The 144179-nt window shown below is 37.9% G+C and overlaps 2 protein-coding genes across 4 annotated transcripts in view; both read right to left on the reverse strand.

Annotated features, from left to right (window-relative positions):
- Nucleotides 1-19069: 19069 nt before the first annotated feature.
- Nucleotides 19070-82177, reverse strand: NECTIN2 (nectin cell adhesion molecule 2). 3 transcript variants are annotated; one of them, XM_072425263.1, is made up of 9 exons: nt 81693-82176; nt 61063-61395; nt 59231-59521; nt 57737-57854; nt 56832-56983; nt 29019-29163; nt 26269-26329; nt 24500-24580; nt 19070-20921 (listed from the first exon to the last, which is right to left on the reverse strand). In XM_072425263.1, exons 1-9 carry the CDS (start codon nt 81736-81738, stop codon nt 20703-20705), a joined length of 1446 nt encoding a protein of 481 aa, XP_072281364.1. In that variant the 5' UTR covers nt 81739-82176; the 3' UTR covers nt 19070-20702. The 3 variants fall into 3 exon arrangements, with proteins under 3 accessions (XP_072281364.1, XP_072281363.1, XP_072281365.1); XM_072425262.1 differs by having other exon boundaries at nt 24500-24583; nt 81693-82174; XM_072425264.1 differs by lacking the exons at nt 19070-20921; nt 24500-24580; nt 26269-26329; nt 29019-29163 and adding an exon at nt 45043-46295 and having other exon boundaries at nt 81693-82177.
- A 54836-nt stretch (nt 82178-137013) lies between these two features.
- Nucleotides 137014-144179, reverse strand: part of LOC140340450 (potassium-transporting ATPase alpha chain 2-like) — a 9120-nt gene continuing 1954 nt past the window's right edge. Inside the window, exons 4-23 of the mRNA XM_072425661.1 lie at nt 144059-144179; nt 143860-143973; nt 143629-143763; nt 143383-143500; nt 142962-143230; nt 142661-142859; nt 142447-142556; nt 142171-142305; nt 141717-141909; nt 141421-141596; nt 141099-141235; nt 140859-141009; nt 140456-140624; nt 140091-140245; nt 139876-139999; nt 139286-139431; nt 139014-139147; nt 138495-138596; nt 138133-138224; nt 137014-137130 (exon numbers count right to left, since the gene is read on the reverse strand). The exon at nt 144059-144179 is cut by the window's right edge and continues 83 nt beyond it. Of these exons, the coding sequence (XP_072281762.1) occupies nt 137102-137130; nt 138133-138224; nt 138495-138596; nt 139014-139147; nt 139286-139431; nt 139876-139999; nt 140091-140245; nt 140456-140624; nt 140859-141009; nt 141099-141235; nt 141421-141596; nt 141717-141909; nt 142171-142305; nt 142447-142556; nt 142661-142859; nt 142962-143230; nt 143383-143500; nt 143629-143763; nt 143860-143973; nt 144059-144179 (2809 nt within the window). The 3' untranslated portion in view covers nt 137014-137101. The remainder of the gene's footprint in view (nt 137131-138132; nt 138225-138494; nt 138597-139013; nt 139148-139285; nt 139432-139875; nt 140000-140090; nt 140246-140455; nt 140625-140858; nt 141010-141098; nt 141236-141420; nt 141597-141716; nt 141910-142170; nt 142306-142446; nt 142557-142660; nt 142860-142961; nt 143231-143382; nt 143501-143628; nt 143764-143859; nt 143974-144058) is intronic.

Below are 144179 nucleotides of genomic sequence, written 5' to 3' on the forward strand. Positions count from 1 at the left end.
CTCCTCATCCTCCTGGGCTCATCCTCCTCCTGTCCCACAGTAGGGGCCAAAATATCGTCCTCCTCATCACCCACCTCCTCATCTTCAAGCTGCAGCAGTTCCTGTTGTTCCATCGCCCGCACAATGCCTGAGGCGTGACAGCACAAATGCATGTTGGAGGGGTCCTGTCCAGCAGCCCCAACATGGTCTCCCTTATCATCATTATCATAATCATCTTCCTCCTCCTCCTCCTCTTGAACCTCCTGATGCTGGCCAGTGTCCCTTCTTGCTCCTCATGATGCTGGCTGTGTGCTATGGAGTGTAATGACACCCTCATCCTCCTCCTTCATTTCTTCCCCTCCTCTACCATCGCCACTTTCCATCAGGCCACACAGGGTATTATCAAGCAGAAAGATGATGGGTATGACGTTGTTCCAGCCTGATCGCTCCTGACTCACAACATTTGTGGCCTGCTGAAAGGGGGAAGTATCTTGCACAGCGTCTTCATCTGCAGCCACTGGTCACTGGTAAAATATCTCAGTTGTGTGGCTGTACCAAGGGCCCCGCTGCCTCCATGCACCACGCTGACCATGTAATGGGTGATGGCTAGCTTTTGCTCACACAGACGCTGGAGCATGTGCAGGGTGGAGTTCCATCTAGTCACAGTGTCACAATGAGTCAGTAGGCAGCGGTAGGGGATCGACGGACATGGCTGCAGATGGAGCGAGCCTGTCTCAGTAAGTCCTGCAGTCCTGGGTATGTGTGGAGGAACTTCTGTACCACCAGGTTCAGTACTTGTGCAAAGCAGGGCCCATGTGTTATGCGGTTCATGCGCAGCGCAGCCACAAGGTTGGCCCCATTACTGCACACTACGTGAAGGACAGGTAGTGTCCCACTCTGTGCCTGGTTGTCAAGCTGTCCATGGTGGCATGGATTTGGCTAGAATGTCAATGCCCAGGAGAGGTTTTCCATTACATGTGCAGGTAAACTGGGTACAGCTGTGCGGGAGAAGTAATGCCTGCTTGGTATATTCCACCGCTGCTCAGCACAGGCCATCAGGTCACGGAAGGGAGCCCAGTCCACAATGCTGTACAGCAGTAGCTGCATGGCCAATAGTTTGGCTAGACGTGAATTGAGTTCAATGACTCTTTTGTTGATTGAGCCCATAGCCTGATGCCTTGTGCAGAACTCTGGTAGAGTGGGCTGAAGGTACTGGGAGCTGGAGGAGCTGAAGGGGTCACTGGAGTACCCATCTTGCAGCAACAAACTTCATCTGACGCCACAAAACCTGCAGGCAGAAGCTGATACTTCATCGCAGCTGAAAGTCTGGCAGGCACCAACTTCCAGAGACGTACCAGCAATGACAGTTGGAGGTGGAAGAAGAGACAATGTTGTGGTTGCACCTCCTTCAAGAGAACGCAAGTACTGCTCCCACTTTGGTTTGTGGTTCTTGCGCATGTGGGAAAGCAGGGATATTGTACCCAAATGTGATCTGGCCTGTCCTCTGCGGATCTGCCTGTGGCACAGGATCCAGATTGCTACGTACACGTCATCATCTTTCAGCGTGAAAAAGGACCACAATGGAGAGGTGCGTGCAACCACTCTGCTGCTCTTTTTCTTTGCCTGCCTCTGCGTCTGCTAGGTGCCCTGCGTCTGCTCCAGCTTCACCTCCCCCACGGTCACATCATCTCTGACTGTCCCCCTGCTGCCTTTCCTCTATGTCTGTTTCCGAACTGCTGCTAGCCCTTACACGCACCGGTGGTGCCCAGGTGACATCACGAACATCATCATCCTCATTTTTATCTAAGCCAAACTCTGCAAATACAGCCACTGATCCAGAAACCTCGCCCAGCAAGTGCTGACCACATTCTCCAAGGGTCTCAAAGCCTGCCTTCTGCTCTGAAATTCGCACTGATAGATCCTCAGGCTGTTCGTCAAACAACAAGGGAGAGTCATCAGGAGGTACAGGAACATTAGCCACGCTAACTCCTGTCTTTGGTCCTGTCACGGCTGTGCTGTTTGCTGCTCCTGCTACAGAAGAAGAGCCTGCTGCACTTGAGGCCCCTGAGACCCAGTCCACAATACTCTCCACATGACGTGGCTGTATGATTGTATTCCGCCCTCTCAATACATCTACCAGCGTACTGGTGCTCCGCACACATCTCAGACCTGTTTGACAACTTGTGCTGCTGCCTCCAACAGTTTGCTGCTGCTGCTGTCCTACAGTGGTGAGCTCCCGGGGAGTATGCCTTCTACTAGATGCGGCAGGTTGCGCAATGCCATGCCTTACCTTGTGTCTACCGCTCATCTTTTACTTATTCAGGCAAAAATGCACCTGTACCAAACGGTTTCTTTGGTAAATAGGAACAGGTATCAAACACTAAAATATCTGTATTTTTTAAATAGTAGAACAGAATTTTTTTTTGTTCCAAACGAGCTTCTTTGGTTAATAGCAAGAAGTATCAAAAACTGAAATATCTGTATTTTTTTATAGTAGGACAGAAATTTTCCTGTACCAAATGGTCTTCTTGGGTAAATAGCAAGAGATATCAAACACTGAAATATCTGTATTTTTTTTATAGCTAGACAGAATTTTTTTCTGTACCAAACTGGCTTCTTTGGTAAATAGCAAGAAGTATCAAACACTGAAATATCTGTTTTTTTTTAATGGGACAGAAATTTTTCTGTACCAAATGGTCTTCTTTGGTAAATAGCAAGAGGTATCAAACATTGAAATATCTGTATTTTTTTATAGTTGGACAGAATTTTTTTCTGTACCTAATGGGCTTCTTTGGTAAATAGCAAGAGGTATCAAACACTGAAATATCTGAATTTTAATTTTATAGTAGGAAAGACATTTTTCTGTACCTAATGGGCTTCTTTGGTAAATAGCAAGAGGTATCAAACACTGAAATATCTGAATTTTATTTTTATAGTAGGAAATAAATTTTTCTGTACCGAACGGGCTTCTTTGGTAAATAGCAAGAGGTATCAAACACTGAAATATCTGTATTTTTTATAGTAGGACAGAAATTTTTCTGTACCAAACGGGCCTCTTTGGTAAATAGCAAGAGGTATCAAACACTGAAATATCTGTATTTTTTATAGTAGGACAGAAACTTTCTGTACCAAACAGGCTTTTTTGGTTAATGGAAAAGGTAGCATCAAAAACTGAAATATCTGTATATATACAGATTTACAGAAGGTTCCTAAACTGTCCCTGTCACAATCCATGTCTCTCCCTGCTTCTATCCTTCACACAGAGCACAAGATGGAGTGACTAACCCCTCCCTCCTTCCCTGTATATATGCCTGTGATCAGATCTCTCCTGATTGGCTGCTGGACCTTGCTGTGCATTCTGGGAGCAAATGATTTGCTCTCAGCCGTGAACCGCGGGCACCGTTACCGCCGCCTGCTTTTTCCATCGCTTGTTCAGTGAGAACATGACCTCATGGCGTATCTCAAGGGCGTTCTCGCTTACATGTTTGGCAAGCGAGAAAGGCCCGATTCGCAGCGAGATCGAAATAACAAATCTCGCTAATCCCATTGTATTACCAGTAGCACTTACATGGATGTGACGTTTAAACTCTGCCACAGCACTCATCCATGAAAGCACTGAACCCGAAAGCCTAACAATTTACCCTAGCAGTGCACTAACAATAAACTCTGTTCTATTGTGTACTTGCAGTTGTTTGCCAGGAACGTACAGTCCTTTGCTGAAACCTTGAATCTGCAAGATTCCAGGCCTAGAATAAATTGATTCAGGGTTCATGGCCTTTCTTGTATTAAAAGGTAAAGACTGCAGAAATCAAGACACAATCCTTCCCCTGTAGACAGCATTGGTCAGACCACATCTGGAATATGCAGTCCAGTTTTGGGCACCAGTTCACAAAAAGGACATTGTGGAATTGGAGAGAATGCAAAGAAGGGCAACTAAACTAATAAAAGGAATGGAGGAGCTCAGTTATGAGGAGAGATTAGCTGAACTGAATCTATTCTCCCTTTAGAGAAGAGATGTTTAAGGGGGGATATGATCACCCTGTATAAATATATAAATGGCCCATATAGAGAACTCTCTTCCCTATTAATCACTTTGAGATCATTACAAAGAACAAGAGGGCACTCTTTGCGTCTGGAGGAAAAGAAGTTTAAGCTCTGGATAAGTAAGGGATTCTTCACTGTAAGGTCTGTGAAAATGTGGAATCAGCTCCCTTAGGAAGTAGTTTCAGCAACTACTATAGATTGCTTTAAGAAAAAAATGGATTTTTTTCTAGAAGCACAAAATATACCTGGGTATTAAGGCATTAAAGCATGGGTGTCAAACTCAAATACACAGAGGGCCAAAATTTAAAACTTAGATAAAGTCGGGGGCCAACCTGGAAATTTATTGAAAAAATTGAGGAAGTTTTCCCTTTTTATTAGATAAAAAACCTTGATGCGATCATGACCGGCATCACTTGGATACCAGCAGGCTATGCACAGCCTGAGACACCGCTATATGGCACAGGGCCATGGGTCGCCAAGAAACCCCTGTAACTCCAAAAGCCTTCTGGCACTTCCCATGTGTAGCTGAGGGGGAGTGCTGGAAATGCCAGATGCAGTGCTGGCCCGCCTCTGCATTGAAATAGCACCGCTACTACAATTCTCTGCATTACTTGCATCTATAAAACAGTCTACAATACTCAGGAATTGTAGTAGCGGTGCTATTTCAATGCAGCGGCAGGCCAGCTGCAGTTCATATTTAGGATTCCCTTTGGGGGGGGGGGCAAAAAAAAAAGACCAAGGGCCAAATTTGGCCCCCGGGCCAGAGTTTGACACCCCTGCTAGTAAAAATAACAGTGACTGTTGATCCAGAGAACATCCGATTGCCTCTTGGAATCAGAAAGGAATTTTTTCCCCCCATTGAAGCAAATTGTACCAGGGTTTTTTTTTGCCTACCTCTGGACCAACTTATAGGGTTTTATATTTGGGTTATGTTTATTTCCCTAGTGGTTGAACTTGATGGATTTATGTCTTTTTTTAACCTGACTTAGTATGTAACTATGTTAACCTTTCCTATTAAAATGTTACATTGACTTTATTCCTGCCTCTCTGACTTGGAACAATAGGGATAAGAAACTTGGACACTTTTTGTGCGATATGCTTGCTCCAGGTATATGACTCAACAATGCTGAAGCCTGGCACAGGAAGGCAACCAACTATAGGGGGCCTACATACTTTTTCCCATGACAGGGTCACTTCAAGGACATTTTTCAGAAGAGAAATACACTGTCCAGGATTTGCAGACCTCTTCCTTAAAATGCTGGGCACCTGATTTTGAAGAGAACAGGTTCTAGAAGCTGTGTAACCTACCAAAATTAATACAGTATAGGGACCTTGCATTGACTAATATTACCCATTTATTTTTTTCAAATTAAAAAAGCAAATTGACAGAAGAACAAGCTCATCAGACTGCTGCTCCTCCTTTCATTGTTCATTCACATTCTGGAGGAGAGACAAGACATGTAAGTGTTACTTCGCTACAGGGAGAAAAATCAGGTCTCAAACAAGGATGTGCTGTCTGGAATTTTTGTATAGGACTGGATGAACAGAAATACTCATGGATTTATTTTATTTCCTTATTTAGCAGTTTTCATTTAACTTAATGAACCTACCTAAATAATGCTTCAAATTAACATTCCACATAACCTTAACATACCATAAGTCTGTAATTTCAGTAGTGTATCATTGTGCTCGAGCTCGTGGTTATAAAAGTTTCTTTTTTTACAGATCTTCATTGTTTCTGGTATTTTAGGCTTTACAGATTGGCAAATTACTGACAGTGAGCTGATTGCACACCATTGTCTCAACTTTCATTCAGTAAAACTGTCAGAATCTGGCTGAGGTTTTTAAGTGAATAATGAAGTTTAAGAGGAACTAAACTAAAAAATGCCTAAAACAAAAAAAACAAAAAAAAAGTCCACTTACCTTTAATACCGCAGCACAGTCAATCGGTCCGGAGGTGTCCTCCATCGGTTCCTGTGTCATCGCCGCATCCGTCTTTGAGCCGGCGCGCTAGGTGCCACTATCTTATCCTCTTCTTCCTGGTTCTTCTTCCTATTTTACTTCCCAAGGTCAGTGGAGAGCAGTTAGCAGTGTACGGTCCTCTGGTCTCTATAGAGAAAGACAACTTCCCATGGACTTCCTGGATACTTGTTTTGAATGAACTAATACAGAGTATATGAAGGTTAAAACTAGAGATAGGTAGATGTATGGACTTGAAAAAGTAAACATGGGAAAATGTACCGAAAAATACATTACATGCAAAGTACTAATTCTGGGCCATAAACTAAAAGATATTTTTAAAAGATTAGATGCAATTGTTAAATTTAATCAAAATCAGGGCATTCTCCATATTTATTTGAATAGGTTTGGTTTCTATTGCCACAAACTTACCCCACCTCAGTTTAAGTGTGTTGGTTATTGTAGTGCTGCAGAGCTTTACTTTTGGTTCCTAAGGATGCACTCTCTGCATAATTCCATTACCAAGTCTTCTTGAATTACTGTAGGAACATGAAGGCTGTAGTTTGGGCCTGTGAACATCCATCGAACCCTGCACTCCTGCCTAGAATTGCCTTGACCTGACTCTTTTGTGCACCTATCAACCTGTGTATGGCCTCCAGGTCCTGTAAATTCTTGTGTTGTCTTACAAAAGATGCACATTTGAGATCTCCCCAAGGAAGCTCAAAAATATTGAGGTTCTCAGAAGACTGTGATGACCTCTGTAGCACCTCAGTTGAAAAATCCAAATGTGCAGCTTCTGATTTAATAAATGTAACTTCTCTTCTAATATTTTCTAGTTAACTCTGCATTCATATTGCCATCAAATGTTGCTAGGTTTCCTGTGCCAGTTCACTGTAGCTCACACACTCATGGAACATCAGAGAGCTACCTCAATTTTTCACAGTAGGGATGTGTACTTGTTATCATAGACCTTGTTGCATCTAAACGAAGGGTTTATGATTGAGACCATAAAGTTTTGGTCTCATTATTGCTGGGACTTTGTTCCAGAACTTTTGAGGCTTGTCTAGATTCTGTTTGGTTGTAAAAGGGCTGGTTTGTGGTGTTGGCATGGTAAAGGCTTTTTTCTTGTGTCTCGACCCTATTTTGTCCTTCCTTCACATTTTTAGCATCTCCTTCTTTTCATATTAAAACTGCAGCACCACGTGTTTGCAGAAAATCTTGTATTTCAGATGTAGCCTGTTGTGTTTTTTTTCTTTGCATCCCAACAATTTTTCCTACCAGTTCTGGCTGACCATGGCTTGGTAACAACGAAACCTCTCATGTACTTTTTTTTATCACAGTTTGAAAGCTCTGGATATGATTTATTCCCTTTTCTTGATCTGTACAATAAACAACCTTTTCTCTCAGGTCCATTGACAGTTCTTTAGTTTTACCCATGGTTTGGTATCCAGCAAAGACATTGTGAAATAGAAATAATTTAAATCAACTATTTGTATACAAAAATTAATTACAACCAAAGACGTTACTGGTCTGGACTCTCTCCTTCAATTACCCTTAAGTGGAACCTATGTGGGTCAGCTTGCATGTAAATTATCAGGCCCAATGTTCAAAGGTATGTAAACACAATTGTACCCTTTGAGTGATTTCAGTTTTTACTATGTTTTAAAAAGGGCACACATGATTATTTGATAATAAATTGGATCATCAATCCTTAGATAAAAAAATCTCCTTAAATAAAAAAAGAAAACGTTTTCTGTGTGATTAGGTAAATTTTCCAAACAACAACTAATATTTTGCAAATTCTCCCAGGGAATGTAGTGTAAGGCCATTTACACATGTGCAATAATTGTGTTGGAAAAGATTGTGAAAGATTTTCTCCATCATCAAATGACTGCAACGTTCTTTACATACAGTGCTGTTCTGCTCCATGGAAAGTAAGGGGGGAGAGAGCGGCACCCCGCTGCGCGCTCTCCCCCTTCACTTCCATTTCGCTCGTTCGATGTCCATCGTCCATGGATCCGCCAGGATGGTCGTTCAGGCGATGGATGACAAGCCCTGTACACAGGCAAGATTCTCGTCCAATATCAGCCCATTGCTCGTGTGTACCTAGCCTTAGTGTATCTGGTAATGTTTTCTTGTTTTAGCTGAAGTTTCTATTCCTTTTGTTGTCATGGTTATACATTATGTAAGATGATCTTTGGCAGCTCACACAGTGTTTCCTAATTATAATTTATTATGGTTATTTTTTTAATGTTCTTGTACTTTTAGCAACTCCAAGCAACAAGTAAAGCCAGTTTATTGTGTATATAATGAATATTTTAAATATGAAGCAGGATTACCATTCTGTCTAACACATTCAACCAATTAGGGATATTTTGTAATGTTTTTAATGAAATTAGATGTAAACCTTAACTAAATTATAATAGCTAAAGCAATTACTATGTATCACAAACAATTTGAGTACAAATATAAGTACTTCTGACCTTTTGGATCCACTTCCTCTCTACATACACTCCATTGATGGCTACATGCCATTTCCCAGATTGGGGTTGCACCGGGTATGTATAAAGTGTGTTAAACTTTGTCAGAAGTTCACGTGCCAGGGTGACAAAACAAAAGCACAATTAGACGTCAAGGACAGAGCATTGTTGTTACATTAAAGTAAAAGCCGGAAGAAGGGCCGTCATAGCAGAATCAATAAACATTTTTAATGGAGGCTGCAGATTTAAAAAAATATTGAAAATACTTTTAAAATGTACTGAAGCTTGAGAAAGAATCTGAAGCATTCCACCTCATCTAAGATTGTTGAATGCCTCCCCCAAGTGGGATCTGTCTCTTCATCACTCCAGGACACAGCGATGGTAAGGTTCCATGTACCTGACATTGAAGTGTGTTGAATGCTGAAGATTCTTTTCCAAGCATTAGCTTTTCAAGACTGTGGCTTACTACACAAAATCGCCAGCCAGATAATCGTCTCCTAAAACTGCACAGGGAATTTTTTGCCCTGCTACAGATAGTTTTTACCAACAATAATGCCACTCCAACATTACTCCAAAATTCTACATACAGTAGTACCTTGGTATAAGTCCTTAATCTGTTCCAGATCCTTGGACTTTTAGCAAACAGGACTTATACCAAACAAATTTTTCCCACAAGAAATAAAAGGAAAATGTTTCATCCGTTCCCATGAAGAAAAAATCCTATTGTTATTGGCATATTATACATTGATGGGGTTGTATAGAAAAAGTTAAACACTGCCTAATACTAAAATACATAAATACAAAAGCAATTAGATGAAAAAAATTAAAATTTAACCTCATTTTCCCTTGTTGAGAAGAGTCGAGTGCCTACTAGGATGGTGCTGAGAAGGGAGGAGGAGGTGATGTTATGTAATTCACAGAAAGTTATAGAGCGGGTTGTTCACTGAATGGTGGCAACTGGCGTACTGACGCTCGTGGGCAGTCGTGGCTTTGTCTCGAGAGAGATTAATAAGGGTAGAGAGCAGTGTTATGACTCATTTTGACCCATACAAGTTCTAGCACAAAGGTTGTATACCAAGCAAAGGTTGTATACCAAGCAAAATGTTTCATGTCCAAACAGGACTTATACCAAGTTGGATTTATTCCAAAACGGACTTATACCGAGGTACCACTGTATATGGAATTTTTACAGATTTATAAAAATTAATGAGATGGATCAGATTTGAACTGATGGAAATAAATTTAGCTAACAACAGAATATCTTTGTATAAAACAATGTCCTTAAATTAAATAAATTTAATCAATCAAGAGCATGAACATCAGTTTTTTTGGAAGCAAAACACAATACTACAACAGTTCCCAAGAGTCAATGTAGCAATGTAAATGAAATACTTGACTCCTTCTCTTTGTGAACAATATTTAATATGACTTTTTTAAATGTTCCCCTTTATTTCCTTCTTTCCTTTTTCTACTATTAAAGCTGAATGGATTTTTTCTTGGACTTCCAAGGAATATTGGTAATATATATATAGATATCATATCTAAACAGTTGATTATGATTCAGTGAAGGAACGGTAGAATTGTTATATATATATTTAATTAATTATATCAGCTGTCATTAAACAAGTATAGTTTTTTATAAACAAGTGTTTAGTTCAGTTTTTGTTTGTATTAAGGTCCAGCAAGATAATCTAGAATGTATTAGGGAAAAAGACCCAAACCTGTTATACCAGACTTCAGCAGCAGATGTCACTGCAGGTACAATCTGGAATTGCAGTGTTCATTCTTGCTAAAACCCAGGTGCTTTTGGTGCAGAAGGGCTGAACCTATTGTATGTTATTGTATCTGGTGATTGAAGCGGAGGGGATTTACATCTAGACTGAAAGTTACTTTTAACATAAAAATATAATTTCAGATGTTCTTTGGTTCCATTACGTGTCAAAATAAATTATTGGAATTAAGAATACTTCCTAGGAACTTTTACGCCTGGCATTCCAGGCACTTTACAGTAATTATAAAACTTTACCTACAGGCACAGAACAAAATGAAAGACAAACATGTTGGCTTATAATACTGGTACCACCCAATATCGCCGACAGCTCTTCCAAATGTTTTACAAGAAGCATTTCATTTATTGCTGATGAGTTGGGTGTTTGAATCCACTATTATCCAGGTGTTCCTGAAACTCTATAGAAAATGTAGTGCGGTGTTCAGTTTAAAACTCAACTGCAATACTTGCAGGGCAAACCGCTCATCCACATTATTTTCATGGGCTTTTTCATCCAGGGAATGCTGATTTGTACAATTCAAAGACATCTCAGCACCTTGAATACATCCCAAATCCCAAGTCAAGTCACTTCATTTATCCCCATTAAAACTGAGCTCTGATCCTATTCTTGAGCACAGGATCGCATTCTAAGTCCACAGCTTTCTCCTCTGACAGCTATAGGAGGCGGTGAGGAATGCAGTGTTACAGAAGCCTCACTGCCTTCCTTCCTGCCCCCTTCAGCTGTAAGAGTCAAGTTGAAGTCGTTCATTAAGTCGGACTTGAGTTCAAGTCGCGAGACTCGAGTTTCAACTTCTGTTATCTACTAGTTATACCATGACCTGAAACATTAAAACAGACCCTTGAATGGTATCACAAAGTACATGTAAACCCAATCTCTAAAATGATTCATAGGGTTGTACATGTACATTTTTTGACCATCGTTATGACTGAATTTTTCACTCACATCAATTGGATTACCAATGCATCACTCATGTAGGACTCATTCTGCCACCTAGTGGCCAATTATTAAAATAGCACAGCAGTCACCATAGTAAATGCTGCACCTTCTAACAAATAAACTTCCGACTAATTAATAAATACACTCCATAATCTTGTTTAAACATTTTCTGTTAAAAGGTGACAACGCTCTGTTCATGTCTCTCAACTGTGTTTATGTGGTGTCAGTCTCTCACTATTCAACACATTAAGTTATGCTTGACTTTTACCCATGACAAAGCCTGACCTGAAAAATGCTATGCAGTAATTTTTTTAGTAGATACATGTAGATGGGAAGTGGCTTAAAAGAGGCTGAAGGAGAACAATACATTGTGGTGCTCTAATAAAATAAATATCATATGGTTAGGGTTTACATCTATTTAGGACAAATATATTTTATTGAATTACATATAGGAGAACATTTACAAGGGTTTGGATATTTCTTTCCACAAAAACCTTTTCTTTATTAATCCAAGCACACTCCTAAATATCAGGATAGTGGTGTATAGTTGGTGGAGCTGGGTGGAGATCTTTATGGTGAATAAAGCAGAAAGAACTTTTTATTGGACATGTGATTTTGACAGGTCACATGCCCAAGCTCTTCTCCAATCACAGAGCTCTTTTAGAAAAGTATGCAGAACCATTTTTAGTATTCTCATACTATACCACATTATTCTGTACTAAACTATATTAGTAAGTGAGAAATTATTGGGATCAACGAAGCTGCACATATAATGGTATTATAGGCTTTACTGATTTATAAGAAACCAATAAATTGTCCAACCATTTACAGAACAGACAGAATGATTCATGTCAGTCAATGCACTCAAATAACATGTCCCTGTATCCGTCATACACATGACAGACAATATATGCCAAAGCCTTATATAAGTTTTATACTTTTTGTCCCTTAAGAATCCTACACACCTTTCATCTTATGATTTGTGCTTGACTTTTTCTAGGAAATACATAAATTAGCAACACCCCTAAGCAACACCCCCAAGCACAAGTGTCATACTGACTTGTTTTGCAGATAGGGGGACACCATGTTTCTAATGTCAAGAGTGCCGTGCTCCTTACTGTGGTGCATATAAAACTGCACAGTTGTATCTAAATTCCATGCAAGGCTGCATTCACAGGAAAGTAACCTCCAGCACTGACGTCAATGACTGTAGCAACTACTCACCAGCACTGTGTGCAGAAAAAAGCCCCAGGATTGGTGGCTTCAATAGCCTGGCACTGGTATAAAGTTTGTGTCTTACTGCAAATGTATGTTCAGTTGGCCTTTACCATTCTGTATATTTTTGGATTGAGAAGAGAACTTAAGGACTCACACAGACAGGAAATGCAGGGAAAGCTCTGTGTTTTCATGGTGTAATTTGAATGCAGGATCTTACTGTAAAATGTTCATAGTACATATCACTAAAGCTACCTAAAGAAGCCCTTGCAGTTCTTGTTACTTCTTTAGAACTTAAAATATAAGATTATCATTGGTATCATGGGCAGATTTGGAATTGACTGTTGTATAGAGAGGGGAGGAGGGAGAACTTGCAAGTAGCACTCCACTGTGTTTTCTTCCATAAGAGTGCACAGGGGTAGTTTCCCATCAGTCATACATCAATCTGCCATGATGGATTGAAAAACAACACTAGTGGACGACTCTCCTCCATAGGTACAGTGATTGTTCCAGCTTGGTCTTTCATTAATCCGCCCTGACAATGAGGAACCATTGTACACATGCTAGATATTCACCATGACAGCTTGTCCTAAATGACAATCATCTGGCATCGCTGGTGCCATTGTTATCACTAGAGGGGAGTGGACCACACCAGGTGATTTTGTGCAGTGTTTAAGCTGCACATGCTATTGTTTTTATAGTTGCTGGTCTTTGTTGGTGTATTTGTAAATGTATGAATGTATTTTATACGCCTTTTGTCTACAACTGCTTAATTATTGAAGCTTTGCATTATGAAAACACATTAATGTATCCCATGTAACAGTGACTTAAAATAAGTGCAAGACTAATTATCACTATTACTGAGACCACAGAGGCAGAGACCACAACAACTCCCTGCGATGTACATTAACAACAGGGCTCTCCATGGTTGCCAACATACAAAGCAGGATAGGTTCCTATTGACTGGTGGTCGTTAGGGGCAAGAAGACTTCCCACTGTGTGACCACTGTATATAGTGTATGAGCGTATCCACAACTACTGGCTCTGGATTCTTTCTTATTACCAGCACAGAATGGGGAGAGGAGCCAAGTGACCCCATTTTAATTTTTCTGAAACAGATGAACACCTGCACAGGAGTTTTATCATCCCAGCCTGGTCAATCAAGATGGCTGATGATCAGAATGCAGAAGAGAAGAAGGAAAATGATAGAAATGCCCACAATGGAATAGGGACAAGTGAGTGTACACTGGGTTTATTTCTGCTTTTTATGTTAGACTGAAATTAAGTGAAATACCTAGACCATGTGACCATCGCTCTTCTTCCTGTGATCCATTTGGCTGGGGAGTAAATAAAAAGCAAGTATAGGCCATGGGGTGGGCAGCATGGGTGGTGCATCTTTCACTGGAGCTTCTGCTGCGCTAACAGGTGCAATGCTTGGAGGGGGGGGGGGGGCAGTGTAAACTGCAAATTTAATTATTATTATTATTATTATTATTAATTATTCTTTGTTCCCTTGTTGGTAGACAAAGATCTTCTTCTATCTTACTACAGGACATGGGTAGGCCCTTGGTGTCCCTATTTACAACCTAGGACTATAAGGCATGATGTCAGTGCCCGCTTGGAGTGACCAATGGAAGAGGCTGCAGAGAACCAGTCATGCAGGAAGTCTGTGCAGTGAGGGAATAAGGTAAACAAATCTTAGATTTCAAACCTAACCCTCACAACTTTGGGGTGGCCCCACTGCAAAAGAAGTTTTATAAATCTTGGAAGCTTTAAGTTTGGAAACATTTAGGAATAAATGCATAAAAACTAATAATGCTGAATATTTGACTACATGTGATATCTGTAGAAGAACGCAACAACAGCCCACTTCACCTGGTACACAAGTTTACAGCATTATTAGCTTAATGCACTTTGACTGGTGTAAATATTTCATGGTAAAACATCTTTATAATAAATTATTTAATTCAGTCCAGGTTGTTCAGTAAGGATAAAAACAAGTGTATTCCATTGAGTAGCAGGTAAATTGGGTCATCCTGGAGAGCCTACAAATGTATTTTCATAGTCCATCTATTGCAGAGTACAGTAAGAGCGTTATGTATGGTAGACAATAGTAACACCCTCTTCACACTGAGGACAAAGAAATGAAGTATGCGCCAATTATAATTTGGGACATACTGCATTGATATCATTTATTGATGGCATTCGAAGACAGGTGAAGTAAACTATCTTATGTGCCATCCGTGCACACTTCACTTCTTTGTTACTTGCATGCACTTATTCATTTAATTCATCCAAAGTTTCTTTTCAAAATCTATACCTAACAACGTCTGTAATTCCAAACAAATGACTCAGCTTAGTGATCTTTCTATTAAACCTTTAAAAAACATTTGTTATGCAGTTGTAACATTAACACTGCAGTCCACTTAATAGTAATATTTCAGCTTAAAGGGGGATCTGGTAAGTGGAGCCACCCAACCTCTAATATCTCAAAGAATGCATTAGCTTTTCACTCTGAAAGATTAGTTTTTAGCATATGGTTTCTGGTCTATACTAAAGCCTCACTCACATTGTTCCTTTTTGGGAATTACAGAGCATCAACCCTAGCTGACACTCCCTGAAAGAACTACCCAGATCCCAGCTTGCCCCCTAAAGATAAGAGCAGTGCTTGCAAGTTATTACATGTACTATAACACACCAGCAAACATCAAACAGATGGCTCAGTGGCTAGCAGTCTCATCTCTGCAGTGCTGGTTCTAAGACACTAACAGCAAGGACTTTGCATGTTTCCCCCATGTTCTCTTAAGGGGGACACCTGGTACTTCAGTGTCACCCATACCTTTGAAAAAATAAAAATAGGTAATTTGGCACCTCCAGAAACTGTCCTTGGTATGTGTGGTGAAGAAGTACAACCAAAGAGCATCGTGAGCTGCCAGCTGCTGGCCGTAATATTTACCCATGATAATAAGGAATAAAAACTATTTAAAAATAATAAAAAGAAAATCTTAGCACTACAGTAAATGCTAACATTACCAACAATGGATGACACCGTATAAGACTACAAGGTGCATTGTGGGTGTTTAATATCCTTCAAGACTGTAGAAAGACAACTTTTTTCATTAAGTTTAAATCTCCATCTATATTCTACTCATCCTTTAAAATACAGCAGCTTTGAAGAAATGTAGCAGTTTTTGTATTGTACCAAAACACTGTCAATGAACTTGACTTGCTTTCTCAGTCAATATTATCTATGTCTTGTTCTTTTTATTGCCACTTAACTTGCCTTCTCCCTCCATGAAGGCTGGGCTGCACCTGTTCTGCGGCTGATGTGCCTGGTTAGTGCTCTATGTGCGTTTCGCCTGCACTCTGCATCCACTTTACATGCACCTCACATCCCTGCTGGTGCTGCTTCCGTCTCCTCTGCAGAATGACTTTGCACACCGTCCCCACTGCCTTTCAGACAGTCCCCACGCCTTTCAGTTATATTATCATTTTGATAAATTACTTCTCTTTATAATGCCTGTGTTTACCATGCTTTGAATGTGAGATATATATATATATATATATATATATATATATATATATATATATATAGAATATATCTGTATCCTTCATTTGTAAATATCTAATAAGACTATATATAGGATAACATTTTGGGGTAATTGGTGTTTAGTTTTTTCAAGTTTGTCAAAAACTTGTTTGTTAAAAAAAAAAATTCTGATACTACACATTACACTACATATAAGGTTAAAATAACTTTGTTTCTTTATACATACAGTCATAGCTAAAAATATTGGCACCCTTGCATTTATGTCAGAAAATGCAGCACTCCCAGAAAATTGTTGCAATTGCAAATGCTTTGGTATTGTCATGTTTATTTCTTTTGTTGGCACTGGAAGAACACAAAAAAAGCAGAGAAAAATAATCTAAGACATGCCACACAAAGGGCCTGGTTTGATAAAGCTCTCCAAGGCTGGAGAGAATACACTTTCATCAGTGAAGCTGGATGATCCAGCAAACCTGTAATGGATCTGATCCAGGATTTAAAACATTTGCTAAATAGCAAATGTCTTTAGGAAATCCTTTACAAGTTTTGTTAGATCACCCAGCTTCACCAAGGAAAGGGTATTCTCTCCAGGCCTGGACAAAATGAATGGCACCCTCAACTCAATACTTCTCCCAAAGGGTTGAGCTACCAAATAACTGGTGTTAATGGCTTTCTGTAACAATCTATGAACCTTTTACATCTCTATACTGAAATTTTGCCAGCTGATCCAGGTCTCTCAGATTTGAAGTGTTCCTCCCAATTGCTGTTTTTACACCTCCCCACAGGTTCTCGATGGGATTTAGCTCTAGACTCAAACCATTTCCAGGTGCTTTTTGAAATCTGCTCTGGGTCATTGCCCAGCTGTAAAACCCATCCATATGTAAACTAAGCTAAATATTTACAGAACACTCTGGGTTACTACAGCTAAAGAGGATCTGTTTGACAAACCTCAGGCTGAGCTTATGTGATAAGGAATGAGTCACCTGACTTAGCTTTAGCTATTGAGCTCTGTAACAAAGAGCTACACAAAGCTAAAAACTGAATAAGCTAACTATATGAATAGAAGGCTAAAGCTCTACCTGTTGGATGAATAGACTATTCACATACATTTATTATCAAACTGAAAAATGAAAACATACCTTGAAAAAATATATTTTAGCCCCAACAGTAATAAAATAGGAAATATGTTAAATACTTCTATGCAGTTTCTAATTTGTGCCAAAATATTGTGTGTATAGAGAATTATAAACAGCAGATACAGCTTCCCTTTTGTTTTTCATCATGGATTCACTTGTGTACAACCTGCTGTGTAAAATTCTCTAGTTGCCGGTTACCCGATTTTCTGGAACACCAATTGCTTATTCTGAGATTCCCCACTCTACCCATTGAAATCCCTCTGCAGGAACCTGAGCACACTGTATTTAAAAAGCATTACATGTAGACTCAAGGGAAGAAGCTGGCAAATAATTACTTGCAAGAGGCTGGAGTCCTTCCCACAGCCCCTCCAGAAGCTCTCTTTAGTCTGACGATGGGATCATTAGGATCTGAATGATAAATAAGGTGGATTTCTTATGTTAGTACAGCAATGATTTTCTTGACAATGTTATGCACTTTAAGCTAAGTTCCTAAACTGCTCCCTTTTACCATTACTCTACAAAACAAGCTGCTGCATTATTTTGTCATCAAAAATTACTTTTTGAAAAATCTCTTCTAATCCTGACAATGTCAATGGTGGATCTCTATAAGACTTCCTATATGTGGAGCTCATCAGGCATGTTTAGCCATTAGTAGTTTTTTTGTAACCACTTTATGTAATGTCTGTATATGATATTGCTTTGATTTGACAAAACAGACAAAAAAAAAAAAGACAAGGTGGGCTGAGAACAGTGCATTTGAAGAGGAGATTGACCGATGACGCTAGTAGTGCATCAGCCTACAAAATGATGCAGGACTGTGCGGGTTGGAGTAGATTTTAATTTTTGTACTAAAGTATTTACAGAGTGCAAGGAGAAACCACTACAAATATGCAGTACAGGAGAAGCCTATCTATTAATGGGGGAAGTGTGTTAGGGTTAAAGTGTATGTTAAATGATTGCTAGGACATGGTAAAATAGTATATATATATATATATATATATATATATATATATATATTTATATTTACACACAAAACACTACTGGCCCAAAAAAAAGACACTATTTTATTGGACGGCCTATAGCTTTGATTACAGCATACTCTTCCATCCAGAGCTGCATTACTTTTTGCCAAGATCTTGTATTGATGATGAAAAGAGTTGGATCATTGTGTAGTCTTCTCTAATACTTCTCAAAGATTCCCATGGGGTTAAGGTCTGGCCTCTGTGGTGCCCAAACCATGTGTGAAAATGATGTCTCATCATCCCTGAATCACTCTTCCACAGCTTGGCCTGATGAATCTTGGCACTGTCATTTAGGAATATGCCCATGTCATTAGGGAAGAAAAAAATCCAATAATGGAAAAACCTGGTCGTTCAGTATATTCAGGTAGTTACCTGATTTTGTTTTGTAGACAGTGTATGGATAACATTGCTGAACTTGGACCTAACCAACTGAGGCAACCCCATATCATAGCACTGGCCACACAGGCATTTTAAGTGTCCGTGTATTTACATTTTAACATTATTTATTCATGTGATAATAATTGCACCAATATAAATGCAATATATATTTTGGTATATTGTATCAGTAAAGACATGGTTTGGCGAGTTTGGAGTAGAGGAACTTGTGTGGTTTGCACAACTTCCTGACCTCAACCCTAATAAACATTTTTGGGATGATATGGAATGCTGATTGCAAGCTAAATCTCATCTAACATCAGTTCACGACCTTATAACCTCACAGAATTTATATTTCTAATTAGGCATAACAGAAAATCTTGATGAAATTGTTCCCACAAGAATAAAGGCTTTTATAACCACAACGGGGGACTTCAAATAAAAACCCATGGTATAGGAATGGGGTGTCCAATCTTATACCAACTTTAGGCTATGACCTGTACCTTTCCAGGTTGAAGATGACAACCACAACACACTTTTGGATTTGGTTATATCAACGATCAACATGATCTGAGTATAGACCAGATTTTATACTATAAAATGACTTTAATGATTTATCAAAAATAGACCACAAAAATTTAAAAGTAAGGACACGGGCTGGATATGTAATCACAGTATTAGTACAAGATTTTCACAACAAATACAGTTCCACACATACAGTCACACAGTTCACAGTCATGGTAACACATGCACTGCACATTCACCATCCTGCCACGTGCATAACACTATATACCACAGAATTACATATTGAAACATTCTTGGCCCAGTGATCAAAAGTTTCTGAGAGCAAATGTTTTGTTGCTTACAGCAGCCATTTAAATTTTCCATAATTATCCATAAAAAGAAAACATTTTGCACACAGTTTGAGCTATTATTTAAAAATGGAAATTTTGATGTGACTTTGACATTTGTACATGCTTAATGTCCATTACTGTATAAAAAAATGCAGATTTGTAGTCTAGAGAGATGTGATTTTACCACCTTAATTAAAACTGCCCTTTAGTAACTTTTCAAATTATAAATTGAAAAAACATTCCTAACATGTCTCACTATATAGTAACAAATTATCAAAAAGGTGTACTTTGCCATTAAAAATTAGTCCTAATCTTTTTGCTTAGGCTGAGAAAATGCAATTAGTTTCCTGCAGACAGAAGATTCAGTTCTCTAGTTTCCCACTTCCCTAATTATCAGACTGTAACACTGTACCCGTGTAACAAAGTGAAAGGCTGCAGCAGGGGCTGATCTGGGTCTGACATTGTAGAACATAGACAAGAACAGTACAGACACCAAGATTTACATCATTGTGTCAACTCTGAGCGGTCATTCAGTCCAGGGAATACATGCTGTCCCTGGATAATGTGTTACATTTACACATTAGTTAGCATGCACTTAAGAATAAAAAATACATTATATCTAATTTAAGGTCCACTTTAGGAATCTGTTAACATTAGATAAGAGCAGCAAAAGCCCATTATGACATATGAATAAATTCCCTCAAGTAGGCATGGTCAAAAGGAACCATTGGTCATTATTCATCCTAATGGAAAACACCACTTTGGATGTACATACTTTTACATTCGTAGGCATCCTGAGACTTGTACTAGGAGAGCACTACTAGTGGGAAAGAGATCCAGCATATGTTATGGGAAAATATAGTGGTCACTCGTGCAGAATTATATTTACAAAGAAACACATTTTTTTAAACATTAAAAACAATAAGATTATTTACAATAGGCGGATCATTTTCATACAGGACTAGGGTTTCCCTTTAACATGAAAGAGAGAATATAATTGGCTGATAGGGGCAACTGCTCCACCATAAAACACTTCTGAATGTAAGGCCTACTATATATGGCTCCTGTCCCTTACTCCCTTACCACCCAGTGCTACCTTAAGATTGCAGGACCTATATTATTCTATATGGCACATATTTTCATGCATACTTGCGTATGCTTACTGATATAATACATTACTTTTAATGTCTCAGAGTCCTGCTCATAATGCCTAAATGGCATTTGCTCCATCTTAGTGCAATATAGTACACACCACAAAGTCTATGTATACCAGTAACCTTTGAAAGTAAAGGTATGTATATGTAGGTCTCGCAGTACAGAGTGTATTAAAGATCTTCAAAGTAGACAAAGTTAGCCTTCTATTCTTCACACGTACACTGCTTGTGACATAACACATCCTTGTTCTTCTCTGAGGGATGCATTGTCTGGATGATATTCATTATAGATGGGGTTTTCCTGTTCTTCTCTGGGGGATGCATTGTCTGGATGATATTCATTATAGATGGGGTTTTCCTGTTCAATATAATCACTCTGGAATGATGAATGGTGCCGAGATTCTGGGGTCATTTGATATTTTGGGGGTGTCTGGAAATACATGGAAAATAGTGTCAATATTTTGCAGCAGAATATCACCTTGTCTAATTGTTACAATTGTCAGCATTGAAGACAAGAGAAAGGCAATTTGCAGACACATCTAATAATTGAAGCTGAACCCTAGGCAGACATCTAAAAACACAAATGAAATATATATAAGGGAACTAATTTACCATTTTAAAGGATCTACATAATTATCTATTCTGTCCCTAGGTTTACACAGCAATGTCACACAGGACATGCAAAAGGATGACAACATTTCTTCTGTTACAGTTCAAGAATAAAGCTACATACGCACATCAGATGATTGTCAGGCTATAGAAAATCTAGCATGTGTCCAGCGGTTCCTCGACGTCCTTCATCAATCCGCCCTGGCTGGTTGATAAATGACTGACCGGGGATGACCACTGTGCTTTGCTGTTAGGAGGAGACAACAGTGCCACTTGCTTGCCCTGACCCCTTCCTTTTCCATAGAACAGAACAGAGCTGTGTGTACAATGCTTGCTCGTTCTCCTGTCACTAGAAATGATCAAAAAAGATTCCAGGTGTCCATTTCCAGTGATCTTAATCTGACATTTGTAGTGGGTTTAGAAAGTGGTAACATCTTCCTTGTCCGAACCCCAGCCCTCACTCTGTCACACCAATTATACAGTAATTTTTGCATACCCCTATAAAGCAAGCCAAATTACAAATACTTACATGAGCTGCATTAAAAAACAATTTAATTATATTTACAGAGCTTCATTATTTGTGTATTTTATAGCCACCTAAAGGTAAAGAAAGTGTGCATTATTCTGCTACACCCTGACTTTGCAACCTCATTGATGAGATTCAAATTTGTTAAGGGATAATTTCCATTTTCTGTGAAGAATGCCCAATTATTTGAGCATGCCTTGCCCAGCCTGGAGAAATAGCAAAAAGCCTTGCAGATTTTATGAGGTTCTAGCAATTGCTTAGCATTTATTACAAACAAATTCAAGATAAATCTAACAAATTTTTAAATTTATCCTTGCAAGAAAAAAAACTCCCCCATCATATCAGTCTCATGACTAAAGCCAATTTCTTTGTCAGAAGGCTACTGCCAATCTTGGTTGTAAGGACTGGCGCAGCCAATAAGCGACTCTGCTTGAACTTTTCTGCCAATAGGGAAAATTAATTTTGCCGATTGTCACTAGAAATTGTAGCACCAATACATTGAAAGCTAAATGACCTGCCATAAATCTGTCATTTTAGATACTCTGCAATGGGTCATCTTACTATGAATACTTCAGGGCAGTACACTTGGCCTACATCGTCATGAATGATAATTATTGTTGACTAGCTTAACAGTAACAAGCACTAACTGATGTATCGAGAGTCATCTTCCCCTCCCCAACACAGTAAAATGTTTATGATAATGCCTGATTGGTTATCAGAACTAATTATTTTATAGGAGTTGGGTTTTATTGTGATTTCACAGCTCAAAAAAAAAAATTTTTTTTTCACTTGCCAAGGATTTTTCAATATATTTAGTGAATTTCAGGTCTGCTGAATCCAGAAATTACATCAGTTTCATTGAATTGGCTCTAGTTCTTGTGATACAGGAAGCAGAATAGATGATTTTACCAACAACAAATGTTAACACAGCATAATATTATCAATCTTTTTTTACACCAACGTTTTTCATTTTATATAATAAATGTTGCATCATTTTCATAAAACTTTCATTTGCCGCATTTTTATTCATACATTTTCTTTTTCTTTCTTTTCTCATACATTTCTTTCAAGAAGAAATTGCTTAAATGACCCTAATGTATTTTGCTACATTTGTGGTGAACAAAAACAGAAAAGAAATATTACAGAATTTGTGAAACAAGCATATCTTGCATATTTTGGTTCTAAACTGGGGGGGGGGGGGGGGGGGGGGGGGGGGGGGGCAAGATAAGTATTGGTATGCAAACCTTGTGTGGAGTGTCTACGTCAATGGAAAACTGAAAAGTTTGAAATTTGGTGTACCTTTGGTATGTTGAGAACCCAAAAATCTCAATGTTTGACATTTTTGTGCTGTGAATGTAAAGGGTTTCAAATGTTACAAGAAAAACAAGTGAGTACCCTGATTTGGAATCAGCAAGATGACCTGTGCCACATGGAGCTGTTGTGCGGTGTTGGGTACACTCCCTGATTTTCCTGTATCTGACATGGAGGATATACAGGGTTTGGAGTGTAATCCAGGAGTTAGCAGTGGAAGTGAATATGAAGGAAGTGTTTTATCAAACCAAGAAGAGCTGAATGAATGATTTTATACGTGACCTAAGCATCTGAACTTTTAGCATCCAGGCTAAAAGAAAAGAACTGCTTGAGACCGGAAGATAAAACAACAGTTTATAGGACAAGAGAGGTGACACTCCTACCATATTTCAGTAAAGATGGAGACTTTGTGTACTGTTGTAACATCCCTGGACTACTAGCCCATATGGGAGTACCAGAATACCGAGCAGAAGACTGGCGGCTTTTCATACAGTTCCACTCGAAGTTTGAAATCTGTTCTACTGCATAATGGCAACTGCTATGCATCAATTCCAATTGGTCACTCAACAAAACTTAAAGAAGTATATGAAAATATCAAAATGTTCTTACGAAAGCTTTGCTATCGTTAACACCAATGGTCCATATGTGTTGATTTAAAAATAGTGAACTTCCTACTTGGACAGCAAAGTGTATACACAAAGTACCCATGTTTCATCTGCTTGTGGGATAGTAGAGCAAAGCAGGATCACTGGAAAAAATGACATGGCCTCCAAGGGAAAACATGAAAAAAAAGTGCTGCCAACATCATTAACGAGCCAGTGGTTGACAAAGAAAAAATCATTCTCCCTCCACTACACAAAGTGGGAATTAATGAAGCAATTTGTTAGAGCTCTGAACAAAGGTGGTGATTGCTTCAAACACATTTGTATATTCTTCCCTGGATTGAGTACTGAAAAATTAAAAGTAGGAATCTTTGATGGACCCCAGAATCGGAAACTGATAAATGATTCAAATTTCACAAGTTACATGACTGATACTGAAGCTTCTGCCTGTCACAGCTATGTCATGGTTGTCAAGAACCTCTTGGGTAACCATAAAGCAAAAAATTATGAAGAACTGGTACAAAACTTGCTCCTAAACTTTAAAAATTTGGATGCTACTATGAGCATAAAGGTACACTATCTCCATAGCCATTTGCAAAAATTTCCAGAAAACCTTGGCGATTTCAGCGAGGAATTTTTCAATGACTTTTTTGATTAGTTCTGTAAATATACTGAATATAGAATATATTGACTTTTAGGTATTTCAATTTGATTTTGTATACGTAGGCATATCTAGTTTAATTTTGCTTAATTTTCACATTTCATTAGTTTTCTATGAGGGTATTATTTAGGTCATTATTTCAAAACCTAAAGTCAATCGAGCAAAACCAATACCATATTTGGAATCTGTGCATCAAACATACCTAAAATTACTTTAATCTGTTTGGCAAGTAAATGTTTGTTGACCAGTGTTATTGGTAGCCACTATGCTTTGGGATTGTTTAGGTTCCCAAGACTCACCTTCCCATTTAATTCCATTTCTTGACTATCTGTGGACTCTGATGGTGGAAGAACAGACTTCAGTGGCAATTCTTCATCAGACTGCTGGAACAAAATAATTTTACAATTTAAGAACGACCATCCATTGCAAATGAAATGCAAGAGTGAACTGTCTAGTTTGGATTGTACTATTGTGCCCCACTGCCTTGGGCAATATGAAAGAAGATGTTAGTAAGAATTGTCCTTTAAGTATTGCTGTAAATATTTGCAATTCAAACAATTCAACAACAGATGAATAGGATATGCTATATATAGACCTGCATGACAAAGACACAATCTACCAGGAAGATTTTATTCCTGGGAAATGGTGTGTATTTTTTGTATGTTCGTCATTTCCTGTTACCGGTTATAACTCATAGTTCCATGTCAGCACTCAACTAGCATGGTTTGTTCAACAGGAAGTCATGTTTCCCACGTATTTCTCATCATTATGTCATGACACAACCCAGATAGGATTTAACAAGTTTTATTTGATAAGCTGAAATCAAAATAAAATCTGTCATTAATTGATTATTAATACAGCATGTTATTTAATTCCAATATATTTATAATATTATAGTCATTGAAAAGCCTTTTTTTTTGCAAAGATTCAGCCAAACAAATATTATGAGTGCCAATTTTTTACACTATTAGTCTGGCCATACACGGGTGGGTTTCTCAGTTTGGTCAAGCATATTCCAATGATCAAGCTCACTTTATGAAATCCACCCAAATCCACAATTTCCCATAAAATTAATCCAAATTTGATTAACCAAATGTTACGGACATCGAGTATATCATGAAAAGAAGTTCATTCAGTCTGGGTGGAAACTTTTTGGTGCTGGTTTCATGTCACAGCATTCTTTACATGTTTAGCTTAAAAAAACTATTGGTTGACCATTGGGTGTATTTATAAAGCAATTATTCTGACATTCCGTGGTGGAAATGAAATGATTAATCACTGCTATTGATAACACACAGACCTGGAAGATTCTGCACCAAAGAATGTTTGGGGAATATCAGAGTCACTGCTTCGTTAAAATACCCTCATACCTTTTCTTTTAAAGAAAAGCTGAAGTTAGTCCAGACAGCTAAATACACAGATGAAATGCATATGAAAAAACTTATTTTACTTGTCAAAGGATTTGTATTTCTGTCAGTCCAGTTCTGAGATGTACATGCTACACAGCACACATCTGTTTATGCGAGAACATACTTTTTTTCCCACAGTCCACTTATATGTCTTCTTCCCACCCCACGCTGTGACTGAACAGTAAAAGGAGAAGCAGCATGTTAAAGATCTAATCGTTCTGTCACTATGTTCCATCTTCCTTTTAGCATTTACCTTGACTGTCTCCTTGATCTGCTTCTCCATCCCTGAGTACTAGGCTGCACAAGGACTGCATGAGGCTAATACCTAATACAATTCAGATATTCACAATACTTGCAGAGGTGTTAATATAATATAAATATGTATCAATGGATACAGACCTGTCTTTAATGTAACCCTCCGAAAGCTCCTACAAGTAATTTTATCTTTGCTTTATGTCTAAACATCTCCTTTAAGCCTCAGATATCAGACAGGAGGGCACAGATGCTGTACTAAGAGATGACTCCCACTCTACCATATGGGACAGGAGATTAATGGATTTCAGGATTATTTTTAAAGAGCTACAACTAATAAATGTTTTATTCACCAGTATCCTATATTTTTTAAAAATAAAATAAACTAACTATTTTTTAACCTTTACCTTTTCAATGTGCAGCTTTACGGATGGAGGAGGTGGCTTATATGCTGGAGGCCCCTCAAACCTGGAAAACAGAAAATTAGAGTAGTCACTTCTTTTGACAATTATGAGAATAAAGAAGAATAGGAGACATGATAAAAAGTGGGAAAAGAAACAAAGTTATTTATTTTACCTAAACTTTTCCACATATGTGCTAAACAATGTTTGTTTTTATACATAGAAATTTGTACAATAGAAAATTATACAATAGAAAATCCTTTATCCATCAGAATGCAACCGAAGGCACTCATGGAAGGTTCACCATTAAGGGTCAGTCAGCCCATCACTGATATTTCAGTTTGTAGCGATTTGAAATATGCAAAGATGGGGCCCTAAAACAACAATAATATGTCCAGAATATATTGATTTTTAGTCTATTCTATTTCAAACTGATTTTTTTTCTTGCATTATGGCAGTGAGATTTCACAATAAACACATATGGGATAAACTGGGGCTCAATCAACCTACCAAACCATTTCTATAACTAAAAAAAAAAAAAAAAAATTAACATGTTGCACTAGGAATAAAACAGAACACAATCAAATCAAATAGTCACCACTGCAAAGAATGTGCACTACATAATCAATATGTTTTATATTAATATAACAAATGTTTGTAAAATGCAATTAAAATTAAGACAGAATAAAAAATATCAAACAAAGGCACAAGGATATATAAAAATTAGAACGATTAGAAGGGATAGGAAAAAAAAAAACAATTTATAAATACATGAAAATTAAAAATATAACATCTGTATATTTAAAGCATTTTCTATCCCATAATGCAGGGTGACTGTATAGGTAAAATGTGGCTTCACCTGTCACTCAAAATTCCAGTAAGACTATTGAGTAGTTCTGTAGGTTATAGAAGCTATCCGGTCACCCAGGGACAGCTGTTCACTGACTGTTCCAAAGACAGTCTCTGGAATACTGGCTCCTTTATCTCTGTCATATTATGGTGGAATAAGCACCAGGGTCATCACATCATCTATGACCCAGTGCTTCTTATGTGTCGTTACATCAATATGGCTGATGAGACACTTGTCCTGCCTGGCAATGAATCGCTTCCCTCCCTGCAGCCTTCAAATTACAATTGCCAGTAATCAGTCTCCATCAAATCTAGAGCTGTACAAGGAAAAGTAGCAGAAAGTACAACCCCGTGCAGTCATTCCTATTGGTGAACATTTGGTTGAACAGCATTTTTATTAAAAAAAAATGATTTAGGTTTTTTGGTCCATTTTATTTTATGTCAATAATTTATATATTCTTAGGTATGTATATAAAATCTTGCATTTTACTATTCAAATAATAGATGTAAAATGTACCCATAAAGAAAAAAAAAAGCCTATACACTCCTCTAATCTGTCATCTGGTGCTTAGATAAGAATGACATCACACTCCTTCCAACTAGACTAGGAGCAAAGTCCCAAATCACAAGGTTTTGGCTGCTCCATATTTGTCAGGAATCTACTTGAAGGGATGGTGATGTCATGGCCAGCAGTGTGTAAACTGGATACAATTTAAATATAAATCATATTTTTTTTTACAGGTATATTTTACCCCTATTAACTGTCAGTGATTTGTATGAGACTGGGACCAGACAATTTAAAGCTGATGGACAAGTAAAAGGTAGCCTAAAGTGCAACCCAAAGGTTAAAGAGCAAATAAAGCTGTGCAACTTACCTATCAATGTTCCATCGCAGGGCGCCGCCATCTTCCTCCTCTTTTTCTTTCCAGAGACTATCTTCAGCCATTTTGATTGGTTGCGCAGGGATGATGCAACTCCTGAGCAGGAACAAGTTCATTCATCCCCAGGGGGATGCTAGCATTGCCGGCACAGTTCAGCTTTGTCAGAACAATCAGGCGGGTAAAAACAAATTGTTGCAGTAGCGACATGACCTGACCATTGCTGCAATAATGACCTGCCAAATTCTTTTTTCTCTTTTTTTTTTTTTTTTTTTTTTTTTTTTAAATGTTTAGTCCTAAAATGACAAAACAAAACTAAAAAAAAAAATCCTCTATGTTTCCTTTAAGTAACGGAAGACAATCCACTCAGTGAACTGGTAATGCTATTCACTTAGTGGGTGTTTCAACATGTAAGGTTTTTAAAGGAGTGTACAGCATTTCTAATAATGGTCATCTATTACTTGCTTCCTTTTGGTCTATTAAATAAATTGTTGTATCTGCCAGAAATTCAAAGGCTTGTCTTGTATGCCATTCATGCTTTCTGTGTTGTCTCAAGAACTTCACCATGACAAAACTGAGCAGGAATGACATCACTCACTCTCAATCACTCCACAAAAACACTATGTGTTGTCATTCCAAAATGGAACATTAGAAGCCGAGTACATTTCTGGCAAATCAACAGTTTATTTTATCTTTTTATACATACAGGGGGATGGGAAAACATGCATGTATTGCATAGATGTTCTGCACATACACCGTTCCCTGACATACACTTTAGGTTTTAAAAACATTTACAAGACTTGAAATGAAGTCTTCAAAACTCTTAATGCCTCCACAGATTTTATGCTAACAAATTATACATTTGGCATATTGTTTAAGACATCTTCTCCTGTCTCTGAACTTTGTTGGAAGAGATTGCTTTTGCCTTGCACATAGATGTATAGTAAATGTATGCAAACTTTTAACTGCCATTGCACAGGAGTGTTTATCTAGAGCAGAGGTGTGTAATAAATCTTGCTTCTTACTTACTCTTCATCATCTTTGGCAGTCTGATTTTTTTGTTGCTGCCGGCAGATCAGGATCACAGTTACCAATACAGCTATACCCACAATTGCAGCAATGATTCCTCCAATAATACCACCGGTGGCTCCAGCTCCGGAGTAGTTAGGTTTTTCTGCAAGTAAAGAGGTAAGGGGAATGGTAAAGGCAAACAATTCAAGGCATACAAACACACCAGCAAACAGTATGAGATACTATGGTTTCAGTTCACACCAACTCACTGCATCATACATGAAAAGAACAGGGTAAAAAGCCAACAGCATTCCCCAAACATCATTCTTCAAGCTGGATGATGGGAAACCAGTGTACTTTCCTGTGGAGGACAGTACAGTGGGTACTGCTCATCCTCCCCTACTCCATAAAATAGAACAGTGGTGTGTGTACAGCTCTCATTTATTCACCTGCCTCTGAAAACTATCAAGAAACATCAGTTCTAGTGACGGCAATTTGATGTTTGCACATAGCTTAAGATCTCATTAAAAATATGCTTTATGCCACCTGAAAAGAGATTAAATAAAAGAAATTGTCCCATGTATACCTGCATGCATTTGATGTGTCATGTAAATATCAAAGCAGGTGTGAAAAGTACTGCTTTGTCTAAAAAGATATTCCAAAACCTAGGAAAATATCATAAATGTTCAGTAATCGCCATGCTGTTTGGTAAATCAGGTGACCTATACTGAACATGGCACAGGGAAAGTTGCTTGCAGATAGCCCCATTGTATTTTCCTATATCATACACATAGAAAATTGCTTTCTCTGGTCCATGCCCCCCTTTCTTTTATTCATACAATTACCAGGTAAAAATGAAATGGAAAAAAACTAAAAAATGAAAACTATTGCAAGCATCTCATCTAAGGACTGTTAAGCTGCAATATATGCTTCCATTTGCTGGCTGACAATGCTAAAGCACTGACGAGCAATTAGCGGCAGAGTTGTCAGCCTGCCACAATAGCTCATTCAGTTGGCCACTGGCCCGCCTATCCAATATATGGGATACAAACAGAACAGCTGTTACTGGCAGATCTCCAGGTATGAAACTTTGAAACAGATTAACAAAAAATTATTTTCTTAAGAAAATTGATTTTGGTAAAACATATTGGAGAAGCATCGACTAGAGTTTTTCATTTAACCCAAATTTGAATCTGATAGAGGGTGATTGGTGGATTGAATGCGTCCATTACAATACCAAAACATATAAATGCAAACTTAGTGAGAGTGTGTGTGGTCAGGGTTTACCCACTTCTATCTTGGAATATCCCCCCTGAGGATTTGCTAATGGGCTGAGCAATTAAAGGGTTTTCACCTTCTGAAGAATGTTATCTATTGACCGATTTATACCCTCCAATCAATCGCTGTCTTTTAAAGAATCATTTTATCTGTCAATTGTCATGCTGCTGTCACTTCTTCCCCCATGGTCGGTCATTCTGTCCATGAACTGTTTATTTGTTCTGCATTCAAATGTGAAATAGCTAGGCTATGTTGCTATATCCAGAGACGTCGCTTTGGAAAAACAAACACTTTGCCAATACAGGACTTCTAAATACACAGACATCCCCCACAAATGCTAAAAACAGAAAGGATGGGAAAACAAACTTTCAGTGAAAGCTGCAGAAGGGTAGCTGAGGTCAGCGATGTCACCACAGTTATCCCACACTTACTTATAGAATATAGGAAAGCGTTGAATGATTGAAAGTAAAGGTGACCACAAGCCGGCCACAGAACTGGCATGACCATCACCCAATTTGGTTGCACTGGAAGCTAAGTTTAAAGTAGAACTATGGCCAGAAAAGGTCCCTTGTGCAATAAAATAACCTTACTTGCCTAATAAACTGTCCCTTTATCACCCCAATGCCGCATGTTTGGCCACCCTGATTGGCTGAGCTGGGATGAGTTCATACGGTCCCAGCAGTTCAACGCAAACAGGCAGGTAAGTATGATTTATTGCAGTAGGGACATCAGTCTGCAATAAAGATCTAAACATTCAAAGTGGAACTATAGTTTGTTTTTAAGTTTATGACAACGCTGCACACCTATCAAAGGGGAAGTTGAAGTCTTGGCCGGTATAAAACAACTAATTATGAACAAATTCAAGTTTAACTGCATGCAGATATAAAATTATTCAAGCTGCAAATTTATTGATCAATAAATGTATGCTTTTAAATGAAGTCAGTGCAAGTAATTTGACCTGGTATCAGCATGTTTTAGTCTCTGTACAGCAAAACTTAGACTGGAGGAAGGAGAAGCAGAACACCAAGCCAATTAGGTGTGTTGCAAAGCAAGAAGCATGCCAATAGGTTTAGAAAACAGAGATATGAGCTATTCATTGCTATACTTCTCTTTCACTGCCCAGTCAAAGGAAAGAGACAGGGACCTGTAAATAAAAGTGAAGCGGAGAAAGAGCAGGTCACTAATCCTTCCAGAAAGGAATGTACTGTTTGACATATCCGTTTCAATTTCAGAACTGGATGGACAGGATTTTAACATTTTTGTCAGGTTAAGTATCAGCCGCTTCAGCATTTCATTCGCATATTTAGCTGTTAATCATCAAAGTGTCTGTCATGATATTACAAATAAAGAAGAAGAAAAAAAAAAAAAAAGAACCGATACTGACCACAAATTTTTACTCTCAAGCAAAACCCCTTTTAGGTGGTCATTTAACATTCAATTGTTATTACAGTACAGAGCTGGTTGGTGTTCTATTTCAGCAGAATAGTTTTCTGTCTGTGCCTGCTCTGCTTCAATAACATTCCCAGTACTAGACATTAGATAAATGTTCTATATGGCAAACAATCAATATATCCCTGATCAAATAAAAACAAAACAATAAATAAGGTAAAAATGATGTTGTCACCTTACACCACTCCATAAAGAACAGGATTTAGCAGAAATCTAATCAAGAAACCATCAGAACCTCGCCACCACTAGCTCTGTACCAACTGATGACGTACTAAGCCAATGATTGCCTGGGGTTGAGATAGAGGAGAGGGGGAGAGAGACATTGGTAATGCAAAAGAGAAAAATAGAGATGAATGAAAAGTAAGATAACGAGAAAAAAGTATCTGGATTCTATTCCCATTAGGACATAGGCAGCACACATCTGTCTGACAGATTTGCAGTGACAGCTCTGGATAGTCTTTGCCCTTTCTGAAGCCATCTGCTAACACAAATCCATTTTATATCATTAGGAGAACTTTTTTACACACATTTTGAATGCAGCTCTTCTACGTTTATAGAACTTTTGTGATTATCATCCGATACCCATCATTGTATCCCAGAATCTACATAACGGATCAATTGGATATTAAGTTTACAAATACACATCATTCCAGCTCCCTGCAGACACTGCCATTCTGTCTGTTGGTGCCAAGGAGAGAGTGGGAGTGCCTTGCAAGTGCCCAGTTTGCCCCTACCCTAAATATACCCCTGTGTGTCCAACACCATATTAAATGATGAGGGAGGATGACATTCCCCTAATTGGAACAAAGCTACAGGGCTTAGGTATAATACTGGAGAAAAGAACATTATCTAATTAAGTACAAATGCTGTCCATGGCAACCATTCAATATTCTAATTTTGCTCAGATTAGGTTCTGGCATACACAGCTTCAATGCTGTGGTGTATATATAGAAAAATTGTTTTAGAAAAACAAAATGTAAAAAAAGTCTATTTATAGATGAATTAAAATAAAAAGAATGTTAAAGCAAAACTCGACTTGTGAGGGCACATCTGGTGTTATACTGTATTTAGAAACACTGCCCATCTGTTTACAAGGTGGACACATTGCTAAATAGTATTGAGTCCTTATGGAGTAGAATATGCACCTCCTAGAGAACCAATTTCAGATAAAAAAAAAGCAGAACTGATTGACACAAATATTATTAGACTCTCCTTTGTTGATGTTACATGAATAGGTGTTGGCTGGGCCAATATTTTAAAAAGGATTGTCTCCTAAGATACAGAAAAGTATTTTGTAGGTAGACAGCAGTTATTTTTTGCTTGGGTGTTCCTTTCCACATCAAAAGGCAATCTGTGACTCGTCAATGGAATTTGCATTGGTCAGCAGACAATTTAGTCCCTTTTATGATGCAGAATGTTCTGAATATCATGGGTGACACATTGAGATGTCTGTTGCATAGCTGAAATGTATCCTAGTCAGGCACAGAGGAACCGGTAAAGCGTCTGTACTTGCCACATATAATAGCACAGGGCAGCTTTTAGAGAGATCAGAAAAGAGATCCACAAAGGCTATTGTAAGAGCATAGCAGCAGCTATTAAGAGGATTCACAGCTTCTTACGTCATTCCCCTGTATTGTTGGCCTCTGAAAGAAAAATGCCAGTTTATCTTCCACTAAATTGAAATTTACTCTTTTTAGCATTCCGAACCCTCCAGTTTAGTTAAAATATTACACTTCAGAAAAATTCAAAGAGAACATTTTAGAATTCCAAGCAACTTCTTGTAGTACTTCTTTACAACTTCAAATACATGATCTGCTTGGAGTTTGTATAATATGCATACACTGTGTGATGTTAGTGTATGTATTAGTGCTTAACTAACATACAGTGAACATTCAAAAATCCTGCAACCTCCGGATCTGAGGAGTGCCGGATTTTCGAAAATTCTGGATTTTTGAAGGGTATACTTACCTTCACACTCAGGCGCCTTCCTCTCACAGCACCCGTGGGATCAGGCAGCAGGGATGTCTCAATGTGTATTTGGTGTAGCAAGCAGACCTAACAGCTTTTTCTGCAAAACAGCGCCCTCAAAACATAAGTGGCCAAACAGTGTACTACAGTCCCTGTATTGAAAATGCGATCTGAAATTCATGCCTGAAAACTGAAGGAAACAAATTATCGAAGGTTGGATTTTCGATTGTCAACTGTACAAGTTTAGCTGCCCATCTATAGATTATGTTAACATAATTTTCATAAAATGTGATCTCGTCACATCTCGTTATATTATCATACGCTCAAGTGCCAGAGTGTACTAACCCATGGCAATCAATCAGTATTTTTTAAAAATGAATCTGTGCATTATTACTACATTTCAACCAAAAATCTCCTTTAAACGGAAGAGACCTGGGCCAGTCCCCTAATCACCTGGGCCAGTGCTCATCTACTGCAAAGGTTTGCATTAGTCGACAGTCACAAATCATAATTTGAAATATATATATATATCTCAAAGTGATTTCATAAATATGGTTAATGTTGTATATGATCTTTTCTTCTTTGAACGTTGTTTACAGAAATATCAACGCTATGAAGATCTAGAAAATGTGTAGCCAAGAATGTGACTGATCTTCTACCAGGTTGTCTGTTGTTGCCATTAAGTCCTTGCCAACACTTTATTGATGTGGTAACAGAATGCTGATCATTAGTTTAATCACCTCTCGAGAGATCCATAGAACATAATTCTGTTCCTCTTCTCCTGTCGAGTATTAAGCCTCATGAATAAATTGCACAGTACTTGATAACAATTTACAAACTGTTCACTGCTTAAAATGTAGATGGTGTTTCCATTCTCACTAGGGTCACTATCTGCATGGAGATTACATGTTTTTCCTGCTTTCTTCAGGTGCTTTCTTTCCGAAAAGGATGGAAAGCACACTGTCATACTAGCTAGATAAGAGGACATCAGAATAAACCTTTTTCTAATTTATAATAAAACAAAGTTCCTCATTTGGAAGCTTCATCATGTTGCTTCTGCAGGATGACCTATGGGAGCTTAGGCTGGTGGCCATTAATGAAATACACTTGTGTAGAAATGATAGTGGCAGTCATGTAACGCTAAGCAGAGTCCTATTGAGGGGGCTTGCCTACTCCATTGTGATTATATCCATGCAAAGTGCAGTAACAAATTCAATAAAAGATTTGCAAGGTAATGTCACGTGACTAAATGAAGGAGATAAAAAAAAGCAATTCTGAACCTAGAGCTGACCAAATACCACTTCATTGCATGGTTTATATAAATGTCACCATTGTACACGGTGCATTTTTCATTACAAATCAACAAAGTTGTCACTGACAACAGGCAGCAATGGATATTCATTTCTATGCCACAGAACTCCCCAATATCTTTAAAACATAATAGATCTGGACTCCATATGGCAAATTATTGGATCAAATAAGTACATACCAAAAAGCCCATCTAAATGTCCTGTTACTTCTTTACCCATATCCTGTCAATAAAAGCCCGAAGAATGTATGATCACATATTAGGACAACCATCCAAAGGTTTGCCAAGATTCAACACTGACTTGGCAGCATTAGGCATCCCAACATGAGGAATGAGAAATCCTTGTTATATGATATTGCAACCAATCAATATGAAAAATAAAAAAACACTTTGGAATCCATGCTCTTAACAAAAAAAAAGTACCCACCATGTGTTAAATTTTTTAAGCCTTGATATGAGCCTGGGACAAATCTGTCCTGTGTGATCTCCTCCAGTAGCATAGGATATATTTAAATTATAATCACTACATCCAGCTAGCATGCGGACTGATTGCTCCTTTGTGCAAAACTTACATTGAATTGCAGAAAACTAGATGTTTTTCTGTACCCTGGTATCTGTCCAAAATCATAGTATGGATGAGCTAGCAAAACTTTGGGGGGGGGGGGCACTTTAAGTTTAATAGATTACAACTAGAATCCTGAAAAAATGTCCATTACCTTGTAACTATCACACTAATATACTGCATTCATGTGCTTGAGCAAAGAAAGCTGTAAAGGCACATTACACGCCAGTGTCCTGTATGGTCTGTATGGTCACTAAAGGACCCACATCTCCCCTTCTCTCCATTCCATAAAAAAAACTGTCTGTTCCTACTGTCTGTTCATGGCATAATTCCCCAAATTCATTGTTATGCTCTTGATGGTCTGTGAGAGATAGTCAGTTATTTTCCCTTATATTGAGATCAGAAATAACAATACTGACATGACTATGGACTTTGTACAGCGCTGCATATTAGGGTGGCGCAATATATAAATACTGTGTAATAATATTAATAATACTCCGTCTGCTTGCCTTGTATAAACATACAGGAGAAATTGATACATGTAAACAGGGTTTATATAGAGACAATATATATATATATATATATATATATATATATATATATATATATATATATATATATATATATATATATATATATAGTTAGATGTAGAGAATGAATACATGAAAAGCTCTTTATACTTGTGGAAGTTTTATTATCAGAGGTTTGAGATGGATTTGATAAATCTAAAGGTGAACTGATAAAACCTCTAATGTGAAAGCCTATATAAACCCAAAACAAAAATGTAATATATTACAGCTTACCAGTCATTAAATGTATTGGTTTTTATGGTTTCTTACCTTTTCTTTCATCTGCTTATTACATCAGTAAAATACTTTCTGTTCTAATTTCGCTCAACATACTGTATCTGCTATTCATACCAGGACATTTGGAGTTCAGTAGTCCTCAAAAAACCTCACCTAATGATGCAGAACATGAAGCAGACAAGTGTTTTGGCAGGATCATCTGGTATTTCATGCATTTAATGAGATTCAGGGCCATTTCAGACCTGTAAGGAATTGCAGCATTCTGTCACAGGCTCATATGAACCCAAGCTGGGGCCACAAGTAAATGGATGTCATGCGGCTGCACTGGAATGTGGTGCAGTTCCACAAAGCAGCAAGTTGGTTTTTGCCACATGGTTGCTTTTGAAAGAACAAAACTGCAGCCGCAACCACAGCTGAAGGTAGATATTTTGCCAGTAGTGTGGTTTGCAGCTCCTGGGCACACGACAGCAGTTTGCAGCAGCTTGGCCAATTGTGCAGATTCTATACGGTGTAAAACAGCTGTTCTTGTGCACTTGCTGAAAGCAAGTGGTTCTGCCTTTACTCTAACTACATCATTTCCAACATTGAAATTTGAAGTATGAAGGTCTCTGCAGAATAAACTGTGTGTATGACAACGTTAGGGATGCCTGTAATTTGCCCCCAAGCTCTTTGCCAATTTCTTGGAAAAGTATTGCACTAATTACAGGACCATAGAGGTGGAAATTCTTAGAAATTGTGTAATAAACAGTGCTGTTGCCATGGTGCAGCAATTACATATGTTGTATCATTTACTTCTTTAACAGAATTGTTGTTTTGCTTGACAATATAAATTGTTTGCTAGTTTTTCAGAGTCTGAAACTACATATATTTAAACTTTTGGTACCTGCGCTAGAAATTACCATGTCAGATCTTAGAATGGATGCATTGTTTGCGAAGTTGCAAATCTTTTGGGATTCAAGGGCCCAGTTACATGTGTCAGGGGAGTTTGAGTAGACACCACCCGTTTCGTTGCCAGGTACACCTGATCATTGCTCACCGCTAGAGCAGAGAATTCTGGCAAATGCAGCCATTTTCTGCCAAATGCTGCTATACGTGTTTAAATGAAAAAAGCAGCATTAGATCTGCTTTTAACCTCAATAAGAAATGATCCATCCAGATAATTTAGAAATATTATATGTACTGACCCACTTAGGTCAACGGCAATTTGCTGACCTAGGTTTAACGTATCTTTTAAATGTAAGTCAAAGGCAACAAATAATGCCCGTGTACATAAGACCCAACTTTACCTCGTAAGTACATAAAGTACATTTAATTAACTTTCATTAATTTCCTTACACTAGCCTATTACAAATACCTGACCCTTCTAGGGATTGGGGACACATCACATTCCTCCCTGCAATGCAGTTCTCAAATCAGCCAATATCCAGGCTTAAGGGCTGTTGTGTGTGCAACCCCTAGGTAAAAATTCTCCAGTTTGCTCAGCAAGTCAAAACTTTGAGAAACAACCAGTAAATGTTGCCAGTACCACATTTAGAACCAGTGGCATTAAAGTGACCCCATTACTTTACATACTATGGGTAAAGCGCAGATCAATTTTAGGTAAGAGTGGATATTAATGAATTATACCTATACTGCCTACTCCACTTGCCTTGGCCTTGAGTCTAATTTTCCGTTGAAGATTTACAGCACTGCAGACACTAAGAACTCAATCAATGACTTGCCAAAAGCAAAGCCCAAAAATATAAGCAGCCCATCCTAACTGATGCAGATTAAACAGTATTTAGAAATGTATAGTTATCTGGCAGAGATCCAAAAAGAAATCTTAGATTGGAGCCATTGTGTTTATTCCTGATGGATGTGACTATAAAAAAAACACTGCGCCTGCAACAAAGTATGTACATTAAAGCAGTTACTATAAACAACTAAAGGGCACAAAGCAGACAGATGAGAAGATTTGCCATGCTGCTTCTTATCCATTTTATTTGTTCGCGCATGAGAAGGAACAATGGATGGCAAGATGTCTGTGATCTTTTCTTCTAGGGCAGCAATGTGGATTGTTACCTCTTGGATATCGTGTAATGAGCGATGCATTCACTGACTGTAACCATTAAAATGCATACCAACACTTAACTGAACTCGAACTAATCTTATAAATGAAACACCTAAAAGCAGATTTACATTCCAAAGGAATTGTATTTATAACAATCCAGTTCTGATATTAACATCACTCTGTCACACTGTACAGCCATATCTGTCAGAGCACGAAACTGAATTATTCTCCACTGCAGTTACACAACACAGGTCTTGTCCTTTCTGCAGCCAGTGCTAGGACATTGTCACTCCATTCTCGCCCTCTATCAGCATGTTCTTTGTTACCAGAAGAGTACAACAATATGATTAAACGTGATGGGATATCCAAATGTATAGCTGTTGTCAGAAGAAGACTGGGGAGTACATCTTTATTTTTTAATTTTTCCTTGTAGAGAATTAGGTGAATTCAAGTAAACTGGTCAAGGGAAAAAACACACAGTAGTAGTAGAGACACAGTAACTTGAGTCACAGATCCCTAATAATTATGCAGATAACGCCCACCTAACTTTCCTGACCTGCATGTTAAAACATACAAGAGGTAATATTCTAAAATTGGCCACATTCAGGTATCAACATGACTGTCCAATAGGGAAGCCAAGAGTTAGTGTTCTTTTTACAAAGAGCAATGATATTTACTGTTTGGTAAACACAGATAATAAAAATTGGATTTTTTTTCCCATTAAAGTTCTGCTAAAATCACAAAATGTAACATATGCAAATAAAAAGGCACATATCCAGTCGAAGACCAACTTCTAGGTCAATAAATATTCACTTCAATTATCCAATCATGCAAAAGGCAAATTTATGTTCACGTGGAATACCAAAGTGCTCAATTTGAACATTGTGGCGTGTCAGAATAAAGTTTACTTGTCATCTACACAAACACAGGCATTCATTTTGGGAACATGAACTAAAGCAGATTTGCCACCAGTTACAAAATTAATAAACATTTGTCTGAACTGACAAATCATAAACCTGCTCTAGGCTGCCAGCGTGTAGTGATATTCAAAGCTCCTCTATATTTATCTCGTCACATATTTGCATAATTTCTTCATCTGGTCTCATATAAATATTCACATGCAACCATAAAAATGTGAACATATCATTCTTACCCATGTAAACTACTCACCTACCTTTATATGTATCCATATATAATTTAACAATTATAAAAAATGTGATCAAAAAGAGTACTGCTTTTCATTTAGGAGAATTTTTGAATTAAATATAAATATCAAAGACAAAAAGTACCACATTGCAATAGGCGTGTTTTACATATATTGGACCAGTCCCTATCTGTACATTGAGATCTGCTACACCTTACTTTACCTGTTCTGCTCAGCACCAGGAGAAGGCATTGCCATTGACAACTGAATGATATGCAATTGCCGACATGCTAATGACTGGCAGGATTTGGTAGTCGGTATACTGTAAAAGTTTTGGCAAACTGAATGACAGAAAGATGCTGTTTAACCTTTGTTGACAGTTGTAATCTATGCCAAAGCAACCTTTATGTTTAATGCTTCAGCACATGTCCACATCTTTCTTTTGGAGCTACTAGAATTATGGATGTTTGATCTATCTCTCTATTCATTCATATATCTATTTTCTTGCAGTCTGGTGGAAGACCTAGATGGATGCTCAGTAAGAAAAAACAAACAAGGAAACACAAAATGAAACAATCAGCAAGAACATTTATTTGTGGAGGTTTGTTGAATTTTCTGTATTTAAAAACCTAAATTCAATGCTATAGAGCCATAAAAGCTATAAAATACAGGTGGATTGCAAGAACAATGGTTTCCCAGCTCTAGAGCGGACTCAAAGTTATTCTCCAGGCAAAAACACAGGGGTAGGCAAACTCTGTCCTTTAGGCCAGATGCGGCCTAGCTAGTAGTCCGTTCCGGCCAAATGCCCCCCCTGGTCGATCGGCCTAATCCCGGCTGGCAGGGGTCAGCAACCCTCGGCTCTTGAGCCTCCTTGTTATGCCTCCCTTCCCTATTTACTTCAGCCGACATTAACATTTCCAACGCCTGGGTAAGGGGACATTCCCTCTCCTCTGTGTGCGTTGCAGGGGGGAGGGATTTCCCTTCAGGGGCGTTCCTGGTGGGGGCGGAGCCATCAGCACAGGACTCGAGAGAGAGTCCGGCCTAGTGTGCCTTCTTGACCTCCTAAAATGGCCTAAGAGCCAAAAAAGTTTGCTGACCCCTGCCTTGATACATTTTTAGTATATTGCCTATGTATTATTTCTTGAATCTGGAATTCTCTCGCACTAACATGAGATTTTTCTTAAGGCAAGTAGCTCCTAATTCACCTTTCTGGTACAGTTTTGCCATCTTTCCTTCCTCACTGAACAATGAAGTCAGCATCATCGTTGTTCCATGAGCAAGATGCTCTCAGAAACAAGTCCATTACATTCCTACTGGCCAGCAAGGCGTCTGTTGGCAAGTTAGAAGTAGGGGTTTAGGAAAATACTAATACATTTGAGTATCACAATATTAAATATACGTTTAGTGATCACCAGCCTAAACACACACACACACACACACATACATTTATTAGCAAAAAAAAAAAAGTTGCATGACTATTGTAGTCTCTCAACCTTTTTAACATGAGGAAACCCTTAAAATAACTTTTAACAACAACTTTTAATCATTTTCATGTTATTAGGTAACCCCTACTGTAATCACTCACAGCACTTTACTGTTGTGGCCATTGGGAAGAAATGCCTCCTACATTGCTGGCCATTGGGAAGAATGTCATGCTTACAGATATCCATAAAGATTACTGATGTCAGTTAAACTGACCTGAGAGGCAAAAACTGCCCAATATTCAAGAAACCCCAAGCAACCCCTGGAGGACCCTGGTAGAGAAACACTGCTCCAGTGGCATCTGACTGCATTTATATTTTTGCGCTTTCTGATACTTTTCTTTTTAGCGAATACATTAGTGAATATCACCATTATTCTCACTTGACTTGCTTACATTTCACATGAATGTCTTTTTTGTTTATTGTTTTTTTTTTCACTTTAAATATTTTTTAGTTTTTTTTTTTTCTTTGGAGCATGGACGAGGTAATAAACCTAATATGTATTATACTTTGTTCCGTGTTTTTATTGTACAAATTAAATGTAATTTTATATGTGACCTTGCTTATTGTTATGTTAGTTATTTTTATATAACCTTCTCCTATCCGCCTCTACACAGAGCTTAAGTGATAACATTTGGTAGAGGTATTATTTTGAAAAAGGACAAAAGTGAAGTTATTCTTCTGTACACTGCTGTATCAGTCTATTATGACTGCTACATTTTAAAGCTCCGTGGCAGCTACTGTTCATTATAAAGAAGACAGAATGTTTTTTGCAGAACGATAAATGCCTCTGGCTTTTATGGAGTGTTTACAAGGAAAAAAAAATGGCAAAACAAAAAAACAGAAGACAATTACAATAAATAATATAATTAAAGTACATTAATAAATATGTTCCCACAGGGCTTAAAATAATTATGTTTTTTTTACGGTTTTCGCGTAGCAATAAAAACCGTCAATATTGTACTACTAGATTATTAAATGTAACCCCTTTCTGAAAAATAAAACAGCAAACTGCTTAAAATCAGATGAAATACATACATGGAATTGATTTTACCTGCCTCTCTTAAAATTAAAAAGTCATGCCTGGTGGGGGGGGGGGGGGTATCTTTATCCGCTGTAGTTTCACTTACAACTCTCCCCCCTCCACCCTGTAAATTGACAATGATAGGTAAAACAGCATGGTGATACAGTCATGTCTCTATCACCCTGTTCTTTGTCAATCAGAATTAACCTGGCACTGCCGCACACCGGATTGGCTCCTTGTGTGCTCTGCTGTACATGAACTGCATAAGGCTGCATTAAAACATATATTACAGGGAATGTGCATGACAAAGATACAATCATTTATATCTGTTTGGTTTTAGTTTGAAAGTGTTACAACGTTTTTTGCAGTTTTAGAGATTGGAATTAGGGACACACTTTTTTATCCCGTTTGCCACTGGGGTGAACAACAATTGGAAAATATAAATTTATAAAGTTGCCTCTGAATAGGGGTAGAGGGGAAAGCCTTTAATAGGGGTGTATGTTCCAGAGAGAGCTGTGTAAGACAAATGTTTTGCTGTTCACGCTTGAAGGATTTCCTGTGTCTGTGGAAGTGAAGAAAAATCTCCTCAATGGGACACAGAGCACTATAAACCAAGTTACAACTATTCATTACCCTATCCATATACATTTAATCAGTCAAAATAAAATCTGCTATCCTAGAAACATGAATGAATGACCAGTATACAGGTATCCCGCTGCGTCCTCCCCATAGGCGGCAGTAGTGGTCATTAGCAATGTCAGAGGGTAGATGTACAAATGCTAGCTTTTATCCCAAGATGATCATTAACTTTCACTCAGGCATTGAAAATCTAGCTTGTGTACATAACAATTTAGGAACCATTAAATAATCTCTTAACAAGAGCCCTGTGTGCAGTTTTGGGGTTTATATTGAGCACATTCAGATCCTTACCTAAATACTAGTGCCTGATAATTGAAATAGAAATTAAAGTGGCATTCTCGATAGTAACCAGATTCAGGCTTGCAAATGCTAGAAGAAACAAATGCTAGGAGCAAGTATTTGCATCCAATAAAATGGGATACCTAAAAGCATTATTTATGCCCACGAATGCTCTGCAGCTTTTAGGGAAAAAAAAGTGTCTGCAATTGGCTCAACACATATCAGAACGTGTATTTAACTTGTGTCTACTGGTAAATTCCCTGCTTTTAACTGTTAAAACTTGTTGCAAGTGTTAAGCGATGAATACTATTCTTAGAATAATCCACAATATTTGCAGGGTGACCATTTCCCCCATGTACACATACAGCACATCAGCACTACACTGCAATAGATATTGTTATATATATATATGCAAAATGGCCTTCCTTCAGTCATGAATCAAATTCAGGTTTCCATGGCACAGAGTATGCTGGGATGTTTTATACTCTTAATATTAAACTTAGCCACTAATGACACAGATATGTGAACAAAGTGTACAATGCGTCACAAAGTGCACCTATAGTTTTCACTTAGTTCCTCTGCAAAGTCTCAAATACCTGCTTATTCTGACAATGAAGAACACCTAAAAAAATTCCCTGTAACGGTGTGCCAACAATGCAGCCCTGCACCTAAATTCAGAGAAAAGTTTCTGCTCTTCACGTAGGCTTTGTGATGAAAAAATTCTGCAGGGGCTGAAAAAGTGTTACAGGCACCAATACTGATGTCAGCACAGAGTCACAAGCCTATAGCTCATTGAGCACCTGGTCCCACCTAGTTCTACCCACTACTAATTTACGTCACTACCTTGGTTAGTAAAACTCTCCTGCTGTGAGCTGCAGTTTTTGGGAGGGGAAGATTTGGAGGCACAATGAAGGATAGGCGATTTCCCTCAGTAGGGATAGTGAAGGAAGTTTTTATTTTATTTACTTTTTTTTTGTAAAATGACAAGGACATTACATGGGGTGGTTGGGAACCTTTGGCCAACATTAATTTCTGGTACTGGAGACAGGTAAGCCCATCTCTCCTCTTGCAGTGTCACAATGCTGGTAAAATATGCAACATCTCTACTTGAAAAGGATTAGGCTTTTAAAATGTCTTTCTCATAAGCAAGGTGGAGAAACAACAAGTCACACATGTGCCAGAATATAAACTATTTGGCCATGTGACTGATTCAGTACTATGTTATATGTCACCTGTAGAAACCTGGACAGAAATTTAATGTCTTTTACCCATGTTCCCAATCTCCTAGAACACTTTCCCAAGACACAGAAGCCAAAAAAAAAAAAAGAGAGCACTGTCTATCTCCAGGTTTAGTGGTTGCTGGGGTGCCAGACAGCTCATTGTTAGAAAATCTGTATAGTTATTGGTAGAAAATTCATCAGGATAAGTCTGAAGAATACAACTTGATTTATGCCATGTTACAGGAAGGGCCATTACCAAATCCGTGCAGTGACAGATCAATCATAGAAGAAAAAAAAAAAAAAAAACACACAACAAAATCAAATATAATATATTTAAAATGGACAAAATAAGTATCATCCTAAAAAAATTAGGAAACAAAGGCTGATGTCACTCTAATCTCCCAAAAGCTGAACTCCAAGCAAATACCTAAGCACGTGGAATAAATTCTACTAAAGGATTTATAATTTTACACAGCAACTTTTGTGAACCATATTAGCTAGGTCAGATGGCACAGCAAGGAGGTCCCCCCACATTTTCTGCTGCAGTATATAGTAATGCCACCTCTCCCTGCAGGCTTTTGGGCCATGAAAGAGCAGCAACCCACTGATCATTACCAACTCTGCTGAACAGACTGTACAGGAGGTGTCAGGAAGCAAAATAAAGGCAGATTTGGGTACTTCTAACATTGAAATGTCCACTATGTATTTATTTTTTTAAAAATGTGCAATTTATTCAAACTTTTTTTTTGTTTGTTTTTTTTCGGCATGGAGTTCAGCATTAATACTTTTCGTACCATAAATCCCACATTAAAAAAATGAGATCCATTGACAACTTTGTCTGATAAACACAGCTTCTTTCTTGTAGTTTATTAAAATTTTTTCAATATTTTGCTTTTTTTACAGAAATACAAAAAAATAATAGCATAAAATCAAAGCAATCCCAACCCTCCCTCTATTAATAAACAAGGTAAAATTTCCTTCATATTACCCCTTTATCAGTCCCTCTTTATATTAGTGCAAACCCCATCAATGAAATCTCCAGTCCATATAGTAAAAACTGCAAATGGCATGTTGCCCCTGGCACAGGAAGTTATAAAAAAAATCATTGTGGCTCTTACTGCACCTTCCATAGATCCCTGAAATAATGAGGGGTCACCAAGAAGCACAGTGATACAGGCAAAGTCTATCTAAAGAACAGTCCGTATTCTTAAGGGTCCATAGAATTCCATGGGAGCAAGAGTAGGACACGTCCACTTTTGGGGGCTAGGTGAACAGAACAATGGAAAAGATTCACCACAGTCCCTGGGAGCATTTGTAAGGGGACCTGCATGGACAGTAAACAAGTACAGGAGATTCTATACACAACATCCTGTTCTTTTAAACTTGGGTTGCACATACCTGATTTAAAAGTAGAGTTTTACATGGGTAAATTTTCATACATGTACATTTCAGTCTGGATGGCTCATGATATCACTGAGGCTAGATAATGTCCAAATGAGTAGTGAGACATGGGTGAGATACGCACTCTTCAGTCCAAAATTGGGACAGTTAAGGAAAACTCTGAAGTCCAGGTGCTTGAGGATACAAATGCATTGACACCTCTTAGAATAGTGTCACACATACACTGCAGTCCTGGAGATGATAGAGCCATCAGTCTGGGACTCCATGTCATCATCCAGATAAGAGTCAATCTGCGGGTGAGGTCTAAGCTGCAGCATTGGCCCCACCTCGTTAAATCGCTCATCTTCCTCATCATCTTCTAGTACTTTGTACTTCATCCTTTCCTCTTCATCCTCATCCTCCTCATCGCCCAAAGAGGGGCTCAGCCCACTGTCCCTCATCGGTCCTGGTCCTTTAAGGGGTTTGTCCAGTTCACCATCATCTTGGTAAGTGAACTCCTGAGATGGCTTGCCGGTGCCAAATACACGGGTTTTTGGGTTGTACGTGCCCCGATCCTGCTTGTTGTGCAGTCCCTTTCTCTTAATGACAATGAAGATGATGGCAGCCAGAAGAAGTAGGACAAGAATCACCCCGATTACCCCCCCGGCGATGGCTCCTGCGTTTGTCTGCGTCTGCATTGCGTGTTCTGGGTACGAGAGAAACATAGCAATACTGTAGCCTGCCTGAATTCAAAAAGGTTCATCTGCCCCCACCCAACCCAACATCAGTATATCACAATAAATAGATCTAAGACTCTAAAAACATGCACAAACCAAACATGGAACAAGTCAAGTGGGGAACATGCAGTGTGGTAGGCCCAGGCTAAAAACTCTAAAGGCCAATTTATGCCCTACATGCACATGAATAAATGGAAATGAGGGTGCAAACATGAAAAACACATGCAGCCTAATGGGAACATCCTTGGTACAATATACATACTTGCACTCAAGACATGCACTCATGAAGGCCACACACAAAAACTAGATTTGAAAAATGATGCAAACATACACACAAAAATAAAAAAATAACACACACACACACACACACAACATTCAGTGAAATCAAACAATCAAAGAAGCATCAGCCAAAAATTTTTGGCTTAGAGTTGGTACTTGTAAGCATGGTAACATTTGATCACTTAATAGCCATTGAGCCACATAGTACAATGAGCAGTACTGGAGATTTGTTGAAAGCCTGATCTTATATGTGGCAAGTTGCAAGCAAGTTTAAAATTCCTAGAATCTAATGGAAACAAGACTTTCAGACATAGAAGAAAGACATGGTGATTCGTAATATACAAACAGATAACCACAGATGTACGGAGAAAAAAAAAAACGTTCTATTGCACATCTATTATACTGCAAGTTCAGAATGCCAACAACCACAGGTCCATATAAAACTTGTAGCCGTTGAAGCAACACAAAACATGTTAGGTCTTGTGCTTACGATTTTGTAACCCCCTAACAAAAAAAAAAAAAATTTGTGCACAATGCTTCAAACCGCACACTAGTGCAGGATATATGAGCATTATTATGCACACACAGTGGTGTAAATAGATTTATGTCTTTTCTGCCAAACCCCATCTTGTTATCCCCACCATACTGTGATTGGTGTAGAATCGTTTTTTGTTGGCAGGAAGGAGAATGTACAGTAAAAGTAATCAACTGTAAGACACCGTATTTGTGCTAAAACTTTGTTCACACCCTGGTTTAAAAATGTATAAATAAAATGCTGCACAAGCACAATTTATATAACAATTTGTATGTCAAGACAACCATGGCATAAAATTGTGCATGACCGTAAGCAAGCCAAAAATATCACAAACATTGTTTACATGGTGACCCTGTGACTTTGCACCCCACATATATAAAGTACTTAGAAAGTAAATCTGCTCAATTTGTACCTCTTGTGTCTTTATAGTTTTTTTGGGCAACCTTCCTCTTACTGTATTTATCTGGTTGAGAATTGCAAAGGTGTCTTGCTTAGCCTTTAGAGCATCCAGTAGGTAGATTCCAGGAACTCCAAGCAGACAATTTGCCACAGAGGTGCCAAAGAACTAAAATCAGCTTGAACGTGTGGAACCTGCAGCCCTCTTTTTATTTCTTGCAATACTGCACTGTAAATCTGTCATAATTGGGATCTAGTTATAAATAAAAATTGGAGCTACAAATTCTTTGCCAGTTAATAGGGTTTGCAAATGCTGAGCATAAACAAGTTAAAGAGGGCTACTTTATTATGATAGTCATACATTAACTGCTAAAGCAGAGCCCACTATAAAATTGCTAACTTCCTGGCTATCATGCTATTCCTTTGACTTTCTAAGTCAATGACACTGAACAATCATTTAGCGAATGATGTCAGATTTCTTCACCTGTGTACCCATTACATGTCATGACTCAGAACACATTAATAGCACTCTGCTATGTTAGATTATTCTTTATTACAATTCTGTATTGTAAAGCTGAATGTAGTTCATGGAGCTCACTGTCTCTTGTTAGGCTGTACTCCAAGGCCAGCGTACTGCAACTCTGACCAAGTGTTCAAGAGTTTCAGGAACATCATAACAATGGTAGTAGAGTCTATGATAATTCATTTACTTAATATTTAGGTTGATAAATAGGTTGTTTTGCAACAAAGTTAATAAATGATTTATCTTTTACTCTTCTACAATTTGTATGGTATTCTCAACTCATGTAGGACTAAGAAAACGGTCTATTAAAGAGTTTCCCAACAGTCATGCTTTGGCTTGAAATCCATCTAAATATTTGACCTGAAATAATTATACATAGTAAATGGAAAAGAAAAATATAGCATTTTTAGGAAGGAGGAAGGCCAGCAATGGGTAGCCCCTCATACATCTCTAATGATAGATAATAATCCACTGCATCAGTATACCAGTCTGCCAACTACCTTTCCGAGGAAGGATCTCAATGGAAGTAGCTTTAGCTGAAGCCACCAAGGTGTAGCACACACCAACCCTAGCATGCACAGTGTTCAAGATTTGGAACCTCTATAAAAGAAAACCAAATTGTTTGTTACAAATATCTAGATTTATTCTCAGAAAAGAAAATGATTTTTGTGCAACATGAGTCTGTCTGGCTGTAGACTCATTTTCCTTATAATTTTACCCTATACTGAACTGAATCTGAATTCACAGTTTGTAGCAATTATAACACTACGGGCCCTTTGTAAATACCAGCAATGACTGTTATTATTATTAAACAAGAAGAGGTTGAGAAGAATGTGTCACGGTTGTAGAATAACCTGCTCAACGGGAGTAGAGTTTATGTTTAACTGGAAACAATCATACAAAATACAAGTCTGTATATGAAATATACACTGAATGCTATAAAGTACAACACATGTTTGCCCACTTTAGATTTGTAGCAGCTGAGATATTGCTGGCTTCAATACACTCAAAAAGGGAGTAAATTAGGTACAAAAGATTTGTTGTGTTTTATCATTTTCCTGCCAAGAAATGCAGTAACTGGTTACCAACACCAATGAATCACTATATCGGGAAGATGCTACATGTAGCATTCACCCACAGCAGCTCAATAGAGAATGAATAAGGCAGCAGAGATCAATTCAGTACATTCACTGCAGCCCACCTTCAAATATGCAAATGCTGGTTATTTAAGAATGAGGGGCAAGCAACAGCTAGCAAGGTGCCAGACAGCAGGAGCACTGGTTCCCACCACGGGTCTGAACCTTCCATAAAGCTGAGCACCAGTCTTCCAGTCCTTCATTGCTGAGTCCTCTTCTGAGCATTCCTTGCATGCTTTAGAAGATCAGGTCACACCATGAGCAGAGCAAGAGCAGAAGAAGAGCAAGTCACACCATGCATTTACTTTCCCTGGTAGAAAGGTAATTCAGGACCTAGTGCTCTTTCCCATAATCTACCTAAAGCAAAACTTTGTTAAAATTCTGGATTAATCACGGACCGATTGGGAGGGTGACTATTGTAAGACTTTTCCATCTGGATACTGTAGACACACTACAGTATTTACAGTGTCTACTAGGTTTACTTGTTCCAGGCTCATAAAGCTAATGCTTCAAAATGCTTCATAGTGGGAAAATACATTGCAGGTCACATTTTGTTCAGCTGAATCTTACTTGGATTCATTATTCACATACAGAGGAAACAGGTTTTTTGGGTGTACAAACAAAAACTACTCTAAAGGCCAAGCTAGAAAGAGAAGATATCAGCACAGGGGCACAGCTATATCAATAAAAAAATGACACCGCGCTCTCAATAACAATGTTTAAAGAATAAAAAGGTTTGCCCTTGCCAAAACAGACATGTCAGTATTTGGTGGGAATCTATAGGTCAATTCAACTTGAATTTTTCAAAGACTAAAACAGGAGAATCCTCAGCAGCAGTTGCTGCCTTTGACCCTCCAAAGCAAAATAGTTTGCTTCTTGCAGAAGTTGCAAACATGTTATTTTCAAAAATGAAGAGCCACTCATTGGAGTATGACACCATTCTTCAGCTTTTCAATGGCTGCATTTACAAATAGGAATTTTGGAGAGACCAGTATACGACCAGAGCCTTTGGTAAGCCAAAATGTAAAGCAGATTTCTATATGTTGATCAGGAAATACAAGATATCATGTTTATTTTTTATGATCCTATTTCAATTTGTAACTCGTAAAATTAGGTTTTAAATGGCGCTAGTTTGGCCGTCTGTAACTTTAGTACCTTATGACACTGTCCAGTAACAATCACAAAATTCAGAATTAAGAGAATATTTTTTTAGGTAAACTACTGAATTAGAAAAGTCATCAATAACCGTAACTTTATATCCTTAGTATGTGTACATAATTTTTCCATGTTTCAGAACGCCTTTTATCTGCAAGTCCATCCTGTGGGTGCATAGCCAAATAGACTGGGCTCACGATACACCAGGATTATTCAGTGCTTACAAATTATTACACATGCAGAGGCTGGAATTCTGCTTTAATAACATAAAAAGTTTGACCCTCTGTCAGCCTGTGACCGGACCATGAAAGTAGTAGGCTTTTCGTGCGGCTTTTATTTCTTCTAGTCTAAGGCTACGTACACACATCAGAAGATTCTCTTCCGATCACTTCAGCGCTAGTATCATAGAACAATCTGACCTGTGTACAGCGGCCATCCAATGCCCCCCTCCGCATAGAGCAGAATGGCACTGTATGTACAGCCCTCGTTCATGCATCTTTCAATATTTTGTGGTTGGAAAGGATCTTTCGGGATCTTTTCCAACGACAAAAGTCGAATGTGTGTACGTAGCCTAAGATTTGCTGTACAGGGACTGAAAGTTTAATTCTTATACTTACACTGCTTAAAAATTACAATAAATGATGGATTAATAAATAGAGAGCTGCATTACTTTGTAACTTGTAAATCTGCCTAGAGCTCAGCGTCAGAGCTTCAGATCTGCTATACTCAATCAACGTCCTTGATCATGGAAAGAGGAGTCTGTGCTGCAGTTAAGAATTATTAGATTCAAGTCAGTTTGCAGCAATTGGACAAGTCTAAAAACCACCACCATTCTCCCCAAGATTAGCTGGCCTTAGGACTATCTCCCTCACCCCCATCATGCTTTACCCCCCAATGGCCAAGCATCATGAATCTGGAGCATTTCTGTTTATTGTAGCCTATGGAAATCCAGAGATTTTTTGGCTGTGCCTATGCATAGCTACCATTTTGCATTGTTTGCTACTGATTCTTGCCTTTAGCACAGATTTAGAACTAAACCTACCTTTTTAATGTAAATAAATTCTTCCCCTTAAACACACTACAAAATAAAATACATTTTACAACTCTTAAATGCATGCAAGAACATTGTTGCAAACCCCTGGGAGAAATAATATTTTTACTACACAGATATGAAGAGTCTCTACAATTCTCAAGGCCCATAATCAAATCGACGTGGAAAACAAGATAGCGAAAGAAACTAAGGTCAGACCAGAAATAACCCAGCTGCAAGTACATAAACTGCAAACCGATTAGAAAAAAAATATTGAGCAGAATGAAGCGATTCAGTGTGAAAAGGATGAGGAAATTATTGGTGCGCAGCTGTGTCGTGTGGTGATGTTAATAATTGACCTAGTTGCTTCAACAGGCATGAATGGATGAAGCATGTTGCTGTATGCTGGTAATCTGGAACCCTCCATCTTGTACAGTTCCCATCCCCTCCCCCATCTCTCCTCATATTCCCATAACAGCGCTGCGCTGGCACTGTCAGTCGGAGCTCCATCCCAGCACAATGAACGCCTGTTGATTGCTAACTCGTCTTTCATAAAGGATTCTCAACAGTGATCAAAGAGCTCTCTGCTAACTGCTAAACAAGAGGAGGAAGCTGAACCATTAATGTTTATTCCTTTGTATAAATCTCCTGTATGAGCCTATTGTCTTCCGACATGCACTGTGCTTTCATTTAGAGGACATGTCCTCGAGATTACTCAAAGCAAATAAAAACATGTTTTTAACATTACACTACAAGAAATACCCCCAGTTTTAACATTAGCTTCAAAAACTGAATCAGTTTTGGGAAAGGCAACAGAGGCCAAGACCTGGCACAATAAGGGTTGCCACCTGGCCGGTACTGCCACCAGCCTTTCTGGTAACACTGGCAATAAGTCCATTAGTTATCAAGAGGAAAACAAATGGTTATTTTCCCATGAAAAGGTGGTAACCTTAAAGACAACAGAGGTGGTGGGTGGTGCACCTGGCTAAAACCGGCTGGGGAGAACATGGATATTCAAATGCAAATAGATATGATGTGATCAAGTATCTAACCAATATATCAAACGTGCCACATCCCAGCTAACCTTATAGCTATATAAACAGAGCAAAAAACTGACAAAAATTGGGATTTTTTTAACAGCACAATAGTGAAAATAAATAAACTTTATTGATACACACAATGGTGCAAGCTAACAATTGCAAAAAAATACAGCAAATTAAAAACCCTCCATCCAGAATGGTGTGGTATGAAGCAATATGCACAATGAACAGTCTCACAATTTTAGATTCATTTGATTTGACGCTTTTCGCGGATATTTACGTCCGCTTCGTCAGGAATGAGTTTAAAGATCCTAAATCCAAAATGGACAGTATGCCCTTGCATACAAACACCTTCTCAATTGCTGCATCATAAACAGATTCAGAGGGTAAACGGGACAGAATACAAATTTAAAGTAGCAGAGTAATGTTAGGAGGCTCCAAAGGTTGAAAATCCCTTAAATCCCCTAGGCAAACTGGGAAAAGGTGTAGACATAACAGAAAATCTCAGAAAGTTTTCCAATCAAAAAGAGTTTGCAAGATGTTCACACTGCTTAGAAGCGTGCTTGCAGTCTTCAAAGTTGAAATCAAAGATTTCAATAGACTAGCTATAGAGAACACAGATATGCATATTTGGATGCCATGCTCTGGTTATACAAGTATCACAAATATGCTCCAACTACAACGTGACATTAGTTTACCAATTATTGTAGCATTCTCTTCTGACAGTAATAGAGAAAGCAAAATGCAAGCTGCTGTAAATCTTGATCAGAATTCTCCCTAATCACACCCCAGTACAGAAACTGCAAACCATAACTTTTCTTTGCTCAGCAAGCAAATAAATGTATTAAACAATCTGAAGCCTATGAGATTAGCTCAATAAATATTCTCTTTTCAGCTGAGCAATTTTATGCAAACTTCCGAGTACTTTATTTAATTATACATAATACACAAATACACAAAAACTATTCCCAATGCTAGCCATTATATCTGATTCACTACAGCAGAATTCTTTAAAAAAGTCGGAAGAATTTTAATCATGGAATACAGGACAAATTAGATTATACCTATTAACTGAACATATAATAACACACAGGAACAAAACAAAAAGGACATGCACATCCCTAACTATTCCTGGTTCTCTCGTCAGCTGTCCTCGGAGGAAAAGATTTACATAAATTCTCATCTGGCATGGCCAGTGACTCAACACCTATCAGACATGAGGCAGAAAAACAGGACATTTAAATTACTGCTTTGTAATGTACTTCTCTACTGCCTGGGGTCACCGTGTGTCACGCACTAGTGAGACAGGAAATGAGAACTTCTAAATCTTTCACCTGGATGGCCCACCTGGAAAAGGGCAATTATACAGAAACAAAGGCTGCTGAAAACTAAGGCACACCCTTATGTTATCTTCCAAAACACATAAAGGTACAGTACTATGAAAACTCATTAAAACAAATGCTCACACTTGGACATTTTCCACCCCTATCATCATTTTTGTATCTGCTTTCCCTTCCATTTTACTGGTTGCCATAAATGATCTGTTGATATTTGAAACTTGTGTCTCCACAGTTGTGTATATTCCTGGAATGGTTCGGTGATCTATTCCAATCTATTCTTATCTAGGATGACAGATTTAACCAAGGCAACTATCTGTGTCCCTCACCAGCACAATTTCTAGGACTACTATTGCAATGCTGCATATATGCTCACATCGGTCATTCCCCAAAAGTCGCCTTGCACGGATGTGACCCCTGTAGATCCAGCTTCTGAATCCTAATATGACTTTTCCCCTAGACAGGCAATAGAAAGTGAAACATGGAGGAGGATCCATTCTCCTGTAAGCAGATAAGCAAGGACTCCAGATCATCACCAGACCTTTGGGCAATATAAAGAGCTTTTTTTGACTATAATGTGAGTGATCAAATAGAGGGGTGGAAGGATTGGAGGAGCCTGAGAATGAAATGAGCCAAGAGATCACCTTCAACTCTGGTGCACATACAAGGGCATTAAAGTTGAAAAAAGTTGATTTTTCAGCAATTATTTGAAAAAGATTCCATCAAATTATGTAAAAATTACACGCATTTTTTGAATTGTTACACCAACCCTAAAAATGCCAATGATTTTGATTCACAAATGCCAGATTAACTTCAAAAACAGGATAATTATGTCAAATGGTTCTTGCCTATTTTTTACACATCACAGCTGTAGGGAACTATAGACAACCAGCTGTATCTTCTAAAAATAGCATAGCATTAAAACAGCTTAATGATCACATCTTTTTATCTGTTTAGTAGAGGTGCCTTCTGCAATTAAATGGTGGTGAAAGAAATGCTACAAGGGATTCTGGGAACTGCCAGGTCAAGTGGCCAGGCTGCAGCATATGCTAGACAGCAGTGATTAGGTCAGAAGGGTAGCGCAATCCACAGATGCAGGAAACCGCCAGGCATTTCACCATGAAATAAAACAAAATTGCCATCCTGCAGTAATCAATGATTACTGTATCCTCCCCTCTGACTTCATTGCTTTAATTCCACTCCCGCCTTCCCACACTAGTGCATGACAGATTTAATATTTTCTGTTTTAAGCACAGATAAGTTTCTTAATCATTTCTATTCTCATATTCAAAAAAAGTCAAAAGTCCTTTTGTTCCCAATCAGTCAAGTGCAGCCTAGTTAGCAGTAAGACGGCTAATCAAAGGATTAGGCTGGGCAAATGACAGATAGCGATGAAGTTGAAGCTTTCATGGAATTCATCAAATAAGGTCTCTAGACCATAAGCGGACATGCCATTAAAAAAGAAATCAATATCACTAAGGTCATTGTCATTGCTTATATTGATTAAAATAAATGACAAGAATAAAATCTATCTATCTATCTATACATACATTATATATATATATATATATATATATATATACACACACACACATATATATACACACACACATATATACAAATCATTGTGAAGGCAAGCTATACCATCACAAATAAAAAAAGCTGATCTGTCATCTGTGGCCATTAAAATTGCAGTATATTTAGATCTACATTTAGCTCCTTGAAGCTCGAGGGAGCAAGGTAAAGGACAGCAGCAAAAAGATCCAATAGGCATGCCATCTTGTCTGCTCAACAAAGCATTTAGGAGCTTTAACTAATGCAGTGGATGCAGAATGAGTTAATATTGAATTTACCTAGACTATATATTATTACCTATATTGTCAGTATCCTACCAAAGGAGGTCTGAACCAGGTTTCATTTAATATTAAAGACCATAAATTCTAAGATCTTTAAAATTACACAATACATCAAACACATAAAAAAGATACATATGTGTAATACTGAATTGTTTTATCTGGGGTTTTTCTACGTTTTTTATCTACTATTAATTTTAATAGTATTAGGAATAGTTAAGATCGTAAATCAAATTTTTAATAAATAGAACACAGAACAGGGTGTGGGTGCACTGTATCGCCTTCGATTTCAGGGGTTTTTTTTTTTTTTTTTTAATCGTGGACAGCAAAAACAGAAGCAGAGATATAAATAAACATGTGTCAAAGGGCTTTAAGTCTTCTCCTCCCATCCAATAAAAATTACTGTGCATTTTAAGCAATTTTCCTACAAAGACCTTTTGCAGAGTGCTTCTCAAACATGCTAAAAAATCAAATGCAATCAATTTTTCTTTCTGAATTCGCCAAGAAAAACAAATTGCTGGTCTAGACTAGAACAGAAAAGCTATTTCAAATACCTAGACTAATCTGTGGGCAACCATGACATGGGCACTTTCACCTTATAAGAACAATCATACTGAACATGTAATTGAAAGCAAATTAGGTTTAAAATGTTCTACATTCAGTCAATTTTATAGTACCATTTAATAGAGTTCTGTAGGAAATCATATAGTGACAAATTATATTTTGGGTTATGTTACAATCTGTCAGATTTACAGTAGCTACATGCAAGGAGTCATGCAGGGCACAGCTTTCCAGTTCATTTATTATGACCTAAAAGGTCAGCTAGAAAGTACTGTACTAAGTCATGCAGGATGGTTAAAAAATGGTTATCATTCTTCAACTGATGGTGTTTGACAAAATGGCAGCTCAGAATGTTCTTTGGGGCATGACAATTTATAGAGCCATGTGTCATACAAAGCACAACCGTATTATTGGGAAACAAGAAACCAGTAGATGAAAAATGAATGATAGCATCAAATATGGCAAAAAGAGCTTGATGTCAAATAGAAGCCGAAGAAATGTATGTAGGACTTGCAAGAAATGTGATTTTTTTGAACAGAAGAGAAGCCATTTTGTCTCTAGAAGGATGAAACTGGTGCAAGATTTTGTCAGTGTTTAGCATTATCACACATCCACACCATACCAGCCGCACATGCAGTTCTATACAATGCACTCATTTACCTCTCACAAGGACATCCTGGCGGAAGGCTCTGCTCCCAAGGGCGTTGGTGACCTCACATATAAAGGAACGATTTACACGCTCATCTACTTCATCCACATACAACATATTATCCTTTGCCCGGACAGTGGGTGGAAGGGGAGATCCATCAGTTCTAAGGAAAGAAAATTTGCAGAAGTTTTTATTTTGTTAGGTACTATTACCAGATATGGGTCATTAAATGGCCAAAAAACATTTTGTGAACTGGATGTAATGTGTTCTCTGTGCATGGACAAAGCAACAGGGTTCTATAACTACTTTCATCTTCAGATACCAGGTGCAAAAGGCTCCAGAATAATACGGTTTGTGACCAAACAGAAAAGCAAGGAAGTCAAATGTAAGTAATAATGGCTGTGGAGGGCTAAAATACAATAAATGGGTTTCATTTAACTTTAACAGGTTTTATTTGGAAGCAAAATTTTCATCCAAATGTCAACTATTTTTGCCTCTCCACCAGTAGTTCTGCCACTACCCAAACCATCTTTTGTTATTCCATCTGTGTGCTGACCACAAAGAGGTGGTGAGGAAGGTGATAGTCTGCTGATCATTGAAATGGTATTTTGTCCTATGAGAATGAGTCATTTTCACTTGGAATTTTTAGCTGATTCTTACACAAGTCAATAGCAAGGTTCTGATATGAGTAACCTGGTACACCCTATGCTTTCATAAAGAGCACATCATGCCTTCTATAGGCAAAACCTGGTTTTTATTGGCAGCAGCTTCGGTTTTTTAAAATTGGCCCCAGTGCAATCTCCATTCTTAGTACCTATTGGCATTGGTGTAGATTACCATTAATCACACATAGGCCACAGAGACAGGAGTGCAGAAACAAGAAGTACATCAGCACCCTTTACTTATTAAAACTCACGTTTTCCATATGAATGATGTGGGGGGAGGATTTCCTTTAGCGCTACATGTCAAAAAGACTCCATTGCGTTTTAAATGCCAGTTATCATCAAATCCTTCAACTGTAACCTCAGGAGGATCTGCAAGGAAAAAAAATACCAGTTTAGGGGAGTGAAGCAAGCATACATATGCGAGTGAAGTTTAAAGTACATGTAAATTCCAAGGGCCCATTCACCCCAACCCAGGTAAATGCATGGTAAAATATTTACTGTGTTACCCATACACAGTCCGCAGTGTGCTGCATTGCTTTGCCATATATTGTTTGTGTGTTAGGGAGCAATGCCAGTAGATTTAAAATAAATAGGCTGCCTGAATGCAGTGAACCCACAGCATAAAGCCCTGCTTTACGCACACATAGTCTGTATAGGCCCTAACTTAAAGAAAATAAAAAAGGACATACAGCAACCATATTCTGAAGTCATTAGGCAGAGAATAGCAAATACTGATAAGCCCTTAAATATCAAGTTAGTTAAGTTGATATAGATTTTCCCTTGGTTTGCATTCATGAATGGGCAGAACTAACCAGGTGTGAAATCCCCTGTATACTCCTAATAAGACTGCAGATGTCAGTTACAAATGATACTGCATGACTTGTCCCGCATGAACAAAAGGCCTTACATACAAATGATTCGTATAGTATCAGTATAAGGAAAAGACTATAAGGTAAAAACAGTAAACTTCCATAGTTGCCTGTATGTAGAATAGTTACCTAAAATTTAAATACATACATACACACACACACACACACATACATACATACATACACACACACACACATCAAAAGGGAACATGCCTGCACTACAAATTTACATAATTTTATTTGCAAACAAGTTTATTTTTTCGTGCCATAAACTAAACAAAAATGATACACCTGAACGTCCTCATGAAACGTAAAGCCTAGGTAGAAATCGCATAGTACTCGATGACCAGAAGCACAGTGGGTGTTTTACAGCAGCAAGCCTACTCTTTTCAGACTTGAAATAAGAAAAGGATCAGCAATGCTTATGACGCAAATCTACAATATGCAGTTAAACAAATTTAACTGCCTGCATTTTCATATAGAACATCCACACACAATCAATAGGTTTGTGATACATTACCACATACAAATTAAGCAGATTTCTTTAAAACTAGAAAAACATAAATCCTGAAGCTCTCCTTTAGCCTTTTTAAATATAAAGAGACTGGAATACCAAACTCTTAACTGGCTGGCCAGATGTGCAACAGATGTAAAAGGTCAAATCTAAGCCATTCATTATGGATACCTGATCCAAGCGCCCTTATCCTGAAGGCCAACAGAAGCAATTGTTTAACAATCGGTATCACAAAGATGCAGCTTTTTTTGTAGTAGACACTTCCTCAAAAGAATGGGGTCCAACACAAAGACAGTTTATATTGGCAAATGTCTTTTTATACTTGTTTATTACAGAAATCAGAAGACTTTGGTCATACTCACACATTACAGACAGCTTCAGAGGAATGGGAACCTCTACTGATTCGTGGGTGATGACACAGGTTATGGGCATTCTGTCAGCTTGTGATGTTGGTGTCATCACATATCGACTGACAACAGTGTACGTTCCATCCGTGTTATTGGTCATGGTGGTGGTTACATTGCCAGGAAGACTTGTTTGCCATGAGATTTGAGATGGAGGCCTCCCATTGGATGATCTACATGTGGCTACAGTTTGTTCTTCGCCATTTGCTATAGCCTCAGTGTTGGCCTGAGCGAAATTCAGTGGCATAGCTAGAAGGTAAAAAATAGGTGCATGTCAGGAGAACTGTAAAAATAATTTACAAAATCTAGAGACGCAATGTATCTAGCAAAGCATCCAGATTTATTTATTAGGCATAGGAGTTTGAAAATGAAAATGGATACCAGAGGCGGCATGGAAAATTTTAAATTTATATACTATACAATACTTTAAAATATCATCTATAACTGTCATTCCAGTTTTTTTGTGGTCACTAGTGCCACCTTACTCAAACTTTTTAAAATGAAAAGAACCCTTTAAACAACTTTCAGATCTTCTAGAGATCTTCTAACGCGAGTTATATCTACAGCTTACGAAAACCAGTGTAAACAGTAAGCTGATGTATTACAATAAAAAAAAATGATTGGCATAATTGGCATATCTGACACCCAGGAATGATATGTTGCACTCATCCCTAGAAGAAAATCGTTCTTACATTGGTAGTTAAGCTGCGTACACACTTCCAATTTTTATCGTTGGAAATAAACGACGAACGACTGATTGGCCAAAAATCGTTCATAAAAAAAGTAACCAACTACGCCGACCAACGAGGATAGTCGTTGGAAATGAACGACCGGACCGGCGGATCGGATTGGACGACGATCGTTGACCATCTATCGTGTGTACGGTCGTTCAGTGATCGTTCATGGTCTGAGCATGCGCGATGAACGAACGTTCGCTCACTTCCTGTGGTGCACGTCACTTCATGTATCGTTCAAACGATCTCATCTATCGTGTGTACAATATCTGCGAACGATCGTGTCGTTATCTGTATGTACAGGATCGTTGCTATACGAACGTTCGTAGATATCGTGCAGGATCGTTCGTCGTTCATTTACCAACGATAATAATTGGAAGTGTGTACGTAGCTTTAGTATCAGGGCTGTTGAGCCAGAAGCAAAATTTTTGTATAGCTGTAGTTGGCGTCAGCAAAAAGTACCAACTCCAACACCACAGCCATGGTTAGTATGCTCTGCCTCTTTGCATCCCTAGAAACATCTAGACTAGCCCTACTTTACTTCTCAAATGCCTCTTTATGATTTGGAGTTTGTTGAATGACTGTCATTTGCATATGCAACACTGCTTTTGAAATGGGCAGGTTAAGCAGAAGGGGACTGGGATTCTTTTCTCATTTTTTGTCATAGTATGGTGGACTAAGTGAGCATTAGAATTATTTAAGTACATTCATTCCTAGAATATATAGTTTAGCTTTATAGCAAAAATTGGGACATACACCCTTCAAACTGGGATGCGAAGTTGGTACATTTTTTTTTGACTCCAACACAATAACTGCTTCTGACTCAACAGCCCTGAAACACAAGAGTCCACAGTAAACTGGTAAGAAGAAAAGAGGGTATATCTAACTGGGTCTGATACATTACTGAGCATAATGCGTCCAAGTCAACACACATAGGACTGCACAGTCAAAATACCATGAATAACAGGGAATTGGAAATAGAAAAACCGAGGGTACTTCAACTTGGCTTCAAACAAAATAAATGTGTTCTAAAACACTGTGTTTAAGATGACTTACCTGAGACGACCAGTTTTGTTGTGGCTTTGCGGTTACCAGCAGGAAAGAAAGTTACTTCACAAGTATAATTTCCTTCATCGGCAGCACGTACTGATGGAAGGCGGAGTGTTGCACTACTTGCGGAAGGCTCAATTAGCTGAAAATTGGTTGGTTCACTGACGTGAGTTCCATGTTGAGGACTGAAAACAGCTATGCTGCTGCCTCCCTTTTCCCACATTATTTGGCTTACGCGAATGTTGGGGTCGTTGCTGCTGATCGTGCATGGCAGATTGACTTGCTGGCCAAGGGTACCAGTTACCTTGTCATTGACGGAGATCTGCTGGGCCTCTATAACTGAAAGCAATAATTTTAGTGAGTATGGTAGAGGGTGACAATGAACGTACAAAACTAAATAAAACACAATCTAAGCATACAATTCTGGTATTAATGTTTGGGCAAGTATTAACATTTATAACAGTCATTTTTTGCACTTAAACAGAACAAAACACTATACCAAAACAGAAGTTTATGGTTAACATTGACAAATACTTTGAACTCTTGATTTTTCACAATGATCACTGACAAACATGGTATAACACTCTGAAGCTTACAAAAGAACAAGCAAGCTGCATACCTATCTAGGATACATACATGCAGTGGATCTGTCATTTAGCACTAAGAAAGTCACTGTGTAATAACGGATTACTCAAAACATGTTGTGTTCTGGATCAACACAACAGCAGCACTGGACAGCTCCTAGAATACTTGCAATAAGTGCTTATTGTTCCTTTTACGCCCGCTACTCATTTCAAATAATCAGATGCCGCATTTATACCACATGTAATTATCATGCAGCACTGCCTTCAAATTTCCCTTTAATCACTCGTTAGGAATCAAGCTCTATGCAGAATGCGTTGCTGAGCAATAAATTACAAGTGTGTATACTGCTCAGTTGAACAATCTTTAGTGAATTGAGGCCTTTGTAATATTTATGAAGGCTATCTATCACAGAGCTCCCTGATGCTTCAAATTTCCAAGAAATATCCAATTGCTCACAAAGAGAAAAAGGTTTTTAACGTAAACCTAGAAAGTGACTTGTTGGTGCATAGGTTATAAAACCCTTTTACAGCATTCACCACTTTTCCAGAAAGCATGGTTTCATGTTTATGGCCCGAGTAAACAGAGTTAAATAATTGGTTTCTAATGTACCTGGAGGCCTCATTTAAGTCAGGAAAGTACATAAAGTATAATTAAAGGGCTGACTTTGTAATTTTGACTAGTAACAGGAAAGCCCCTGGAATTCAAACTCAGATGTGGCTGGCTTCCATTCTCTTTTAGTATATTTATTTATTGTAGTTTACACACGGCAGAGGCAAGTAGATAGGGATATATCAACTGCAAATAATGGTAGAAAAACTCACCAGCTGTATATGGCATATAGTATATGCAAATACACTTTATAAACTTGGAGCCAAAGTTGTGGTATTATAGGATTTTACTTCAAAAAATCTAAAGGAGTAAGTATAGTTGCTGCTATATAATCTTATTAAAGCTATTTATTCTTATTCAAGCCAAACTCCAGGATAATTATATATTCGTCATAAATGTGGTATGTTTTTTTCCCCATTATATTCTGCGGTCTTCTTGCTATAAAAAGGTTCTCTATTTGGTGGCCACCTATTGACCAATCCAATGTACCTTGTGGGCATATTGCCACCTTACTTCCCTACCCACAAACCTTAATTTTTTTTTTAATAATACAATGCAGAAAATTACCTAACCAAATAAGATTGACCAAAATTTTAGGAAAAAGCCTTTTTTTTTTAACTTAAATATTTCATGTTAAATGTATGGCACAATAATGCCTTCCATGGATTCCAGAAGACTGCTGCCAAGTAAACATATTCAAAACACAATCCTCCCACCCCGATCTACCTGGTCTTAAATGGGTCACAAAATAACCCAAAGTCTGATTTATGGAGCTTGTCCAACCAATAACTTGGCTTCTCAGAATATGGCAGAAGAGTCGAACAGAAATTCACAGACTTGCACAAGAAGGAACAAATCTTAGGAAACACCAGCACTTTCTACTGTTCTGGGATACTAGTTCCTTTGATCTTTTATAAAGTACCCCATATATTCCATCCTTCGGATGATCATACATGCACACTTTTGGAAAATGTGGCATGAATCCACAAGCTTACGGGCAGCAATTATTAGGCTTGCATGAGCTGGCTGCAGATATGTAAATGTACTGCCTTTGGGGGGGAAGATCTATGTTTTATACCTCTGAAGTATTTAACTCAGCTTGGCACTTCAACTCCACTTCTTGCAGTGAAAGTGGGGGGAGGGTGAACGTCTCCTAGAAACCTACAATTACAATGAAATGTAAAGCTGTGGCCAAGCAGCGAAGAGGCCCTGGATAAAAGAAGAGCCTGATACAACATCCAACAGCTCCAGCCAACTAGAGGAAATCGGCAACATTATCTAACCTCTTTAATTATACCAGTACTTTAAAAAAAAAGCCAAAAATTGGTGAAAATCTGAATGCATGCCAGTTGTCAATTCCATGAACCCAAGCCAAGTTTTTGCCAATAACAAATGGTTTATGAGCAAATTCTATAAATCTCCTAAATGGTTAAACGTTATTCAGTAGTTCATGGCTTACTCTGACAAAGCACCTATGCAAGGGAGGCATTAATTCATCTCTCAGTTTTGGGATGACTGAAGTTGTGTGGCAAGTTGGTAAGACGCACTAGCTATGAAAATAGATAACAGTTTTGGGTGCCGTTTACCTGTATGTACAAGGCAGATAAAGAACATTTCTCTGCAAAACCCAAATCTGCCAGTATGAAGCAGATCCAAAACCTGATTTCTTTCATCTTTCCGTGTGACATGTAACAGAGCATGTATGTGATACTGTAAAGTGTGAGAAGACATAAATAACAACCTTTGATTTTTTCCAGCACACTCACATGAACAAAGGACTGACTGCAGTCAATCATTAGTCGAAGCATTTTGTTAGGAGGAGTATAAGACACCCCCTCCCGCAAGGTTTTGCATTCCAGACAAGAGATAGGGCTGTGTGGGTTGACCACAAAACTTTTTACCCTCCAAGTGAACTTCACAAAATCCTGCAAAGGCTTTACTTCTGCAGATCAAGGACAGATATATTTCCTGAAAAGATTTCCCGCCATCATGAATTTAAATGAAGTTGAGATTTGCCCATGGAGCACAATACAACAGGTTCATTAATTGTCTCTAATTCACAAATTCTAACTCATCCTTTATTTCCCTGCTACTTCACCGAGCTAGTGGGAGTAAAGAGAAGCAAGGGCACTTTTAGTTATGGGAGTTCATTCGTGTACCTGCCAAAATGCGTCTCTTGCTAGCCTGAAAAAACAATTGCCGGTTCTTAGCCCTGTGCAAGTACTGAGAAGAGAAACTTAGAGCCACACAGTAAGGCAAGGGAACTCATTGCTTTGTCTTAAATCAATGTACACCAGTGTGCATGTGCAAAGTTTTACAAAATCCTGCCCCACCATATAGCTTGAGTGAGACACTCATATGCAGACCTTGAAAATTCTTCTGTCATCTTCCTACCTGGCAGTTTTTAAGCTGTGAATGCACCAGGAGGAGGAGATCTCACCAGCTATCATCTAACTGGTGAGATCCTTAATGTTTTTTCTACTTTAGACGTTTTTAGGTTTCCCTTTATTCCCTGATGGCTGAGAAATGTTTTTTTTATTACGCTAAAATGTAATACACAAGCTTGGCTGAGAATGTAAGTATCCTGAAATCAAATATTTTATGGAGACTATTCAAAGTTGTAAGATATGTCTTGTATGTGTATCTGAACTCTTTAACCTCTCCTAGAAAAAATATTTAAAAACACAGTACTGATTTAACACATTCATAAGGAGACTATAGGGTATTTTGTTTTACTTTCTTGAATTCTGCTTTAAGGAGAATCCTCTTTTGACTATTTGCCCCAAGAGAACCAGTCAGATACCATAATGTATGTTACACCAATTGCTTTGACAACACCTTCCTTTGTGGCGGCTAAAATGTTGCCTTCTGTTCTAGAGTTTAGGGAATAAAATAAATAAAAAAAAAAAAAAAAAAAAAAAAAAAAAACAGCCACATGTAGCTTATGTTGACCCATGAAATCTTAATTTTTGGAAATATGTTTAGCATTTAAAGTAAATCATAAAGTTATAGGAAGACTGTGTTACAACTAAAATTGTCACTTAAATGCATGTAAAGGGAAAAAAAAAAAAAAAGATTTAAAGCTTCTGTATGAAAATATGGGATTTTGTTTAATATGCTTAAAACATTAACCAGAGTGCCAAAGTGAAGTTAGTTTAGCCTGCTTTATGTCAATGCCTCTAAAATCCTTATGTGGCAGGAGATAATGTTACAACATAAACATGCCGCACATTACTGTGTAGGTGAGCTTTGGAATGTATCAGTGAAAATTCTACAATATAGAAGTAAAAATTCCTGAAGCGCCACAGTTTATTGCAGTGCAGACTACCGAAACTGGTGCTGTACTCTTAGAACACTACTAAATCTAAAATAGCCCTCATTTGCATATACATCTCAGAAAAATTAAATTTATATCACAAGTGCTTACCTGGACGTTACCTCCTTGCCAACCCCTAATTATTGTGTCTGTCATTTTAAAACGCCAATATAAAAGGCTATGGCTATGACGCAGGGTATGCTCTTTGCTTACATACTTTGTACTTTAAAGCCTCATTCCTCACATCCAAAGCTGGATGTATGTACAAATGGAATTCTAGAAGGCAGACTTTTTTTTATACTCAATATTTTTGATATGCTTAAGACAGCAAGGAGTCCGACTCAATCTCTGGATAACCTTGAGAATAAATCTCCTATGTGAGAAGCAGGGGTTCCCAGATCTCAATATCATCTGAACAAACTTGGGTGGTGAAAAACAGCAATGATTGGGCCAAAAAAAGAGGGCAACTGTGATCTCTGCTGTGCAGGGCCTGTGAAATGCTGATGTGCTATGCTGCATTATTATTTTTTATCTTCAGCGTTTATAAACAAATGCCTAAAAAGAAGACAACAATCTAATCAAGCAAGAAGGTTTAGTCTAGGAAAAAAATAAATATGTAAGTGCTCGTGGTAGAAAGTGGCTTCATAACAATTTCAAGACTGTTTATATCTCTTATTACATTACACCCACAATAGTCCGAAACCAGCTGCACTCCTGGCAAAGAAAGTGCCAACCTGTTGGGTAAACAGACTATTTCACACACTGCTAATAACGTCCAGAGGAAGAGGCCTGTGCGCCGAACACAGCCGCAATTACACGCACATTACTTCACCTCGGCAATCCAGGCTCGCCTGAGCCTTTGTGAAGCAGACACCTGTAGAATATTAATGCACAAAAGCTTTCTTCCCTTCTCTTGCTGCGCGATCGACCTCTAGATGACAGAATGGCCATGGAAACACACAGCACTACAGTACAGAAAAGCTATTTATAGCAGAACCGCTCGTCATGGCCTACATGTCGGTCTACCTGCCAGCCACACAAAAATCCAGGGCTAAATGTGCCATTTACAGCAAAACAATGGAGGCTTTATATCGGTATACCTGCAGATTTTTTAATAATCAAACTGACTGAAATGATGAATAGAAAGAGTTTTAAAGAGAAAGTGTGTCCATAAACAGGCAGAAATCCGTTGTTTTGTAACACTCAGCCAGTGGTTTATCTTAATATACAAGACCGACAATTGGGTACTGAACAAACCACATAGATGTGATCATACAAATTCTGCATGTGTGGATCTTTTATTACTTCCATTAACTCCAACTTGATGTGAGTATGTGATATCAGAGCAGACATTTAAATCCATCTGACTTTGCCATCACCAAAGATCCCACGGCACTTAGCAAATCAACTATCTATAGATGGGTAGGAGACAAATGGGTGCAGTCATAGTCATACCACTGTATTATTCAAGAAAAACAAGAATATGTCCATGGTCAATCATCTGAACATGCCTGGACACCAACTAAACAGGGTAGGAGAAGCCAAAAACGGTGGCAATCAAGGTTGGTTCTATGAGGAGACGCAAGAGCACCTTTTATATAGAACCATATTGTTGGTATAATTTCAAGTTAATGTCTAAAGAAATGTATTTTGACCTAACATAGGGAACCCTTGAAATAACTTACACTACCATGGTGGTCAGTGGCAAGAATACCACTTACATTGCTGGCCAATAGAAAGATGTCATCCTTAAAATTACCCAAAAAAAAAAAAAATTGGTGTCTGTTAAACTGACATGGGAGGGAGAAGTTACTCTTTGATCCAGGAAAACCTAGCAACCTCTGGAGGAACCCAATGGATCCACAGAACTCTGGCTGAGAAACGCTGGTCTAAAGAAACATGTGGACATATGTCTGGATGGACCTACCATAAGTGATGAAAAGCAAACACAAGTATCTGACAACTCTCATTTATGATATATTGCAACAGTCTATCAAAACTTTCAAAAAGAAACCAATGGAAAAACAGAAACCATTACTGTGCTTCATCATGGACGGTCCAAGAAAACAAGCTTGGCCATATCATTAAATATATATCCTAATAGAGAGGAATAAATCTGTTTGTGGGTGGAAGAGGTAGCAGATTCTGTCATCTGCATGATGTATGCAGATGGACGATATTGGATGACAGAAATATTGCTAAAAATAGGGATTAATCAGATGGTGTCAGTCATAGCATTCTTTACACCACACCTTTACTAATGCTATGCTATTTTTACTTCGTAAACTATGGCTTTGTCCAAATTATGTAAAGATGCTTAATTAAACGTCATCATAAATCCTGTTAGTCACTCACTACAAATGTGCACACTCCTAAATTATTTGCCTGTGATTTTCTATTGCTATATAAACTATTAGGAGCAGTCTGTGAGACAGCAATCATTTACAATTTACTAGCTAGCAGTTAGGTGCCCTTTTAAAATTCTCAGTCCAGCATAAACTGCAAACTACTTTGATAAAGTGTACCTGTCATGAACAAAAGACATCTATTTATTTCAAATAACTGAAAACTCAGGAGATTAAACCATTTTTACCGGGTTGTGTACAAAAACATTGACCAGCAAAATAAAATCCACCAACTGGTGAAGTAAACATTGATTGGAAGCAGAGAAAAGGGACAAGCGTAAGGATTGGAAAGATTATGCTATAAGCCAAATTACGATGGCCAAGTAACAGTCAGAGCGCCTCCAAAATAGAAGTTCTGTGGTGTTCTCTGTATCCAGTGGTTGGGGATATTTGTTAAATTTAGTAATAAAAGTTGGTGTGTCCAGTTTAAAATAACATCTACAGCATGGTGAATTAGCTTTTATGTAATCAATAAGTGCAACTTCACTTCCCTTCTCCAAAAACGTTGGATAGCCACTGTACCAGATTGAGATCAGTAAGTAGATAGCTAGGTATAGTAAAATGGTTTATCCTACTTCTGAATATAATAAAAGTGTTAGAAACCCTATAAGGTTTATTATGATGCCAATTTTCCCGATTCCCCCTATTTTTGGTGATCATTTTTACGAGAATGAGAGGGTCCAAAAATCATTGGATCACACAAAAACATAAAAGATTTACTAAATTCACATTTTATTTAAAAAGGAGACTGCAACTAGGTTTCTACAGCCACAGTCTGCAATAGCTTAGAAGTTTTTTCTTCTGTAAGCAGTAAATGGCAAAATTTTTCAGCTGAAGTCTCAGCATATAAAGTCTGTCCCTACAGTCTGAGCTGCATATACATCAGCACTACAATACACACACACGGCTATCTCCGGTGAATTGGCCCCTGATTTAGAAGAGCGGTGCGTAATGCTATATTTTTTCAAAGGCCTACATGCGGTCTTTTATCTTTCAAGGGCTTCACAAATTACATCTCCTGAGATGAAGCTTCTCACAAAGACAAACTCCAGAGTGACCAGGCATTGCAGAATTACAAGTTTTAACCCAGATGAGTTAAAGGGGCTTGTGGTTATAAAAGAAAGGCTGCCTCATGAAATTTAAACTATAATCTCCAAACATCACTGGTTAAAGGATCCTGGAAAGAGAAAGGCTAGCAAGCTGGTTAGAGAACATGATCAGATCGCTAGCCTTTCTCCTCCAATCTAAATCATCCCTGAGGGTTTTTTCATTTTCTTCTCACATTCATTCTGCAAAACTAAATAAGTGATAACCCATTCTAAGCATTTAAAAGTTAGACCAAAAGATATTTTCTGATGGCTGACATACTTCTACATGCAATGATCTTATGATGTACAGAACAAAGCAAACAAACAAAACTACTTATCAGACTTATTAAGAGTTGATGCATCCCCAGATATAAGCAGTCAGAAAAATGCATTGTATGCATGCCTGTGAAGGTCAAAGTCAGCATTACCCATCTTGTGCTTGAATGACCACTCTGTTCACCCACAGAGAGGTGAATAAAGACTGTCACATCTGCTTTAAATCTGGTTTATCCCTTCTTAAAGTTCTGAAAACTCTGCCTTGTTTGACATTTTGCTTCTAAATATCACTTTTTACACCAAGCAATAAGGAGAATATTTATACTTTGCAGGTTTTGTTGCCACCAATATGCATATTTCAAGTCCAAATACAATAGGCCTGCATTTATTTAAGCTCTATGAGGCTGGAGAAGATACACTTAACAGTAAACCTCATCAGTGAACCTGGGTGATACAGCAAACCTGGAATGGATTTTGTAAAAGCCATTTGTTAGCAAATGTTTTTAATCCTAGAGCAGATTCAGTCCAGGATTACTAGAATATCAAGGTTCACTGATGAAAGTGTATCATCCCCAGCCTTGGAGAGCTTTTATAAATCAGGTCCAATGTGTAAGGTACAGCAACCCATAGCAGCCAAATCAGAAACTACAATGGAACAATATGACCAAATACTCTACCCAAATGCACTACATGCTTATTTACACCTATGATTTAATATTTTTCTACATTAATATAAACTTCTTTTACAAAGCCTAAAGAGATTTTGTTTTAATGAAAAGATTAATAAGCATTGTACTTTTATGACACATCCATTTTTGAATTATTACACACGCACATATAATTATACTAAAACTCTAGCTCCAATTGACTGAATTACAGAACTGTACAATAATTCTTCCTGAGCTATTAGCATTTCTCACTTGATCTTCAAAAGGGCCAAGGATATAAAGACAAAAAAAATCAATTACATTGATCAAGTGTGTTCAATGCCATAAAATACTGCAAACATCCATGCAATCAATGTCAACTCCTGCAGTAAACAAAAAACCTGGTAAAGTCCAACAGCACACTATATACAGTTACTCTAGTTTAGGTGTCTTCAACACCAGTTTGGTTTGATCAAAAATTTGCTGTTTATCAAACTACTATTTTCCTATTCTACTTTAAACTGCTCATGTTTCCCCATTATTTTAGCAATAAATGGATTGTAGCAAATTTGCACAAATCTTCCAAGTTCTTTTATTTCACTCAAGCAGTTCAGTTTTTATTTTTTACCAACCAAATCATTATATACATGTGAAGGTTTTTCTTATTTTACTAAGCTGTATTATACATCTTGTATTGGTTGGTTGCATTAAGTTGGATTTGTTCTGTAATCCTAAACACTTTTTTTTGGACGCACTCAACTCACCGACTTCATTCCAAGGATCACAGTTGGATGAGCAGTAAAACATCTTCAGCATTATAAATGTAACCTAGCTAATGTTCGTACTAGTTCCATAAACAATGGACAACTGGAAAATGTGTAAAGCTACGTACACACGTCAGATTTTTATCGCCCGATAATCGGCATCGGCCAATTATCGGGCGAAAATCTGCCGTGTGTACAGTCGGTGTCGTCCATCGTCCGGACGACCGACCTGCCGGATCCACGGACGATGGACGACAGACGATCGTAATGAAAGTGAAGGGGAGAGCGCGCAGCAGGGTGCCGCTCCGTCGCTCTCCCCCTCCCCTCTCCATAGAGCATGAACGGTGCTGTATGTACAGCATCGTTCATGCATCGTGCACTCCCTTGTCGTTGGAAAGGATCGTGAAAGATCCTTTCCAACGACAAAAATTGGCAGTGTGTACGCAGCTTTAGCAAATTAAGCATTGCAAACATTGGTAGATAATATCTAAAACAAAATATTGTTTTTTCAACAAATAAGCATACTGATGTTCTATGAGAAGGCATTTGTTGAATCTCATTTCCATACTCCTGCAGTGACTTTGATTGCAAAATTTGCTAAAGGCCACAATGCAAACTACCACAAAAAGAAAAAACAAAACAAAACACTGGACCAGAAGTAAAGTATCTGACATGCAAAGTCTCTATATATGAATGGAGACTTACAACCATTGACAATAGTCAGCACAGAGAAGAATGCAACAACGCCCTGGGTGCCTTTTTGCCTTTAAGTTTTCTGAAGAAGTCTCAAGCAATTTAGCATTAAAGTGCCACTTAGAAGATGGCAAGATACGATTTAACCATATAGGTGTATAAAACAATGGTTACTGTGGTTCAGTTACAGCCAACTTTCCCACCATTTTTCTCCAGCCAAGGAAGTATAACAGATAGAAATTAGCAAGAAAGGAAGTCATTATCATCTGTTCACTGCATTACCACAAGTGACTTTGAACTGTGATGACAGGTCAGCTAATGTGTCTAACTTCAGAATGGTTTTGAACTTACTGTACTTTCAGCTTCAAGATCTCATGCAACGCTATGCCTCTCCTATCTGCCTTCTCATACATCAGCCACAGCTGACAATCACATAGTTAAACACCACCAAATAAAGGGTATAATGGTAATTTTGCAAATGCTACACACAGTCTACAAAGACTAAAGTTCTCTCTTCTGCCCTAAAACTTGTCAGCTAACTGCCCCGGCTGGGGTATACAATGGGCTATATGCATAATACAAATGAGAGAAGGAAGCAGTTTGGTTCACATGCTGCAACCAATTGGATGTCAGCTCCCATTTTTCTAGAACGCCAAGGGAATACAGGCCAACACTAAACCAGCTGCTGAGGGCAAAACAGGAGCAAAACTGTTGTGGGTTTTATAAAAATTGGTGGCCCTATGCTATAATTGGTCATTGGTGGCCCCATGCGATAATGCAAGATAAAAATGTAAAGGCTACAGTAAATACATTTAAAAGGACAATGGATTTTATAAAGCTACCATAAAAAAAAGGACCTGTCTGAACTGCAAACATCCATTTGGAGCTTTTGCAAATCCAGCTCTTCATCCTACTACATCATGCTACTCCAAATGGGTTAAATAGTACCCCTGAAAATTACAATAAAATAGACTTTTTTCATTGCAACTGAATGCTTCACGACACTATTGAAACTATTTCTGACACACATAGAATACCTAGAGTGATTGTAAAATAGGGTGACTAAAAATTGCATACAATTACTAACCCTTCCTTCTGAAAAGCCCTGGCTGCCATACTGGCTTAATTTCTTTGACTATCTGACATGAAAATAAGGACTTTTAATTTTCTCTAACTTCCATTTTGCATACTTGTCCAGATCAAGTGACTCAAAGCACTAAACTCAGACAGTCAGCACAACACCCGGCCAGCATTTTCAGGGATAATCCAGCAAAGTTAATGCCTCTACTTCTCTCAATAAAATGTTATTTTTAGGCGTGCTAGACACTAAAGAAGGTTTGTCCTATAAATTCACTGTCCCAGTTCTGTAAGTTATAGAATAATTGAAAGCAGCATTCATGACATTTATACCGATAGGCAGCCTACGCATTTATCACTAAATAATGAATTACCTGTCGGCCACGGCCTTCACATAATCAATAAAAAAAGTTAAAGTTTAGCTTAAAAAAGCCAAGCCACCTAGCTTTTCACATAGGAAGCATAATCATCTATTTATCACAATTGCATCATTAACCAGTTGATCCCACAAGAAACCCAGCAAGTTCATAATTTCTTATAATAGTGAGCTGACAACAGATTAGATACACAGAAATCTCAAGAAAGTCAGCCCTGGCTTGGAACTGCTCTGTTGTACTACAAAAGTGTTCTGTACAGACTTAGAGGGTGGCAAGAGGAACTAGAGATGGGGATCGGGCAAAGGAAAGCAATGTGAACAGTGGAACCGATAGAAAGGACGTTATTTTAAAAACATTTTTGAGATGACAATGTTGAGATCACTCCTTAGGCCTCCAGAGGGAAGGATCCTATTGGTGAAAAAGCAGTTAGTTCTTGTCCAAAGAACCAAGAAGTAGAAAAGGTGGTCAGACAGGAATTTTGTTCTTCAGAGGGAGTCAAACGTTGGAGTAGCATGACAAAGTTTTTCACATAAGGAGAGAAAAAAAAAAAAAAAAAGGGTAATTAATACGAACGGTCTAATATAGATGGTGAGCTCATAGGACCCAGTACATATATTCTAGCATCTGCTAATATCTAAACGTATCACGCATGATTTGTGGTGTACAGCATGCACAGATGGCTTTACACAAACAAAGATGCACTATAGTTTAATAATCACTTGGGTTATGCAGAAAGCACAGAATTAAACAAGCATCTTGCTGGCTTTTTTCTTTGTAGGTTTTTTTCAACATTAAATAATTTTTCTCTTCATATCTACTTTTTTCCCAGCATTCAATATAACAAGGATGAGTTCAACAGAGCGTGAACCAAGAGAGCAAATATAGAATGTATAAAAAAAATTGTGAAAGGAGCAACAGATAATGGAAATGCTTGAGAAAGAATAGTATTAAAGGGAACCTGTCAAAGAAAAGCACCTGTCTCATGCCAGCACCTATGAACAAAAACAGGGTATCTGCATACTATTAATTACACCTACATCTTTTACTAAAGGATTCCAAAAGCTCAAACCAGGTTGTCCACAACAGCCATCAACTTTGCCCTTTGGAACCAGAGTTCTGCCACTCCATTACAACCCAACATTCCAATATCCAGACAATTGCCACAGGAGCAAATAAGTGAATCCCACTGATGGGATAACACAGATGTGCCAAAATGGAGCAGTGCTTCAAGTTTGAGGTACACCTAATAGAAGAAGCTGCCATTGCTGGCTGGTTGCCTGATTGGGTCTGGATTTAACACTTTGGAGTCATCAACTTAAGACAATTATGTAGCAAAGATCTAGGAAGGGATGCCAGATTTTCATCACTATTATGTCCCTGTTTGGAATTACCCTCAAATCAGGCAAAGAAGCAGCGGAAATCTTGCCAAATGGAACAAAAATTTAATTTTAGTACCGAGGGTTGGTCGTAATTTTCTGTTATCAGTTTTCCCTATCCTGGCGAGAAAAAAAAAAAAGCTTCTTATTTCAGTCCTGGTACAGAATGTGGGACAGAAGTCTCCTCAGTGATAAAAACATAACAAATATTTACCTTTATTACAATTTAGAGCACTGAAGCAAATGGTACTTTGACCTCCCATGTCTTTTGGTCCGTTTGCCTCTGAATACCTTGTTTAGATACTGGTAATATAATAGTAATCAGATTCTTTTTTCATAGTATAGTCATGAAGACATGAACAAAATGACTCTGATAAGGTTGCTTTGAGCAACTAGAACTCAGTGCATGTACTTGCAAGATTTTGAAAATGGACTAAGAGAAAAATGTACAATTACTGATTGATCATACACGTGTATATTTTCCTTTTAGTTCGTTTTTAAAATCTTGTTATTACCAGTTGATCTTGTCAATGAAGTCCAGCTAAAGCAGTTTCCTGTGATGGCGTGGCAACTGTGTTGCACAACCTAAGGATTCGGAGCAGAGTTGTCACTCATGTAGGCTGTGCCCATTTTTATTACAAGAGGAAAAAAAAAAAGGTTGCTCAGGGCGTGACTATTCGCACTGTAACTGTAGTTGAAGCCACTGGTCTCACGATTGATACTGAAATTGCATATTATGGTGAGAATTACCAAAGTGGAAAAAGCGAATGATACACAGAACACTACACCATTGTAAGGGTCAATTTATCGTCCTCTGAAGCAGCGGTCACCAACCGGTGGTCCGCGAGAAAGTTTTGGTGGTAGACAATTACCTGGCCGGTGCGCCCACTTCCCTGAGCCCAGGAATTGTACAGGGGACGTGGTCCACGGCTCTGGCCCCCCCCCCCCCCATCCTTGCAGGGTCCTTCTCCTGACCACTGACCATGCTGATCATGTCCCCCATAGGCACAGTCCTGTGCTACTGTCCCCCCATGATGTTTAGCAAGCGGGTCCGAGCCTGCGATGGGACAGCGTACGGGTTCTGGCATCATGACATCACTCTGGAGGAAGTTTCTTCCCGTTTGAGTGACACATGGCTCCCCCGCGCATGCGCAGGATTATTTAAAATTATGAATATAGTGGTCCATGAGGTCCGAAAGGTTGACAAGCACTGCTCTGAAAGATATATACAATAAAGAAGCAATATGATCACTGTGTGCATAACATACAGTTATCAGAATACAGAGTTGCTTGTGATAGCTGCTCTTCAATCCACCGCCCCAGCCAAGATGAGAAACGGAGCAGATCGTCTCTTGCAATTAATGAAGTGCTACAGCTGAGGCCTGCAACCAAACTAAACAGCTGCATCCTCTGTTCTGTCATCACACTTTTTCCTGTCAAATGTCAACATAGTATAAAGGGATCATATTTGTTAGAAACAAATAAGCCAATTACGCTTGTGAGTGACACTTGTATTATGTGCACAGCTTGGGGGGGAAAAAATAAAAACGAAAACAGCAAACAAGTACTTGGTGTTCTTGTGCATTGTGCCAATGCTTGGCAGTTTCTTTGGAACTAAGAATCTTTTTCCTTCTTGTGCCTGAGTAAATATACTGGAATAAATCTAAACATGATTTCTGCAGAAAAACTGAAATATATGTAAACCTCAATTTGTGCACACAATTATTACAACACTGAAACCATTCTGTGTAATAAAATACCACTGACCCTTTTAGAAATCCAGTTCGCTGATAGCTCCTTCTGCTCTTTGAGGTGGTAAAATTTTAGACCATGTTATCAGCACTGTCCCGTTCTCTTCTGAAATACACAACTTTCCCTTTTTAATTAAGATGAAGAGGGGATTCTGCCGTCCTGACACTTGTCCTATGGCTGATATGATTGCTGCTCCATAGATTCTCTATTAAAGGGGTATCGAACTCAGGACTGCGGGCCAAATCTGTCCCGCAAGAAACTACTAAATGTCTAGTAGAGCCGGCCCGCCGGTATAGACAGTGCATGCATGCACCACTAATACTACAAATCCCAGAATGCTCTGCTGGCGCTTCAATCAGGACCCACAAGCACCCCATCCTCTGTTGACATTCATTAGTGACCTTCCCCAATTGGAGATATTTTTTATTAATCATCAAGGTTGGCCCGCAACTTTGTTCACATTTTTCTTTTTGGCCCACCGTGTATTTGAGTTTGATACCCCTGCTCTATTGTATCTATGGATGAGCAGAGTTGGCACCCTACTACAGAAATACTAAACCCCCCCCCCCCTTTCTCCTCTTCATACAACATTTAACAGACCAAATGAGAGAACATAAGGAATTTCATACAATTTAACAAGGTTCAACTCAACAAATAAAAACTGATAGGCTAATAAATAACACAAAATCACTGTGCAAAGGCTTCATTTATTAAACCTGTAAGAGAACATTCAGATGCCTTGTGAAACCTCTTAACCTTTATTAAACAAATAAAACCACTTAGTTATCAGATTTAAGAGCTTTGTCAACATAATAGGACATAGGACAGGAAGTGTAATCATTTATGTTTGCGTAATATTCAATGTACCGCATTACAAAACAGTAAAATCATGCTGCCGAACACAGAATTGTCCATTTTTGAATAACTCAAGAGATTATCATTGAAATAACTGGATGCTTTAAGTAAGCAGTGGCACATACATACCCTAAGGTGCTGGTAACCAACTTGGGGAACCCAGAACTATGGCATTTCCCAGTGCTCATTTAGGCTGGTGAATTACTTGGAAATTGTCTTTCTGTTCTTGTGCTGTGATTCAATTTTTTCCTTTTTAAATAGTTTTTCTCTGACCTTTTATAATTGCTTTAGCGAAAAGGAATAATAATAATATTAATAAATGTAAGGCTGAAAGGAGCATACATTTTCAGTGATATCTAAAAGGGCTCTAATGGCCATCACATCTAGGAGTCTGATGTAATCTGTCCCCAAACTCTAGTAGTCATGCGAGGACCCTCGACAATGCCAGGCCCACCAAAACTCTTGGATTTACATGGTAAACATTTGCCTTTTTATTGGAAAACAATGCACTTAGGTGCTGAGTACACACAACATGTGCATTTTATAAGGCAGGATGCAAAGATGCCAAGAATTCTTCTGTCCTCGGCACTGTCCATAGTAAAAATGGCATTTAAGTTTAGTGTACCTGTAGGTTTATTATGTTGTGGAAAGGAAGAAAACTGAAAATCCAAATGTCCAGGACCCAGCCAAATATTTTATGGATGTTTACAGATCTGCATGACATGCAACCAATCACAACAGTTCAGATTTTAAGCTCTTGTTATGCTGCCCACTGAATCCTTTTTGGGTGCTCCCTTTAAAGCAGAGTGCCAAAAACTTAATATACCTCCAACAAGACTGACCTAAAACACTTTTAGACTTGTAAAGCAAATGTAACATTTGTTTTGTGTTTTACTAAAACCGAAAAAGGAATAATGCATTATTTAGAACCATAACAGTAATTAGTACGACGGACAGTCACGCAAACTGGAGGATGCCAAAGGTATTATTATTACACAGTATTTTTATAGCACCATCATATTACGCAGCGCTGTACAAAGTCGAAAGTCATGTCACTAGCTGTCCCTCAAAGGAGCTCACAATCTAATGTCCCTACCATAGTCATATGTCATTAATGTAGTCTATGGTAAATTTTGGAGGGGAAGCCAATTAACCTAACTGCATGTTTTTGGGATGTTGGAGGAAACCGGAGTACCTGGAGGAAACCCATGCAAACACAGGAAGAACATGCAAACTCCATGCAGATATTGTCCTGGCAGAGTTTCGAACCTGGGACCCAGTGCTGCAAAGGAAAGAGTGCTACCTCTGAGCCACAGTGCTGCTAAGTTTAGGTGAGTTCAGTTCTGCTTATCATGCAAAAGGTGTGGGGGGTATCCTGTCTATCCAATACCTGTGCCCCCCCTAAAAAAAAAAAATGTTTCAATTCTTTCATTTATTCAAATTGGTGAACGATTGTCTGTGCCTGTGCAGACACCCCTAAGCCAGCCATTCTCAAGGAAGTAAACTGTCCACTGTTTTCCAACAAGCAGTCGAGATGATTGATTCAAAGTCAAAAAAAAAAAAGTTTGAGACATCTCTATTGATTTTGTTTTTTTTCACATTTTGGAGCATTCGTGCTTACACCTCTCTTTATAAATAATGACCAACATTTTTTCAATCAAGTAAATCGAATTAATAAATAAATAAGAGTGGAGTCTCCTATGGTTTGGTTTAGAATTTCACATAATAGAAGCATGCCTCCAGGGACCAACAGATCTTTTACCAGTTGGAAGTTAACAAACCGCTATCACAGCCCAAAATTTAACTTGACACTGAATCTGCTGGAATAAAAGTTCTACCTGTTGCATTCATATTAATCTATTTCAATGACAGGCTTATACGATTTCACCTTTTCTGTTAACGCTTTAGAGCAGAAGTGAAACTGTAGATAAGCTGCCTATTGATATTTGATCTCAGCCTGGCCCAATCCCCACAAAAACTTTGCAACAAAAGAAAGGCAATAGCCAGTATCGGTGAGAGAGCCAGGCCTCTGGGGGATGGGAGTACAACAATCAGTGTGAGAGCTGCTTCTCCTGGCTGGGTGTGACAAGGAGTGTATAGAAGGGACTGTGAGCTCTGTATACAATGACCTCCCCCTGGTGATACTGGCCAGACTACCCCCTCCCCCAAATCTAATTATTATTACTCAGACATTCCCAGAATTCCAGAACACCACAAAACACTCACTTTATAAACAGGCGAGATGGCATAATGAGGGCATTGAGGTAAACAAGCAAAAAGTCCCTACAAAAAAATTGAAACTGCCCAGCTAGGAATTTGGGCCAATTAAAATCTACAGTACAAAGTTTTGTACCTCCAGTAACCAATTCAAATTAAGTCTAATACCCAGATAATTTAACAGTTTGATTGGTAGCCATTAGTAATGCAGTATGCAAGTTGTTTTGTTAATAAAGTGATAATTGTAGGATTATTGTAAGAAAAAAAAAATTCACAAAGCATTAGGGCGCATTTTGGTGGCAACTTTTTTTTTTTTTTTTTTAAACACTGCATTTTCTAATGTATGCATTTAAATAGCAAAAACAGTAAAAAAAAAACTGCATATGACCCGTCTATACGCATGTGCAGAAAAAAAAAAGTGCAATACAAAGTGGGTCAAATGCACTCTCTAAAGTGCCATGAGTACTGCTCAATGTCAATGGGATTTGCTAATCCGCGATTGGCATGCGTTCCAAACACCGGAAAACATCATCCATCCTCATGAACCTTTGTTGTCATCATAATTAGGCATAACAATTTGGCAAATGCTGAAAACTCAGCACAAGATATACTTTTGGTGGTTTGTGCCCCCTTAAACTGCTAGGATTTACAACACTTTCGCTGATAAATGCTGCACATTGCAGTATCTCATATAGTAAAGTAATAAAGCACAAACTTGAGTTAAGAGATACCATTTAGCTTACTTATTAAACAGATTTCAAATCCCAGCTTTCAAGACACCAACGGTTTTCTCGTCATTACAGCTGAATAAAAATTAAAGCATCTACTAGGCTTGCATTTTTAATTTAATGATTTATCAAAAAACTTTGCATTAGAAAAAGATGCAAATCTGCACCTGACAAGAAAAAAAGCTAGATGTCTCCTCACTAATTCTTGCAGTGAAAAGTTTCAGAATTCAGAAAAGATTATATAGCCAATTTAAGATCATTACTGCAGAGTAAATTGTGTCTCAGAATATGATTATTAAATTCCTAAGGAATGTATTTGTGTATGTGCAGAGCACATTCTGTGCTACTTTGTATAATTTAACTGCTGGGGAAAAGAAAAGTTTTCATACTAGTAGATTAAAAAACTGAACATTTCCAAGTAAAGCACTTCAGGCTAACTCATACCAACCAACCAGCTATTGGCAAGGAGTAAACTACTAAATGTTGGGATTGGCTAGACAAGTTATGCTTTGTGTTGTTACCAAGTTCAGGAAAGTTCTTTGTTCTATTCAAAAAACTCTAACTGTCCACAAGCAGGCAGAGCTCCTCCCTTTACCTGTGTCAGCTGGCTTCCACCCTGTCACTGGATCCCAGACATTCAAGTTGGACAACTGTGGTTTACAAAGGTCTTGTGTGTTACCCAAGAAGTGTTCACATATTAGTTACATGTACATCCCAGTATCCCCAAAGAAAAAACAATAGTTGACCTCTTCGTAAGGATTTGTTTTTTTCAACCCAGCATTCTTGACCTCTGGTTTATTATGAACTCAAAGGCAAACACATACTTAAATTATTTTCCTTCTGTTGATTAAACAGATCTTCAGATTTGAAAATATTTACTCCATACACATCAGTGCTCCCTGATTAGGTACCCCAAGACGTTCTGCACAAACTGTGCCTATAAATACCACTACATAAATTGTATGATAGACAAACCTAATCCTAAAACATTTTGCATAAATAAAAAAACAAGCTAACCCTAAGCACCACAGCAACATTAGAATGATAGTCCTGAAAACAAAATAGAAAAATAAAATAACCCAATAGAGTTTTGAATGCATTGATCTATAATAAAAGGTCAACATGCAATATACAAATACTGCTATAAAACTGGGTATACATAGCAACACAAACACACACACACAAAATGGTAAATCATAAGACATGCAAAACAATGAAGCAGTATTTAAAAATATATATGTGGTATATAAAAATATTTTTACATTACATCTATGAAATGCTCACCTATATACACATAGCATACTGTATATAGGAAGGCTGCATACCGGTAAAGGTTATGCAAGAAAGAATATACATAGGTGGAGACAAAATGAACAGATAGATCTATTAAAAGGCTAGAGCAAATATTTGGAATGCAGGAAGACAGGAGGAAAAAAAAATCGACATGCAAGTACAGCAAGCCTAGGTAGACCCAGAGGACACACACATTGTATATTATATATACACACACAAACATTATATATATACACATAAATACAAAGACCTGTAGCACAATAATATAAAAAGCTACATATATGTGAGCCTGTGCATTACATATGCAGCTCTCATATAATGTTACCCACAAGCTGGCACATACATATAAGGCAATACAGAAGGGCATTGGAGGGTATAAGCATACAGAGAATGGCAATGCTCTGTACAGCAGTCATACAGGTAGTCTATACATGGAAGGACACAGGTCCAAAGCAGAGGCCATATTGATAGGGCTTCTCCACAGAGAAGTTTATGGATCGCTATAACCTGGGTGTAACACAAGGACATTACTATGTCTCTTCTATGCCTTAGAAAGCAACCATCAGGGCAACACTCACCTGTACACAGCAGCCCCAGGAGCAGAAGCAAGAGAGGACACTGCATCCTGCGAGGATCCAGCTGGTGCAGTCTCTTGGTGTAGTCTATAACAGTCTCTTGGTGTGGCCTCAGGCTGCCCCTTGGTGCAGTCTCTTTGTGCAATCTCTAGTAGTCACTTGGATAAAGCTCTGTCTCTTGGCTTAGTCTCTGGTTGTGTCTCTTGGCTTAGTCTCTGCTTGTGTCTCTGCTTATTCTGTGTCTGTTGCTCCTCTTCTGCCTGTATGCTGCTATTTCCTGGTACCAGGCTGGGCTCCTCTGCCTTTGCTGCCTCCTCCAGTATCACCTCTTTCTCTCTCCCAGCTCTGCTTTCACTCTAGCCTGCTCCCAGCCTCTGACGTCATAGTTTAACATTATCATACCAAGCCCCGCCCAATTCACCTGTTCTTCCCAGGGATTAACCCTCTCCTTCCCCCCCTACTCTCTTCTACAAGCAGCCAGCAAATCTAGGACACTGCTTGATCTGACATGCGGGGAGAGGACAGCCAGATCTAATGAAGCCTGCTTGCTGGAATTACATGCAATATAATAATAACTGTTAGCATCCTGGTAGAGGAAGGGGGAAGGGATACAGTACAGCATCTCCTATAGAGAAGGAGGCAGCAGCAGCTGGGAGGAGGGTGTTGGGGGGTTATACATTCTTTCATTACATTACATGATAAATTAGAACTTATTGGAAGAAGTAGGACCAGAAGTGGGTCTACCATGATTTATTGATCAGTTGCAAAGTTGACAAGAGTGTTCAATAAATCAGCTTTAATTTTATAAGCTTAGTGTGAGTGACCTTTCCATATCCATCTGTCTATAATCTATTTGTCTATGGCTCTGTCTGTCTAGTGATCTGAAATCTATACTTGAAATATAAATGATGCCTAAAATGTATCCCAAAGGGTTTTATTTACTTCCTGGTTACAGTAAGCGAAATAATTTTGTTACTGCTTAAGTATACACTTTCACATTTTTTGTACTACATCCAGGTCATATAAGGCAAATAGCTGTATATAGAAGTAGGAATCCCAGAGCAACCCATTAGAATCTATCTGCGCTGCTCTAAAAACTGATATCTGATTCGTTGCCCTAACAGTCTGCGCATTTTTTTAAATTGCGTGTAAGCTAAAAAAGCAAAGTACAGTAATCCTTACAAACCAGTTAGAATTCAGCTTTCCTGATCTGGTGTCAGTAAACTAAAAATTAGCAGTGATGCCACTGCAAAATCTTTAGTGCCTTAGAACCAAATATATTATTGCTAAAATAACTTTCTGTAAAGTTGTAGCATTTCATTCTCATTGTATATCTGTAAATCCAGCAACTCCATACAAATTATATATTACTAATCCTTCCATATGTTTCATCTGACTTCTCAGTCATGGGGCTGTTGTGCTGATCTGTGGGTCACCCCTGACATTAAATGGTAATACTCAGCAAGGACTGAGCTGCCCCCTCCCAGCCAGTACAAAATAGGATGTTTTTGGCTGGTGGCCCAGAGAGGAGATACTTCTACATCAGACCTTGATCAGAGCAGAACTTGTTGTCAATGACAGCTTTTTAGTATTACATAGAAAGCTGTTTTTTTTTTAATTTGTGATCACCACGTTACCCCCTCCCATCTACTGTCCAGCTTTGTTGCTTTCACTTCCTTAACCTTTACAATCAAATCTACATGCTTCTTTCTTTATCTCTTCAATTTTCCATTCTCATTGATTCCACTACAGTCTGACTTTTGCCCCCAACCAAGAAAATACCCAAATACCCTGATCGTTCATATGGAATACTGTGGCACGCTTTATATGGGGTTCTTTCTTTAAAATATGGATACTTGTCCCCACCACAAAATGGTGATTTGGTTTACTGTGCCTCCTAGGACAAAAAGTCCCTGGTCCTCACCAATGGTGGATGAGTTCCTCCAGGCCTCACAAAAATATAGTAAGATTTCTGTGTTTTCTAGCCTTATTATAGCTCCACAATGCATTGCAGGGTCCTGGACTTATCTTTATGGTATCACAAGCTGGCTAATACCATCACCCACGCTTCTGTCTTCTGTGAGGCATACCGGGATTTTGGTCACATATGTTGTTCCAAATAGGTCAATTCCTCCCAATGGCACCAATAAAAACTCTTTCTTCTAAATTTTGCTACTGTATTAGTTTTTCCTATATCTTAGTTAATCATGCTTTGTGGAACAGCTTCAACCTAGCACATATATTAGGTTTAATCAGGTTTAATTGTGAGTATTAACTGACAAATTAGGCAAATTTTAGTCATGGCACCATGGTTAGGTGTCTCATTACTAGAGAAAGGGGCCAAACTGAATTTACACAATATGAATCTAATTACCCTGTTTTACTACTCTGCAGTGTTTTATCAAATAGCACTCATTATGAGATTGACCACTGACCAACTGGCAGAGATGTCATGCTATGAATCATTTGTCCATACAATCATTGCTAGCGGCATCCAGCTCATTTTTTAGGCTGAAACAAATGGATCTTTAGGAAGTTCAATTGTTAGAGTCTAGAAATCTACAAATATAGAGAGCAGTAATTAAACTTTTTGGGGAGTTTTATTTTCTATTAGATTTTTTTTTTTTAGAACATCTAAAGCAACAGCAGTGCTTTGTTTGTGTACACTCATAATATCTAATTACAGTTCAGTGAAAATATAAATCATTTCGTTTCACAATATTGTGTGTAGCACTATGGATATTTGTACTGTAAAATCTGACCTACTGACCATCATGTTATGATTATATGATTTTATGGTTATTATTATACCATTCCACGAGCATAAAATAATCAAACATTTCTTCTTCATATCTATGTACAGGAACATGCCTGTCCTTTTGCTATCAACAGTCATCATGGCTGTCTTTTCATGACAGCATTGTGTATTTGTGGTCCTTAACCTTTATTAAGAAAAGCTCTTGGGGGTCAATGTACATCATGCAACTAATACCCATGATGTGAAATGTGGTGCTCAATGTAATTCAACTAGAATCCATAACCAGTTTTGGTTTATAGAATGTCTACAAACATATCAGACAGGTGTAACCTAATAGAACACTGACTAGGAACACCAGGTGAGACAATATTCTGCTTACATCTTGTATGTGTATGTAAATGTGTAACTCCATACCAGCTTTAAAGTATTTAGAAGCAATTTTTATGTCAGGTATAGATGCCATTCTTCTCCTCTTTGTTGGTTACATGCATTGTGAAGTACATTGAAGTACATTGTACAAGTACACTGAATGTACATTGAAGGACTAGCCTCGACCTGGAACACCAGAAGGAATAGAAAATCTCTGGCTTCCGGGGCAATGAGGAAGTAAGTATAATTGTCACCCCTTGACAAAAAGCATTAAATCCCGGCAATATGGTAGGAGGCCCATTTTAAAGTCATCCTACCAGCGGACTCTCATAGGGCAACCTGCTAGGGCAACCTCATATATCTGATACTCCAGCACAATGTTCCCTATTACCTACATGATACAGCACTATATAGGCACAAAGCTCTGTAGTCCTAAAGCCACCACGGTGACCTAATACTGGCCAAGCACAGTGATAGTAATGTTTGATATACCCATTGGCTAAAAAAAAGAACAATATTTTTCAATCATTGAACATGGGGCAGTTTGAACTTTTATTGGGTTTTCAAGAACAGCTGTAGATCTGAAAACCCCCATGGATTTCATGAAAACCCCCATGGACTATAAAGGCACCTCTCAATCAATTCACATCTTCTAAATATTCATAAAATATTATTTACCATTAAAAACATAGATATATCTTTCATATTTCAACATTCAACAACAGACAATATGCATATCCAGTCTCAACTTTTGATGCGTTTTCCTGAATCTGTTTCTTGGGAATTGTGAGACTGGTATCAAGGTTGAAATAATAATCTCACCTGTTAAAAAACACCAAAAAACCTTTGCTGCCATCCATTCTAGAGACGATACACTTCCTAAAGGAGTCAGATAGCCAGCACTAGCGTCATTCATATTCACAATGACTCTTTCAAAAATGTTTCTTTCTATTTGCTGGTTGGTACTGTCATGCACTTGCACTTCCTGCAATGTTCTCAAATAATGTTTGCTGGCTGGGGTTGATGGTGGATCGCAGCTGGTGGGGCTTATGTGGCAGTTTGATTAAAAAGTTATAACTTTCATTGAGATGGAAATAACCAAACCTTGTGGATATAACTACGGTACTTTTATTCAAATAAAATCTTTACATTGTTGCTGCTAACAATTGTTTTCGCTAAAAAAAAAAAAACTGAAACTATGAAATCAATGACATCAAGCCCATCATTTATCTTTTTATGAGTTCCAAGCTTGGCCAGAACAGCAAACTGCACAAATACTATTTTAGGAAATTATGTTTTGAAATGCCAATAAACTGAAAGCATATCCAAGGCCAAATGCCTTTTCCAATTTAAAAGGACAAGAAAATGTTAAAAACACAGGCTTTTTTTGCCATCTGTGTCATATTGATGAGGTTGCTGTCCACTTACTGTCTTACCGTACAGGAATGAGAAGTAATCTCTCTGAAGTGGTGTCCCCTGTAACTGAAAAGTGCTGCGTTGGATTCAGGCAGCTAATTAGTTATTAAAAAATTGTGTGAATTGCATTCCAAAATCACATATCTTGACCCTTTTAAAAGTGGCCCAACGCAATGCATTGCATATATGTTGTGGTACATTATAGACTACTATAAAAGTGGGTTGATGTGCCATTTGAAATACATGTAGTGGAGTAATTTTATCAGTGCTTTAGAAGAAAGGAGGAGGACATATTTTTAGGGTAGTTTGGTAGTAACTTGTATGTGGGGGTGTTGTTAGGGGGCTATCTAAAATATTACTATAAAGCCCAATGATTTCTAGCAATGGCACTGACTGCAGGATCACTTGTTGACTAATAGAGAATTATTTAGATTTTCAAGCTATTTAGGCCCCTAAGGGTATAAATGAATTGGAATTATTTTACAGGAAACTAGTATATGCCCAGCATAAATCTAAGCCAAGGTACTTTCCCTGTGTATGACGTTATAATGCCAACATTAGATTAGCAGTGGGTGAACCTTGCTCAGAGATGAAAAGTGAAAGCATGTCATCTAAGCCCATGATATCTCAGTAATGTGGCACATGATGACTTTGATATTTTTAAAGGTCAGGATGATGAGTCTTATATATAGAAACACAGAAGATGCAGGGAGGGATCACAGACGCATAACATGTACGGAAATTCTGTGGGAAGTAACATGGCATTGTGTAGAAGCACATTAACTTCCAAGACTTTACTCAGTAGAAGAAAACTGTATATTTATATATCTATCTTTCTATCTATCTATCTATCTATCTATCTATCTATCTATCTATCTATCTATCTATCCATATATATATATATATATATATATATATTTATTTATACACAACAATACATGAAGCATATTTATAGAATAAACAATATAGCAGATGATCCTTGTCACATTTGCCTGCATAGATTTTTCTATATTTAGTGGCCTTTTGCTTCTCTGGGTTTCATTAAATATATTGTGATTCTTTGGCGGTTTAGAGGGCATTGAATGTGAAACAAATGTGTGCAGTATTGAGTGAGGAGTCAGTAGTGTCCACTATAGGAATCAATGCAACAATGTTGATTTAATCTTCAATTAATTGTCAAATATTCAAAAGAGATTAGGATGAGCAGCTGCAACATTCACTGTATGTTAAAAATTAGACATGCAGACATGTAACATGCAATGTAATATATTGTATGCCGTGTGATGATAAATGTGTTTTTATTAAATCTATAGAAAAATTTAATAGAATCCTTGAAGTGAGTATGTGGTGAATGGCTGCATCAGATAGTTATGGTATAGGTTTGATTTTAAGAAAATCGATCATGGGATAAACATGGAAGCTTTTGTTATTATGAAAATGTTATTAATATTCTTCTTAATAATAAAAATATTAAAAAAAATAATAACAAGATTTATATAGCATCAACATATTACACAGCGTTGTACATTTAATAGGGGTTTCAAACGACAGATAGATATAGCTAGTGACAAAGGAGGAGAAGAGGACCCTGCCCCGAAGAGCTTACAATCTAGGAGAGCTGTTTCTTAAAGAGACACTGTCCATTCAAGAACACGTGACAGGTTCTCTTAAAAAGCTACCACATCACCCACCTATTCTCCCCTTCCCTACACTTCCCTATAATTCTGCTTCTCCTTTTGAGCCACAAGTGCAAGTGTTTGTAGGCTAAAACATTTAATTTCTGTTTTTGGATGGATTAGAGAAATGTTAAACCTGTCAGTTCATTTTTGCCAATTACAACAGTGTTTCCCAACAATTGTAACAACCTATTGAAAGATCTTTCGGGTCTTAGGGATCTCTTACTAAAATTTATATATACACAACTCACATTACATTAGTATGTTGTTCAGTGGGAAGAATGCCCCCTATATTGCTGACATGTGGGAAGAAAGTCACCCTTACAGATGGCCAAAAAGATTACTGGTATCTAATAAATTGACCTTAGAGTGACAAACCGCTCATTGCTCAAGGAACCCCTAGCAACCTGTAGGGGAACTCTAGTTGAGAAACAATGAATTAGATGTTTTATTTACACTCTCCTAATGACCCGCGTTGGAACTAGGTACACAGGTGTAATGGTTCTCTTCCGATTAAAGGGTCAGGGCTGATATCGGATGAGAATCTTGTGTGTACAGTGCTCATCGTCCATACGACCATCATGGTGGATCCACGGACAATGGAGGAAGAACGATCGTAATGGAGGTGATTGGGGAGAGAGGTGGTGCTGCTCTGTCATTCTCCCCTCTCCATAGAACAGAACAGTGCTGTATGTACAGCACTCGTTCATGCATCGTGCAGTCGTTTGTTGTTGGAAAGGTTTGTGAAAGATTTTTCCAACAACAAATACTGCATGTGTGCAGGCCCGAAGAGAGGGGGGTGTAGCGGGTCATCTCGCGGGGACCTACCAGTTCCCCACTATATACAGCTGATAAGGTAAAAAATTATGTATATATTGTAAAAGAATTTGGAGGCATTTGGAATCATGTATCTGGCCCTTACCTGGAAAAGGGATTAAAGGGCCTGGATGGGGCCTTGTTAAATAATTTTGATGCTGCAGATATGCGGTTCTATAATTTGGATCTGAGCTCGGAGTTTTCTGGAAGAAATGGGTGTGCCAGGCACTCGATCCCGCTTCCATGACAGACATTGAGGATGTTTTTGAATATTGTATAACCCTAGCTTATTTCCCAGGGTACCAAAGTGAAGGTGACATCTTGCTCCTTCTATTGAGATTCTAAAGAATTCGGAGTAGCCAAAATCTTGATAATTTATGTTACTGCACAGTTCAAGATTTGGCCAACTCCTCATGAGATTTCACACAGAAAAAAATGATGGTATATTTACTATACTTTTTATTTAACTAAGCAGCTATTGATAACAGGGAGGTAGGCCTGATAATTTAAGCTCCCCTGTATATTTCTAAAAGGTCCACCCTTGGCTAGGCATGGGGTAACTCATGGTAAAGATAAGCATATAAATTAGTAATTTTTTTCCCAAAAAAACGAACTTATTGAAATGTCAACATCAGTTCCCAATAGTATTAGAATAACATATTATAATGACATAATATACATAGATTATATGTAGTAGGTAGTTGAGTCAGTTACATGGCATTATAAAACATTTAAAGTTCAAGGTATATGGAGCCAGAAAATCAAAAAATACATTTGTAAATAAAGTATCTCTGGAAATGATTGTCTCAACAAACAAACTATTTAAGAGGATAGCTCAATTATATGACCCAAGAGTTTATTCAAATAGGGAATTTCGCAACTACCATGTTAATAGAATGATATACAGATTGTTAGTGTCATGGTGTGGGAAAAATGGAGTGTGAGTAGAAGGGAAAAAAGAACAATAGATATTATTATTATTATTTTTATTATTATTAAACAGGATTTATATAGCGCCAACATATTACGCAGTGCTGTACATTAAATAGGGATTGCAAATGACAGACTAATACAGACAGTGATACAGGAGGAGAGGACCCTGCCCCGAAGAGCTTACAATCTAGTAGGTGGGGGAATTTCACACACAAAGGATGTGAGATATGTAGTGTGGGAAGTAGTGATGGTTTCAAATGACAGAAGAAGTCGGGTAGGCAAGTTTGAAGAAATGGGTTTTGAGTGCTCTTTTAAATGAGCAGAAAGTAGGAGCAAGCCGAATAGGACGAGGAAGACCATTCCAGAGAGTTGGAGCAGCTCTAGAAAAGTCTTGTATTCGTGCGTGTGATGAGGTTATGAGTGAGGAAGTCATTAGTAGGTCATTGGAGGAGCGGAGAGAGCGGCAGGGGGAGTATTTTTTAACCATGTCAGAGATGTAAGTGGGAAAATAACTGTGTAGGGATTTGAAGGCAAAGCACAGGAGCTTAAATTTGATTCTAAGGTGAAAAGGAAGCCAATGGAGAGAACTACAAAGAGATGTAGCGGAAGAGGAGCGGAGGGAAGGATGGATGAGTCTGGCTGCAGCATTCATGATAGATTGTAGAGGAGAGAGTCGGGTTAGTGGAATACCAGCGAGAAGGATGTTACAGTAGTCCAGACGAGAAATGATAAGAGCATGTACAAGGAGTTTGATATCTAGGAAAAAAAAGGGAGAAATAGACTCTCCCGTCTGACTTGACTATATTTAATAAATTCGTTATTTATTGGGTCGTGGGAAGTTGATACCTACATAAACTGAATGGTCCTTGCATCCCAACCACAAGGCCCATTTAGGTCAGTGGCTCACAACTACTGAGAGAAGAAAATCAAGTAAAAATTAGAAGTTACTGTGATTTTTCTGAGCAGGACAGCACTACCTTTTAAAACAGGAAGCTCAGTATATCATCTAGTTACGCAACTTTTTTAGTATAATAGTCGCTGTACTTCTGTAACAAAAGATACAAAAATGGGTCTGCACTATAACCATAATAACTGCAAGAAAAGACAACCAGTGGCACCACCTACATTCCATGAAATCCTTCTCTGATTCTTATCACTGGCTGTAAAATGACTAGGATTTGTGTATCTGTGTTCTTTTATTTATGACCTCTTGCCAGGACTATGAAACCTGACTCATCATAGTAAGATATTTTAGTGCTGAGATAAAACCTTTGCTTGTCTAACTTCCTGTCACTCCTACACAGTACACTTTGATATTCCTGTTACTCACCCTCATTGCTCAATGGGGAAAAGCCTCAGAAGAGAATCGTCACAGATTGATACTACATATGTTTGTCGCAGGTGTTGCTTTCAGAATTGCTTGTGTGTCAGCTGTTTCTGACAGACCAACCTATGTACATAATGTGCAGAGGAGAAAATAAATCCAAACGCCTCACCTACACGAGAGACACGTCTGATTTCTGGAATAAGTCCCTGCTTATCAGGATTTGTCCCTGGAAGTATTCTTGGAATGTAGTACAGTGGCCAATGATCACTTAATTGATTCCTTCTCTGAATGTTCAATGTAAAAAAAAAATTCTCTACTTTTGGTAGATTGGTAAGATTTTTTCATATACTTCCAGTCCAGGTGGGACGTGTCAAACACAGACATAGAGAGAATTTAAAGTATACCTAAAACAAAAAAATTTTGAGGACTAGGGATAGTTAAAACTCCTGCCAGCTTTTGTATCAGTATTCCATTAGGAGATACCCGTAGACACAGTAGGATAAAAGAGAAGATATATCTAAAGTAAAGGAAGAAAAACTTTTATACAAATTTGAAGATTTACCCTCTATTTTTTTCTGAGAGACAACCTAAATTTTTTTTTTTTTACTTTTATTTCTAGGGACAGCAACTATAGGTAGGAATAAAGAGGTTAAATCTTCCTAATGAGAATATGGCCATCAATAAAAATCTGACAACAGTTTTTATAGTGGTAAAATCCAGAACTGTTTCACCATGGTGATGCAGTTGGGAGCCATCCACTTGTCCTCCCGCCATCATCTTTATGGAACAGAACATTGCGGTCTGTTGAGACTGTTGCTGGTAAAGGATCTCTAAAAAATGTTTCCAGGGGCAGTTACAGAGCATATGTACTAGACTTTGGACTTAGAAGACCAAATATCTCTTTGGATGAAACAGCCAACCAACCCACAATAATACAGCTAATATTAAATGCTGAAATACAACTGTGGAACACGTTTGGTACCAAGGTTTCAACAGACATGAGTAAATTTGGTCTTACTAATAAATTGGGGAACCAAGTCAGTACATCTGTAGTCTTTCTCTAACCTTCTCTTGGGAAAAAAAAACTGTTGAGGGAAGAGATTTCCAAGGCGACATATCATCAAGGTTGCCCTATATTACCTTGCATATTTGTACAATGATCTAAGTGGCTAGGTCATGTATCCATGACAGGTTGCCATGGAATGTCTGAAGGTAACCTAACCAGTTAAAGCTGAAGTTTGTTTGTATTTTACCTTCCCTTCTTAGTATTATGCAACAAGGCCATGCCAGTACAGTCAATTTTCCAATCCTTAATTATGCCAATTAAAGAAAAAGTTGAGCAAAGCTGCTACTTTATTCAGGGCCCAGCTGGCTTTCATATATCCCCTCTTATTGTGTGTTACTTCCCCTACCTCCTAGATTGTAAGCTCTTCGGGGCAGGGTCTTCTCCTCCTGTGTCACTGTCTGTATTCATCTTGCAGTCATTTGCAACTCTGTTTAATGCACAGCGCTGAATAATATGTTGGTGCTATATAAATCCTGTTTATTATTATTACTATTATTAATAATAATAATAATAATAATAATAATAATAAAAATATGTTTCGTTTAGGAGCCCCTGAATATTGTCTGTCACTTCCTCATTTAGAGAGATTCCCTATCACTTTCTGTCCCAGGAATTTCCAGGGCATTATTGCCATTTGATTTTTTCTTCCTGAATCATTGCAAATATATTTCTATCGGGCATAAACTAAGAAGCCAGTAATGGTTTCGTCAGCATTTAGTAAATTATTCAAATACATATATAGGGAAAATGAAATCTAAAATGAGTAGACAGAAACTCCACTCATTCAAGAACACTCTGGATGTCACCAGTTCAATTCCTTAATAATGAGCTAACAGAGATTATAACCCCAAATGACATTGCTTGGGATGGTGTTCCAGATTAACTATAACTAAAAAAATACATAAGGAAAAACAATGTTTGCAGTGAAAGTCTCGGAAGACCTTGTGCAATCACACAGATTATAGTCATCCGAAACTAGACACTATCTTTATCAGCATCTAATTGTTTGAATATATTTTTATGCATTTCAGATGAACTCCTCCCTCTGAAAAGTAAATAGACAGCAATGATTCTGTAGTCAGTGACAGCTTTATTAGTGATATTAGCAATGCTTCAGTAAGCATAATTAACTCTTTTCTGTGATGTTCTGTCCATCTATATTTATGTATTGGATGGGTTTCACTCAGGTGCACACCGTCATCATCATCTGTCATGAAAACGCATTACACAACAGGACAAGTATGTGCACAGATACAACACCATTTTTACATTAAGAATGTACAAATATTTACTTCTAAACAGAAACTAGATGATTTTGTACTGTATTTCCTGTTAATCCACCTATAGTAATACATTTCTATTGTAATGGGCATTGCTCCTGCACTGCAGTGCACCACAATGTACATGACGTGTTATAATGTGCTGCTACTAAAAAAAATGTTGGGCTATTTTACCGCAAAGCACAAAAAAATGAGGCACAACGTGTGTTAATGCATGCATGTGTTTCTACCTAACACTAATATGCAAAGCGGCGTAAAACTGAAAGAATCACAGTATGTCCTATTGACTGTTCAATTTCAATCAGCTAAAAACCTTCCAGATACATCAAAACAAACAATGTGCAAAGCTGCAAGCGAATCCTTTGCCATCATTGTGGAAACAGCGGTCTCTCTGCAGTTCAACACACCATCTGCAGCTCTGTTATTAGTAAATCAAATGTTCCCAAATCAAAAGTTTTGACTTGGGTCAGACATCAGGTGTCTCCAAAGAGACTACTGCTTCTAATTAGAGAGTAAGGATGCCATATTGGATAATGCTGGTAAGAGACAGGTCTTTCTGCTATGGCACAAGATCTACAGTCGTCTGTATTGGGGCATTTATAGTACACTCCCAGAAGTGTACAGGTCACACAACGGCTGGGGAGCCAGCTTTTCATTTTTTGAGCCGACAAAAAAAGATGGTATATGCACATTTCTTTGAAAGGTGATGCCTGCCTTACTTCTCAATACTCTTCTTCAAAGTGGAATTATCTGTGCAATAATACACATCTAAAAACCTAATATTATTATTACATAGTATTTATATAGCGCCATCATATTACGCAGCGCTTCTCAAAGGCGCTCACAATCTAATGTCCCTACTATAGTCATATAGTAAATAAATCTTCTTGTTTACCATCCAGACAAGTTGCATTGTGCCTCTTGCCTTACCTCCAAGGTATCTACTATAAGGTAATACACTCTGATCAAGTTTCATGTGAAAAATTAATGTTATTTTTACCATTTTTTAAACTGATTTTATGCACTTTCAAGTTCACTCCGTGTTTGTGTTCTCATATCTTTAGCTGTATTGTCCTTGGATCCACACGGAGCAAACACGGTGATGTCAGCCCTGGTAGCAGTGATGCATGGAAGCAAGATTCTGCTTACCACCATAGAATAAATGGGTGCCTTTCTGTAAGCTTGCAGTGAGATGTATTCCATTATATTCCATGGCGGGGATCCAGCGCACGTACTTTATTGCAGAGATGCCAGCTGAAAATTTCCTGCACCATAAACACAAAACAAAGACTAACGAACTGTGTCATCAGTTTATATATGGAAATAATTTAGCACCATTACTACTTTTGGGTGGCTATTATGTGGTTTTTTCATTTGAATGACCCTACAGAGGCTTCCGATAATTTGCCACCATCACACATATATATTGCTGTTTTCTATTGATCTCTCCTGATATCATTTCACTGTTTAATTATTGCTGATCTTCTGCTTCTAATTACATCCAATCTTCTATGCAAACAGCTCAGTTTGTATGCAAGGCTGGTGATACCAAGCAGCAGTGATACCCAACCAGGCTGAGACACACCTAAATTAGAATAGGCTTATTGTTTGTTGTGTTTCCAAATGAAAACAGGATGTAGTAATCAAAGGCGCACAGCCCAGACTGTTTACTATTCATTGCACAGAGCCAGATTACAAGTGAGTTTAAAGGGACATTGTTAAAGCACATAATGGGCTGGTAATGGCCTGTTCCCCAAGGATGATTTTACAAGGACACAATGGCAATCTGGATATATAGAGGACAATTACTTGGATTGCTGAAAATGATCAGTGCAGTTGTCTCAATATCCTCCCAAAACCCATATACTCCTTCTCCTCCTAAAACCCCATGTCATTTAATTATTATATCCTGTTTCAAGAGTAATAAAGAGATTTTTATTTCATGAATAATGTTTAACAATTTAAGTTTAAAGTGTATGTAAACTTCTGTTTGCTTATTAATTTGACTGTTGTAGTGTCTAATATGTTCAAAAATACTTGTTAATCACGCCAGAGCTTTTAACTTTTTGTTGTTTCTGAAGTAGATGCATTCAACCTTGCCCTGCATAATTCTGTAAGGCTTAGTCTACACGGACTGTTTCCCCAGCGTTTAACCTGAGGCTTTTAAAGCCCTTGTTTGAAGTCCCCATGTATTCCAATGGGCTAATCTACACCAGGACGTTTCCTTCAGGCACGTTTTTGAGCTTGATTTTAAACGTTGCTTGCAACGTTTAAAAAATTAAAACGCTGGTAAATCGCGGGAAAACGCTGAAAATCGCGGGAAATCGTGGGAAAACGCGTCCATTGATTTTAATGGGAGCGTTTTCCTGCTTTTATGCATGCTAGAAATTGTCAATAAAAAAGCTTCCATTGATTTCAATGGAGGCTTTTACAAACGTTTTAACAATAGCCTGTGTCCTGTGTCAGTATTCTATGTGTCATGCATGAATAATTACATGTACTATGCTGTTAAAAATTAACACCTATGCCTGGCACGTGTGAAATTGTCTGCCATTGTGTTTGCTTTTGGTGCTTCACACCTGCAAATGATGTCATTCATTAACACTTGTGTAGTCATTGTCTTTAATTGTGCTTCACTTTGCACTCTTTTCACTCTTTTCTGTGTATACTGTTACATTTGTCACTGTACTGTTGCATGATCACATTATCACATGTATGCAGGGATGTATGTACTTCCTGTACTTCCAGAAATCGCTGCCCAGGGTTACAATTTGCATTTCTACCAAGTGCTAAAACGCTTGTAGAATCGCGGTAAAACGCGGATAAACGCGGCATAGACGTTTTTCAGCTTTTTCCAGCATTTAAAAAAAAGTTTTAAAACGTTAGAATAAGTGCATAAAAACGCTTATAAACGCAGTAGGAACGTTTACATGCCTTTTTACAAAACGTCCATGTAGACCCAGCCTAAGTGCATAAAAACGCTTATAAACGCAGTAGGAACGTTTACATGCCTTTTTACAAAACGTCCATGTAGACCCAGCCTAAACTACAGAACACCATCACCTGCATGTATTGAAGACTTCTTACTTTTCTTTGCATAGTTTTAGATTATTAGGGGTGATTGGTTAGGATGTGTAGTTTGATAACTGTATCCCAGTTATTTACTGAATCACACTATGGGCCAGATCTCTCCTGGAGAAGATAGACTATCAAATGTGAACCTGGGTGATCCAGCAAACCTGAAATGTATTTCTTAAAAATCATTTGCCATTAATTTACAAACATTTTCAATCCTAGACCAGATCCATTCCAGGTTTGCTGGATCACTCAGGTTGTTCCATGATAGACTTATTCTGCAGTCTTGGAGAGCTTTAATAAATTAGGCCTAATGTGTGGCGGAGTGCGGTACACAGCATATTACACAACGTCTGATGTGCAATACCATCAAACATTGCATAGAACATAATGTCTAACGTTCTCACCATATGCGATGTGTGCTGCGTTGCCACAATGCACTGCTGCATGTCCATTTCTCTGTACTGCCCCATTTAATATAATAAATGGGGTCAGCGTCACAATGGATAGGAGCACAGGTGTCCCTGCATTGCAGTAGAAACACACGGCCATCCAATGTGGGATAGTAAACCTAGAAAAACAGTCATGGCTCGTTTTTTTTTTTTTTTAAAGTTGGCAGTAAACAGATACAAAGGTCTTGGGATTTCAGGCAATGCTTATTAAGTGATTACGCAGCAAATATTCGTATTATTCAGAAGAAAAATCACAGATTTGCTATTTCAAAAACAATGAAGGCCAAGCAACATCAAAGCATACCGATTTTACAGTGCCAACGTTACCCCTGGGGTTGGGGGTAGTGCTTTCAGGAAGTGCCATTCAGAGCATGCTTTAACACAGGAGCACAGATCAGGATAGTGTGGCCCTTACTGTTAGTAACAATAAGTCTAATTTTACCACTGATAGTGGGTACTGGGGATATTAGTGGGAACTGGAGATCCTGATTTGTGGTAAATGAGGCCCAACTAGCGTGTCCCTAGACATGCATTTTGCAGCAAAATCTGCCTAATATCTTTAAACTTTTTAAATATTTTCCTGTCACTTTTACAATGTTAGAGATCGGTGCAGTTACATGTACAGTTCACTATGGTAATCTAAATGTACATACGTCCAACTTCTGTCACTAGAAATAATATTTTGTGATTTTCAGGTACAATAGATAAAACAAGTGCTTTACACACATCACTGTTCAGTTCTATTGAGAGGGAAGGGGAGAACTGGAGGCACTCCGCTGTGTCCCCCTCCATATGACTTTGAAGAACTGGTGAACACATGCTATATTTTTATCCCATATGATCACAGTTGTTTATCTCATGGAACAATTACCTAGCGTGTGCACCTAGCATTAGAGAGATATTACACAGAGATGTATAAAAAGCATAATCTGTACTGGATTTAACCTTTTCTATTGTTATGATGCAATTTCGTCAGGGGCTTCCCTCCTTCAGCAGCTTGTGGCCAAAAAGAAGCACCTAGGATTACTACATACTGACACACCTTATCTCTATAGAGTATTTTATGAATACTATTGGAAGCCCATGTGACAGGGTGACAGTGTACAGCTGGGAGACAGGGCACATGTTGTCACCAAAAATTACCTAGGTATCATTTTATTGAAAGCTGGAGATTTGAAAATATTAAAAATTTCTTTGGAATTGACATTTACATGTTAATGACTATATGAGACTTATATGGCTTCACATTGTCATGATGTGGTAAGACATAGTAACGTGCATTATGAAAAGCCATTCATACTGATGGCACAACAAACTCACCTTCCCAACAGATATGCACTGCTGTGCACCACACCCCACAACAAATCATGCCCAAATGCCAAAGTGTGGCAGAGATTTACTGTACATTGGAACTAAACTGTGGATGATTCTTCATACTAACAGTGGATGGGGGCACCAGAGGAGTTCATTGTTACACTTAAAAAATTTTGCCATTTCATTTTTTGGAGCTGGAGCTTTTTTTAATAATTGTTGGGAATTTCAAATGTTGCATATCATGTCTACAAAACACACAGAAAGCAACGAATTATCTGTACTGTACACAGCACTGTGTACCAGGTTTATGGGATGAACTGCAAACAATGACTTGTTCTAATGAGATGATGGGGTAACCTCTTTCCATATAAAGGTGAAGCTACACAGTTACCTTTCATTTCCTGTTCTCACTTCCTGTCACCCTGCTGACTCCATATAAATGACCACATGTCATCATCATCATCAACCTAGACAATCCGGTTCTCTCAGTTATTGTTTATCACTAGATGCCTGGTGGCTTCTAAAGTCTCTGTTTGCTTTAAAGGGATGGGGGACAGAATGAGTTAGGTTTCGGTTGTTGTCTGTAAATTATAGTTATTCCTATTACTGTGTAAATGTGGTTTCTGTGGATTTTAAGCCATGTATTTGATATGTTCCTTGTTAGCCAGGGCAAAAACACAGCAAAACATTTTTTTTAATTAGCATGTCACTGCAAAACATGAATAAAAGTGCGTTAATGGACAAAATGGTTGTTAACACAGACATGCAATGGTTTTTGTAGTGTAGGACTGCCCAACATTTTACATTTTTAAAAAAAATCTATTTAGTTTATAAACAATTCACTGGTGCATAATAAGTTGAAAACTTGCCCTGGTCTTTTTGTTTTTACTTCCATTGGGTGCTGTTACTTTGGCTCCTCTACAGTATGAAGAAGCTGGACACAATTTGTCACAATCAAAGCTTGCCTATCACAGTCTGTCCTTCCTGTGCCCCTGCTATCTGCATACATCAGCAGCCAGGATGGAGAGGTTTGAGAGGGAGACAAGGTCCTAGCTGATGGCTGGAGGCAAAAAGTCAGGATTTACATAATAGTAACAGTGCTGCTTAGTCAGCACATTTTGGAGAAATAGGCATGCTTGGGAATCAGAAGAGCGAATGGATTTTGGAGGTGCCCCCTGTGCTTGAAGAAAGAAAAGGTTCACTTAAAGAAGCACAGCTGTTTGGCATTTCTAAAGCTTATGCATATCAGGTTTTGTACATGCATGGCAGCGCATGGTAATTTATCACTGTGCCCTACGCTGCGTAGCATTGGCAAAAATGGTGCATGTCTGTTTTTGGATTTTTTGGTGAATATCAAACATTTAATATGAATAAGTTATCTCAATGCATCTAAAGCTACATACACATGCTAGATGATTGTCACCCGAGTCGAATGATCAAGATTCTCATGTGTGAAAATCTGGTGTGTGTAAAGCAATCTCCCATTACCATTTAGTAATCCCTATCAATAACCGGCCGAGTGGGGATGACTGCTGTCAGTCTTGTGTGTACAGTGCTCACTTAATAATTTACTGTTGCTGGAAACAATCAAGAAAGATTGCTTATAACAGCAAAAATAAGTAAAATATCATATAAGTAAAAAATCCTACACATGAAGCATTTGAAGCCAGCCTCCGGGGACTGACAGCTCTGGAGTAGTTTGCATACTTCCATAGCAATAAACATGAATGCTTGGCTAAACCTTACATTTGTATATTTGAAACCAAAGTGTGTGGTATCTGAGGGTGGTCAGATTGTCTCTGTTCATTCATCCTTCCTCCAGGGTCTAGGGGTACCTATTGACGGTTGTGTACATTGTCAGTGGGGCATGAACCCTTCTTGTATTCTATTGTCCAAGTCCCCATTGCCCTTGTTGTAGCTGATTATATCATAGGGATGTGTACATTCTGGCTGCATTCTGCACTTTTCATGCTTTTCACATCGCTGCCTTTTCTTTGTACTCAGAGACCCTCATTGCCAGCACTGGCCGTTCTGTGCCTCCATCATCTGCCCGAGACGTCCTTCTGCTAATTATAGTCAATTTACTGTGTACTGCTGGCTCATTCTGAGTTACCATTGTCCATTACTACTGTAAAAGGTATTTCCCAATCACGCCCTCTGTTTTTTTTTATCCACATTTTATTATAGTAAACCAGGGTGATCCTGAAACTGTCTAACAACTCTAAGAATCTACAACACAGAATCATGTGACCAGAGGCAGCAATCTAACCACTTTCAGAGGGAACCCTAAAGAAGTTTGCAGATTAGGAGCTCTCACTTCACTTGCATGTTTCAATTTACCAGATGACTCTGAAAGAAATGTAGCAGTGCTTTTTAGATGTATTTTATGCTTGGAACTGCATTATCATTTGCATTATGACTGAAACTGCACCAAAAATGCATCAAGCTGGGTTTTACAGAGAAGTGTGGATGCAACCTTAAGATACTTCTATTGCTGATTGCGCCTCTAATAAAGGGGCCCATTTAAATATTTGCATTGCCAGGTCTGTTAACACAATGTACATACATAAATATAATATGTGTTGCTATTCATTTTGAATGTCACTCCAATTCATGAATAAATGCTGCAGCATATTTTTATTGCGCCGCTTTATTGCAACACACATTATAATGTGACATGATGTATATGAACTCATTTGTAAAAACACCTTGTAGACCTAAATGGGCCCAAAGATGTTCGCCCTGAATTTAAATTCCACTGATATTTTCCTTACTGTCCAATAGTTGGAGGCAGATAGATGACAATCTGTGTTGTTTGTGTTGCTTAAACACAGTAGAAAAAAAGTTGGTTCACTGGGCTGGCATTGTTATACCTCGCTGTGTAATTCCAAGGACAAAATACACATTCTTACATAAAAACATAGCTTTTGTATATGAAATTCAACCAAGTTAGTTTTTTGCCCGGATGTCTGCTTTAACTTTCTGGTGTAATAAAGTTTAATGTTCTGGGAGTAGATGGCAGTCAGAGGTTCCTAAAATTCACTCCAGGCTCCCCACCCCCCATTTCCACCATTGTTTTCATGTTAGCTGCTTATCCACCAAACTTTACTGCAATGTCTTTCTACACACAATGGGAGCCCCAATGACTACAAAGACCCCCCATGGATGTTTTTTTCTGACAAGAATGTTTTTTTTTTTTTTGGGGGGGGGGGGGGGTATTCTTCTAGAAGGGCCCAGTATTGTGTACATGTTTCCTCATATAGCTATGGCTGTGTAGGTGTGTGTGTGTTATTATGACTTTTCTGTGATTCTTTTGTACTATTGCAGTTGTCCATTGTGTTATTCCCCGGTGTGCACTGGATATTCAGAGGGAATATATCACGGCCTTCTACACTAAAGTCTCCCATAGCCAAAACTTTTGAAGGAATGGGAAGAGTTAAATCTCTGTTATTCCTGTTTTCATTGTGAAAAAGTTGAGATTTCTGTGTATCCACTGAGACTAGACTGAGCGCATTTATAAAGCTGGCAATAGCATGATCGCCAGAAAAGATTTGTTTTTTCGGCAATTATATCCCTACTATTGCCATATTCATAAACTTGTGGTCAGTTGACACTTTTACTACTTACTATGATATTTACTGTATAAATAACGATCAGTACCTATGGCTTTACACATTGCCAGATAGACTTAACACCTAAGCCAATGAAAATATAGATTAGCAATGTTTTATACTAGAACCCTGATTGTCTTTTGTCAAGTTCCACAATTTTATGTGGCGATGGAGGCTGCAAATGAAATGCATGGGCCACGTGCTACTTTTTTACATTTTGACGATTGGCTACTTTTTACTACTGTAAAAAGTTGTGTCCAATTGCTTTTTTTTCCAGTGCAAAATAATGCATACACTGTTTTATATTTGCAATTCTGTATGTTTTGTACCCTTACCTATGCATCTTACTTGAACTACCAGTGTACCCCAAAACACTGATCACTCTCACCATGTGATTTATCCTATATATGAGTACCTCTCTTCCTGTCCATTAGACAACAAATCAGGTACATAGAAAGCCTTAATAAAATTTCAGTAAGTCGTGTCAGTTTAAGCCCCATACAGACATATGAGACGTGAGATGACTGTCATTACAAATGATCTGTCATTATCAACTCCAATGAAGAATGAGTACTATACAAACAATGTCATTCTGGTCTATGGTGAGAAGGGGGGGTGGTGGATAAGAGAGTGGCATCCTACTGTGCTCGCCTCCTTAGGTTATTCAACAACCTGTCATGGTGGATTGATGAACAATATGTGAGGCTTGCTGTACACATGTGAGAATTTATCATACAAACATGGCTGTTAATCTCAGAAGACAATCATCTGATGTGTGTACATAGCTAAAAAATAGGGACAGCTCAAGTAATTGCACTATCTATATAGGAAAATGATTTAAAGGAATGCCACAGCAAAGCACTTTATTTTTTTTCCAAAGCCATTCTTCAATCTACCACAAGATAAGTATAAGGTCTGCTGACCTTTCCCTCTGATAATGAATGTCTAGCTACATCACTGACCCTCTGGTTTTTATACTTTGTGAGTCATTAACCCAGAACAACAGTACAATTAAGCACTTCCTTGCTATGCATACTTGTATCTTCCAGTGATTCATCAGGTATTGAAGAAAAAGAATTATCAGCCAGTGAACAGGAGTCAAGTAAAAGAATCAGACAATCTGTGGCTGTGAATACTTTCCTGCTTCACCTGAACTGTGTGATGACCAGCAAACATTTAACTCTGTGATCAGGTAGCCAAGGACGCTCCCCAGGCCCCCTATACTACAGGTGGTGTTGTGATGCTATCTTAACACCTTGTTATCCTGAAGGCAGGTCTTGTTGTATGGTGATAGCTCTGTTCTTTTCTTCTGAGTGTGCTCTTGTACTGTATTGTATTACATTTCAGTGAAACTACGAAGTGGCCATGTCAATTACATATGCATGGTCCATGTTGTCCCCATCAGGACACCAACTCTGAGAAATGCCATGAGGCCATTGCTGGCTTTTTTTATGTAGGTAGGGAGTGTCTACCAATGACTGCAGATTAGCAGCAATCACATGCAACAAAATGCTTAGAAAAGGTGAACTTTTTTTAAAAACTAAACTGGCAAATAAATACAATAAAGCCACATATGTTGCTCTCCATGATCTAGAACAGGGGTCAGCAAATTCCGACCTTTAGGCCAGATATGGCCTAGCTGGTAGTTCGTTCCAGCCTAACGCCCCCTGGCGGATCTGGCCTAATGCCGACTGGCAACCCGCGGCTCCGGAGCCGGATCTGCCAGGGGGTGTTGGAAACTACTGGAGCCCCCGAAGCACTGGTGCCACCTCCTTGCTTTGGCTCCCCTGTTCACTGGGCAGGCCTGATACTACCGCCGCCGTGGTAAATAGGGAACAATGCATACGGAGGAGAGGGATTTCACTTCAGGGGGCGTTCCATGGTGGGCACAGAGCCATCAGGGCGGGACTCAAAGTCCGGCCTAGTGTGCTGCCGCCCACCCCTGAAATGGCCTAGTGGCCATAAAAGTTTGCCGACCCCTGCTCTAGAGCATTGCAACACATTGTTACACCCATATGCATTGGTACACATTTCTACATATAAATACATGCATATCGCAAAGCACTTAATACCAAAATGAGGGTTTTCCTCTCTTATAAGGAAGCATCAATAATTACTGGAGTGGGCATACATGCCAACATCATGCCATGTGATTATTATTATTATTATTATTATTATTAATAAACAGGATTTATATAACGCCATTATATTACACAGCGCTGTACATTAAATAGGGGTTGTAAATGACAGACTAAAACAGACAGTGATACAGAAGGAGAGGACCCTGCCCCAAAGAGCTTGCAATCTAGTAGGTGGGGGAATTTACACACAATAGGAGGGGGATATGTAGTGGTGGGAAGTAGTAATGGTTTCAAAAGATAGAAGAAGATGGGTAGGCAAGTTTGAATAAATGGGTTTTGAGTGCTCTTTTAAATGAGCAAAAAGTAGGAGCAAGCCGAATAGGACGAGGAAGACCATTCCATGTGATGAGCAGCCTCTGCATCACTTTACTGATAAGTCAATGCTCCGTTGAAGAAAGAAAGGACTCCCATGGTGAAGTGACAATTTCACCTAAAACAACTTGGTCTGCACAAAGAGGGAGATTTGGATAAATCCAGCATATGTTTTGAGTTTTCCACTTGAGACCTCCCCAGTAAACATTAAGAACATTAACAGTGAGAGCCTGCTTCTCCTTTCTCTCTCCTTGAGAAGTTCCATTATTCATCCTGCTTTCACATATGGAAAGGTTCAGCGGCACTCTAGATAATTAACTGACATTCCAAGAATTCCTGGGGAAATGCCTCAACATCACCGCTACCTGCACAAGAAACACCACCAGCATCATCAATCTTCCATTAAATTAAATTAAGGCCAAATGAAACTGTGTGCAAGCAAAAGAGAACTTTTCTAGGGTACATAGTGATGTAAAGGTTCTTGGAAAGGAATCAACTTTTGCATAATGAATATTGAGACGTATATACAGCATTGTATTATTTGTATTTAGCCCTTAGTTCTTCTTTAGTCCTTCATCTGGTCCAACCACTTAGGGATAACTAATATGCTTCTGCTAAGGCTTAGTACATACAGGGCAAGTTTTACTTTTGATTCAATTACTGGATCTGAAAGGAAATCAGCAACCAATGTATCATATTGTATGCATAAACAATTGATCATATCCCATTGGAGTTACTATGACTTTCTGAGAGACAATATAGAATATGTGTGTGCAAAATTAATCAATTTGATTGGTCTAGTGCAAAATGTGCTTGTGTGTAGTGAAAATAAGATGTGGAGAGCAGCCCTGAGACACCAATAATGATAGCTTACATGTTTATTTTCTGACAAATTTCCTTAAAGCAGCAACAGGAAGGGGGCTGCCAATGGTTTAGTAGGAGACATGTGGGGTATGGAAATATGCCCATGTTTTTACAGTGAGGGGACTGTCATTTTCCTGTGAGTATATTGATCCATAGGAATCCATTGGAAATGTGATCTGTACACAGGTACATCCTGTAGTGCCGCCTAGTGGTAATAATTGGTTCTGCTCCTTTGTCATTCTTTTTAAAAGTTTTTTCTTCTTTTGTACTATTTTGTACTTTTGTACAGGGTGACAATGCTGTAGCACAACTATTAGGCAGGGAGAGAGCATTGTTGCCTTATGACAGAAGGCATATGAACCAGAATTTTTCAAAGCTGGCTCATAATGGATTATTTTAATAAGATCACAGATTTAAACATTTTAAATTTTTACATTATATGTTAAAAAAAATGAGAATTTAGTTATTGGGTGCCAGAATGATAACACTTCTAATCTGGAAGAATAAGGGGGCCCGTCCTTTATTCTGGAAACTGTATAACTGATAACTGTACCGCAACCTCACCCAACCTTTTTATATATTATTTAACAATAATATTATTAACAATAAAATGTATTTATAAAGCACCAACATATTACCATAGTGCTGTATCATAAAAAATAGGGGTTGCAAATGACAGACATATACAAACAATGACAAAGCAAGAGAAGAGGACCCTGCCCAAAAGAGCTTACACTCTAAGAGAATATACCGGTACAATATTTCAATTTCAACTTTTATAGGCCTGACAGGGTCTCTTTAAAGAACAGCTTTGGGGAAAAATTAAAATACACATTAGCTAACTTGTTGTAGTGTTCTGTGGTGTTCACAGAAAACCAACATTGTTATTTGAGCAAACAATCAGCTTGCTAAAATAAAAAAAAATAAATTAAAAAAAAAAAAAAAAAATATATATATATATATATATATATATATATATATAAAACTATATATATACCATTTTGTTGCTGTTCTGGGCTTTCCTGTTCTTGATAGCAGGAAGGTCCTCGCCTGGCATGCAATGTGAATACGAGATGCTGGGAAGTCCCCTCAGGGGCAGGGCTATGATACCTTATATTCACAGGGAAGTATTTTCAGAGTAGCACTGGGGATCATTAAACCTAGAAGACTATGGATCTCTTTAAGAGAAAATGGGGTGGAAGATGAAGCCCAAATGCAGGCAAATTTCAGTTTGGTCTTTCTTTAGTAACTCCTAAGTTTAAAATACCTAACCATATTAATCTCTGCCATTAGGTTGGTTAGCATTCTGTTCTGGAGTTTCTAGATCTTCACTTATACAGTGATTTTTTATGATAACTATTGACTTGGAGTTAATAATTTTTTTTAATTTTCACCCACAATTCTCTTGTGTTCTGTTCTGGAGTTCCCAGATCATTATTTCTGTGGTGCCCAAGACTATTTTAACACTGAAAGTCAAGTAATTAAAGTGAAATAAGGAACAAAGTATAATTAATTCATAGGTCTTTAAGAAACATAAAATACCATATAACTGTCCATTGCTTTGCTTGTATGCTTCCATAGGAATTATATGAGGATGATAAAATGTAACAGCTTGCTGAAAAGCCTATAAAATGGTCTAATTAATGGGAAAAAGAATTTAACAGCACCCAAGGCTTGTTCACAGATCCCAGACTGATGATTAAAAACAAGCTAAAGATTTCTGTATGTGTTCTTTTATTAAAAAAAAAACAGCCAAATCACCTACTGGGATTTTAATCTACTGTCTGACTAAAGAATTTGTGGAAGACAAAGGAACTTAAGTAATGTTTTGTTTGGTTTGTAGTTTTCTTAATTCCCTAATACCAGAAGAGTTTGTCATCCTGGTACAGGAGAGATATCTGCAAGACTCAAGCACTTGGCATGCATATCTGTGGGGCCATCACAGTATGTCTTTGTGTAGAATCAAACCCTCAGAAGTTTTTCACAATTACTGTAAAGGGGTCATAGAACTGTGCATTCCTCATTATAGACTCATCTGAAGCCCCAAATATGGCATCCGTTACATTGGATTGGTACTATTGGTATGGAATACTATAATGTATGGAAACGTCAACCCAGACACTTTGTGTATGATAATAGCTCCCAGTTTTTAAATGAAACAAACGCTTTGAAAAAGAAAAATAGGCCTAGCCCAGGGGTCAGCAACCTTTACTATCAAAAGAGCCATTTTGCCTCCTCTTCCACTAAAGAAAAATAGTCTGGAGCCGCAAAACATAACACAGTTTATAAACTTTTAAAAGTTTTAATATTTTTTTAATTTTACCTGTTACAACAAGTGTGCATGTGTAGGCCTACTTTGAAATAAATTAAACACTGAACTATGCCCCTAGAAGCCTCCAGCTTCTAACGTATCATCCTGTTACATTAGAAGCTGGAGGCTTCTAACGTAACAGGGTAGATTTTTTTGATGGGCAGAGTTCTTTATGTTCTGACGATGCCTTAGCGATGAAATTTTAAGGGGTGTTAGCCACAGGTGTCCCTCATTTGCAGCTTTAATTTTGTTCACCTGTACCCCCCAATCTTGAGTAATTGGGGTTCAGGTGCTAGAAGCCTCCAGCAATGTGTAACAGGGTAGATTATTTTGATGGGCAGAGTTCTTTATTTTCTGACAATGCTTTAGCGATTCAATTGTAGGTGGTGTTAGCCATAAGTGTCCCCCACTTGCACCTCTATTTTGGTCACCTGTACCGCCTCCCCCCATTGGGGTTCAGATGCTAGATGCTTCCAGCAATGTGTAACAGGGTAGATTTTTTTGATAGGCAGAGTTTTTATGAATTTTTAGGAGGTTGTTAGCCACAGGTGTCCCGTACTTGCACCTCAAATTTTTTTCACCTGTACCCCCGTTTCCAGATAAATTGGGGTTTAGGTGCTAGAAGCCTCCAACAATGTGTAACAGGGTAGGGGTTTTTTTGATGGGTGGAGTTTTTAGGATGTGTTAGCCACAGGTGTCCCCCACTTGCACCTCTAATTTTGTTCACCTGTACCCCCTTCCTGTTCCAGAGAAATTGGGGTTCAGGTGCCTCCAGCAATGTGTAACGGTTTGGTTTTGTACATCTCCCCATTCCAGAAGAATTGGGGTTCAAAGGAGGGGGATGTCATTGTACACACCCATTTGTACACGCCCCGTGGTAGATTTATTTCACTGGTAGATTTTTTTCATTAGAACACCGGATAGGGAATCCCCCTCCTCCGCAGTGTCTTGGGAGGAAGGGGATCCCCCATCAGAGATCTCCCCGCGGCAGCCGAAGGGAGCCACAACAAGGAGGCTGAAGAGCCGCATGCGGCTCCGGAGCCGCAGGTTGCAGACCCCTGGCCTAGCCTAATAAAAAGAAATTTAAGTGTATGTCATGGCAAATTAACATAAAAAGGAGGTGAAAATATAGGGATTATATGCACATATCTCTATGTTTGATCTCATTAAAGCTGAACTCTAGGTAGATAAAAAAAAAACAAATAATTTAAGATATGTAATTATCAACACATTAATATGTTTTAAGTGAAATCAATGTAAAGTACTTGAATATGGTATTTGACAGTTCCTTTACAGCAGGCCAGAAGCGGAGAAAGTACTATAAAAAGCCAATAGTAAATAAGCTGATAAGAAGCATACAAATAGGAAAGAAAAGTAAGAGGTCAGCCAATCACTGTGTTACTTCTGCTTTTTCTGTCTAATCATAGGCTGAGGAGGGATCAGGACATCCTGGGCTCAGGGAAATGAGTTGAATAATGCTGACTATTACAACAAATGGGACAAAGAAAGTATCTCTAGATTAAAGTTGAAAATGTATTTGCTTTTTAATTCTTTTAATGGGCAAACAAAACACTTGCTTCTTTTGGCTGAAGTGATTTAAAGAGCTTGAACCACAGAAAAATACTTATTTATCAAGCATAATTGCATTCAAATATAGTCACCTTGTGATGTGAATGTTTAAGCTGATCCCCTGTGTATTTGGGAACCTTTTTGGATTATAGTAAAGATTGAGCTAGCCAAAAAGAGTTACTGGCATGAACAGAGTAAAAAAAAAATGACTCATTCTGCTGCCTTTGCTGCTGCATCCTGCTGAGTTTATAAAGAATCATCCTTCAAAATCGACTGCAAAACTTATACTTCGGGGAGTGTCAATTTTTCCTGGTGCTCCTTTTCCGAATCACATGTTCCTACTGTGTCCTAATACTAAGCTTAGCCTCGTCATTCATCTAATAAATGCCAGAAAATTCATGGGCATTTGTTACATTCCAGGAAGGTTTACCACCTGTCTACTTTTCAACTGGATAGGTTGAGGGAGGGGTGCAGCAGGGGCATTTAGCATTGCAGTAAGTACCAAACCCTACTGTGATAATGACACTGTCCACAGGTCGTAGCACGATATTTATCATAATTTTAATTCTTCATGCAACACAGTTCACAGAAATAAATAGGCAAGCAGTATGACCTCTCCTGGAAAATGGTAATTGCTTGGTTGCCATTCTGATGCTAAGATGCCTTTGAATGAACCTACAGTTCTTTGAAAATTGCAGTACATAATTGAGAAATTCTCTCTTCTTTCAAATGTTTAGATGTGAACCCAAATGAAACTGCTTGAACTTTCTTGCAGGCTGCCACTGACACAAGCCTATTGTCCCGAGCTTGGCTCACCTGTTATTGCATTCAAAGACAACTATTTTACAATGAGGATATCCTGGGGAAATGCTTAATAATAAAGGAAGGGAGTTTTGCTATATGTGAAACAAACATATACAAACATTGGTTTACCTTCTGTGCATGACATTTTTGTAGTAGTCTAAAAGACATGTTTCTTTTTTTGTTTTTTACATAGTTAACTGATTAATAACCAGGGTAGTCAATAGTTTTCATCTGGGTTCATCCACAGTCTCAATGCAACTCATTGAAGTAAATGGGGTATATTCACCCTACAACTGTTTCCATCCAATTTTGAAAGTATCTGACCACACACTTCTGTTAATAATCTCCATGTTTTACTTTTAATAAACATATTTCAAAACACTCCAGAATATTACAATGTAATTTAATAATTACTTATTAGTTTTGTTTAATATGTACATGGGATGAATTTTTGTCTGTTCCATATTACCACATCCATATTACCAAATAATGAAAATGCTAAATTCAGCTAACAGCTTACAGCAGTAAGTCAGGTAGAAAAAAGATATATGGAGTCTATCAAGTTCAACAACTAGAGAAATAAACATATCCCAGATAAAACCCTGTAGATATAGTTGATCCAGAGGAAGGCAAAAAAACCCTTACAAAATCCTGGTTCAATTTGTTCCAAAGAGGGAAAAAATTCTTCCTGATCCTGTGAGACAATCTGATGTTGCCTAGATCACCAGTCTCTGTTGTCTTTATGTTAATACCCAGTTATTTTCTGTGCTTCTAGAAAAGCATCCAGCTTTTTCTTAAAGCAATCTATTGAACTTGCTGAAACTACTTCCTGAGGGAGCCGATTCCACATTTTCACAGACCTTACAGTGAAGAATCCCTTCCTTATCCAGAGATTAAACTTCTTTTCCTCCAGACGCAAAGAGTGCCCTCTTGTTCTTTGTAATGATCTCAAAGTGAATAATTGGGAAGGAAGTTCTCTATATGGACCGTTTATATATTTATACAGGGTGATCATATCCCCCCTTAAATGTCTCTTCTCAAGGAAGAATAGATTCAGTTCAGCTAATCTCTCCTCATAGCTGAGCTCCTCCATTCCTTTCATTAATTTAGTTGCCCTTCTCTGCACTCTCTCCAATTCCACAATGTCCTTTTTGTGAACTGGTGCCTTAAACTGGACTGCATATTCCAGATGTGGTCTGACCAATGCTTTGTACAGGGGTAGGATAATGTCTCCATCTCTGCAGTCTATTCCTCTTTTAATACAAGAAAGTACTTTACTAGCTTTAGATATTGCAGCCTGGCATTGCATGCTGTTATTAAGTCTATGATCTACCAGAACCCCCAGATCCTTTTCCATTTCTGACTCCCCCAAATGTATTCCCCCTAGACAGTATGAAGCATGCATGTTGTTAGCCCCCAAGTGAATAACTTTACATTTATCTATGTTAAATGTCATTTGCCACTTGGCTGCCCAATCAAACAGTACATCCAGGTCTGCTTGTAGATTATAGACATCCTGTATGGACTTAATTCCATTACATAGTTTGGTGTCATTTGCAAACACAGAAATGGTACTTTTAATCCCAAACTCTATATCATTTATAAAAATGTTAAACAGTAAAGGTCCCAACACTGAACCCTGGGGTACACCACTAATAACCTTATACCATTCAGAGTATGAATCATTAATTACAACTCTCTGGAAGCGATCTTTAAACCAGTTCTCTATCCATTTACAGATTGACTTTTCTAAACCTATTGACCCTAACTTGCATATTAACTGTCTGTGGGGTACAGTATCAAATGCTTAAGCAAAGTCCAAGTACACTATATCAACTGCCACTCCACTGTCTACCTGTTTACTTACTTCCTCATAAATAGAGAGTAAATTTGTTTGACAACTTCAGTCTTTCTTGAAACCATTCTGACTACATTGCTGGCCAGTGGAAATAATGTTACCCTCATAAACAACCAAAAAACGGATCAGTTGGGCTGACCTGAGAGGCTGACCTTGCTCATCGCTCAAAGAACCCCTAACAACCTCTGGAGGAACCCTGGTTGAGGAACACCGACTATTGAAGCCATCCTATTATACCTTTTTAAAGTATTATTATAGTTCAATCCTATCTATGAGAGCGCTTTCACTGGGGCATTTTTTTCTACTCACGCTTCAGTTGGACTGCATGTAAAAAAAACCCACAACTTTAACATGTTAAAACATATGAATGAAAACAGGTTTTAAAACCAAAGGTAAAATAGACCCATTCATCCACACAATATGCTATTTAGAAATATGCACACATATAAACACTCGAGCATGTAAATCTGAAAAACAGAATACAGTTTAATAATAATTTGAGATTAAATATTATTTTCAGCTGACTCTATGGCAGAGGAATTCTTACTAAATATAGCACATACTTTTTTCATATCTGAAAGTCTTGCTAATGACTGTGCTAACACAGTTTGTTTAGTTTCAATTGCTGCCGGTCAGTGCCCTGCAAATTGTTTTTCCAGAGCCCTGTGATTGTGGGAAATGATAGCTTGTGTTCTGCAGATTTCCCATCTCTGTGTTCTCATGCAGAACTGGAAGCAATAGGTTTCTATAGAAGCAGTCATGGTATTTGTTGCCTAGTGACCAGAGGGCTTTCCCCCAAAAGTTAGGTAAATGACAGTTAGATACTTCAGATTTTATCAAAGTGAGTAATTGGAAACATTGCAGGAAAATTAGAAAATGGAGAAAAAGTAGAGAAGAATAAGATTTAGGAAATCCGATGGGTTGCTCATATAGAAAAAAAAGGAGAAATCTGCTCGATATATATATATATATATATATATATATATATATATATATATATATATATTATATTGCCAAAACTTTGCACAAAAATGCAAATAACAATCACACATTCTGTCTGTGATATACAATACATATGCAGCCAGTGTGTGTTGATGCAAGCCTGCTCTAGGAAGCTGGGCGTTGCATTTGAGTTCTATTTCAGTATTCCTTCAGTAATTATGTCAAATCTTCAGGGTTGTGTCCTTCTAAAAGGGTTTTTCTTCTTAAAGTGAAAGTTGACATTATTTTTTTGAGTGACTTTTTGTTTTCACGATGCTCCCCTTTGCTGTACTAACTTAATAAATATGTCACCTTCTATCTCAATATTTGTTGGTTGACCTACAGAGTCCTGGATTGAGCAACAATAAGGTTGCTGGAATCACTTTTTCAGGGGCATTGTCAGGATTGTAATTTATCTGGGTCATCAAGCTCACAGAGGGGAACGTTTTTTTGGGCAAATGATGGAGCAGAATGCACTGTAGGAATAGCTTAAATAGGGATGACAAAACCTTTGTCTATTAGTTGTATACATTCCACAGGTATGCCACAGCCATATTGCCTACATAGTGTTCATAGGATGATAGCTCTTCCTGGGCTTTTAGTAATAAAAGCAAGAAAACAGTTCCCAATGTATCCTATTTTGCCATTAAAACAGACCTCACACTGAGACATTATGAAAGCTGCCATTGCTGAATTGCCATCTAAAAAATGCTAAGTGTCTAGATACAAAGCTGATCTTTTGGTTTCAGTCACACACCTAAAACAAGCATGCAAAAAAGTGTGTAGTAATTAGCTGAATACCTGAGCTGTATACTCATTCTGGGTCAGTGATTCAGAATGTATAAAAGGCAGATGATCAGAACACCGGGTATTCCCGGTGACGTTGGTGCATGCGTTGGTGCGTGCGAGAGGCGCGGCGGGAAATTCAAATAATTTTGTATTGGATTCAATACAAAATAACTATTGATTACAATACAAAATAATCATTATATAATATATATATGTGTATATATATATAGAATATACATGCTACTATACAGTTATATTACAGGTTTCAGTATTTTATGCACCCTTGTTTTAACAGATTTTTGTATTTTTTTTATTTAAAGTTTATTATTTTATTTATTAAATATTGGACATATTTAGGTGAGTTATGCCTAAGAATTATATGCCTACAAAGTAAAATAATTTTCCAAGCAAAACAATGTACCGTTTTTGGCGTAAAAATACTGACATACTTAGACTGCCAGGGAGGTTAATCCACAAGCCACACTTGCTATGTTTTTTGTTATGTTGTTATATTGTTTATGCTTTTTTATTTACTTCCATTGTCTTAGTGTGGTGTACTGCAACATTAGGTGCTTTTCTTGTGTGTTTATATAATGAGAAACAACATAAATATTGATGTATTTTTCTAAATCAAACATTCTCAATACAATGCAAGGACAGAGGACATTGTATTAATACTGTGTTGTCCCAGGGCTGGGTACCAACTGTTTATTAAAATGGACCTAAATTGAGGATATACATAAGGTGCCATCTTTGACCTGGTTATGCAGTAAATAATATAGTAGGCTTGTGTTTTGATCCTCGGCCTTTAATATCTATTAAATAACTGACCCAAAATGGGTATGAAGCTTCAGTGTTCAGGTAATTGCTGCACAATTTTCTGCATGCTTGTTTCAGGTGTGTGACACTGCAGGAACAAAAAGATCAGCTTTATATCCAGACAATTAACATTCTTCTGAATGAGTTGAGCATGGGCAGCTCACATCATCTCCTAATATAGGTCCTCTTTAAAGAAGGAAAACTACTTTATTCTGTCTTGGTTGGGGAAAATAACCAATACCTCATTGGTTGGTAATTGGTGTGGTTGGCGTGAATATTTTTCTGCTTCTCAAGTTCGGATGGATGGTTGACAACTATGCAGATAAGGGCTTCCAGGTGCTCTTTTTGATCCGGTATGTCCCAGGGAACAGTTGTGAGGTACTGATATGCATTCATAAACATTTGCTAAAACAACCTAAATAACTAACTGTTGCAGTTGGAAAGAGATCCATTTCAAGTCTAGGACAATAGTTCAGCAGCAGAACAACCTGATACACTGCATGACGCTTCTCAACAAACCGATGCAACAGTACCTTGTACTTATCTTTTGTAAAGGAAAGCTGACATTGCTAATCCCCACCTTTGGTTGTCACCCTTTTGTTTCAGTACTTATGAATAGGAAAGAGTGTTTGGGTTCTACACATACAGTGGGGAAGAAATTTGCTGTCATTGACTTTTATGTGGAAATTCACCAAAACAAATGACTAATTAATATAATGCCCTGCCTGGACTTTGAACTTAGGGCAACTGACTTAAAAGGGCCAATGTGCTGAATAAGCTGTCCCCTTCTCCATAAATAGGTGGGGGTCACAGCAGCCAACTCTGTAATAGGGGAAGCCTAGGGAAAGAGCAGTGTAGGTATTGGTGAATGTAAACTTTTACTGAAACTCATAATAACTGGAGTCACCTTTTATTATCATTTGTTACATTTCAGGGCCGCTGATGGTCTGCAGCTTTTCCCTGCCCACATGCATTGAAATGCATTTGTTTGTCACAGACACTTACACTTATATATTATTTTTCTAGCTTCCATAAAAACAATGCAATGGGTCATCCACAGGCAGAAGATTGTGGAAACTGGTACAAAGTGTTGTCCCTCGGTGCATACAAAGTGCTCTTTCAAATGGGTTTTATCAAGTCAAAGATTATATGAAATTTTAGAAGTTGAGTTTTTATGGACTTTTACAAACTATGTTCTGTACCCAATATTCGTTTTAAGGACAAATACCTTTTCACATCAAAGATTACTGCTCGCTAGTTGTTAACACCCAAATTATCCGTGGTCTTTCCCTTTTTTTTTATTACCATAGCGTATTAGCATGCATCAGGCATTTGTTGGTGACTGTTCACTCAAAAAGCCTTTGCCTTTTTGTCCCAGCACCATATTGCAAAAAATTAAAATGGTATGCACAGAGAAGCTGCAAACTTCACTGCAGGTTAAAACATTTGCACAGTGGATGCAGTCCTTCCTCTCAAGGAAGAAAGGTAAACCAGAGGCCAAAAGCCACATTTTACACTCAGGAGTCACTCAATGCAATGCAAAAGTAACCGTGCGCAAACGCATTCACAAAATGGTTTGACATCAGTTTACTGCACATCTCGATTATCCCTAAGTGTCTCTGAGACACTTTATTACAAATTGACCAGCAGAAGGGCAGTTTTGTGAATGGATCCTAGATTCACGTCACACACAAACAGATCTTGGATACATAGACAAGGCTTGTGTTTTTTACACTAAACAACCAATCTTTCACTCCTTGTGGAGTACATTGGTATATTTTAGGTAGCACCTTAGATTTAGGCAAACTGGCTACTAGCAGTACTTTTTAAGATGAAAAGCATAGGTTTAAATGTAAAGATACAAGAAATGGAAAATGTGGCCAAATGAAAAGACAGAAAGTTGCAACTTCTTTTTTTGTGTTGTGGGGGTCTGTTGCTTCTTAGGCCTTTTTTGTTACAGGGGGTGGCAATGTTGGAAACAAAGGGTGAGAACAAGGGGAAAAGTCTTTTTGCTTCCTAAACAGATATAAAATAAATACATTGATTTTATTAGAAGCATCTGAGGAGAGTGGTAATAATTCTCTTATCAAGTTCATATTCATTTTAATGAAAAACAGCTTTTCAATCACAAATCTTCCTGCTTTAATTCATGTGAGGTATAGGTCAGCTGTAGTCAGGGTACACCCTTGGCACTAGAGTAGGGATGGACAAAGTTCTAAACTGCATTTCAAAAATTTAAATTTTCATCTTTTTGACCTTAAAGGGAATAATAAAAATACGCAAAATGTCATTCTTAGGGGATGCTGTTTGTGATGGTTTTTTTGGTTGACATTTCCAGTCTTATTCCTGAAAAATCTTGTAGAAATATGTTGGCACATGTCCTGCTTTAGTCGAATTACACAGGAAATTCCTAATTTTTAAATAGTTAATAAATTAAAAAAAAACAAGTTAAAGCTAAAACCTGTGCCTGTGTCTACACAGACTTTTCCCCAGCGTTCAAACTGAGGCTTTAAAAGCCCATGTTTGAAATTCCTATACATTCCAATGGGCCAATCTACACCAGCGCGTATCCTTGAGGCACATTTTTCAGCGTTATCTATAACGCTCCTTGCAACGTTTTAAAAGTTAAAATGCAGGGTTAAAGCAGGAAAACGCGGGTAAACGTGTTCATTGATTTCAATAGGGGTGTTTTCCCACATTTTCCCGTGTTTATCAGTGCTTGAAACGTAAACACAGTAAAAATTACAGATTACAGATTACAATGTAATCTGCTTTTTAATGCTTTTTACAGTGAAATACAGCACATAATAAATAATAATTGTACAAGAACATCTAGTAGTGTATAAATCATCATTGCCCAGTGCTCTGATTTACATTTTGTCCACTATTAGCCCTGACCTTGATCTGACCCTTGTTGAACTTTTGGTGGCTTATTTCATTACATCCTGAATGTATCATTTGATCACCATGTCTTCGACCTAGATATTCCTGACTGCTTACTGGGGACTTGACAACATGGCATTGCAAAGGCATCTCGGGGGCACAAGCGCTGTTTTTGAAGAACTTGAAAGCAGCGATAGCGAATTGGAGTTACTTTTGGAATCAAGCGATAGTGAATCAGCAGGAAATTTGTCATCAGACAGTGATAGTGAAGTGGGTGAGGAATCTGAACCCGAGGTCAGTACTGTGCGCACTTGGTGCCCTATTGACCTTGATGCGAACCAAAATTTCCATTTACGGGCGCACCTGGGATGAAAGTTGAAACTGAATGTGATGACCCCCTGGCATACCTGAAGTTGTTTATGACCGATGAAATTATCGAAAAAATTGTTGCGGAGACAAACAGGTAAGCTGCTCTGTGTTTGCTAACATATTACTTGAAACCTTCACCACATTTTAAAAGCACATATCATAAATATACCTTTTTCTTTTTTCTTTTTCTTTTTTTTTATGCAAACATATATGCTGCTCTGTGTTTGCTAACATATTACCGTATTTTTCTCCGTATAAGACGCTCCGGAATATAAGACGCACCCAATTTTAAAGGGGGAAAATCTAGAAAAAAAAATTCTGAAAGATTATTCCCCTTCTGATCACTCATGTGCTATTCATACCGGTATTCCCCTTCTGATCACTCATGTGCCATTCAAATTCCCTTTCTGATCACTCTGTGTGATGTTGGACTTTGTGCAGCACCCTGCTTCAAAATCTACCACACCCGGGATGTCTACTAAAAATGTAAATTTTTTTTTTCTAAAATCTGCATTGAATTTATATTAATATTTATCAATATTGCACCCTTGTTTGGAAAATTTCAGTGAGAAATTTTTCATAAATTTGTTTTTTTTTGAAGAAATATGTTAAATAAATTCAAAAATTAATTTTCATAATTTGTAGAAGCTGTAACTATTGTTAGATTAGCAAACATTATTAGGTAATACAGACCGGTTAGTTTAATGTCCATAATTGGAACAGTCCTAGAGAGTTTGATAAAGAACCACATTTTTAATTTTTTGATAAAGAACATCCTTATAATTGATATAGAGTTTTGGATTAAAAGTGCTATTTCTGTGTTTGCAGATGACACCAAACTATGTAATAGAATTAAGTCCATACAGGATGTCTATAATCTACAAGCAGATCTGGATGTACTGTTTGATTGGGCAGCCAAGTAGCAAATGACATTTAATATAGATAAATGTAAAATTATGCACTTGGGGGCTAACAACATGCATGCTTCATACTGTCTAGGGGGAATACATTTGGGGGGGGTCAGAAATGGAAAAGGATCTGGGGGTTCTGGTAGATCATAGACTTAATAACAGCATGCAATGCCAAACTGCAATATCTAAAGCTAGTAAAGTACTTTCTTGTAATAAAAGAGGAATAGACTGCAGAGATGGAGACATTATCCTGGCCCTGTACAAAGCATTGGTCAGACCACATCTGGAATATGCAGTCCAGTTTAAGGTACCAGTTCACAAAAAGGACATTGTGGAATTGGAGAGAGTGCAGAGAAGGGCAACTAAACTAATAAAAGGAATGGCGGAGCTAAGCTATGAGGAAAGATTAGCTGAACTGAATCTATTCTCCCTTGGGAAGAGACGTTTAAGGGGAGATATGATCACCCTGTATAAATATATAAACGGTCCATATAGAGAACTCTCTTCCCCATTATTCACTTTGAGATTATTACAAAGAACAAGAGGGCACTCTTTGAGTCTCGAGGAAAAGAAGTTTAAGCTCCAGATAAGGAAGGGATTCTTCACTGTAAGGTCTGTGAAAATGTGGAATCGGCTCCCTCAGGAAGTAGTTTTAGCAACTACTATAGATTGCTTTAGGAAAAGCTGGAGGATTTCTAGAAGCACAGAATATAACTGGGTATTAAGGATTTAAAGTAAAAATAACAATGACCGTTCCAGATGCAGATCCAGGGAACATCTGATTGCCTCAAGGCATCAGGAAATAATTTGTTTCCCCTGTTGAAGCAAATTGTACCAGTATTTTTTTTGCCTTCCTGTTGACTATGTCTTAAAGGGTCCTGTATATGGAAAATGATAGTAAATCGAGTCTTACCTGATCTGCCAGTGTCCTCCATTGTCCTTCGCGTCTTCTTTCTTCCTCCAGAACGGTGACGTTGGTGCGTGCGGAAGTTCCGCTTGGGGCGGAAAATTCAAATCTATTTGTATTGCATTTAATACAAAATAACTGTATTGAATGGAATACAGTAGATTTATGTGTAAAAGTGCTACATTGTCTTTCATGAAAATGTATTTTACAGTATAATAGTATGAGTATAATATTTTTTTTTTTTTTTTATTAAAAAAACAAAACAAAAATGTTTTGTTTTTTTTAATTTAATATTTTGACATGATTTTGTGTTTCAAACTTTAATATACTCATAATATTATATTATACTGTAAAAGAAATTTTCATGAAAAACAATGTACTGCTTTTAGACATAAAACTGGACAGAAATGAACCGCCCAGGAGGTTAAGATTTGTTATAGTGACAGAGATGTCTTTTTATAACAAATCTTTAAATTGAACCTACTTAGGAAGTAATGCAGTTTATTTTAAGGGTTCACTGGGTATAAATGTACAAACATGTAGATACATTGTACTGTGTTTTTCTTGGGGTTCAGCACAGTAACAGAAATACCTTGTGTTCACTAAATCAAGAATACAATCTCCCACCTAAATATATACAATTGTGAATATATTTACAAATATATGGGTTTATGTGACTAAATTGCAAGGGTCACACAATGAAATTGAGTCCAGCGGGTGATCACTTGGCATGATCTATGCCAGAGTACTACAATAAATGTGCAATCTTTCTCAGCACTTCAGCCTAGTCTAGTAAATGTAGTAATCAATTGAGAAATCACAGTCCAAAGCTTTTCTGCCTGCAGTAATCTACATCTGCCAGTCTTCACTAAGATACCTCTCTTACCTACTAACTCCCAACATAACATCCAGTCTATAAATCAGTAGAAGAAAAACCTTTTTATAGACATCCTTACACCCAATGAATTTCTATACCAGCAGTATTTCCTACCTAACATTAAAATGATCACAATGAAATGGTGGATGTATCTGCTTTTTATAGGGTCTGGGTGGTGACATTTACCATTTAAAACATGAATCCAATAGTATACTCTTCACGATTCCTACTGCAAAAATTGGTTGCCAAAGCCCCTCACCCACTCATTGGTGCTCAAGGGCATTATTAGGGGACCTACTTTGAAACCTGAACTTAGGTCAAACGTTAAGAAATTCATCCACAGGTTCCCAGACTGCAGCAAGGTCTGCCTTTTCCAATAGAAGCTGACAGTGGAATCTGCATTTTTTTCTTGTTGAGTATTGGTAGATTTAAGACATTTACAGGAACCTTTGTTACACAAAGCACAACTTTATTGCAATTATATTTAAATGAACACAATCTAAAGAAGTAATATTCTGTAAAGCGAGGCTGTTTCTGCTATAATTACTCTTTAGTATTTCTCTGTCTTCAAGCCCAATTCTGGTGGAATCAGGATCTGTGTCAGTAGGGCCACATATTACAGCAAGGCACATCTTCATTCAATGTGATTACTAGTGTTGGTTGAATAGCTCACTATTGATTCGGCAGCTATTTGCTCGAATAGAGCAAAAAAATTTGGGTGGTCGAATGTCAAAGTCGAACACCATTAAAGTCAATGGGAGGAAAAATTCAGCACTGTGTAGAGCTTCTACAGCCTCCAAACAGATGTAAAAAGATACATTATAAAAGGATACATAAAAAGATACATTGTAAAAAGATACATAACACTATTACATATCCCTGTACTTCACATGAATATTAAAGAGCACCTGTCACATCAATATTAGGCTAACGCTAGGTACACACTTCCAATAATTATTGTTAGAAAATGAATGATTACGACCGATCAACGATTATGCACGATTATACTTGAACAATCATATTGTGCACACATCTGTACATGCTGTAACAATATGATCGTTCATATATAATCCACCAACAGTGTCCACACACTAGATACAATCGTTTGAACGATGCAGGGAGGGAGATGTAAAGGAGAAAGTGTACCGCAGAAACATGCACAATCACTGAACGACCGTACATGCGATAGTGAAAGATCGTCGGCCAATCAGATCCACCGTGGGGGTCGTTCATTTCCAACAACAATCCTCGTTCGTCGGCGTCCTTGGTCACTTTTTTTTGGCCAATCGGTTGTTCATCGGTCGCTCTTCGGTCGTTTCTAACGATAATTATTGGACGTGTGTATGCAGCTTTAGTCTACACGGACTGTTTCCCCAGCGTTTAACCTGAGGCTTTTTAAAGCCCATGTTTGAAGTCCCCATGCATTCCCATAGGCTAATCTACACCAGGACGTTTCCTCCAGGGACGTTTTTGAGCGTTATCTTAAACGTTGCTTGCAACATTTAAAAAATTAAAACACTGGGGAAATCCTGATGATGCTTGAGCTGTCATCAGGGTTTCCTATTTCCCAGCCAATCACAGAGCAGTAGAGGTAATGAATGGAGATACGTATCTCCATTCAACCTCCATTGCCCTGTATTGCTTGCGGTTACAGCTAATTGAAGGCACATGCTTTCAATTAGCTGTGACTGCAAAGTTCCCAGGGTCCGGGAATCCCACAATGACATTATGATTCATAATGTCATTGTCAGATAACCTGTAAAAAATAAAAAAAGAACAAGTTAAAATAAAAACACATACACATAAATTTATTTAAGATTAATTTTAATTTTTTTTTTAAACTTTTTTTTTCCCGAATTTTTGATGTCGAATCCCGTATTTTTCAGGTCGGGTCTGTCCGAATTCGAACAGCCATATTTGGGTCGAATATAGGAACAACCCGAATTCGAACATCAACACTAGTGATTACATAGTTGAATTTCACTTTTTTTATGAATAATTCTTGCAGAATCAAGACATGAATTTTGAGTGACCCAGATTAGAGAAGTGACAATTTTATATACTACAAATACACAGGATAATGACTTTTTATTCTAGAAATTGTAAAAAGGGCCCAACATAACATGTAGAATTTATATTTTTTAAGTAATGGTGCTTTTTTCACAGCTGATGAAAAGATACTTTCTAAAAGGCGGGACACTGTTTTTTTTAGACCTTGCTTAGTCAAATACTGGCAATAATACACAAGTTTGTTCTTGTAATGTTGAAGCTGTTTATCAGCCTTCCAAGCTATTTCAACAAAACTGTCATGTGTAAGATCCATTTGTGTTTTCAAGTCTGTATTAGATAAAAAAAATTACTCTGCTGGGAGCAAGGAACTTGCATATAAGATCTCAAAAAGTTCCCTTATTTTATTCATTCATTTTTTGTCTAGCAGCATTTCTAGTTTACGTTTCTTGAGTTTTGTTTTTTTTTCTTTGAATTTTCTCCAAAAGTGAAGATTCTCAGTAAAAATCTTGTAAAATCTTCCTATTTTTTTAGAATCAGCAAAATGGGATGTTGGTTTTTCAACTTTTATCATGGCTGTTTCTGAAATCAACATACCAATTGGTGTCAACTTTTTTGAAGAAGGTTCTAGATCCTATGGTACCTTGATTTTTGACTAAAGACTAAAGTCTATGGATCCATATGTTACATACAGGATAGGTTGCTTTTACTGGAATTTAGGAAAAGTACAAATTCTTTAATAGTGTTTGTCTTCTTGCAATTTAATAGGAAGAGAATCTATGGTTGAATTTTTAAATGATTCGCTTTTTAATTCGATCTACACCGAATTTACTATTGTGACTGCGGTGTTATTATGATAATTCACCATTAGGTGGCAGAATGGATCTTAGTTTTAATATGCATAAACTGAGCAATGCATTGTGATTTGCATGGCTGTGAATGAAAATACAGCCAAATTAGAATGGAAATAATTTATAAATACATCCCTACGTATCTATGAATGAGATTGAAATTTTACATAATCTATCATTTCTAAGTAGCAATACACTGTGTAATTATATGTATGATTTTTGTTGTTCTTGTAGCAATGGGAACTATTTTTTAAAGCTCTCCAAAACTGGAGAAGTTACACTTTCTTCACAGAAGCTGTGTGATCAAGCAAACCTGAAATGGATCTGGTCAAGGATTGAAAACTTTTGTTAACAAATAGCAAATTACCTTTAATAAATCCATTCTAGGTTTGCTGAATCATCTAGGTTCACTAGCCAAGTGTATCTTCTCCAGCCTTGGAGAGCTTTAATAAGTCAGGCTCAATGTTTTATTTACTACAGCCTTTTCTAGATATGTTCAGAAAAACGGGACTTTGAAGGCATATATAAAATACTATTAAAACATTTTTTGATACATCATGGTTAAATCAAGATAGGAAGGTTATTAAGCAGTGTCCTACAAAAGAGGCACTACAATCCTACATTTCAAATTTACAGACTCACAGGATGATTTTTTTAAATATCATCATATATAACATAGTTGGTACACTAGTAACAAGTCTCACAAAAAAAGGGCAGTATATCACTGACACGTTTCATGGTATAGCACCTCTTCTTCAGGATGAGGCTTATTGTGGGACCTGGAATTCAACAAACACAATAGTGTATAGTATAAAGATCTTGAAAAATGTATCCAAAATTAAATTTTTACTCACATACTTACATAGATGATACTTACTAGTAAATATATTGACACCAGATAAAACCAAATTCAAGTATCCCTTTCCAAACGCAAATGCAGGTTCATACAGGAAAGGAGCACAAGAGGACAGTGAGTGCTAACAAATAGACGGCAGCAATCCTCTAAAGTTGAAGCCCAAATACGGTTGAAGTACCTCTGTAGGGCACTGAGTTCAGGTGCATCGGCAGAGCAGGGTATAGGAGAGGGAAGGCGAGGATGTTTGCCGTAGGCGATGAAGAATGGAGATTCCTTGGTGCTGGTGCAGACATTACAGAGATTATTATGAAAAAACCCTGCTCAAGGTAGCAGAGTCACTCAGTCATCATGGTGAGCAGATACCAGGGCTCGAAGATATTGCTCCAAGGACTGATTGACTCTCTCAATCAGTCCCATTAGTCTGTGGATGATAGGCTGAAGAGAATTCTGCAGAGATGTCCAGGGATTTGCAGAAGCTATTCCAGAACCAGGAAGTAAACTGCACCCCACGATCTGACACAATACTAGTGGGAATACTGTAAAGCCTGAAAATTTCCCAAATGAAGACTGGCACCAATGCTGCAGCAGATGGTAGAGCTGGGAGAGGTACAAAGTGGGCCATTTTGGAAAAACTATCCACAACCACCCAAAAACTGTAAAGCCATCAGAAGGTGGAAGATCTGTAACGAAATCCACAGATAGATGAGTCCAAGGTTCTTTGGGAATGGGTAGTGGAAGAAGTGGTCCTGCAGGGGCGCAGGTGGCAGACTTTGTTTGGGCACAGACAGCACAGGCTTTGACATAGTCTGTCACTTCCTTGTGAAGATTGGGCCACCAGTACCGGGAGAGAAATGTAAAGGTTCTGTGTATGCCTGGGTGGCCAGAGAGCTTGAAGTCATGTGCCCAACGTCACATTTTGGTACTGAGTTGGGGAGGCACCAGGGTTTTACCAAGGAGAATAGCGGATTCCTAGATAGAAGTCAAGGCATGGATACCGGCTGGTGGGATAATGAACTCTGGTTTAGCAGTGGTTTCAGAATCCTGTGGATTGAAGGAAAGGGAGAGCGCATCAGCTCTGGAATTAGAAGAACCAGGTTTAAATGTGATAACAAAATCAAAACAGGAAAAAAACAATGACCAACGAGCCTGCTGGGGGTTGAGGTGACGAGCAGACTGTAAGTATTGGAGATTTTTGTGGTCTGTGAAGATAGTGATCTTGTGAGGAGAACCCTCCAAGAGATTGTGCCCTTCCTCTAGGGCTAGCTTGATGGCAAGATGTTCCCTGTCTTCGATAAAGTAAATTTTTTTAGCGGGGGAGAATTTCCTCGAAAAAAACGCACATGGGCGTTGAGCTCCAGTGGGAGTCTGGTAGAGAACAGCCCCCACTCCAACAGATGAGACATCAACCTCCACAGAGAAGGGCATGGAAACATCTGGCCCAACCAGAGCTGGGCCCAAAAGAAAGGCTCGCTTTAAGGCATAAAAAGGCCTCAACAGCCTCAGGAGGCCAATTCTTGGGGTCAGCATCCTTTCGGGTCAATGCAGTGATGGGAGCCACCAGCGTAGAGTCATTTTTGATGAATTGCTGGTAATAGTTGGTGAACCCCAGAAAGTGCTGAGTAGCCTTGAGACCGCAGAGTAGTGGCCAGTTGGAAATGGCTGTCACCTTCTCGGGATCTGTAGAGAGACCCTCCTTGGAAACAATGTAGCCCAGAAAGGGCACCTGTGGGCATTCAAACAGGCACTTCTCCGCCTTAGCATAGAGCCTATTGTCTCTGAGCTGTTGTAAAACCAAACAGACATGCTGTCTGTGGGCGGACAAGTCAGGGGAGAAGATCAAAATGTCATCCAGATAAACAACAACGCATATGTACAGCAGGTCACGAAAAACATCAATGACAAAGTGCTGGAAGACAGCCGGGGCATTACAGAGACCAAAGGGCATCACTAGATATTCATAATGCCCATCTCTGGTGTTAAATGCTGTCTTCAATTCGGCCCCCTCCCTGATCGGGATAGGGTTGTAGGCGCCTTGGAGGTCAAGTTTGGTAAAGACCTGGGCCCCTCAGAGCCGGTCAAAGAGCTCAGGGATAAGCGGCAGCGGGTAGCAGTTTTTAATAGTGATGGCATTCAGACCACGATAGTCAATACAGGGGTGCAGAGATCCATCTTTCTTTTGAAAGAAGAAGAACCCTGTGCCAGCAGGAGAAGAGGACTTGCATATAAAACCCCTTAGCAGATTTTCTGTAATGTATTTGCTCATGGCCTTGGCCTCAGGGAGACTGAGGGGGTATACCCGACCTCTGGGAGGTGTAGAATTCAGTATGAGGTCAATGGCACAATCAAAGGACCGTTGTGAAGGAAGTTGCTCAGCTTTACGTTTGGAGAACACTCCCTGGAAGTCCATGTACTGTGTAGGGACGGAAGCAGCAACCTCCAATGTAGAAAGAGCGAGCGACTTGAGAGGCTTGACCTTGATCAAACACTGGGAGTGGCAGGATGGGCCCCAGGCTAATACCTCAGGAAGAGAACAATCAACTACCGGAAAGTTGAAGCCATGGGAGGCCAAGGATGACTGCAGACGAGGCTTGCGGGAGAACGAGGAAAGTTAAGGTCTCATGATGAAGAACACCCACTGACATCTGCATGGGCAGAGCTTGGAAACAAATTGGTCCACAGGGCAAAATGGTTCCATCCACTGCAGAGATTCTCAGGGGTTAAGGCAAAGGTTCTATAGGTTTCTAGATTCCTAATCGGTCATATTAGGATTTTAGCAAACCTGCTACAGCATTGCTTTTATTACAGGGGAGAGTTCAATGTTACTTCACTTTAAACATCCTTTGGCACTATACCCTCCTGACCTTTTACAATAAGCATAGTACACCACTCCACAGGATCATGTAAGTGTTAACAGCTTTTTTGATAATTAATATATTTTATGAAACTATAGTGGATTGACACTAAATAATCGATTGAATATAATAACATACTGTTCATGTACACAGCTCAGTACTACTCTGACCCATATGAGGTTTTAGGGTATTTTGATGCATTTAGCACGATGACTTATACCGTTCATATATTAAAATACCAGTATATACCTGATACTGTACTACTTAAGCAATACATTTTTTACTGATTTAGATACAACTACTGCAAGCGGCAAATACATGTTGTCAAACTAATACCCCTGGGGAAGCCAGATTAGGCGAAACGTGTCGGGTACAACTAGCAACATGGTTAAAAATCTGTATGACAAGTAAATGTATATGATGGACGAGTTGCTGCATGTGTGTCCTGGGGCCTGTGTTGGACCACAAGAAACTATCGTGGTCTAAATCGAACTTGTTAAACTCTGTATTGTATTTAGTCCCCCCTAGGGTCCAAATCACATTGTTTTAGACCACTAGATTGTATGTTGGCCTATCTTTTGAATCTATGTTGTTCTACACTACTTTGTTATATTTACAATGCATATAAATACACTTTTTGTGCTGAAAAACCCTGCTCTATCTCTCTCCTTTGTTGTTTGGCTACCTTCTTACCAAAAAACAAGTCGTGCACAGTGGTTGTTTGGTAAGATGTGGTATCATAGCCTGTTTGCTTTTTCAAAGTTCTTTGACTGTAGCCTCTCACTTGTAGTCTATTTCATAATTCCTGGGCTGCCACTTGAAATTCACTATCTTGAGTGCATGTTCTACGCAGTCTCAGGTATTGTGAGTAGGGGATGCTATTCTTAAGGTTAGATGGGTATGCACTTTTCGCAGATAAAACTGTGTTGACGGTGGTGGCATATAAGTTGGAGCTCAGGGCATTTGCGTTATTCTTATTATTCAATACGTCTGAGAAAGGAATCAAACTAAGATTTGTTTCCATAGTAAATTTTAAGGAGTTATCTTGAATCTTCAAAAAGAATTCATTTAATTCCATCGGAGATCTATGAAATACATCATCGATATACCTTCTCCACAACAGAATGTGGGGAAGGTATAGTGACAACATGTTCCCATAGCAACTTCTTGTACCTGTTCCTGGAGGTAGGTGTGTCCATCATATATAAAGATGTTTCTGTGGAGGATATACTTCAACAAAGACAATATAAAATTATTTTGCGGGACTGTATCCTGAGGTAATTCTCCAAAGAACTTTTTAATTACATTAAGGCTTTTTTCTGGAAGGATGCTTGAATAAAGCGCCTCTATATCAATGGCCACAAGAATTGCCTCATTTGGAACACTGAGATCATCAATATTTTGAGCAGCTCAGGAGTATCCTTCAAATATGGGGCAGACCGAGTACAAAGGGACGTAGATATTGGTCCACTAGTTGGCTGGCGCTGGAAGCTATGCTGCCAACGCAGGCCACAATGGGGCATCCAGGCGGGTTGGTGGACATGTATTATGAACATGGTGGACATGGATTATATATTTTGGGGAGGGCGTAAAAAGTAGGTAGAATCGGGAACTTAACATACAAAAAATCATATGTACCCTTAAATATCACCAGATAGTAGTGCCTCATGTAACAAATTGTAGTATTCAGTATAATACTTATCTACAGTACCATCTGGTATACACTTGTACCAATCCTTGTTATTTAAGATGTTGTAACACATTCTTTTATATTGTCCCTTATCCATTTATACTACGTTGCCACCTTTGTCCGATGGTTTTATTATAATTGCTGAATTTTTCTCCAAATTGGAAATAGCCTGTGATTGACTCTTAGTAACAAAACTAGATTCGCCTTTAGAGGGATTCCAATCCATCACTGCCCTTGATACCTGTTGGACAAAGGCATAGAGGTTGGGATTCTGTTTTAATAAAGGGAATCGGGTAGACTTTGGGGTGGGTCTACAAATCGGATCCAACACAGGTCTCAATACATGTAAATATACTTGTGCAGAGTCTTTGTTGGCAATATCAGCCAATTGAGTTCACATTATCTAATTAGATCAGGTCTCTCATGACTCCAAAATCTAATGCATTAAATTCAAGTCATTCTTCTTCAATACAGGACATTGTTCCTGTATTTGTTTTTTATTGAAAAGAACTTTATAAAAGTTTTTTCCAGCGAATAAATGGAAGTCTTTCACAAATTCAAATTTGTCTATTTTATTAGTTGTACAAAAGCTTAGTCCCAAATAAAGGACTTCCATTTCAGTGGGAGATACTTGATAGCTGGAGAGATTGATTACATCAAGTGTGACATGTGTGAGAGTGCTTAGTGAGGGGGTATTTTTACTGTGAATTGATTTATTGGGCCTGATTTTGGGGTTCCGATTAGAGGTAGTGTCATGCAAAGAAGTGTTGGTGAGAGTTTTGGGCCTTGTGTCCAAATGTGTCGAATTTAATGTTGCATTCAGTGATGTATCCATTGAAGGGGTATGGCCCATAGTGTGAGAAGTGTCAGTGTCTGAGTCTGTGTTAGTCCTACTAGAGTGTTGGTGTGTGTCATTGGAATTTTTTCGACGTCTCTTATGTTTTTGTCTATCCTTCATTGGGTAATCTTTTTGTCTCTTAATTCCTTGTTTCATTTCGACTAAAGTAGGTGGAACATTTTTATTCTTAGAAGTGGCTTGAGAGGAACTGTCCGACTCACTACAAGCTGTCTCTGACTGTTGATCAAAAGATAGTCTTTGATGACTAAAAGATTGACATTTTGGTGGGTCCTGCCATCTTTATGCTTTACCAGTCAGAAAAGCTGGTTGATCTTTAAAGAACTTTTTTTCTTTGCTGGTAAATAGTTGGGAATTGAACTTTTCCAAGAAAATTTGATTTCCTTATTCTTGGACTCAAAATTTTCAGAAAAAAGTCTGTACATTCAGCAAAACATTTGTCCAATTCTACTTCTAGTCTTTGAATCTCCTCATTGTAGTGTTTGATTAATATTTCCATCAATTGTGAAGAACAGGATTTAGGTGTATTCTCCCATTCTGTTTTAATAATAATTGTCTCATACAATCTGAAAAATCTGAACCCGAAGGTCTATCGGGTTACATTTTGCTGCTATATATTTCTTGAGATAATGGGCATGCCAATAGGCTATAGATTTTCTCTTGTAGAGACCTTTCAATTTGTAGGCCACTCCATTAATTTCTAACTCCTGATGAGTCTGAGAAGAATGGGTATTTTCAATTCCTGTACCAAACTCCTCCCAAGCTATACCTCTAAGTTCCATGACGGCCACAATACAGGCACAATTGGGGAGCAAAGAAAAAACAAGGGAAAGAAGAAAAAAAGGGGGGATTGGGTTGTACTTATAACTTTTGGCAATCAATTCAAAAACATTTACATCTAATACAATTTCCGTCTAGTATATATATCAACACAATAGTATCACTGAACAACTTTGGTTCAGAGGTACAGTTTGTAGATTTGGACTGGAATTCATTGGTCAGTGATCGCTAAACAGACTGCAACAAATAACAATATGCCACATCCCAATTATAGACAGAATGGATATGTGCAGAAAAACATGACTATGAAGGCATATATAAAAAAGTATTAAAACATTTTTATTGATACATCATGTTAAAGCCTTTTTACTACAAAATGTTGTTTGTCAAATTAAGGTGAATGTTGTTTCATTAAGGTGAATGAAAATTTTAAAGAAATCAGGTTTAACGGTGGGACCAAAGGATTATTTTCTTTCTAGTCATTGAGTTTCATGTGGTGTAAATTTGTGTTTGGTTCAGGATGTTTAAATTTTAATTTCCCATTTTTTTTTCTTCCTCTCTGTCCTCTTTTTCTGGAGTTTTTTTTTGTTTGACCAACAAATATATTGTATTTGATGTGGGCTGTGTATGGCTTGTTATGATCGTCATAAGTAACTCTAAAATAAATATTTCTTAAATTTGATCATACTGGAGGAAAAGGAGCCAGTTTCTTTGATTCATTTCATGGTGTTTTAAATGGGTTTAATGGGATTAATAGTTTTCATTGAATTATGAGGGAGCCTACAACCTTTTGAATTTGAGTAAAAATTAATCTATTCATTTGGAGATTGTTTTTGCTTTTTGATATATCTGTTTGATGGTACTGCACTATAAGGGCTCTCACACTGTCGTTTTTATGTTTTGTGGGTACCCATCTACCCATCACAAAAAAAGCCAAAATATTTAATTTTTGCATTAGTAAATTGTCTTGTGAGCTTTTTTTACAAGGTAGATTGGAAACATTAGTGGTTCAAATAAAAAAAAAACTGATTTATATATACTTCTTATCAGCTTGAGTAGTATATAAATTGAGGCAGGGTAAAGCCCTAACTCCACCTCTACCTGTCAGCTTTCATTTGCTTCTCTGGGTTGCCCCTAATTTGTTCCATTATCCAGCTGTCTTTCCTGATCACGCCCTTTACCTTCCTAGACAGCTTCCCTTCAGCGAGGGCCTGCACATCCTTAAACATTTCCACAGTTGCCTGATCAGTTTGCTCTTCCAGCATGTCCTACCCTTCACAGAGCAGGTATATGGTGTTAGTCCAGCAGGAACAGGAGTCATTTCAGAGTCACAAATTACCAGTCACCATCATTGTGGCCTGCAGCAATGTAGCATAGTGGCTGTGATAGCCCCTTGCTATCCTGGTCCAGAATGGAGTGGCTGACACACCTCATATGTAGTTTAGGGCTGCCATTGTAAATGCATATCACTGCCACAATTTTTGGGAGACATTTTTAGTATCAGTCATTTAGCTGTTGCTGGACCGGCCATTTCTGGACAAATTAGCAATTACTTAAAATCTATCAACCTTCTATTTAGGTACAATAAAAACTCTTTTTATATTGGCATGATGATACCCCACACATGAAAAGCCCCTGCATATCCAATGTTTAGATAAGACCAACAAATCCTAAGGAAATTACAATTATTTGTACCTAGTTTAGAACCCCTGATTCTAATTTCATGGGTTTGAAATTGTGGTAAATGTGGTGTGTCTATTGTTGTAATTTGTTGTAATTTCTATTAGGAGAATACATCAGATCATTTTTATTTGTTCATATACATCATCTTTATCTATAGGCACTGTTTAAAAAGAAATATTTTTCAAATATGCTAAAAGATATGACAATTTTCAGGAGCTGGGTCTTTTTGCTGACAAGGCTGTAGAAAGATAGATTAAAGAGATACTGTAGAGATCCTGGAGAGATTGAAAACCAAATGAGAACTGCACATCACTATAATTCCCTGCAACCCCTGCTCGTGGTTGCTTTTGCAACAAGCCAAAAATGTGTGATCAAACGATTCAGCTGGATGCCATCATAGCCAGTTTCAAGGGTTCTGGCAGGATTAGTGAGAAGGAAGGAATAAAGCGCTTTAACAATGCTTGCTTTTTTTCAGAAAAAAAACAAACATTTTGTAATCAATTTGTATGCAAAGCTAACTAAAAAAGCTATTTTTAACCGATATCAATCAAATGACTGGACTGGTACTATCTATAATTCCTCAGCCAAAACTATGATAAATACCTATGAAGAAATTATGAGATAAGAACTTTTAAGTTTTCTCTGACATTGTGATTTGCATACTTGTTCCAGGCAGCTAGTATTTTTAGAAGGAGGTCTGTAAGGGCCTTTTTTTTAATTCTGCAGGTTTATATTAAAATTATATTAACATTTTTTTTTAATCAGCACTGAAAAATATATGGTTTCAACTATTTATATTACAGGACTTGCCACTGATTCTTAAATTTTGCTCTGTGCCTGAGTGTTGAAGATTCAAAATGCCCACACCATAGTCTAGTGTAGTTTGTAAAAGCTGAAATCTGCATCATCTTACCTCTCACCCTCCATCTTCCAACATACAAAATCATATGAAATTCTATCATATAGGCTTCCTGTAATCCATTGTACAGTAGAAATCAGTCTGGAAGCACAATACTAACAACCAATCAAGCTCTGTAGCATGCACATATGATAAAAAAAAACAGTCTGACAGTAGCAGAAAGCAGAGTGATGAAATTGTTCCCCAATGCTCACAGCAACATGTATGAGGAATTTGTATGTTTAGCAACTTTCTGTAATTATTATTATTACTGTACAGTATTTATATGGCACCAACCTATTACGCAGCGCTTTACAAAGTCCATAGTCATGTCCCTCAAAGGGGCTCACAATCTAATGTTCCTACCTCAATCATATGTCATTAACACAATCTAAGGTCAATTTTTTAGGGGGAAGCCAATTAATCTATCCACATGTTTTTTGAAATGTGGGAGAAAACCGGAGTATCTGGAGGAAACCCATGCAAACACGGGGAGAACTTGCAAACTCCATGCCGAGATTCAAACTTGGGACCTAGTGCTGCAAAGGCCAGAGTGCTAACATCTAAGCCACCATGCTGCCCACAATGTCTTTAATTTCTTCTTTCTTTCTAAAATACCTGGTTGATCTGGGCTGTCCCCATTTCCTAGTATTATTCTGACTTCACCAAGTACAGACGCAGATCTCTTCTGGCTTGGTCAGTTTGTGACACATGGTCACTTTGCATGCACATGGCTTGCCTGTGTCCTCTTTGCTTATAATACAGCTGCAATGCCGCTATCCAGCCCTTCAGGCATTGGTGACATCAGCAAAGCTTGTACAGTCCATCAATCTGGAGGAAGAAAAGGGGGGCCTAAGGATAACCACAGATTAAAAAGTAAGTAATAATTTGTGGATGGCTGTAAACGGTGATCATGCCGGATGTGCTTACTGTGTTTCATATTTATTACGATTACACTTAAATATCCACTTTTTGTCCCTTTTATGTGAAGAAAAGAGAGCAATGCCTTCACCATGCATGCTCCACATTGGTTTGTCAGTCAAACAGAAAAATGCATTGGGTTTGCATATTCAAGAGACAACAGATCTCTGCCAATTGAAGGCTCTTTCCAGAAAGATAAAAATAAACAATGACCTCAAGTTACACAGATATTCGCAGCACAGGAAAACTGTCTGGAATACATGGTAATAGTACCCTCTGCTGTCAGAAACCTGGAGCTCATACATTTTATTTTCTCACAAACACACTAAACAGTATTTACTAGTGTTGGTGTTGGAATTCGGGTTGTCCTTATATTTGACCCGAATATGGCTGTTTGAATTTGGATCGACCTGACCAGAAAGAAAACGAGATTCAACTGCAAAAAAAAATTTAAAAAATGTTTATGTTATGTCTATGTTTTTTTACAGGTTATCCTACAATGACATGATATCTCTTACTCTGTAACACACTTTCCAGAGTAATATTATGATACATTTGTTACATTTTTCTTTTATCTACTGTGAGAAAAATGTAACAAATGTATCATATTACTGTGCTGGAAAGTGTGATGACAGAACTTTTGAGAAGAATATTAAGGAGTGCCAGGAATTTTTGCAGGAACAGCTTACATTGGGTTAAGCAATAAAACCAGTAGTTAAAAAATGGATCTTGTAATGAAAACAAAAAGGTTGTTTTAGAATCTGGGTGCGGATGTCATGATATATATATATATATATATATATATATATATATATATGATATATGTGGATGCAAAATATGAGTGTCTCATCAAAAAATATATAATGCAAGGAAAACGTGTAGTTCCATATCCATCCAACCTAATTTTTGATGGGTGTTTTTATGATTTTTAAGTAATTATGTGAAATAATAATCATTCTATACACCTTAGAAAAATATATGATCACTTTGCTGCTTGTTACTTTTAGTACTTAAAAATTGTCACCAGATGGTGCTGCATTATAATACATGTACTGCTCAAAAATTTAGAACATTGAAATCATATATGGGATTTGAATTACTTAAATATTTAAGATGAAAATCTTTATTGATACAAATTGTGTACTTCGGTGAGATAACATAAGAAAATTCCAGAGAAACCAAAATCATTAACCTTTTTTTGATGCTACCTCTCTTTCTAGCAAAAAAAAAAAAAATTCTGTCCTACTTTCCAAAAAAAAAACCAAAACATTTATTTCATTCAGATAGCACTTTCCAAAAAAAAAAAACAGATATTTAATTCAGATAGCAGTTGCTATCTATCAATTTTTTCTTCCAAAATAGGGCCTCCCACCTCCGTCTAGCCCCTTTTAACTCATCCTATTCCTAATTCCATCCTAACCCACGCTTCACACTAGCACAGCCCCCTCTAGCTTTGCTACATTTTATTAACCCTTAACACCCCTGGGCTAGGCCTCACACCCCTGTCATGTAGGCCCTGCACCTAATTTCTTACGGCTATGGGCCTCTCTATCTCCTGCTTCCTAAAAGCCATACTTCTTTTTCTCCAATTGTACTTTCATAAACATTAACATTTAATATAATAACCAAAGCCTGTAATGTATGACAAGGAGCTTGTGTGTTTTTGTTTTTTATCTTTCTTTTTTTAATTTATCTTTCTTTCTTTTTTTGTTAAAAAAATGGTGTTATAGCCATTGATAAACAGCAATTCTTCCTGATCATTCAATGTCTTTTTTCCTTGGCATTGTATTAATACACGCCTGAAAGCTTCAGTCCAGAAAACTGCCAAAACTTTTGCTTTGATAGAGTTGGTTATACTTGCTGATGAACAATTACTCAAGTGCATTTGAAAAAAACACCTGTTACTATTGGTTGTTACCCTAAAAAAGTGGGGTGTACTTTTTCTAATTTTTTATATCTACTTATGCATTTGACTTCTAAATGTCTTTACTAAATAAAGTAATTTGTCATCTATTGTTGTTCATGTGAGGTCATATTTAACTAATTTTAGAAGCTGCTAGAGAACAAATGATTTTTATGTCCTGATACAGAAAACCTTAGAATTAAAAGTGGGCATATTTTTTCATATGTCTGTAGATGTGCAGGGGACCTCTTGTTTTTTTTTGGGGGGTATATAGTTCCAACTACAAATAATTCTGTAAAACTGTGAACATTCTTCATTTTCCAGGCTATTATACAGCATGGGGCTTACTTTTCTTCCTTCATATGTGCAGGTTTTTTCTTGACTACAATCTGACTACAGCTGGCCCCAGAATATGAATTTGCAGTAGGGAAAAAAGACTGTAAATATCGCTTGGGTAAGAAAATATGAACCATTATATGCACTGTTAAACTTTATTCTTCGATCTTCCAACAAACAGTCTTCCAGGTTGTATATTTTTAAGTTTTTAGGGCCTGCCATCATGCAACCCTACAAAAATAGGGAGCATTCTTCCTCATTCAGGCCACCAAAGTAGGAATGGTTATTCTTCTTCCCATTATCCACCAATGTAAGGGTGTTTTTCCCTCATACTCACTACCAATGTAATGTACATTCTTCCTATCACTACTTTAGGATGACTCTTTCTATCTTAAGATCATAAGTGTTGGGGGTATATTCTTTTTCTCAATAACCACCAATGTAAGGGGTATTCTACTTCCCACTGACCACCAATGTAAGGGGGCATTGCATTGTGGGTAGCACGGTGGCCCAGGGGTTAGCATTCCAGCCTTTGCAGCGTTAGGTCCTAGGTTCGAATCCCAGCCAGGACACTATCTGCATGGAGCTTGCAGGTTCTCCCTGTGTCTGACAAACAATTTAGGGAAAAGTTTTTCTTCCCATTGACCACCAACATAGGAATGTATTCTTCCACGTGTTGATCAACCATGATAGAAACTTTATTCTTTCTACAGGCTTTTTTTTATGATTATTACTAATATTTCTACTGGTACTCTACCACTCACTAACCACCACTTTACGAGGATAAATTTTCCTATTGACTCCCAAAAAAAAAACACTCAACAACAAGGTAAACAGGGAGCTTCTCTACTAATCACCAATAAAGGGTAACTCTTACACTGAGAGAGAGGTACCTTTATATACTCACCACCTTCTACATAGACTCTATAGATTATACAATGATTACATTTACCTTGAACACTTCTACACCACTGTTATTTACATTACCTACTAACATTATGGGGTCATGTAGACTAGTCACAAAGAGGCTTGTTATTATTAAAATAAATTTACTTGTGTCACAGAGGTTTTTAAATGAGGATGGATAATGAGCACCATTTTGTATTTTTTCATTCAATAAATTGAATATAGACATCCTGCCATAAAATTCAAGCAAAAGGAAATTTTTTAAAATTATTTATTTAAAACATTATTTACATTTACACAGGTTTGATATTTACAAATATACAGAATGTACAGAAGGGGAACATTGGAAAAAGCCAGTAGCAGAAGCTCCTAAATGAGTAGACACTTAATAGTAAAGTTCTTTATCAACCCAACCTACAAAAAAAGAAAGAAGAAGAAAAGTAGTTAATAATCAGCCATATTCACATATGTATATAAGAAGCCTACTAGACTCTGGTATGCTTGCAACTGATGAAGTTATACTTATTTTTATGAATATTTAAACAAACAACGTCTGGAGGATGATTTAACGGAGAGTATTACTTTACATTGTTCACATGTTATCAAGAGCAGTTGGAGGCTGACCCAAAGACTGACAAAAAAACAACAACTAGTCCCCACAACCAGAACCAATGAGGAGGAAGAATATTACTATTAATAAATATTATTTAATTACATTAATCAAGTTGGAGAAGGAAAGGGGTAAATGCAATTTTAGTATTGCTTGGAGTTAAGCTTCACTTTATTTTGCATCTCCTATTCTAAAAGAGAGTCAAAAGTAAGGCTGGCCACACAACTGTACAATGGCCTGATGTATTAAAGTTCTCCAAGACTGGAGAGGATACACTTTCAACAGTGAAGCTGGGTGATCCAGCAAACCTGGAATGGATCTTTAGAATTCAAAACATTTACTAGCAAACAGCATATGACTTGAAAGAAGAAATATATTCCAGGTTTGCGGTATCACCCAGCTTCACTGTTGAAAGTGTATCCTCTCCAGCCTTGGAGAGCTTTATTAAATCAGGGCCAATGTTTTTTAGATTTAGCAACAACTGTCAGTGTGTGGCTCTTCCTAAACAATGAGATTTATATGTATGCAATTATGGATTTGGATGGCACAAATTCGCTAAGTTTGGTGTATGTGGCCCACATAATGGATATTGGCTGTAGCCATCAATGTCTTTACAGTCTGGTATCATGGTGGATTAGTTGCTTTGGGTTACTATTGGTTATGGGTTACTACTTTGGAAATCATTATTGATACTTGCATATTCTTATTTTATATGTATCAGCCCAAACACCTGTACTGGTGACATAATATAATGACTATAGTTTGCCATATTGTATGTTCTATATGGCTATTTATGGAATACTTACTTCCAGGGAACTTCCTTATGAGCAGCCTTCTTATTTCATCATAAACCAAGATCATGACTGCATATTCAATTCCCACAAACCAATATTGAATTCTGTAAAAGATCAAAAAGTATTGAAATTTTGGTAAAACTAGTTAAGAATCCAACAAAGCCACATTTTTTTTAAAAAAAGCTAACAGTTTGAATCTATCTTGTATTTATTTGTATTATTTTCATGTTTCGAAAAGGATCACTGTATTATATGTACAAAATCCAAACAAAAAATTTACAAAGCTTGTGTATAATGGGAACAAATTTAAAGAGAAAAAGTTTTGGTGAATATGGGCCCTGCACATGTAAAACTGTTTATAATCTGGTACTTACCGAAGAGGCATGAAATGCAGGGCATCGTCCATGCCAGGAATATAACACAAGATAACACCAATAGCCACTTGTGACAGTAATCCCAAAAAGATGACTTTGTTCCTGTGGACAGGAGGACAAGTGTAAAAAAACGTTTGCTAGATTACACCACTTTTTAATATCAAAGAGGAATAACAAAGGGATAGAAATACCTAACTGGTTATACACTATATTAAGATAGAAAAGAATAGAATAAAAAGTTCTGCTTCACCCAAGCAAAATGAAAAATGCATGCAATTTTTCCCTGATTTGGCCAGCTGTCGTAAGCCCTTTGGTTTAAAGTTTGATAATATCTAAATCAAAGTATTAGGGGTTACTATTCCTTTTATATCCATACTATCTAGACTAAACAAGCTTTTGAACTATATTAAAGTAATAATAGTTTTATCCCAGAGGGAAAGTAGCAAATCAAACTAAAATGTTAATGATTACTGAAGTTATAATTGTGTTGCAAGAAGTGCACCATTCATTTATTGTTACCTGAAAAAGTTGCGGTTAAAGAGGGTGTTTCTCCTTGCCTTTCGGATTATAGTATTAACCATCTGGCACACAACAATACTGATAAAGAACCCAGAGTAGCAATACCACTCCTGACACAAGCGCTGTCTGAATGTCTATAAAAAATGGAAAAATGCATTTTCATTATGTTAATTTACATTCAGTATCACAAAAGTTTACATTTTATTATTAGGCATTGGTGTATACACCTATGTTTTACTATGCATAGGGTTCAAAGTATTCTGTTTCCTTACCCATTCCTGTCCATAACTGTCCTCTAGTTCATTGATATTCTTGTCCTCCCAGTTGACTCGAAGTCCAAGAGTGGTTGCAGGAAGGAATCCCTGCTGAGCCATGATAGTAAAGTAATTCACAAACCCGGAATAGGTTTCCATAGCAGCTGTGAACAAAGAATAGTACGTTTTTATTTATTTTTTATTTAAAAAGCAATAAAATATCATGTGAGTTCTAAGTTACTAAGCACAGTTGCAGACAAAACATTCTGGGCTGGCTTTTTTAGGTTTCATCTGCTAAATGTTTGTCATTTATGGACCACATGTAACTGTCCAAATTGATATATATCTGCATGAACATTGAACAGTAATGAAAGAGACTGGCATACTTATTTTCATTTTGATACCAGGACCAAGATGTTTTGATAAAGTTCTTAGATGCAAAAACATTAAATAAGCAATAGTAGTAAAAAAGGAGGCGAATGGTAATGCAGCCATAAGTACTGAGTGCTTAAGTTTGATTGCTCTTTGTTTTCCTATTATAGAACCATTTGACATATCAAGAAATTGTTTATAATCTGGGTTCCATGGTCTTTCGACTTGAGCCTTACCTATGTGGAAATATGAATAAGAAAGTAACTCTATGTTCACAAGTCGATCTTTGTAGGGATTTCTTGGTTTTCTTGTCATAATGTCATTTTCTGCCTTTTCATAAGCAAGAGCAATGGATGGGATCTGGAAAAAAAGTAAATTTGTAACATTTGAAAAAGCACATCTTACTATCATGTTCAGTATGTCCATGTCAAGTGGCCATTATTTTACTTACAATGTCAGTGCCCAGTTCAATGAAGAGAATGGTGATGGTTCCTATTGGCAATGGACAGCTGATAATCACATAGACCATAAAGGGGATCATCTCAGGAATGTTTTTAGTTACTGTATAGGAAATTGACTTTTTCAAATTGTCAAATATCAATCGCCCTGCAAGAAAAGACCATCAGTGAGTTAATGGTAAAAAAGCAATTAGGTAGTATGCTTTATAAATAGATGGAATTCTGTAAATTATAACTCATGGTTATCTTGATTTAATCCCTGAAGGGAGGTCATCATGGAATTTCATTGGAAATACGATTTTAGAATTTTAGATTATTTTTCTATAAAATTTCTGATATTAACAAATTCTTATCTTACCTTCTTCTACACCGGTCACAATTGAAGCAAAGTTATCATCCAGCAAAATCATGTCTGCAGCGTGTTTGGCAGCATCAGATCCAGCAATTCCCATGGCAACACCAATATCTGCCTTCTTCAATGCGGGAGAGTCATTTACTCCATCTCCAGTTACAGCTACAATAGCTCCCTAAAAATAATAGGTAACACTATTTAAAACAGTTTCTTGCATAATTTCCTACATCTCTTATATTAGCATATATTTCTATTGGATAGCAAAATGAAAGTGGTCTAAAGGGATTACCTAATAGTTTTTCAATATTTTATTAAACTACTAAATATTCATGACTTCTACTTATGTTTCCTGCTCTCTTCCCATGTCATTCTAGTTTGCAGTTTTCCATAGCCATCATCTCTAACTTACTAGTCTCTGACACCCTTCAACAATGAGAAGCTTCTGCTGTGGTGATGTTCTTGCAAACACAATTTCTTGATGATTTTTCAAGATGTCATCCAACTGGTCAGAGGTCATGTCAGTTAATGTTCCACCATTTACCACAGCTGCACAGGCATCTCTGCAAGTTGAAATATTATTAGACACTTGTAGAAAGTAATATGATGAATTAGATTGAATTCATTATAAGTGATAGTAAAATATGCTTACCTTGGGTTAACTCTTTCAATTGGGACTCCAAGCCTTTCTGCAATGTCCTCTACTGTCTCACTGCTTGATGAAATAATGCCTACACTTTTTGCGATGGCTTTTGCAGTAATTGGATGGTCACCAGTCACCATGATAACCTGTTATGAACACACCATAGTATTTTTAGTAGTGTTTTTTCAAATATTTTACAAAATGTGCTAAAACATTATTCTAGAATTATTGGTCATCAGCATTGTAAAACAAAAGAATTATGAAATTATGGAATATGGCAATTTGTAACAACTCACAAGTATTCATGAAATTCTAGATGATGTGTCAATACCTTAATTCCAGAACTGCGACACTTCATTACAGCATCAGGAACGCTGGAACGAGGTGGATCAATCATAGAAATGAGACCAACAAAGCACAGGTTATTAAGTGGGAAATTTCCGCTTTCTGCATCAAATGGGTAACCAGGTCCATAAGTTGTAGAGGGAAGTAGTAACTGACAGAACCCTGTTGAAGAAAAAAAAAACTTCATTAGGTTTTAACAAATTTGCATAGAAAACTTAGAAGCTGGACATCTCTGAAGGAAACCCTTGAAAAATGTATTAAGACATGTGCTTGCTTACTTACCAAGAACTCTTTCTCCCAGACTTCCTAAACTTAAATATGCTTTCTGAAAATGTTCTTTCATTTCATCATCCAGTGGCCACTCCTGTCCTCCAATCATGATGCTACTACATCTGTCTAGGATGCGCTCTGGTGCACCTTTCATTACTAGCAAGTAGCCTTTCTCAGCGGGATCTTCTGGGATGTGAATGGAAACCTAAATAGTGAAAAAAGTAATCAGACTGAAGATCTTGGACTAAGGAAATATTGAAAGTTGATGGCAAGGACTAAAAATAGATAATGTAATAATGTGAAATGATCCGAGTTAAAAAGTGTTGAAAGTTTAGGTATGAAAAAGAATTTAATAACCAAAGAATGATAGTAAATCAGTTGAAACAATGACAAAGACAAAGTGATGAGATAATCATGGGGAAGGAAAGGTGAACATCAGAATTCATATCAATGCTCAACAAGGTACCTGGTACTTATTACTAGAGTTGAATGGAATCTCCAACACTTTTGTATTCCTTTTCCTAATTTCAATGACATTTTCAAAGATCTGCTCAGTAAATTTTAACAAAGCTGCTTCCGAGGCATCTCCATTGACGGTTTTCTAAATAGGAAAGTTGAAGGTAAATTAGCTTTCTGGTAATACCATCACAAAGAACCATAGGTGGACACTATATATATTAACATTAATAAATAACCAGAATGTGTTTATGCTTGTAGAACAGGTTGGACTCTTACTACTTACTTTGCTGATTGGAACATCTTCTTGGCCTGAACAGAATTCTGCCCTGTTGCACAAGGTGGCGATTCTGCCTAATGCTTGCCAGGTGGGAGAGCTTTGATCAAACATTTCTCCTGAAGAAATAAATACATTACAATAATTACACATTTGTCAAATTTATGTTTTTTTGAGCATATATATCAAGTACAGTTAATATTGTAATTGTGAGGGACCTTACCTGTACCATCTTCACTAGTGTCTGCATTGTGAATAATTTTATCAAACCACATATGCGCTACAGTCATACGGTTCTGTGTCAGGGTGCCAGTCTTATCAGAGCAGATGACTGAAGTAGATCCCAGTGTCTCAACAGCCTCCAGGTTCTTAACTAAACAATTTTTCTTTGCCATACGTTTGGCTGTAAGTGACAGGCAGACCTAGAAGAAAGGGCAATAGGGTTTATAGAAGGATTCCATTATGTGTATCAAGTATCAGGTACTTGTGTGGTAAAAGTATGAACAAGTAGTATTTATACTCACAGTGACAGTGGCCAGTAGACCTTCTGGTACATAGGCTACCACGATGCCAATGCAGAATATAACGGCATTGAGAGCACTGTAACCCATAGAGATGGAAATGATAAAGAAAATGATTCCGACACCCACTGCAAGACCACTGATTAAATGGACAAAGTGCTCAATCTCCAAAGCTATGGGTGTTTTCTGATCTCCTACTTGTGAGGCCAAGGAAGCAATTCGTCCAATCACAGTACGGTCACCTGTGTTTATGACAATTCCACTTGCTGTCCCTGTACATGGGAAACAATTTATTAGTGAATGTTTGATTACTAAAGAGCTATTTGTAAGTGTTGACATTAAACGAATGTTAAAATTTAAAATACCAAACTGAATTGCTTGTGTTTGTTACTAAAATTGCATTGTATAGAAGCCTAAAGCTTACCTTCTAAGCAGGTGGTTGAGTAAAACCCAAGGTTCTTAGTTTCTAGTGGATTATCATCTGTGCAGTCCACACCTCGAGGTTGTGCTTCTGACTCACCAGTCAGCGACGAGTTGTCAACCTGTGCAAAAAGAATACTATTTTATTTTGGTTGCTACTGGGTATTCTTGAATTTTTTTTAATGCTGAATCTTGTAAACTAAGGAGCCATAGATTTTCTCACTATTGTGAACATCTCCATACTTCTTACCTTGCAACCTGAGCTCTCCAATAGGCGCAAGTCAGCAGGGATTTTGTCTCCTCCTTTTATATAAACAATGTCACCAGCAACAAGATTCTCCGCTAATAATTCTATGCGTTTTCCATCTCGTAGGACCAAGGCTTGCTAAAATGACATAGATGAAGTTAGAACCAAAATCTACCTTGGTGTATCATTGTTACATTTTTAAAAACAGTTTACGGTACGTGTGGCCTTCCTTACCTGAGGAACCATGTTCTTAAAGCCTGCCATTATGTTTGTACTTTTGGCTTCCTGGTAATACGCAAAGAGGGCTGTCATCACAACCACAGCAATGAGGATAATTGCCAACCAGAGCTGGAAACACAATATATTTATGATTTAGAGAAGACATATTAAAAACAAGAGGTGTCAACATTCTTGAATGTACATTCATGCTTACATTGTCCTTAGAAACAGTAGGATCCTGTGCTACTTGAAGACCATAGGCCAGGAAACACAAAGCAGATGCAATCCAGAACACAATGGAAAATCCACCAGCCATAAGCATCAGAAATTTTACA

The sequence above is a fragment of the Pyxicephalus adspersus genome, chromosome 11 (genome assembly GCF_032062135.1).
Source record: "Pyxicephalus adspersus chromosome 11, UCB_Pads_2.0, whole genome shotgun sequence".
NCBI classification, from domain to species: domain Eukaryota; kingdom Metazoa; phylum Chordata; class Amphibia; order Anura; family Pyxicephalidae; genus Pyxicephalus; species Pyxicephalus adspersus.

Bases quoted from the DNA above. Each gene is read 5' to 3' on its own strand.
- NECTIN2 (XM_072425262.1), bottom strand. From the start codon at position 81,738: ATGCAGTGTCCTCTCTTGCTTCTGCTCCTGGGGCTGCTGTGTACAG. The intron at 59,522-61,062 runs GTAAGTCATCTT...TTTACCTTCTAG, and splicing joins AACAAAACTGGTCGTCTCAG to CTATGCCACTGAATTTCGCT. The intron at 20,922-24,499 runs GTGAGTCTTGGG...ATGTATTTCCAG, and splicing joins AAATGGAATTAAATGGGAAG to ACACCCCCAAAATATCAAAT.